Source organism: Sarcophilus harrisii, chromosome 1 (assembly GCF_902635505.1).
Source record: "Sarcophilus harrisii chromosome 1, mSarHar1.11, whole genome shotgun sequence".
Lineage (NCBI taxonomy): Eukaryota > Metazoa > Chordata > Mammalia > Dasyuromorphia > Dasyuridae > Sarcophilus > Sarcophilus harrisii.
The window spans coordinates 67,354,709-67,498,887 of NC_045426.1; the positions used below are offsets into that span (position 1 = coordinate 67,354,709).

The 144,179-nt window shown below is 33.0% G+C and overlaps 1 pseudogene; it reads right to left on the minus strand.

The window, feature by feature from the left end:
• Positions 1–41,070: 41,070 nt before the first annotated feature.
• LOC100915838 lies at positions 41,071–83,325 on the minus strand (annotated as a pseudogene).
• Between the last annotated feature and the right edge of the window lie 60,854 nt (positions 83,326–144,179).

Sequence of the window (144,179 nt, forward strand, 5' to 3'; positions counted from 1 at the left end):
GGCTTGAGAGACTGATATGAACTGATATTAAGTGAAATGAGCAAAACCAGGAGATCATTATATACAGCAACAAAAAGATTATACAATGATCAATTCTGATGGATGTGGCTATTTTCAACAATGAGGTGATTTAGGCCAGTTCCAATGATCTTGTGATGAAGAGGGGCCATTTACACCCAGAGAGAAGACTATGGGAACCGAGTGTGAATCACAACATAGCATTTTCACTCTTTTTGTTGTTGGTTGTTTGAATTTTATTTTCTTTCTCTTTTTTTTTTCCTTTTTGATCGGATTTTTCTTGAGCAGCATGATAATTGTATAAATACATATTCATAAGTTAGATTTAACATATATTTTTACCATGTCCAACATATATTGGATTACTAGCCATCTAGGGGAGGGAGGAGAGATAAGGGGATGGTAAATTGAAATGCAAGGTTTTGCAAAAGTCAATTTTAAAAATTATCCATGCATATATTTTGAAAATAAAAAAAAAAGATTTAATAAATAAAAGAAATGTTAACTTTAGCTATAAGGGAAGAATAAGAAATTTAAGGAATTAGAATAAGCAACAATAACCCTTTGCAAATGATATGATGATATACATATAGAATTCTAGAGTATTAATTTATAAATTCTTTGAACAAATAAATAATTTTAGAAACGTTCTAGATTATAAAATAAGTCTAAGGAAAGGATAACGATGAATGTTGGAGGGGATGTGGGGAAACTGGGACCCTGATACATTGTTGGTGGAACTGTGAATGGATCCAGCCATTCTGGAGAGCAATTTGGAGCTATGCTCAAAAAGTTATCAAAGTGTGCAGTTGTTTCTTTGATCCAGCAGTGTTTCTACTGGCCTTATATCCCAAACAGATCTTAAAGAAGGGAAAGGGACCCACAAGTGCAATAATGTTTATGGCAGCCATCTTTGTAGTGTCAAGAAACGGAATTTGAATGGATGCCAATCAATTGGAGAATGGCTAAATAAATTATGGTAAAAGAATGTTATGGAAAATTATTGTTCTGTAAGAAACAACCAACAAGATGATTTCAGAGTGGCCTGGAGTGACTTACGTGAACTAATACTAAATGAAATGAACAGAACAGGAGATCATCAAAAATGGCAGCAAGAAGACTATACGATGAGCAACTCTGATGGACATGGCTCTCTTCAAGAATGAGATGATTCAAACCAGTTCCAGTTGTTCAATGATGAAGAGAGTCATCTATACTAAGAGAGAGGACTGCAGAAACAACAATATCCTGTGGACCACAGCATAGCAATTTCACTCTTTCTGTTGATGTTTGCTTACGTTTTCTTTTTCAGTTTTTTCCCTTCTTGATCCAATTTTTCTTGTGCAGCAAGATAACTGTATAAATACGTAAACATATATTGGATTTAATATATATGTGTGTATATATATATATATATATATATATATACATATATATAAAACATATTTAACATGTATTGGACTACCTGCCATTGAGGAGAGGGGGTTGGGGGAAGGAGGGAAAAATTTGAAACAGAAAGTTTTGTAAAGGTCAATGTTAAAAAATGATCCATGCATATGTTTTGTAAATAAAAAGCTTTAATAAAATAAAATTTTAAAAAATAAAATAAAAGACAAAAAAATAAAATGTCTACATAAATCATTAGCATTCCTATATGTTAAGAGTAAAGCCCAGCAGCAAGAGATAGAAAGAGAAATTCCATTTGAAATATCTGTAGTCCAATATATTAATATGATAATCACTGTCTAAATTAATTTAATTATTCAGTGCCATACAAATCAAACTGCCAAAAATTTACTTCATAGAGCTAAAAATAATTAGAAAATCAATGTTTAAAAATGAAAGGTCAAGAATATCAAGGCAATTAATGAAAAAAAATCAAAGAATTGTGGCCTGTCCATGCCAGACCTAAAGATGAATCATAAAGTGGCTATCATCAAAACCATTTGGTATTGGCTAAGAAATAGAGAAATGATCAGTGAAATAGATTAGGTATACAAGAAACAATAGTTAATGACTATTGTAATTTATTGTTTGATAAAATCAAGCAATACAGCTTCTGGGATAAGAACTCATTATTGAAAAAATTTTTCTGGGGAAACTGGAAAATAGTGTGATAGAAATTAGGCATAGAATGACATCTCAGACCCTAAAGCAAATAAAACAAGTACATGATTCAGACATAAAAAATGAGAGCTTTAGTCAATTAAGAGATTCAGTGTTACTTTACCTCTCACATCTCTGGGAAAAGAGGAATTTATGACTAAACAAGAAATAGAAAACATTACGAAATGCAAAACAATTAATTTTGATTACATCAAATTAAAGTTTTTATACAAACAAAATCAATGTAGCTAAGATTATGACTAAGGCAAAATAAAGCTGCAAAACTATTTTTACAGCCTTTATTTCTAACTTTATATTCAAAATATATAGAGAACTAGGCCAAATTTTAAAGACAACAAGTCATTCCCCAATGGCTAAATGGTCAAAGGATACTGACAATTTCAGATGAAGAAATCAAAGCCATCTATAGTCATATGAAAAAACTGTGCTAAATTACTATTGATTAGAGAAATGGAAATTGAAATAACTCTGAGATACCATATCATATTTATCAGATAGACTAAGATTACAGGAAAAGATAATGATAAATGTTGGTAGGGATTTGTAAAAACTGGGACAGGAATGCCTTGTTAATGGAGTTGTGAACTCATCCAGCCATTCTAGAGGGGAATTTGGCTGTGCCCTAAGAGCTACCAAACTCTGCATTCCCTTAGATCCAGCAGTGATACTCCTGAGTCTGTATCACAATGAAATCCCAAAAGAGGGAAAATGACTCACAGGAACAAAATTTCTTGTGGCCCTTCTTTCTGTTGTGGCAAGCAATTGGAAATGGAGTGCATACCCATTAATTAGGGAATGGCTGAATAAGTTATGGTATGTATTATTATTAATTTTTTAAAGGAATAATAAGCTGGATGAATTCAGAAAAACCTGGAAAGACTTACATCAACTGATGCTCAGTGAATTGAGTCAAACTAGCAAAACATTTTATATAATAATGGCAAGAATGTATGATGAACAACTGTAATAGATTTTGCATTTCTTATCAACAAGTGATTCAAGACAATTTAGACTTTTGAATGAAAATGACAGCTGTACCTAGAGAAAGAAGTATGAATACTAAATGTGGATGAAAGCATACACTTTTTACCTTTTTCCCCCTTTGTTCCACAATTATTTGACATCAAGAAAAAGAACTGCCATAAATATTTTTTGTCTATTAAGGTGCTTTTTCTTTACTTTTTTTTTCTAAAATGATCTCTTTGGGACAAACCTAGTTATGATTTTGCTGGATAAAAGAGTATGTACTGTTTTATGTCCTTAGATAAGGATGCAAGCCTTGAGGAGATGATAAAAAGATGTGAGAATGTTGGCTCCAGTGTCTTTCAAACTTGAGCTCACAAGCTCCTGTGCCGGGGTGCTCTGTTGAACAAGAATCAGGGCTTCATGAGGCAGTGGCTGGAGACATCTGAAGACCTGGGATTAGGCATGCTGGCAATCAGTAATCTCTAAGGGAAAGGTTACAAGTAAGGATTGCCAGACCCTGCAAGGGAAGGTTCAACAGCCTCGTTGAGAGATGAGAAGGTAGGAATGTATAATGGGTCAGGATATAATTTTGCCTGTGATGTGCCCAGTGACAGCTGTATAAGGAGCTCAAGTATATAAGTTAGAGAGCCAGAGGTGTGGATGTGGATGTGGATAAACTGGATCCTATGAAAACAGGGCTTCAATATCAGAGAACATTCAAAAGGTCCTTTGAAAGGATGAGGAAAGGATTGGCAAGGTCCATCCAACCTTAGTATTTTAGAGAGGGCTGGGATATTTATGTCTTGTAGGTCTTGATGGGGAAGGTTACTGGATTTCAGAAGGAAAAAACAAGGAAAAATGATTATTCCAGACTCTGAATCATGTAATACCAACCATTTGGTCAACCTGAAATCACCTTAGATCTGATGTTGACATTTGGTACCAGATGCTGTTGCTGCTGCCTGCAAGTCACTCATCTCCCCTCTTCAGTCCAGACCCCATTGGGCAGGACCAGCTATACACTCCTTGTCAGCCTGAAGCAGTTCCAGAAGATGAGAGCTTCATCTTTTTTCCACAGATAAATGTGGGTCTGACTGCTTTAGGTGGCCCCTTGTGGAAAACTTGGGGAAATTCTATAGCTCTGGTACCAACACCTGATTGAAAATACTTCCCTTCTCATCCCCTTTATTGCATCTTTGTATTGTTACTTTTTCTACTTTAAGTCTAAGTTTTATAAGTAAATATATTTTTATATATCTTGTGATTTTATTGTGAGCTATTTTACATCTTGTAATTTCATTAAGCAAGCTATTTTTAATATCAAAGCTGGTTTTATGAGCTATCCTCGCTAAACAGAAAGGGGGATGTATAGAGACTATCCTTCTGAGAATTGCCATATATGCCATGTCAGCTGGTAGGGTAGACCCAGGAGGTAAAAAGGGGCTTGGCCTCTGAGGCGGGAGGTTGTGTCTTACACGGGTCCTCTTAGGATGCAGCACTAACTCCAAGTGTCTCCCTTCTGCAGTTCCACCCACACAGTGCTGAGTGGTCTAGACACGAGGTAATACTAGAGAAGAGTAAATATAAATGGCCAGCTTTGAGTCCATAGGCTAAGGATGCAGAGAGAAGTAGAGAGAAACACATGTAGAAAGATTCAGAGAAGTAGAGAGTGATATACAGAGACATACATACACTTGCTCTTTCTTCCTATTAACCCCTGCTGAGATTACCAATAAAGAAAGGCTGTATATATATATATATATATATATATATATATATATATATATACCTATGGAAAGAGAATAATCATTTCATTGGAATATGTTTAGAATTAAACTTTGGTGTCACTAGGTCACTTTAAAATTTTTTTCATCATTTCATTAATTTAATTGTACTCAATTTATTTATTTTTAATACACATTGTTTTATGAATCATGCTGGGAGAGAAAAATCAGAGCAAAAAGGAAAAACCATGGAAGAGTTAAAAAAAACAGAAAAAAGAAGTGAACATAGCATGTGTTAATTTACATTCAGTTTCCTCAGATATTTTTGTGTATGCAGATGGCATTTTCTGTCCAAAATCTATTGGGATTGCTTCAGATCACTGAATCATTGAGAAGAACTAAGCCTTTCATAGTTGATGATTGCATATTCTTGCTGTTATTGTGTACAATGTATTTCTGGTTCTGCTTGTTTTGCTTAGCATCAGTTCATGCAAATTTTTCAAGGCCTTTTTATAATCAACTTGCTCATCATTTTTTTATTTTAACAATAATTTTCCATTATATTTATGTATCATAACTTGTTCAGTCATTCCTCAATTGATGGACATCCATTTCTTTTCCCATTCTTTGGTACGCAAAGATCTGCACAATTTTGCACATATGGGTCCTTTGACCTTCTTAATGATTTCCTTGGGATACAGACTCAGTATTGGCTCTGCTGGGTCAAAAGATATGCACAGTTTTATTGCCCTTTGGATACAGTTCAAGATTATTCTACAGAATGCTTGGATCATTTCACAATTGAACCCACAAAGCATTAAGGCCCCACTTTTCTCACATTCCCTCCAAAATTTATCATTTTCTTTTACTGTCATCTTAGCCAATATGAGAAGTGTGAGGTGGTAAAACTGTGTAGTTTTAATTTGCATTTCTTTAATAATAGTGATATTTTTAAATCTAAGAATGACTGAGTCACAAGGCTATATCTTCATAGTTATATTATTTCCTTCTCTGTCTTGAAGCATTTTTGTTAAACTTGTACATGTCTTGTTCCTATGTAAAACTATTGCAATATGTAATAACAATGCCTATAAATCATGTCTATCATATAAACATTCTAAGTCCTGCTTAGTCCCAAATCTGTCTTAAATTTAGATAGTTCACTTTTCAAAATGCCAGAGACCTGGCCCTGATTTTCAAATGAACAATGACTAGGTTGATGCTATTATTTCTACTTTATACAGAAATTCCTTAAAGAAATTATATGTTAACATTTCTATAGTCAGATGGAAAAAAAAACATCCCTGTGATATCCCCAGTGATTATCCAATTCTAAAAAACTTCCTTCTTTATTTGATTTCATTATCTATCTTCCCACATCCATATGAGGAAAACAGATGGCCCACATAGACATTATTAAAGTGCCAAAGTTTCAGGGGAAAGGACTAGTTAAGCCAAAACATCATTTTACTTACATGTTGGTAGCATGAGTCTCCTTATATTTTTCAATTTTCATATATTTCAACCTCTTTAACAATACCTTGTACTTTAGTGAAGTTATAAAACTCTTTTTCCTAACCTGAATCTGTATCTCTTTTGTTCTATTATTTGGAGTCTTTACTTGGACTTCATTTCTCTTTCCTTAGGAGGAAGCATTCACTCAAACACAATGACTGTCCTTATTACATGCAACTATTGATATTCAACAAGGTTGATCCAATAAAAAATAGGTTAAGTTTGCCTTCACTGATAATAAAATTCTGTTTCCATTGCTTTTTATTACCTTTCTAGATTCACTAAATATATCAAAATACAATGGTCTTATGTATTATTTCATAAGGAAATACAGATACATAAAATTTAATTGTTGACTTTCCTATAGATTAACTCTTGTTTTACTTTTTAAAAAATATATTTAATATGTTTGTTTTCTCCCAGTCCCATTTAAAACTTTTTTTTTGCATTTGCATTCTTGTCCTCAGCCCCCGCATTAAGAAAGTACATGTGCAGTTAACTGTAAATGTCATGATATAAAAGAAAACATAGATTTCCCCCCCCCCCAACAAAAGAACCTCTCAAGAAAAAAAAATTGAAAGACAAAGAGAGATAATTTATAACTTATTCTTAATCTGTGTCAGTTGCCTTACAACTTCTCTTTAAAACCTACATTAAATGTTTAGATTAAGAAATAACTTTCAATTCTTTAATGAAATACCATTATATGGTTGTACTTTATGTAGCACAGTCTCAAAGTCCTTTAATAACTGTATTACAGTGCCATCTCATAATGATAACCACTAAATGATTTTCTTCCTCTGAAATTACAATATAATGACAAGTAGAAATTCAAAATAAAGGCAGAATCTGTTATATAAAGTTTTACTGGTCATGACAAATCTTTGTTATTTAAAGAAACTTATCATCATTTCTTTAATCTAAGAATGACTGTCATAAAGTCATATCTTCATAGTTATATTATTTCCCACTCTGTCCTAAAGCATTTTTGCTGAACTTATAAATGTCTTCTTCCCTTTGTAAAACTGTTATTTTTTTCTGTGAATTGAGCCATGGGGTTAACTGAGCATATTCATTTGTTTGCAGGGGATTCCCTCTTTTGGGCCTGAGTTAATAGATAAGGATCTGTGTACCTTCTAACATATATTTATATTTTCCTAGTTATAGCATATTCCCAATGAAATGCTCTTTTCCACTATTCCTTTCATTTAAATATCTTTTACAAACTAAATGGTTATTACCATCAGAAATGTACACAATGCATAGGATTTCATAAACACCTTAAAGACATTTTTAGTAATGATTCTGAAAATTTCAATTTCTTTTCTCATAAATAAGAATGTCAAAGTGAAAAATAATTGTGTTTTAGCATTTATTTAACTTTGGGAATTATTCCAACTGACAATATATCTTTCTGTTATGTGGTCTTGTGTGAGTATATTACATACACATACATATATATACATATATGTATTATATATATATAAATACACAATATCATATACATTTATATATATATATATATATATATATATATATATATATATATATATATATATACTTACATACGGATAGTTAGTGAAGTAAGCAAAGACATGAAGGTAGTATGAACAATGATGACAATATAAATGAATGGAATAAAAATTGAAAATGAAAATTAAAGCTGCATAAAGAACAATGCTTTGCAGAGGTGAGGAAGCACTGAATGTAAAATATTGCATTTAATAAATTTGCATGTAATTTTCAATGTATTGAAAGGTCTTGGTGATTTTTCTCTCCTCTATTTTATTTTAATTCTTTGTTATAGAAGATTGCTCATTGAAATACACAGAATAAATCCCAAAGTTTTATGCCAATCAGAAGGAGCTTATTTTCTAAAATAAGCTTTAAAGTAGTAATAGATTATGTAACATATAGACTACTGGACTTATAGTCAGGAAAAATTAAGTGGAAATCTGTCATTAGACATTTATAAGCTATGAGACCCTTACCTGTAAAGTCCAGCCTAGCTCTCTGGAGGACTTCAGGATCAACTCGAGTCCTTGGTCTTAGTGGGGGAGTGAAGGAGGACCAATGTGGCTAGTCAAAGATGGAGTTTGGATTCTGGAGTCTGGTGTCTTCTATTGTGTCTGTAGCTGAGAGAGTGTTTCTAATTGTTTCAGCCCTTAAAAACTTCAATGCAATTACATCAAGTACTGCATTAAGTATGAGCTTAGATAGAGAATCTTATCTCATCAATCATACTGAGTCTTAAGTATACCTTTTCAGAGTTCTGGCTCTACATCTCCAACCTTCTTTTGTTTTAGAACACAGGTGGTCATACACTCCCTGATTTCTCAGGAAGGAAGGGGAAAACACCAAAAAGGGGGTGATCACGCCCTCCCTAACATCTCAGGAAGGGAGGGGAAAACATGAAAAAGGAAATGATCATGCCCTTCCTGACTTCTCAGGAAGGGAGATGAAAACCCCAAAGAAAATGGGGAATCAAGCCAGATATTGTTAGTAATTTCCTCTGGGCTGAAATTGAAATAAATATACATAAATCTAACAACATGGGAGGTATTACACAAGCACATAGTAATATAACACAGACTATTAGTGATATAAAAAACAATATGAATATACACGTCCATAAATCCTAGAAGGAGGGTATATAAATAACAATCACACATGCATCTCTTTCAATAGCCAAGAGGTAGTCTAAAACCAATTTATTATCCATTACTTCACATGTCAGGGAATCCAATGATACCTGCAAGTTATGAAGTCCTGCATCAGTCTCATCATATGTCAGGGATTCCAATGATTCCTGCTGGTTTTAAAGTCCTGCAACAGCCTTATCAACAATTTTTGATTTTCATGAGTCAATTGCCATACATGTAGGGTTAACTGTCAGGCTCTTTCAGTGGCACACATTGTCAAAGATGGAACCACCAGATTTTTTTTTAGGTCTTCTCCTTTGTTTCAAGGTTTTTTCTCTTTTTCTGTCTCTCTTTGATGGACAAGGCGAATGTGGCTTGTTGGCACCCATCTGATTGCTTCTCCATTTGTAGAGATACAAGCAAACCCTCTCCCCCCCATGCAGTTAACCAATATAGTCCCGGCCATTTCTGGATCTCTCCACATTATCTGGCCATTATCTAAAGATAGTGGAGTTGCTTGCACTGGACTGCCCTTCCAGTGCGTTATAAAACTGACTGCCAGAGCCAGTGCATCTTTATAAAAAATAAAAAAATAATGATGTAGAGAGTTAAATTTAAAAGTTCTCCAAGGTTACTTGTGGCTTCCCCTTTCTTCCGTTTTTGAAGGAGTGTCTTGTTGTCTCTGTTTCTCCTTTCTACTATTGCCTGTCCTTGAGGATTAAAGGGTATGCTAGTGGTGTGTAAAATCTGATATTGTGTGTATCAGATGTATATAAAGTGTGTAAAATGTTTAGAAGTATATGCAGATCCATTATCTGTCTTTATTGCTTGTGGTACACCCATAATTGCAAATGTATAAGGAATTCAGTGACTACTCAGGCAGTCTCTTTTGCTGCTGGTATTACAAAAACTAGATAATGAAATGGTGTCTACTACAACATGGATAAAGGACAGAGGACCAAAAGGCTTATAATGGGTCACATTCATTTGCCAAATTTCACTGGGTCTCAAACCATGAGGGTTCTTCCCTGGAGGGAGCATAGAAGCATGCAAAGGAAGGCAAGCAGTACAGGCTTTTCCTATGCTCCTAGCTTTGCTTGTTATCTAAAACTGCAGACATAAAGTTCATGCAGCCTGATGATATTTAGAATGAGATTCTTGGGCTGCCTGAAATAAAGGAATATTGGCTAAATGGTTAGAAGGATACCTGCCTTTGAATTTCCATAAAAATTAGGATCTGAAAGTCCACTATGACAGAGGACATGAAAGATATAAATCTTATCTGGATGCTTTCTCACTTGCTCTTGAAGTCCGTTAAAGAGCTGATATATATTAGAGGCTACAAATTTTATTGAGGCTATGGCAATTCTTTGTACCACACCTACTAAATGGGCTGAATCAGATATTATATTTACATCTTTTAGATAATAAGAAATAGAATGATTGCCTACAATTCATTCTGCTAAGTGGACTGAAAAGGAGTTCTGACTACTCTATAGTTAAGTCTCAAGAGTATACAGCTCAAATGTTATGTTATGCTTCTATAAAGATATAAATAACAATCACACATGCATCTCTTTCAATAGCCAAGAGATAGTCTAAAACCAATTTATTTATTTAAGAGGAACTTAAGAAAACTTTTCTTCAAAAAGACATTGCTAGTTATATAATAGCTGGGATAGCTTTAATGGAGGCCTGTGTGTAAATTTGGAGCTGTGGCCAATAAAATTTGCTACTCTGGGGTGGTTTCACATCAAACATTAATTTGTGCATTGATATAGAAGGTGTATATCTTGTCAGATCTCATCCTAGATAATTGTACTACTCATTTAATGGCCTTTAATAAAATTCTAGCCATAAGCATTGGGTAAGGAGTAAGGCTTTGTTCTGGTTGTGAAGGTTCACCTACTCTATCACACTGTCTCCTTTATGAAGAAATGCTGTGAGTGCCTCTTTTGTAAGAAAAAACTGATATTTCCAAGGGTTTTTGTGTAAGTCTTTCAACCACATTGGACAAAGCCAGTTCAACTTCTCTCAAAGCATCTTGAGCTTACAATAGAAGCTAGTTTGGTCAGTTTAAAGCATTGTCTCCCCTTAAAATGTCATATAAAGATGGCAGTTGATAGGCAGTTAAGCCTATCCCTGGACACATCCATATCTCCTATCAATTTCTGAAAGTCATTTAAGGTGTTTAGCTTCTCTGTTCTTAAAGAAAGTTTTTTGTACTGTAAGCAATTTAGGGTATACTTCATATTGTAAATACTGAAAAGGAGCATGTCTTTGTATTTTTTCAGGCGCTATATGGAATTTTTAGTTCCTTAGTGTTTGTATAGTCTTTTGTAGAAATGCTTCTAACATTTGCTCCTCAGGTGCACACCCCAAGGTATCATCCATGCAATGTAATAATACAACTCTTGGAAATGCTTTTCTTACTGGAGTAATATAATATCAAATCCTCAATATCTAGAAGGATAGAATAGGAAAAATCATTAATGTCTGTAACCCAAAGAGGCCATTGTCTAGGCAACTGAGTAGCAGATGGAAGTCCAGAATGAAGAGTTCCCATAGTTTCCATCTGTTCATTTATTTTCTTATATCAGTCAACATCCTCCATTTTTCAGATTTCTTTTTTTATAGTAAATACAGGGGTTTTCCAAGGACTTAGAGAAGGTTGTAAGTATCCTTGGCCAAGTTGCTCTTGTACTATATCTAGGAAGGCCTGAATTTTATCACTAGCTAAGGGCCATTGTTCTATCCACACTGGTGTATCAGTTTTTCATTGAATAGGAACAGGTGAGAGTGTTGGCAGGTCTTCAACAGCAGCCCTGCCTAAAAAGCTGAAGCATTTAATTATAATCCTAACTGTTGTAAGATGTTTCTTCCCCACAGATTGATGGGTATTTTTCAACTATAAAAGGAATAAAAGCTTCTGATTCACCTTCAAATATTCATCTCAAAGGGGTAGCACTAACTTCAGTTGCTATTGATGCTCCTATGCCAGACATGTAGGTGTCTGCCTTAATCTTTGGCCAGTGACTGGTCCAGTTGGCACCTCTAATGACTGTATGATCTGCACCTGTGTCTACCAATCCTTCTAATGGTGTGCCATTTATATAGATAGTGAGCATAATATGGTTATCTGTAACAGCTGTATTCAAGAATATTCCTAGATTCTGTTTTTGGGAGTCAAAATCTGGGTAAATATCACCAGATTGCCTATCAAGAGTCTGTATCGTAAATCTGATGCTACTACTTCTCCTGGTTGATAAGGTACATAATGGTTGATAATGTTGATATTTCAGTAGTCCCAACTGCATACATCTCTATTCTCCTCAGTTGTAATCCTTTTCTCCCATAAGATTGCTTCTCAGCTGATTGATCTTGTCTGAGTATTGAACTTCTAAAGACTCTCTGGGTGTAACATCAGCTGCCATCATACTCCAAGTGTTTTTTCCCCTGGGGTCCTGTAGCTGGACCCCACTTTCTGTTTCCCTGAGTCATTCTACATTTTGATGTCCACTGGGGTGCTGGAGCTGGGCCCTGCTTCCCATTTCCTTGAGTCAATCTACATTCTGATGCCCAATGGAAACCTCTGTTACATTTTGAACATAAGGGTTTGGGTCTTGTTCTCCCACTCTGTCTTCTCTGTCAAAATTGAGCTTTCAGATGCCAGATTGTGCCACATTGTAAGCATTGATGAGTCTTTCTGGAAGTACCTTGCCAAAAGGGACCCTGTCTTCCCATGTTCAGATCTTGAGAAGTCTGGGTATAAAAGGTATTTGTGCCCACTGTGGCACAGCATCCTATGATCTCATCTAAAGGCATATCCTTGTGTAGTCCTACTATATTCTTTTACAAAACTCATTAGCATTTTCTTTAGCAAGTTGGTTTATCATAATTTCTATTACTACATTTTCATCAATTGTTCATATGAAATCTGTCTGCAGATGTTCCACGAAATCAGCAAAAGGTTCATTTGGACCTTGTGCTATTTTCGTGAAGCCTTCCCCTCTATCTTGTCTTCCTGGGAGGGCACCCTATGCTTTGATAGCAGCAACAGCAATTTGCTCATATGCTGCTATCAGATAATTAATCTGTGCTAAAGAGTCTGCATAAGGACTAAACCTGCTAGTTGATCACAGGTGATTGGTATATTAACTCCAGGTTCCCTATTTCATTGGGCTTGTATTCTACAAAGTATATTATACTCAGAAAGCCAGGTTCTAAACATGTCTTTGCTATAGATTTCCAATCATTAGAGGTTAAAACTTCACAAGTCAAAATATTTTTTAAATAACTTTTTTATTGACAGAACCTATGCCAGGGTAATTTTTTATAACATTATCCTTTGCACTCACTTCTGTTCCGATTTTTCCCCTCCCTCCTTCCACTCCCTCCCCCAGATGGCAAGCAGTCCTATATATGTTAAATAGGTTACAGTATATCCTAGATACAATATATGTGTGCAGAACCGAACAGTTCTCTTGTTGCACAGGGAGAATTGGATTCAGAAGGTATAAATAACCTGGGAAGAAAAACAAAAATGCAAATAGTTTACATTCATTTTCCAGTGTTCTTTCTTTGGGTGTAACTGCTTCTGTCCATCATTGATGAATTGAAACTTAGTTAGAGTTTCTCTTTGTTGAAGGAATCCACTTCTATCAGAATACATCCTCATACAGTATCTTTGTTGAAGTATATAATGATCTCCTGGTTCTGCTCATTTCACTTAGCATCAGTTCATGTAAGTCTCTCCAAGCTTCTCTGTATTCATTCTGCTGGTCATTTCTTACAGAACAATAATATTCCATAACATTCATATACCACACAAGTCAAATTCTTTAATAACATCTTAACATAAGACAATGTAGACCCATAAAGAGTTGCAAACCTTTTTCAGATATTTGGTAATTTCTAGATTAAACAAAGTATATTTTCTTTTTTATTTTGACCTGAAGAGTCAAACTTCAATTACAGGATACATTTGTATGTTTAAATCAGATACATCATGTCCTTCCTCTTTAGCTTTAATTAGTGCCCTTTGTAATCATGTCATAGAGGGTGGACAAAGCTGCTTCGTGGGTTGTGCTGATAATCTCACTGCCCTTCCTTTTCCTCTTCCTCCTTCCTTCCACAAAGGGGAAATTGAGGGAGGGAGTGTGGGTAGAAACTGAGCTGTGAAAGTGAGAATCACCACAGTATTTTTTATGAGTATGGTACTTAACTTGATCTAATTGGCTATGCCCTCCAGCTGTGTTATCAATACCATTCCTCCTCTTCCTCTTTCTCCTCACACTTCCTTGACTGGCTGTTCTCCTTAAAACTTTTCTTTTTCTTAGAACTTGTGGGATTTAAAAAACCAATTGTATTATATTGTATATAGAGAATGTTTCTTCAGGAATTGAATCAGGACCATTATCTTCATAATATTCAAATAGTTGCTCACACTAGTTTCCATTTCTCTGGCTCTAATTTTTCTTTGTTAGAGAACCAAGGAGACATGTACTCCAATGTTTCCAAGAGTTCAATGATCTGATTAGATGTTACTAATAGACCTTGGTTCTTTATTAACCTAAGTATGCATTCTACGTGCTTACCTTGGGATGGGAGGCGACTCTTTTCTTAGTATTTGCCCCATTTTAGCTTATAAATGAAAGTGACTAGTTTACAGTTTACTCACCTTATTCCTGGGTCACAGGGACTTCAATGAACTTAGGATTCTGACAGTTGAACTGTTGAGCGTAGGTTCTTAGGTTGGCACCAAAATGTAATGTTCTGGCTAGCTTTCTGGAGATCCTTTGAACTGGACCTTGGTCTTAGCAGAATAATCACTATGAGAACAGTCAGGAATAAAGTCCAAAGCCTTTTTTGTCTCCTTCAGTCTCCCATCTGCCCCAGTAGTCTCAGTCTGTCAGCTAGTCTACAGTCTCTCATCTCTTCCAGTCAGCCAGTCAGCCAGTCAGCAGTCTGCACATTCAGTCTCTGATTTCAGTCTGAATCTGACCTCTGACATACTCTATTACAATTACATCACTTCATCATATTGAGTATAAGCCAATCATTATATCCCTAGGGAACCATTATCTCATAAATTCCATTGAATTAATATCTTGTAAGATTACATCAATCATACTGAGTCTTAAGTATACCTTTTCAGAGATCCTGCCCTCTACAGTACACTGTAGTTTTCCTTCATGAAAACATGCAAACTAATATAGCATTTTTCCATTCATTTTAAATTGTGTAATACTTAGACATCTAGACAACTGGATTCTGTAATTTAACAAATTTGTATTTTAACCCAAGTCATTCATCTTTTCTGGACCTTAGTTTCTCATCTAAACAATGAATTAAAGCAGATTCATTTTGGTCATAAATTTTAAAGTGATAACAAATAGTATTTATTTAATAGCTTTACATTATAAAAGGTTTTCTTTAATGTATTAACTCATTCCTCAAAGTAATACTAAGATTTTTAAGTGCACCTCTTAATAATCTATTTTCACAAAGAAGAAATTGAGGAACTGCCAGAATAAGTAATTTATATAAGAGCAAATAGAATATACAGGAAGAAACAAAAATCCAATTTAAAGTTCAAATAACATTATTTCCAAATTGTGATGATTAAGTTTCCTTTGGGTTCTAGCTTAAACATAGCTATTTTGAGGATTGACACACCTGAATTATTTTGTAAACTTCTAAGCATAATATAAATGCCATTTTTTCTTATTTTTAGCTTTTGTTGTTGTTATATAGTAAAAAGAAATTCATCTTCTTTTCTTAAGAGTTGGATGCCGTTTACCTGATTAATGTTCCAGAAAAAAATAATGGGAGTAAAATTACCATAAATTTTAGAAAATGAAAAATTCTAACTTTTCAAACTCAGCAAAGTTAGGGAGCTATAGGGCAATAAATTTGTACTAAGTGGATGGAAAATCAAAACAAAACAAATAAAGTGAGCATCATATTGCAGAGTCCTACTGTGATTTTTTTCCCATTTTGAATAATATATGTGTAATCATTCTCCCCAGAACTATCACAGCTTGATTTGAAATAATCGCTCTAATTTATATGAAAAAAAAGTCCCCCTCATTTTTTTTTTTGCTGATAAAATGCAATTTATGATAACTCAAAGCCTGTGGTTTTTATGCAACTGAAAAAGATGTCTGCAATAAAGGAATGTATTATGGACACTAAAAGCTGATAACATTACATTTCGGTTAGATCTTTGAACTATTTAGCTGATGGGGAAAACATGTACTGGATTTTCTGATTCAATTCAATGAAAATTATTGTGAATACTCTAAGAAAAGCATTGTATTGAGTGCTTATGATGCAGAGGTATCATATTTTTAATAGAGGATTTTCTCTAAAAATATGAATTATTTAGGTCAAAAAACTTATATTTTATGGGAATATGTCATAATGCCTTCACCATGTAAAATTGTTTGAATATAGGGAATACACAAGCATTTTATAATTGGGAGAGAGAGAGAGAGAGAATAAAGACAGATGACAAAAAGATAGATTAAAGATGAATACACACATTATTGTTCAGTCATTTCAGTTATGTCTGAAACTTCATGATCCAGTTTATTGGCAAATATATTGGAGTTGTTTGCTATTTCTTTCTCCATCTCATTTTGCAGATGAGGAAATTGAGGTAAACAAGGTTTAGTGACCTACCTTGGAAAGTGTCTAAGACTGGATTTTAAGTCAGGTCTTCCTGACTCCAGGTCCCTCCATCTATTTCATGTGATTTCTTCCTAAATGACTATATAGGCTATTTGTACGTGACCTGTGGTAGACTTTTAATCTTATCAGCCTCAATTGAACATATTGCACACTGACCCTTATGTAATGTTATCACTTAACTTCACTTTGTATCATTTCATATAGAGTTTCCCAAGTTTTTACAAAACCATACTCTTTTCATTTCTGAAAAAAAAATAATAGGCCATCATTGTTATGCACCACAAATTATTCAGCCATTCTTTAAATGATATACCTCCCTTCAATGTCTAATCTGCCACTCAAAAAAAGCGACTTGCTATAAATATTTTTGTATGTATATTTCTTCTTTCTTTCTTTTTTTTTTTTTTTTTTTTTTTTTTTTGATCTTTAGAATCTAGTAGGGGTTTTGATGATTCAAAGAATATGGATAGCTTTAAAGCTCTCTGAAGAGACTCTTAAATTGTTATGTAATATGATTGGACCAATTCACCACTTGACCAACAGGTAATTAGTATACCTATTTCCCTCATTACTGCCAACATTTGTTGTTTTGAACAGGGTGTGATATGGTGCCTCAGAATTGCTTTAAATGTCTTTCTCTAATATAATTTTGATTATTAGTTTTTATTTTCTCCTCTGAAATGTGCTTGTTAATATTTCTTGGCAAATGATCAATTGGGGAATAACTCAAATTTCTAAATTCAAATCAGTTGCCTATATATTAGAGAAACAAGATCTTTATCATACAAATTAAAGCAAATGTTTTAACATTGCTTTATTGACTCTAGCATCATTTAGCAAAATATATTTTCCCTGATTACCTTTTTAATTAAAGAGATTTTTATTTTTGCTTTGTCTGAGATCAGGATTGCTACTACTGTCCCTCTACCCCTTTTTAACTTCAGTTAAAACAATACATTCTTTTATTCTTCCTTATTTTAACTGTACCTGTATGTTCTTCTGTTTTGTGTCTCTCGTAAAAAAGATAGTGTTGGAAATTTGGTTTCTAATCTACTCTGTTTTTCCTTTCCTTTTTACAGATTAGTTTATTCCAGATTACTAGCTGAATATTCCCCTCCCTTCTGATGTATTCTGCCTATTCTTCTCTCTGTCTTTTTATCTTGATCCTTCCTAACATCCATTTTGCTTTTGACCACTGTCTAACTTAATCTGTCCTCCCTTTTATCATATTTCCTTCTTTCTCTTATTCTCTTCTCATTTCCTTACTGGATAAGATGAATTTCTATACCTATCTTTGAGTGTGAGTGTTTGTGTATGCATATTTATACACACATGTGTATATATGTTTATACACATGTATGTATGGGTATGTATGTTATCTATTTCTAGCTTTATGCAATCTTCTGTCTTTGAACCTATGTCATTGGTAATCAGGTTTAAGTATTGCCTACTATTCCCATCTTCCTTTCCATTCTAAAAGTTGTTCCTTATATACCTTTTATATGATTCCCCTCATTTTACCTCTCCTCTCATTTTCCAAGGCATACTTATTTCTCAACCCTACATTTTTTTCTGAGATCATCCCAATATAATCAGCTCACTCTCTTATTTTCTATATATGTGGAAATGTATAACTGTCCCAATGATGATAAAGTTTTTAGGAATGATATATATCATACTCTAATATTAGAATATAAACTGTTTTCATTTTTTAATTCCTTTATTATTTCTCTTTCTTTTTTATCTTTTTATACTTCTATTGCATCTCTTTTTTCTTGAAGGTTCAAATTTTTATTCAGCTATGTTTTTATATCAGGAATGTTTGAAAGTACCTTAATTAAATATCCATTTTTGCATATGAAGCACTATAGTCAGTTTTGAAGCTTAGGTGATTCTCAGGTGTAATAACTAACTTCTTTGCCTTTAAGAACATCACATTCTAAGTTCTCTACTTTTTTAATGTGTAAGATCCAAAATTTTATGTGATCCTGACTGTGGCTTTATAATATTTCAATTGTTTTTTTTAATTGCTGCTTGCAATATTATCTTGACATTGAAGCTTTGGAATTTGATTATAAGATTCCTGTTGTTTTTTACTTGGAAATCTCTTTTAGGAAATGGACAGTGTATTATTTCAATCTATGTTAAATTCTGGATGAAGATATTGAGACAATTTTCCTTAGTAATTTCTTGAAATGTGATGTCTAATTTGTTCTTTTGATCAAGGATTTCAGATATTCTAATATTTCTTAAGGGAAGTTAGGTGGAGCAGTGAATAGACTCTTGATCTGCAAGTCAAAAATACATATCTTCCTGTTTTTAAATCTGGCTTCAGACATTTACTAGTTCTGTGACCCTAATCAAGTCATCTAATATTTTGCCTCACTTTCCTCATCTGCAAAATGAATTGGAGAAGCAATTAGTAAACTATTCAAATATCTTTGTCTTGAAAATCTTAAAGTATTGGAATTTGAACACAACTTAAATGATTCTTTTTTTCTTTTATTACTACTATTACTACTACTACTCTTTATCATCATCATCATCATCATCATGATTATTAAATTCTCTCCTATCTCTATTTCCCACACCAGTATTTTTCACAATGCAATGTTTCATATTTTCTTTCATTTTTTCCATTCTTTTAATTCTGTTTTAGTGTTTATTGATGTTTCATATAGTCATTAGCTTACTAATTTTTAAGGAAATAATTTATTCAGTAAACTTTTGTTCTTCCTTTTGCAGGTGGCTTATACTGTTTTTTAAGTTGTTCTTTTTTTTAGTGATTTTTTGTGCCTCTTTTGCCATTAGATCTATTTCATTTTAAAGCATCATATTCTGTGATATTTTTATGCCTTTTAATTCCTGTTTTCATAATCTTCTTAGATCATTCTCATTTTCCCCCAATTTTTCCCCTATCAGTATTATCTTACTTTCCTTTAAAAAAATGTTATCAAGAATTCTTGTTGAAGTTGGGCTAGATAAGAATTTCATTTGAGCTTTTGCTCATAGCTGTTTTCACAATGTTGTTCTCTGATTTTGTCTCGATTTTCCTTTCCACTGTGGTAACTTTGATTTTGTTAAGTTGTTTTGTTAGTGTAGTTGTTTGCTCATTTTTTGAGCCTGTATCTTAATTTTGCATTTTGTTAAAAGGTGAGCTCTGTTCACATAGCAGTGGGGAGACTCTGGCTCAAGTTTCAGACTTTTTTATGTTGGTGTTTTCAGAGCCATTTTAGGCCCTGCAAGTTTTGGGTGCATTCAAGCAGTGTGATTCATGGGGAGCTGTGCTCAAAGCTCTCCTGTTCTCTCCTCTGGTCTATATCTAGGATGGCTCTCTGCTCCCCTGCAACTAGTGTTCCTCTTGGTCCTGTATCCTTTTAGTCCCTTTCTTTCCTTTAGCCACATGCTCTAGTGTTTATTATTTATTCTCCCCACAGAACTGTGACCCAGAACTCTGCATGGGCAATAGATTTGCCAGTCCATACAAGTTTCCCCTAGTACCAGCCAAACAATCTCTTATAATTTCGTTCTGTCTGAATCAATTACTATCCCTTGACTAAGAGTTACTGAAGCTGTTATGATTGTTGCTGCAAGTATCACAAATGCTTCTAAGGCCTATTGCTGGTTTTGCTAGTATAAGCTCTGGGCCAATTTCAACACAATAGTAGACCTCTCTTGCTGAGCTCTTATGATCTGGGGGCTCGAAAAGTGACTTACTGTTGGCTAATGCAACTCAAAATTTGATTTTAATTGCTATTTTAAAGTTTTTTGAAGGTGAATTAATCTATCATCTTAGTTCTGCTTATCACAATTTTTATAAAGTTTGATTATGTAGTAAAGAGAGCTAATGACGTATATACATGCTGTAACATCCTTCTTCTTTAGATGAATGCTGACACAACTATTATCCAAAGGTGAAAACATTTATATATGTGTCCTTGGCTTTATATTTCTTTTTTAATGTATTTTTTGCTTAAAACTTAAAAAATGTAAAATAAGAAAAAAATAAAAATAGAGAGAAAAGAGGAAAAAAATGTCATATGCCTAACAGAACATCAGGAAGTATTCAAAATATATAATAGTAAGTCTCCAGTTCAAGAAATTACATATAATAATAAAACACAATGTATTCATAAATATTTACCCTTGTTTGCATCTTTGTAGATTTTCTTTTATTTCTATTATATCCTTTATGATTTATTCTTCCTCCCCCTTTCTCCATCCCCCAAGCAGGCTGTAGTTAATCAAAATATAGCTATGCATATTATACATGCATATATATATATATATATATATATATATATATATCTGTGTGTGTGTTTGTGTAATTTGTGTATGTGCATGTATGCATAGATGTAGATATACATCCCACACACATGTACACATGTATGTATATGTTCACATATACTTACATACATGAATACTCACTACACACACATACCTATACATATACACATGCAAATACAGACAACTAACACAATATTAACATGGCTTATATATTATGTGGATTTCTCTTTCTTAAGTATGATTTTGAAATAATTAGTACCTCTATTATTTTTCTAATAAATTCTATTTCTGATATTTGTTATTTTGTTGGTATAGATCTCTTATTTGCTATCCCTGCTGAATTTTCGATTTTACTTCTACCTGTTAACTTCCCTTGTTATTCCCTTGACCTCCCTGCCCCTCCCTATGGATCTCTCCTTTATCTTCTGCCTCATCCTTTCCTTCCTATTTTAGATTAATCCTATTAAATTACATGCCATATTCCACTTCTATTAATCTAAATCCCCTTTACTCTTCCTGATTAAAGTTGGAATAAAATTTGGAATAAAAAATTAATCTCCACACCAATGCATCCAGACATTTTCATCAATATCATAATATCACCATTACTACCACCTCCTCCTCCTCCTCTTCCTCCTCCTCCTCCTCCTCCTCCTCCTCCTCCTCCTCCTCCTCCTCCTCCTTCTTCTTCTTCTTCTTCTTCTCCTTCTTCTTCTTCTTCTTCTTCTTCTTCTTCTTCTTCTTCTTCTTCTTCTTCTTCTTCTTCTTCTTCTTCTCTTCCTTCTTCTTCTTCTTCTTTCTTTGTTTCTCTTCTCTTTTGTCTTCATCTTTGTCTTCTTCATCTTTGTTTTCTCCTTCTCCTCCTTCTCCTCTTCTCTTCCTCTGGCTCCTCCACCTGTTCCTCCTCTTTCTTCTTCTTCATTCCTTTCTTCTCTTTTTCTTCTTTCTTTCTTTCTTTCTTTCAGGTCTGGGAATCAGAAGGAATCATCTTCCTGTATTCAAATGTGGGCTGCAGATATTTACTAGCTTTGTGACCCTAGGCAAGTAACTTCACCTACTTTGCTTCAATTTCTTACCTGTAAAGATGGATGTCAGATAGCATCAAGCATGACTGAAACTATGGAACACAGTTACCTTTCTTAAACAGCTGAGAAATTTACTCAAGTTTTCCATTTAATTTCACTAAAAATGCCTTGCCAAATGAGACAAATCAAGGTCATATTGCTAACTTTATTATTGGGAGCTAAAAAAGAGATATTTTAAAGTAACTCCTCTAAGTATATATTTCTTTACAAAATAGATATTTTAAAATGAAAAAAATATATATTCTTTGTAAACAAAAGTAAAACACTTATAGAAAATTTTGGTTTTAAAATATTTAAAAAACAGCATATTTTGTTTCCTTTTTACTGACTTCTTGTAATCTATTACATCATTTCCACTTCTTGCCACTTTACATGATTAGTGTCTATTTATTTATAGAATATGGAAAAGGTTAAGGTTAAAAAAAAACTGATTTAAACTAATTCCACATTTCATTACTGAGAAAATTCATTTTAAGTACTTCTCCTGCTGAGGAGGAACATCATAAAATGTGGAAATTTTTCATGAGAGATTTTATATATATACATATACACATACCTTTCTTAAGTTAATTTCTAAATAGGAATTTAACAAAAGTTAGAAAACTGTCTTTTAATGAGTCTAAAGAGACAATGCATTCTTAGCATCATTCTTGTTTAATTATAATTAAATTATTATCATTATTTGGTTTGGAATATATTGGTAACACATTACTTGTTCCATTCTCATTTCAGTGACAAATATCTATAGCTTATACAGGAAGATGATTCCTTCTGATTCCCAGACCTGAAAGAAAGAAAGAAAGAAGAAAAAAGAGAAGAAAGGAATGAAGAAGAAGAAGAAAGAGGAGGAACAGGTGGAGGAGCCAGAGGAAGAGAAGAGGAGAAGGAGGAGAAGGAGAAAACAAAGATGAAGAAGACAAAGATGAAGACAAAAGAGAAGAAGAGAAACAAAGAAAGAAGAAAAGAGAAGGAAAAAATGAAGAAGAAGAAGAAGAAGAAGAAAATTATAGAATATTATAGATACAAGAAAATTAATGTACATCTTACTAAATAAGAATTTGTGTTAATTTTAAAGCATGTCAAGATTAACTCTGCTTTGAGGAAGGTTTATTACATAAATTAATTAGAAAAGTAGAAAAAATGAAAATAAAATGGAAGAACAAAAATTCTAAAATTTGCTTTAGTTTTCTTCTTTAGTTGTTCAATCATGCTTTGTCATCTTACTGACTCACCTAATCTGTTCTTTACAAAATGGACTTCATCATACTAGATCAAAGATTTTCATAACTTCAGGGAATGTTTCAAACCCCAGACCCTGGACAATAAGATATATTCATTTTTGGAGCTCCAGGTTAAGTCCACTTAATTTGTGGTTGAATATTAATCCAGTATCTTTCCTGACTACTCTTAAAATTCAGAGTGTCTTTCAGGTTCACATTCTATTAAGAGAGAAATCATATTTAATTTTCTGTCATCTACATAGTGTGTCTCTCATCTCTATTTACTTCTCCCCTATATAAATTATGTTCTATTCAAATGCAACCTTCTGTAAGTAAAGAATTCTCTCTTTAATATCTATTCACTGTCAGGATTAATGTAGTTTCAAAGTTCCTTGTACATAGTAGCCACATAAGAAAAGTTACATTTCTGATCCATCTGTTAATTCAATAATTTTAATAAAAATAATTAGAAAAGAAAACTACTGGAATACATGGACTTAGTACTGCCACATTTAAAAATAAACTTTATATCAATAATCATTAAAACTTTAAATTAAACCATAAATACAAAAGAAGTCAGAGATTGAAGGATACTGTAGGGTATATTTCCAACAACCATCTCTAAACTGCAGTAATAAGTGCATTCATACTATAAGAGGAGCCAAGACTAGACAAAATCTCTATAATCAGTTCTGTAGTGTATGAAGGAATGAAGACAGGCCATGGTACCAAGTTTCAATGAAGGAACCTAGGATAAGTACAAAGTAAACAAAAAATATTGAGAATGTAATGAAGAAATAGATGATTTAATAAAACCCAAGATGAAAAATCCAACATATGAACAGTTTCAGAGAAACAAATTGCTTTGCCTACAGCTTATGGACTCTAGAAGTGGCTTGAGGAGATAAAACAAGTGATAAAAATGAAAGTAGAGCTGTGAAGGGGGAACCAGGAGTCAGAAAGAATTGAATTCAAATCTAGCCTTAGACACTAACTATTTGACACTAGTCTTTAACTTACTTTTCTTAATTGTTAAGCATGGTTTATAGTAATACCTACCTCACAGGTATGTTATAAGAATAAAATTAAATAATACTTGTTTATATAAATAGATAAAATAACATGTACTTCACACAAGTGTGTAATAAATCTTTAGTCCTTTCTCTTTGTCTTCTAAAAAAAAACATAGACAAACAAAAACCAGGATATTACAATTCAAGAAATCACAAAGATCTCCATAGATATTATGATCAGAGATTAAATGAAAATAGAAGATTATCTACCAATCATCTTCTAAAAAATCTTTGACAAACCTGATCACTAAAATGATCAACTATATTTCAGAATAATGATATTAAATCACTTTCTTTCTGTCTTGGCAGAAAGAAGATAAGGAATAGGTGAAAATGAGATCTAGCTAATTTTTTTAATTTTAATTTTAAGGTTATTTTTTAAACAGTAGCTTTTATTTCAAAACATATACAAAGATAGTTTTTAACATTCACCATTGCATCATTTTGTGTTGTGTTTTTTTTTTCTCTCTCTCCCTTCCTTCTCTCCCTTCTCCTAGACAGCAAGTAATCCAATATATGTTAAATATATACAATTTTATACATATTTCCATAATTATCATGCTGCACAGGAAAAATCAGATCAAAAAGGGAAAAAATGAGAAAGAAAAACAAAAGCAACTAACAAAAAAAGGTGAAGATACTATACTGTGATCCACATTCAGTTCCCAGTCATCTTTCTGGATGCAGATTTCTCTCTTCATCACAAATATATTGGAATTGCCTTGAATAACTTCATTTTTGAAATGAAAAAGACATGTGCAAAATGTTTGTAGCAGCTCTTTTTGCTGTGACAAAGAATTGGAAAATGAGTAGATGCCAATCAGTTGAGGAATGGCTGAATAAGTTATGGAATATGAAAGTAATGGGATATTAATGTTCTATCAACATGATGAACAGGATCATTTTAGAAAAGCCTGGCAAGATTACCTGAGGTGATATTTTGAGATTTTTAATAATCTAATAATAACAACTACACATCAAAACAGAATAAATAGTGGCTTTCCAAAATTTGGGAAATCATAGAAAAAAATATTATAACTAGTGAGTTTTATTTTTTTAAAGAAGGGAAAAGAGAAGGGGTTTAACTAGATCTATTATTTCATCAATGGAAGGAACTCTGAATGAAGAACTTGTACCAATGCAAGTTCAACCCCATTTCTGAATTTGTCTCTAAATAATATTATAAAAATATAAATCATTATATTTTAATGCACAGGAAAATATTATTGATAGGAAAATTATCTCTGAATTAGCTTTCTCTGTACAGTTCAACAACTGATTTTTCAAATCTTAATAATAATCACCACTGTGAGGAAGAAGATACTGTTCATAGTATACATTAAAAGGGAATTTTTTGTGGACCATGAGATTCTTTAGATAGCCTTGTTTGTGGAGAAATAGTGCTGATTGCATCAATCTCCATAATATTCACATCCTTCTAGAAGAGATGTCCTATCTTTCAAAGGAATTTGATCTTATTATCCCTAAAAAAAGAACAAATGGATGAAAAATATCTGTTTCCCTTTCTATCAATATATTTACTTAGGGGAGACACACACAGGAATGCTGATTTCATGCCTAAATTGCACAAGAACAGAGGAAGCTGAGTTACCTTCATAACATTGCAGCTTTAATGATTCTAATCATCTCATGAAACCAAAGGCTTATCTTTTTATAACAAACATTATACCAGTCCTTACGTATGGAAGGAAAGGGGGAAAAAACAAGTTTTTGAAGAATTAAAAATCCATATTAGATGAACCAGTGGAAGGGCTCATTAAGGCTGTGAGCATTCCATGATATAAAATTAGTGTGAAATTCTGAAGAAAAGGATTTTAAAAAGTTATCGTTTTTGTATGAGAAGAAGAAAAACAAAGGCAAAACATCAAAAGATCAAGATTTCCCACTACATCCAGGGCTGTCTCTTTTTGTCCTGATCTATATCTAAACCCAGGTGGCTCCAGAGGAGGAAGTGAGGCTGATAACTTTGCAAAACTCTTCTTCATTTAAACCAAATCTTCTTACATAGCATAGCATCATCTTCCTGATGTCATGGTCTTCTAGAATGAAGAACCATCAACAACCTCTGTGAGTCATAGTAGCACCTGCCCTACTGGTGTCCAAAATGGGTCCTATTTCATACTAGCCTCATGCTAGCCTCATCCACCCCTCCCCTCCTCACTTCATCCTAATAGTGATACCCATTATGAATGGTTTTCATATGTCTATGTTACCTACACACAGAGAAGTTGTGAATGTGCTATATGCCTTTTTAACAATGAATTAAAATAAAATGTTTTGGAAACAATAAACTTCCCTTTCTGGCTTGCTTAAATTCAAATCCCTTTTTTTGTGTGCTTTAAATTTAATAAATTATATATATGTGTATATGTATAGATATATATATCTATACATATATATGTGTATATATCTATAGCTATATCTGAAGTTGTTTAGGACAATTTCCTTTATAAAATATTTATATTTTCTTGTCTTCTTTGACACAGAAATTTTCTTTTCTTTATAATTTGCATTTATACTTTATGTATATTTAGAAATAAGATAAGCAAAAAGAAATCCATAGATAGATGTGAGTAAACAATTTATTTGAATGTTTTATTGAGTAAAAGTAAGCAGAATAGAGAAAGAAGTAGAAGGACTCATAAATGCGAGGATACTTTGATTTCAATTGAACTTCTTGGGAGAAATATTTTCTTTCATTCCCACAGAATATCCTCTCTATGCTTTTATCTCAAAGGAAATCAGGCCATGATGGAATTTCTTATATTATTTCAAAAGCAATCCAGGAAATTAGGTAAATGGAGTGAAGTATTAGTTGAGTAAAATTGGACTTTACCTGACATTTGTACACAACATTTTTGGGAGAAGAAAGTGAAAACAATTGAGAAGATTATGCCTCTTTTCTTTACACTTTTGAGGTATTTTCGTCACAATAATCCATTTGGATAGACCATGATAAAATTATGATCCAATTCTGCAGAAGGGAGAATATGAATATGAGAGTATAAGTGGTTTGGCAATAATCATACAATTGTGGAAAATAGTGCAGACATTATTAACCATATTTATTTAGATGGAGAAATAGTCCTGGAATCCCTACATGACTTATGCAAAGTCAGAAAGCTAGAACCAGATCTAGAAACTGGACTCATGTGAATTACTTGTAAGCAGAATACTCTTTCTCCTCTACCAAAGTGCCTTTCAAGTGCCATTTAAGACCTAGAAATAGGGATGGAAATTGTATAACAGCATAAAATTAGAATAAGAAGGAAGAGTAATACTTTCTAGTAGATTATACAATAAGGGCATATCAGAAGACTTTAAAGACCATATAATTCTAATTTATCTAATTCTGGAAGAATTGACTTTAATAAGGATAATTTTTTCAAGTTAGTAAATACACAAAAAATATCTTTAAAATCTAGATGTCTTGCCAGTCTTTTCAGAGCTCTCTCTACTATTCTGGCCCTCTCTGAATTTGGAGAAAGAAAATAAACTCTCCTGAAGATTTGCTTGCCTTCCTTGTCTTGAATCTTCCCCTTTTGCTCCCATGCCGGGCTCCACTTTTGATGTCTATCTAACCTTATATGAGACATGGAGAGTTCAAGAAGTTTTTTGACATTCTATTACTTTTTATTACTGCCTCTTCTTTAAATGATTTTCTTACCTCTTGAGGCAGTTTTGATTATTAAAATTATACTACATGATGGCAGTTTGGCAAATCATGAGGTTACACGTAAATATGAGCTCACAATAATATTCTTTCATCATTATCTTCACCATTACCATCACTTTACATTTAGCATTGCATAGTGTTTCAATTAGAGAATTATGATTCAGGAAGACCTAGAAGCAAATTCTTCCTCAGACACTTTTTTGCAATGGAATAGACTAAAGTCATTTGAACTCTTTGGATCTCATATTCTTCAAGATGAAGAATTTGGACTATATGATTTTGAGTATCCTTCCAACTCTAAATCTATGATTATTTTCACTCATGTTATCTTGCTCTGGTTCTAACAATGATTGTTAGGATCATGAAAAAGTAAGAGATTAAATTGGGTCAAATAATAATTTTTAAACAGGCCTTTTTCATTTTTATCATAGATAATTTAGAAAATACCAACAGTAATTGAATACATTAGTTCCCTGTAAAACACATGATCTTAGAAAGTTTTATTTATTGAGGGAAATATGCCTTCAATTATTTTATAAATTATCAGTTATCAATTTTATTATATAGGGATTTTTTGTGTAAAATAATCTTAATTTTTGCTGATGTGGTTGATAACATATGTCTATTTATATGATTATATCAGATCACATGTAGTGATATGTATAACTTTTATTGCTTTCGATTTTTTCAGATTATTAATTCTGCCCCCTGTTACTTAACTTCTGTACTGACATAATAGTGCTTTTGTGGAGATATTCATAAAACCTGATGACTTTTCCTTGTTATAACTTTCTCCTCATTAGCTCTAAGGCAATTTTGATTAAATGGGGATTTTAATTTTCATATTACAGTCTGATATCATTTGAACTTGAAATTATATTTTAGTTCATGTTTCAAAAAAAAGTCTCAAAGGCAAATTCTTCTTATATTGATTGAAAGGTGTGTCATTTTTATGCATGTTATGAAGTTGTTTTTAGTTTTTCATCAGTTCATACAGACAGTCCAATTATTATGAAATTTTAGTAAATCCTCTGGTCACTATAACTGTTTTAAACATAATTATGAAAAAATCCAGAGGCATGTTCCTTATCATTGCAAAATAGTAATAAAGATGAGGGTTTTAGCCCAGAGCAAATAGAGACATGACAAAGTTAAGGATTTTATAACTGCTTTTGGCATCCTATAAATCACTAACTAAAGAAAAGGTTGACAAATATCAACACTGGTAAGGTATTGATCTTCTCAAATGTACTGCACTCTTTGTTTAAGTAGTTTTTCTTCAGCATATTAATTCAGTGCACAAGAAAGGGAAATCAGAGTTGTTGGCAGTACCAAATAAGATTTAAAATTGACATATTATTGTTTGTTTTTCTTAGTCTTTATTATATTCCAGAAGAATTAATCTAAGAGTGCTTAAGTCTGTTGTAGAGTTGAGCTGCTTCAGGGGTGCATATTCATTAATTTTCTGAGCAGTTGATTTTCTGTCAATAAAAATATTCTCTCGATTGATCTCACTCCATTTATATTAATATATTCAGAAAATGTCCTCAGAAGTTAACACTTTAATAAATTTAAATCAATAAACCAATTAAGTATAACCAATAATAAAAGTATGAAAGTTAAAGGTTCTATAAGTTTATCAAATAATATGAAATATATATGTATATATCTTTTTGCTATTAAAGTGTACAATACTTTACATGAAAAAGGTGTTTAAAAATACATATCAATCAGTACTGTGGCTTCATCTGCAAAGAATAATAGAGAGAGAAGAAAGTTACAAAGATTATTTATGTGAATCCTTCCCCTAAGAGTTTTCCTGAAAGCTCAAAGCAAAGGAAATAGTGATGATAATGAATGAAAACAGAATAAATATATAGAAGAAAGAAAAGTCCAAAAAAGTCATTTTATCTCACATCAGAATTGAATGGACAAATAAGATTTAAGTCACAGAAAAGATCATCCACAGAGTGATGAAGAAAGTGAATGGCAATATGAGGAAAATAACATATGTTGTGTAAAAGTCCATAATTAAATAAAATAATTTTGGATAACATAGCATAGTGAATCTGCTCAAAATCCTGAAAGAGTAGTAAATATTCATCCATGTTTTAAAAATTTTATACTTGATTACCTTTTTAATTATCTATGTTATCTTATGTTATAATCAAATAAATGCTGAAAATCATTTGAATTCTTTGCTCCTGGTATGTCTAGCCTTAGAGTGATGCATTAGGTAAGATTCTAAGCCTTCTGTGAGTTTTTTTTTTCTTAATGCAAGACATTGTTATATTGCATTGTAATATTTTACTGTCTTCTACATTAATTTGTTGAATTCATTATTTCAGACCAGAGACTGAAAAGTTTAGACAATTGGATGTTTTATTTTCTTATAAATGCCAAATATAGTTTTAAAAATATCTCAGTCCATTATCCAAATGTTCCCAAGTGTCTTGATGTTTGGCACCATGTTGATTAAGCAGCATGAAACCTCATGGAATTTTTTATACATACTGCCTAAGTTTACACTATAACAATGACCCTATAATAAACATGATATAATTAATCATTTGTGTCACCTAAATAGTCCATTCAGATCAATGAACCATTCGATTTAGCTACAGCATATTTGGGTTAATACAATAAATAAACTAACTATAGCAATCTGAATTTTACAATGGCTTTAGAGCAATGTTATCATTTTTTGCTATGTAAGCATAGCTAAAGTGAATGAAGCAATGAGTATTATCCATAGAATTAGCTCTAAACAGACTGTCAAGCTGGATAATTCCTATCCCAAAGTGCCTTTTGTTGTTTTCTGGCTCAAACTTTCCACTTTAGTTGTTGAGATTGATCAAATGAGCTATAGGCCTGCCAAATCTCCATTTCATTTTACCGTGCATGATGTGTTCTTCTAAAATTTAATTTAGTATTAATGCAATTTTGCACATGCAATTACATCTATTTAGTGTCTACGTTGATCAAACTCATGAGACAATGGCAAAAATGTTCATTTTGATTTGCCTGTATAGACCCTGACTTACTGAAGAAAAAAAAAAAAAAAACTCATGAAATTATTTAGAAGCATATGGGAGCAGTATATGATAATATGTATTAAATACATGCATATGCAATTATATATACACACATGAAACATTTATACATATATGTATTCATGCTATTTTATATGTATATACACACATGCAAACATTTATACATACATATATGAATATGTTTTTATCTATCTATGTAGTGTTTCCATTTTACAAAATGAAGCATAAAAAGCCTACAGTGATAAAAGTATCCAGAGTTTTACACCCATATAATATGTCAACTGAATTGGAAATATATCACAGTAATGTATATAGTTACAGTAATGGAAATATTTTTCAAAATCAAGTATGGTAATATAATAAAAACAAGTATAATACTAGTGCAAACATAACTGTAGTAACACAAGAAAATATGTCTTATGAGATGTCCAAAAAATGACAGATGTGAAAATTGAATCATTTGTAGAAAGTGATGTAAGCATATGATAGAATTGAAGAATCACTCATAAGGTAAAAGGGAACAACAAATTTACTTGTCAAGGAACATTTTAAAATATTTTAATGACTCCAGGATGGCAAAAATAAAGGTAAAGTGGATGAAAAGTAAAGTATTTTATAAAAACTGAATGAAATGAGAGCATATAATACCAAAATCATGTAAAATGTTCCTCAATCAAAAATACATATTATAAGCCAAAAAAAAATAATATTCATATAAGCAAATGTAAGGGTCAGGGGAGGGGTCAGGCACTTCGCAATTAGGAAGTAAACAGGCAATATAGCCTGAGATTCCCAAATGTGGTTTCTGTGAATAAACAGGGACTGCCTCATGGGTGGGAACTCTGATCACATTGAGATCACATTGTTAATGGGAGGCCTCTCCTTCTCTGATTGGCTGTGTGTATGACTTCATAAACCCTATTTAAGATGTAGGGAGGAGGAAGTAGCTCTCTTTGACCAGGAGTTCCTCAGGAGTTCACTAGGAGTCAGCAGGAGATAAGCTAGGTGAAGGATGTGAATGTGTGAATAAAACCTCTTGAGCTTGCACATGGCTGTTCTTGAGCACTCTACCATACATTTAAACTATTGTTCTATGAAATGATGGCCAGAGATCTCTGAAGATATCGAGGTAAGCTCGGTAAAATTGGTTTAAACACTGGAAAAGACAGTGACTGGAGATTTCTTTGAATTAGGAGAAACTGGCAATAGTGAATTCAGAGTGGTCATTAACAAAGGTATTCATGAGAGTAGTGAATGCCATTGTGGGCATTCAAAAGCAGAGCTATACAAATGTAGAAGAAATATGTCCCTCAAAACATCTGTTATACAAATACTTAGGTAGCACATATCAATATGTGGATCAAAGGACCATCTCTATAGACTCATGAGAGCACATCCACTTTTGAAAATCCTTGGACAGAAACATTGGCAGACTATGCTAATATATACCAGATCTAGCTATAAAGAAATTCTCAAGATTCATCTAAATTGGTTTGCAATTTTGATGTCAATTATACACCTATACATCCAGATACTTTATATATGGGCACATGCATACAAATATAATAACTATATTAAAATTTGAAAGAAATATTTCATCCTGTCTTTCATGTAAAAAGACATTAAAAGGCATAAAATAGTGAACATGAGTGTTTCAAGTATTTGGGGGAGGGGGACAGCTTGGTGAAATAGTAGATAGAGCACTAGTTTTGGTTTAAGAAAAACCTGAATTAAAATATGTCCTCTGGGACTTACTATCTGTATGACACTAGGCATGTCACAACCTTTGCTTTTTTAAGTTTCTTCAATTGCAAAATGAGGATAGTAATAGTATTATCTCTCAGAGTTGTTGTGAGGATTAAATCTAATAATAATTGTAAAGTTTTAGCAAAGTTCCTGGCTCATAATCAGTTCCAAATAAATATTAGTTATTAATTACTATTATTATCCAACTTAGATAAACTACAGATGACGAGCCATCATTTGGCAGAACAAGACACTTTTCATTGCCTCAGATAGCTTGACATTTGTAATCACAAAACAGGATATTGTGTGTACGTGTGTGTGTCTGTATATATGTGTGTGTGGCACGAGACAAAAAGCCATATGCTAATTCTGATTGCCACATATAGCACTTGAAGAATAGTCTCATAAATCCTCAAAGGCAAAGATTCTAGACTCTTCAAAAATGGATTCTGTTTCTTATATCTATTAGTGTCCCTCACAATGGGGGATATAAGTAAGGAAAAGGAAATGAACTTGCGATTTAGTTGATATGGGAATCTATGGATGAAGGAAACTTCCCTCTTCTCAGATTTTCTCAATTTGCCTAGAACAATGTAAGTTTAAGGACCTCATCCAACTGATACAGTAGGTGTCAGGGGCTGAATATTTGGAATTTGAAATGTGGCATCAGACAACGCATCAAATTTCTCTGAACCTCTGATTATTTTTAATATATAAAAAATTGGGCTACCTGGTTTCTAAGTTTCCTTTCTAGTTCTCATTCTATAATATTAAACTTATGATGCATTACTTAGGGTAGATTAACCATTGGTATTTAGAAAGCTTGTTTTCAGTGTCTATCACCTCCCAACCCAACCCAAACCTTAACCTCTATTTCTTTTCCTTTCAACCGTATTTATATGTGCAACACTATGCTTGATGAAAATCCAAATGCAGATTCAAAGGAACAGCAGAAATAGAAATGGCTACATAATTGGTCTTGTCCATTTGATAGATTAGAAAATTGGGACTCTTAGAATTTAAATAACTTCCTAATAATCACATAACTACCAAATGGCATCCTCAAAGAAGATATTTGAGAAAACAGAATTTTCTTCAAGACTATTCTCTTTCCTTGTTAAATGAAATTCAAGGGAAGAAGGAATTACAGTCATGAAGATATTAGATATCCTTGCTTCATATTCTCTCTCTCTTACTGATGGTGTAGACAGTGGATTCTTCAACTTTTTCAAAGCTTGTGGATCTGGGCCAACTTTTCCTTCCACCCATGATCTGGAAATACTATTTGTATATAGAGGGTTTAGAAATTACAAAAAAGATGGGGGTACAAAATAATGTATCTTTATCAAAGAGAGATATTTTCAGGGATATGCAGGAGGAAAAGTGCATTATAGTAATCTTGGTAATCTGAAATTTAAAATTTGTAAAAGAAAAAAAAATTAGGTCACTGTTTTAACTCGGTATAGTGGAACATATAGGGTGATAGGAAGAGAAGATCCGTTGATCATATGACATGGACAAGCGATAACAAATATTTGTCCACAGTACTTAAGTGTTTCATTATTGAAGACAGGAGAAAGTGACAAAGATTTCCAGGATTTAATTTCACCAAATGTAGTAAATTTATATGAGAAAATATAAATTAGTAGTAGTTCTCCCAAAGAACTGACAGTGTCTGGAGGAAAGAACATTGGAATAGTTGGTGTCAATCAGATAAAATATTGATTTAATGTCCTTCCACTACACTATTTCATCTAAGTGCAGGGTATTTTTGGCCTTTGAAAAATGATTATTTTTAAGAAAAAATGACTTCCTCATAAGTAGCTTCAATTCAAGATTTTAGAAAATTAAATATGGCTCCTGAAATATGGGGTGATGTAATAAAAACATAAATGATAAACATAAATTATGAGAGAGAAGGAGAAGAAAAAAAAAAGGTGATATATAGGAGGGATATAAAGGTAAAAAAGTAGTATTTAACCATTAATTGAATCATGTTATATGTGTGAATGAGTAGATGAAGACAACACCAAAGGGAAATTAAGAGACAAAAGGAAGAAGGCAAAAGATAGTAAATTCAAGTTTGGAACAAAAAACTTTAGAAAATGAGGGGGGAAAGGAAAAAAATACTAAACTAGTTAAAATGGGAGTAAGGACTTGGGATGGGAAGAAGAGAAACTTTGGGGAGACAGACTCCTTAAACCGTAATAGATGAAAGTCAATTAAATTGAATCAGTGAAGGAAAAATATAATCTTTAACAAAAAAATAACAATAACATAAATAAATTTTAATTCGGAAAAATATGACAGAAAAATAATCACACACCTAATTTTAAATTGGAATGAATTGAACAACTCAATAAAATGAAACAAAGTAAGAAATTGATTAAGAAATTTTTAAAAAGTACTATCTGTTGATTCCACCTCAAAAGCAAAGACATACACAGCATAAAAATGAAGAGTGAAACCAATTTTTATGCATCAGGTAAATCAACAAAAAAACAGGAATTGCAGTCATTCTGTCAGACAAGGCAACTATAGCAGATGAATTATCATCACTGTGTATATTTTTGTAAGTCTGTAAGATTACATATCAATTTTAAAAATGAATAAAGAAGTACATTATCCCCCGGTTTACCACATAATCAGCAGAGAAAACACATACAAAGAACATCTATTGTTAAGTGCTATATATGAAGGGCATTCATATGAGATTCACATGCATTTCAGGAAACATGTATGAAGACACATTTTCCAGGAACCCCTCTGCCCAGATGTATAGCTAAGATAACTCATAATTACAGTGATTCAGTGTTGTTTATATGCTCTGAACTCTTTATTTTATGTGTATTGTAACATTTTCTTCCACTGAGTATATTGCTGTAAATTCCAGGCTAGCTCCCTGAATGCCTCAGGATCAGCCAGAGTCAGGATAAGCAAAAGTCCTTGGTCTTTAGGGGAAGAAGTGAAGGAGATGGAAAACTGCCAGGAGTTTTGTCAAGGATCCTTTATTGATTCTAGAGTCCAAAATCTCCACACATTATTCCTCCTCGTCCTGAGGCCAAGTGAAGTTCTCTTGCTTCTCTCACTCCACCTCTAATCCTTACCTACAATTCTTTTAACCCCAAGCATTGAGCTAGCATTAACTGAAAGAAAAGAAATTCCAAACATATGCTAATACATTTGTCCAATAGGTAATTTGCCTTAAGTGCTCAGTTGTCTGATTAAAGCATACTTTTTAAGAGTTTCATCCCTTTACATATTGCTCTTCCCCTGGCCCCCATAATTATTACTTTTCTATGGCTACCATCTCAGTGTCAATTCTTTGAGGTCATCTGCTATCTACTTCAACTTCTATTTGTTAGAATGCTTCTCACTAATAAGGACAGACAGGTAGACTTATTGTCATAGCCAGAGACCAAGTTATCATAGCCATCTAAGGGTATAATTCTGGAATGATTCCATTCTTTCCTCTCAATTTCTGCTCTGTTCCTTTCCCTTCCCTCCTCTTCCTTTTCTTTTCCTTACCATATCCCCCTTTGTCCCATTCCTACAGCAGCCTATTGATTCTTTTCTCTCTGTATGTGATTCAAAGATTTGTAAAATTTATATATTCAGCCAAATTGACATTTGCTATATTATCAAGTATCTTTTGAATAACTCAAATTGTACATGAATAAGTATTTCAAATTCAACATAATTGAAACAGAGCTCATAATTTTTGCCTTCAAACTATTTTCCATTCTATACTTCTATATTACTTTTTAAGGGATTCTCGCAATCACCCAGGCCTGCAGTTTCAGCATCATCCTCAATTCCTTATTCATTTGTACCATATATCCATTTCATCATCAAATATTGTTTTTCCCACTTTGACAAAATGTCCCAATGTACATCCCCTTTTCTTTTCCCATCATTACACAACTTTAGTGCAGATTCTCATCACTTCTCACATGGCCTAGATTATAGAAATAATCTATTTACAGATCTCTCTGCCTCAAGCTTCTCTATACCATACTGAATTTAGTACAATGAATGATACACGGTATTGGCTAAATACATGCCATCTATGATGATGAGGATGAATTTTTGAGTAACAATTTTGATCATGTCACTTTCCTGTTTTATGAGCTCCATGACTATTACTCCTAAGATCAAATATATTTTTGACATTTAAAGTTTTTCATATTGTAATCATTTCCCACCTTTTCTTCATCATTGCATATTACTCCTCTCTCCAAATTATATACTGTTATATTGGCTGACTTCTATTTGCTGGAACATGATGCTCCATATCTTCACACTTTTTTAAATGACTGCCCTTCATTGTTAGAAAATGTATTTCATTCACCTCTTTTTTGTTGTTGTTTTGTTTGTTTATTTTTCATTTTCCTTGTTTTATTTAAGCAGTTCAGGAGGCATTTTCTGGCCCTTCAATTACCAATGGCTATTCCTTTCATGTCGTCCTCTTGACTTATTCTGTATATATCTTGTACAGATCTAGTTTTTTTTTTGAATGTTGTTTTTACTAATTAGCAAGCATGTATATTCTTTTAAGACATATTCTCTTCTCTCTCTCTCTCTCTCTCTCTCTCTTTGTCTCTCTCTCTCTCTCTCTCTCTCTCTCTCTCTCTCTCCTTCTCCTCCTCTTCTTTCTTCTCTGCCTCTTCCTTCTCCTTCTCCATGTGTGTGCTTGAATTTATTTTTTATATGTAACACAATGCTCAGTACACAGTCAGCACTTTTTTTTTGGACTGATTTATAGATTGTCCCAACAATAGTGTTAAAAATTCCTTCCATTATAATTTTTATTCTGTTATGTGATTCTGAAGCTTCAAACTTATTTTCAGGCAATTATATTAAAGAAAACCCACAAAAAGATATATGAAAGATAATCTATGAACCCTACTCTTCTACCTTAATTTTGTTTGAGTTGGAAATAATTTTGGAATAAAATTTTTAAAAAAGAGGAGATGAAATAAATGTCTCTTGTGTTCACCTTCAATCCTGTCTGATCTTGCGGATGCTCAAGAAAATAACATGCAAGACAATAAAATAAAGTAAAAACAGTTTAAAACTTACTTGTCCCATTCTGGCCAAAAGAACTGTCCTTCTGTCTCCAAATAAAGTGAATTGATCACTTGGCTTGGAGTCAGAAAGACCTGAAATCTATTGTGAACTCAAACATTTACTAAGTATATAGTATGGTTAAGTTAATTAATTCTGTCTTCTTCAGTTTGGCAACCATAAAATATAGACAACAATGTCACCTGACACTTTTTCCCCATGGTTTTGCAAAAATCAAATGTGATTTATTTATAAAGTACTAAGGATAGTACTCAGCACATAGTAGGTGTTTAATAATTGCTTATTTCCTTCTTTTCAAAAATATGTTTTATTTCACTCTAATTTATATAATTATTATATTTATGCATATTCTATATATTATATACATACATATATCCACAATATATTCATGTATCTACTTGTATGTGTATGTATACAAATATTTCTATAAATCAAAATTTATTTTGCTTTTAATATTTATATGTTGTCTAAGGAACTCATTTTGTTCTTTAGTGACAAGGAGCTCAGCTGCTTCTACAGATTAAACATTTTTGAATAGATCTTGAAATAAATGGGAAAATATTCCATCTACCATATTCACTACTATCACCATGACTTCAAGAGATTCAGGCATAGTTGCAGGGACTAAGTAAATAGTGTAGAAATCATCTTTCTGACAAGACTGTAACATGATGTTGTATACTTTATAGGTCAAACATTGTCTCTTAGAAAACATATAGTTGGCTGGAAAAAGTAATTCCTCTCTAGTGTATCTACATTATTATACTGTTATATATAAAAAGCAAATTCAATTACAGAATCAAGTCACCTTATACTTTTCTGAAATCTTAGTGAAAATATTTGACCTTAAGACCTTAATATTTATTAAGATTTTTGTTATTATGGGCTATATTATCACATCATATTTTTTGTACCAGAAAGAGCCTTTTAAGAATGGCTTTCCGCTACCATGATTTGATCTGAAATTGTACTTAACATTGAGTTATATGCAAATGCTACCCAATTCGCTTGAAGATATTAAAGTTATTTCTTAAGATGACTAAGTAGGAAAGAAATATGTCAGAGGAGCCCATGTTGCTGAGACATGATATAAAGAAAGCTATTTCCTTTTAGTTGTTTGAGGGCTCTAATTGCAAACATTCTCTGCTTCAGTGCCAGCCATATGCCATTTTTTTACCAATGCCACACATTTATTCACTGAATCTCCAATAAAAATCACATTCTAACTCCAAAGTAATAAATAAATGTGCGATATAAGACAAATACCAGCTGACAACATACTTTAGGAAAAAAAAAAAAAAAAAACTTGACTCTATGAATCAGAATTTCCTGAAGCAACACTAATGCAAAATATATTAGCACTAACAGTGGGAAGTCAATATTGTAGCTTCAAAGGGTTGATTACAGGAAAAAAAAAGTGGCAAGAATTTATGCCAATTTGTTGAACCACTAACAGGATTTTAAAAATCATAATAGACCTTTTGTTTGATAATAATAAACATGTCACTATGTATGTATAGTATAAGAAGGATCAGATTATAGGTGGGCATATGCAAATAATTCTGTGACACAGAGTCCTAAAATTGCCAATTTTTTAAAGAAAATAATTTATTATAAACCATGCCTTACTTCTGCATAACAAATTCTAGAATAATACCATTAGAAGTGGAGTTATGTTTCTGTTTTCCTTTTATAGCTTAACCACTTCAAGTCATCCTTTTTTATTTTATCTACAGGTTCAACATATGTATGTGTGGTAATTGAAGGATATTAAATTTAAATTGTTCTTTTCTCTGGGTAAGCTGTATTCCTTTCTGTAATAAATCAAAAGCATAGCACAAGACCTAATTTCCTCTCCTAGATTTTTCTAATGTGAAAAAATGAGAGACTAAGGAGGAAAGGATTGAGTTCCCTGCATTGTACCAGATGGATGCCCATTTGCAAAACAATGATGCATTTAGAAGAGACAGCAGAAAACTGCAGTGAATGCAAAGAAGACATTTGTAATCCTCTTGGAATTTCTTCAAAATATTAAGAGGAGAATTTGTCTAGACTTCATACAAACTAGTCTGTGGAATTAATCTTCAACTTGGAGTACATATTTCATATGGGTTTCTTGGCACAATTTTAGAGTAGCATAATTTGAAAATTTTACAAACAGTATAGCCTAACAATTTTTTTATTTTGTTTTAGAATCTCAAGAATTCTCAGGAAAATCATAGCAATTTGATCAAATCTCAAAGATTTGATGGTCACATGTTCTGGTGGAGGTCACATGATGATGGCTTCATTCCTGACAAAAATTTAGTATGAAAAATTCCCTCTATTGCTTTGAAATATTATCATAAATAATTAAAATGCAACTAATCTTGTGAAAATAAAATGTGTGAAGTACTTTAAATGATGCAGTATAACTGATATTTCTTTTCATGAGATTTCCAGTAACTTTCCCTGCCTTACATGCAAAAGCTGGGAAACTTTTTTTTTTTTCTGCCAAAGAATGAAACATATATTGTGAATAAATAAATTGTGATACTTCAATTCCATATTAAAAGGTATTTGGACTTTGAGATCAATATTTTTTAAACCATTATATTGGAAGTTTCTAAATGAATATATTTGTTATCTAACAAAATTTCATTATGTAATAATTTAATGTGAGTCCCATGAAATTCTATAAAATTCACATCTAAGAATGTAAGGCTTAAAGATCAGATTCTTCTTAATAAGAGACTAGATATAAAACCAAAGAAATGTCCCAAGGAACTATGGGTATCAATACATCTATAATTTGATCAAGAACTAAATATGTGCCAGACACTGTTAGGATAAAAACAATATAATCTGTCTTCATAATGAACTTATTACACATAGATGAGAATCATTCTCTTGGTCTTCTTACCAGTCTCTGAAGTGGTCATGAGTCCATCTCTTTTTTTTTTTTTTTTTTTGGTAGAAGCATATGTTAATTTCAGTACTATCAATATAGTTATAATCCAATACTTCTATAGTTGCATTATACTTAACATCATTTGCAGTATCTTCCAGGACTGTGTTATACTGGAATTTGAGAATGGACAACTTCAATATGTTTTGAGGATCCTTGTTTTCTCCATGGGAACTATTTTTAATCATTAAAAATATAAGCTGAAAAATTCTCCATTCAATGTAGATGATATGACAAAATATAAGATAAGTATCATGCAGCTAAAATCATTGAATATTAGTATTGTCATTTTTGGCAATATTTACAACCTTCTTTGATCCTAAAACATCCAGATTTTGGTCTTGAAAGTAATATTTTTTTATGTAAGAAACAAATTATCATGAAAGCAGTTTTGTTGATTGCAAAAATGATCAGTATATATGCTTGGGAGAGAGTGGTCTAAAGACCCAAAAAGTGACATATTCTGATCTTTATAAATTGCTAATAAGCACAAGAGACAACACTGCAAATATTGTGGGAAATAGCCAGCCTCCAAGCATAATCAAGCATAAGACACATTTCACTTGTAGCTTTTGATCTAGCAACATGGTATGTGAAATAGTGTGCCATCTTTCTAGAGTAATTATAGTGAGTGTGTAGTGTGAATAAAAAGTCCACTTCCAAATACAGTGAAAAATACAAGCAGCACTACAATCACTTTCTGTCTGCCAAACTATGGCATAGTTATGATATTGATCTTTGGTTTTAAAATGAACTGAAGCAATAATCAGCCTATAGGGCCCCATGTAAACAAATGCAAAAGAGAGATTGCACATGAGAAATCAGGGTATTGTCATTTTATAATAACTGATCAGCAGCAGTGAATTTTTCCCATGATTGCTAGATTTATGAGTGATATCAAGACTCAAAGGAAGTCATAACTCATCATATCTTTACAAGGATTCAAGTCATTTGGTTTAAGAGCACATCAAAATATTTTAGATGAGCAGAAGTCATAGTCATAAGGCCAGATACTTAGTTCACTCTTCACAAAAATGGCAGAATAGAATGTTTCATTTGGTTTCCTTGTGTTTTCACATGGAATGTTGACATTTTGACACTTCTTTTTTGACCAGATGATAATTACTTTATGGAATGTGCTAATCCAGCAATTAACATGTGAACATCACCCTATAGCAGGATAGTTCCTCCCAAAATTTTGGGTCATGCAGTCCCTCTCAAGACATCATTGTGCATTTTCCTCTGATCTTATTCTCCTTTAAGTCCAATGAGATCAGTGTTGTTCCATTGAACACATGGCTTTGTATTTCTTCAAATCCATGAAAGTTGAGTGTTGGGCAATTATTCCTCCCTTGAAAAGCATGTTCTAGGATGATGGTTTTGTGCATATTATCACAAATTTTCAAAATAATATTAAATTCAGCTAAGAAAATCTTTGTAAAAACTTGGGAGTTGGGGCGGAGCCAAGATGGCGGAGAAGACACACGCGACTTTCTAAGCTGTTCTCTTACCCTCTTTATCAATATTATATCGAGCCTCAAAAATAGTCTTGACTGCTACAATTCGTAAAGATAAGAAGTAGAACAACTCACCGGCCGAAAAACTCAGTCTCGCCAAAAAAGGTTGGTTCCGGGGCCAGGGGGGAGATCGGCGCAGACAGGGAGAGAAATTAGGTTCCAAGGAGAGTTTCAAACCGAGGGTGAAGGCACAGATCTCAGCACAGGCTCACAGCCCCAACCCGCAGTACGGGCTTTTCCTTGGGGCAGTTGTGATCCTGCACAGCAGGAGGACGGCCGGGTTAGCCTCAATCTGCACAGTGGGAGCTCGCTTGGGGCCATAGGAGCTTTTCCAGGGCCGATTTGCATCAGGCAGAGACCCTGGGCAGAGTTGGTGGCGGTCTGCGTTCTGCGGTCAGCTGCTAATACTCACAGTCCCACAAGAGGCTCCAGCCTGGGGTGGTGACACTTTCACCACTTAGTCTCTAGCCCAGGGCAATCGATAATCCACTCAGCCCTACTAAGCAGTTTGATAGCTCGGCCAGTGCTGAATCCACTTCCTGTTGGGGGAAGGGAAAACTCTCACCCAGAGCACTCCCATACTCGAGCCGAAATCGGTTTACATCTTTCCCTGCTCTGCAGAGGAAGCTGGTAACCCCTTGCCTAGGGACCTACCCTAAAGGCTTTAAAATGAATAAAAAGATGAAAAGAACAATCGACAGCTTCTATGCAGAAAAAGAGCAGGTCAGCAAACCTGAAGAGACCCTCAAACAACAAAAATGCATCAGACTGTCATCCTTTACATAATGCTCCTCATAGAAGAGGACCATTAAAAGTCTCAAAAGAGGTTAGAAGATAAATGGGGAAAAGGAAAGAAAGCCTTACAAAGAGCAACAACTTCCTGAAAATCAATTGAAAAGTTAAAAATTCCAGAAGGCAGGGAAACAAAATTGGTGAATTGGAAAAATAAAAAATCTCAGAAAAGTAAGAATTGTGAATTGGAAAAAATAAAGAATTCACTAGAAAGTAGGATTTGTGAATTGGAAAAGACAAAGAACTCACAAGAAAGTAGGATCCGTGAATTGGAAAAGACAAAGAACACGCAAGAAAGTAGGATCTGTGAATTGGAAAAAGAAAATAATTCACTAAAAAAAAAATTAGTGAAATGGAAAAAAATTCCACAGACCAAAAAAAAAACATTCAAAACTCAATTGGACATATACAGAAAAGAAGTAAAAAGCTATTGAAGAAAATAATTCTTTAAAATTAGAACTGAACAAATTGAAACTAATGATTCACTGAGACAGCAAGAATCAGTCAAAACAAAACAAAAAATGACAAACTGGAAAAACCACGAATTTTCTACTTGCAAAACACAGACTTGGAAAATAGATCTAGGAGATAATCTGAGGATTATTGGACTTTCTGAAAACTATGATGAAAAAAGAGCCTAGATACTATTTTACAAGAAATCATCAAAGAAGAACTGCCAGATGTAATAGAATCAGAAGGTAAAATAGGCATTGAAAGAATTCATCGAACACCTTCTGAAGAAAACCCTAAAATAAAACCCCAAGGAATGTGGCAAAATTTCAGAACTATAATATTAAGGAAAAAATTTTACAACAGCCAAAAACCATTTTAAATACCGAGGTGCCACAATGGATCACCCAAGATCTGGCTGCCTCTACATTAAAGGAAAGAAGGGCCTGGAATATATTTCCGAAAGGCACAAGAACTGAGATGCAGCCAAGAATAAACTACCCAGCTAGCTGAGCATTTTCTTCCAGGGAAGAAGATGGACATTTAATGAAACAAATGAATTCCATTTGTTTCTAAGAAAACCAGAACTAAACAAAAATTTGATCTCCAAGAATAGAACTCAAGAGATGCAGAAAAGGTAAAAATAACTCTTGAGAATTGTATTTCTGTTGTGGATATACAAAAGAATACATGATAATTTGATTTACTGATATTAACATAAAAAGGGAAGTGATATGGAAAAGGGATGATGGCAGAACAAGGTGGGAAGGAGGGATAAAAAGAAACCACATCCCAAAGAGGCTAAGGAAACCATTATATCTGAGGGAATTAGAGAGGGGAGGAACATTGTGTGAATTTACTCTTATCAGAGTTGGCTCAAAGAAAAATAATTGACATTTGTTTTGAGAAAATTTCTCGCCTCATTAAAAAGGAGGGGAGAGGAAAAAGAAAAAGAGTAATAGGGAAGGAAGGGGAAAGACCAAAGGGGGGGAGGGATTATAAAGGATGACGTGATAAGAGGGTAAAGTTAAAGAAAGGGTTGGGAGCAAGAATAAGTACCACAATCTGGGGTTATTAGGATGGCAGGAAATACAGATTGTAATTCAACGAAATTAATGGATAACCCCATAAAGAGAGACAGATAGCAGACTGGATCAAAAGTCAGAACCCTACAATATGTTGTTTACAAAAACACATTTAAAGCAGGGGATACATATAGAGTAAAAGTAAAGGCTGGAGCAAAATCTATTATGCTCAGGTGAAGTCAAAAAAGTGGGGAAGCCATCCTTATCTCAGATCAAGCAAAAGTAAAATTGATCTAATTAAAAGAGATAAGGAAGGTAACTACATCCTGCTAAAGGGAGCATAAACAACGAAGCAATAACAATATTAAACATATATGCACCAAGTGGTATGGCATTCCAACTTCCTAAAGGAGAAGTTAAGAGAGTTCAAGAAGAAATGAAACAAAACTGTAATAGTAGGGAGATCTCAACCTTGCACTCTCAGAATTGAACAAATCAAACCACAAAACAAATAAGAAAGAAATTAAAAAGTAAATAGAATATTAGAAAAATTAGGTATGTTGGATCTTTGGAGAAAATTGAATGGAGATAGAAGGGAATATACTTTCTTCTCAGCAGTTCATGGAACCTATTCAAAAATTGACCATAATTAGGACATAAAGACCTAAATTAAATGCAAGAAAGCAGAAATAGTAAATGCTTTCTTTTCAGATCATGATGCAATAAAAACTACATTCAACAAAAAGTTAGGGAAAGAGACCAAAAGTAATTGGAAACTAAACAATCTCATCTTAAAGAATGATTGGTGAAGCAGCAAATTATAGATACAATTAATAATTTCACTCAAGATAATGACAATGATGAGACATCATAAAAATTTGTGGGATGCAGAAACATTAATAAGAGGGAATTTTATATCCTTAGGGCTTACTTGAATAAAACAGAAAAGAAAAGATTAATGAATTGGCCTTGCAACTAAAAAAACTAAAAAAGACCAAATTAAAACCCCAATCAAATACTAAATTGGAAATTCTAAAATTAAAAGGAGAAATTAAAAATATTGAAAGTAAAAACTATTGAACTAATTAATAAAACTAAGAGTTGGTTCTATGAGAAAGCCAATAAAATAGATAACCTTTGGTAAATCTGATTAGAAAAGGAGGAGGAAAATGAAATTAGTATCTTAAAAATGAAAAGGGAGAACTTTCCACAATGAAGAGGAAATTAGAGAAATAATAAGGATATTTTGTCAACTTTATGCCAATAAATTTGATAACCTAAGTGAAATGGATGACTACCTCCAAAAATACAGACTTCCCAGACTAACAGAGGAAGAAGTAAATTGCTTGAATAGTCCCATCTCAGAAAAAGAAATAGAACAGGCAATTAAACAACTCCCTAAGAAAAAATCCCCAGGACCAGATGGATTTACATGTGAATTTTACCAAACATTTAAAGAACAATTGGCCCCAATCATATAAATTATTTGATAAAATAGGGAATGAAGGAGTCCTACCAAATAACTTCTATGACACAGACATGGTACTGATACCTAAACCAGGTAGGCTGAAAACAGAGAAAGAAAATTATAGACCAATCTCCCTAATGAATATTGATGCTAAAATCTTAAATAAGATATTAGCAAAAGACTACAGAAAAATCATCTCCAAGATAATACACTATGATCAAGTAGGATTTATACCAGGAATGCAGGGCTGGTTCAATATTAGGAAAACTATCAATATAATTGGCCATTAATAACCAAATTAACAAAACCTATGATCATCTCAATAGATGCAGAAAAGCATTTGATAAAATCCAACATCCATTCCTATAAAACACTTGGAGAGTATAGGAATAAATGGACTTTTCCTAAAATAATACAGCATCTATTTAAAACCATCAGTAAGCATCATATGTAATGGAGACAAACGCAACCATTCCCAATAAGATCTGGAGTGAAACAAGGTTGCCACTATCACCGTTACTATTTAATATTGTATTAGAAACCTAGCTAGCAATAAGGCTGAGAAAGAGATTAAAGGAATAAGAATAGGCAATGGGAAGCCAAATTATCACTCTTGCCGATGCATGTTATTAGAGAATCAGAGATTCTGCTAAAAAGTTATTAAAATAATCCACAACTTTAGCAAAGTTGCTGGTTATAAAATAAACCCACATAAGTCATCAGCATTCTTTATATCACCAACAAAATCCAACAGTCAGAGTTACAAGAAATTCCTTTAAAGTAACTACTGATAATATAAAATATTTAGGAATCTATCTGCAAGGGAAAATCAGAAACTTTATGAGAAATTACAGACCACTTTTCACATAAATTAAGTCTGATCTAACCAATTGGAAAAATATTAAATGTTTGGATAGGACGAGCAAATATAATAAAGATGACAATATTACCTAAACTAATCTATTTATTTAAGCGCTATACCAATCAGACTCCAAAAACTATTTTTAATGACCTAGAAAAATAACAACAAAGTTCATATGGAAAAAAAGGTCAAGAATTTCAAGGGAATTAATGAAAAAATCAAATGATGGTGGCTTAGCTGTACCAGATCTAAAATTATATTATAGAAAAGCAGTTACCAAAACTATTTGGTATTTGTAAGGAATGATTAATTGATCAGTGGAATAGATTGGGTTCAAGGGATAAAACAGTCAACAAATATAGCAACCTAGTCTTTGACAAACCAAAGATCCCAGCTTTGGGATAAGAACTTACGTTTGATAAAAATTGCTGAGAAAATTGGAAACTAATATGGCAGAAACTAGGCATTGATCCAAATTAACGCCTACACCAAGATAAGGTCAAAATGGGTTCATGACCAGGCATAAAGAATGAAATTATTAATAAATTAGAGGAACATAGGATAGTTACCTCTCAGACCGGAAGGGGAAGGTCTTTAGGACAAAAGCAGAACTAGAGATCATACTGATCACAAAATAGAAAATTTCGATTATACCAAACTGAAAAGTTTTGTACAAACAAAACGAATGCAGACAAGATTAGAAGGGAAGAATAAACTGGGAAAATATTTTACAGTCAAAGGTTCTGATAAACTCATTTCCAAAATATATAAGAATTAACTCTAATTTATAAAAATCAAGCCATTCTCCAATTGAAAAATGGTCAAGTATGAACAGACATTCTCGATGAAGAAATTGAAACTATTTCTAGTCATATGAAAGATGTCCAAGTCATTATTAATCAGAGAAATGCAAATTAAGACAACTCTAAGATACCACTACACACCTGTCAGATTGGCTAGATGACAGGAAAAAATAATGATGATTGTTGGAGGGATGTGGGAAAACTGGAACATTGATTCATTGTTGGTGGAGTTTGAACGAATCCAACCATTTTGGAGAGTAGTTTGAACTATGTAAAAGTTATCAAACTGTGCATACCCTTTGATCCAGCAGTGTTACTACTGGGATTATATCCCAAAGAGATTATAAAAAGGAAAAGGGACCTGTATGTGCACGAATGTTTGTGGCAGCCCTTTTGATGGAGAAACTGGAAACTGAATGGATGTCCATCAGTTGAGAATGGCTGAATAAATTGTGGTATATGAAAATTATGGAATATTACTGTTCTGTAAGAAATGACCAACAGGATGATTTCAGAAAGGCCTGAGAGACTTGAACTGATGTGAGTGAAATGAGCAGGACCAGGAGATCATTATATACTTCAACAACAATACTAGATGATGACCAGTTCTGATGGATCAGGCCATCCTCAGCAACGAGATCAACCAAATCATTTCTAATGGAGCTAGTAATGAACTGAACTAGCTATACCCAGAAAAAGAACTCTGGGAGATGACTAAAACCATTACATTGAATTCCCAACCTATATTTATGCACACCTGCATTTTTGATTCTTCACAAGCTAATTTGTAAATAATTCAGAGTCTGATTCTTTTGCAGCAAAATAATGTTTTGGTCATGTATACTTATTATGTATCTAAGTTATATTTTAATATATTTAACATCTATTGGTCATCCTGCCATTTAGGGGGTGGGGGTAAGAGGAAAATTGGAACAAGAGGTTTGGCAATTGTTAATGCTGTAAAGTTACCCATGTATATATCCTGTAAATAAAAGGCTATTAAAAAAAAAAAAAAAAAAAAAAAAAAAAAACTTGGGAGTTTTTGTATGCCTGTATTACAGATACTCAGATATTTTAACCAAAAAAAGGTTTGTAAATGCTTCAGGCTCAATGTATACCATGTTTTTTAGTATTCTGAATCAATATTTCATGCAAATTGAGGAGTCTGTCAAAGGCATTAGCTATCATCTTTTTCAATGAGTAACTGTGAGATTTCGATTATTAATACAAGACTATTTTCTCTGAAAGCTTGTGAAAAATGACATTGACAGGGAGATAGATAAGTGATATCTTGGTGAAGTTGGCTTCTATCAGAGCACTGTGAAGTCCCATTAGGTTTACAGCTATAGAAATTGGGATAGTGAATTCTCATAGGCAGAAGTCTCATCTGTAGCAGTAGGAACACAGGCAGCAGTTTTGGATGCCTTGCTGGAGTCAATGGCTGCTTCATTGTCTCAGAGGTTTATACCCATTATCTCAGCTGGGTAAACAATACCTCTAGCATGGGACCTTTTCCCACACTTTCCTTGATCTAGGGAGAGAAGGCAACTCCTCTTTTGCCTCCTGTTCTTCTGAATTCTCTTGTCCTTATGTATCTGTTTTCATATGATTCCCTTTTACTGATATTTTGTTTATCACTCAGAAGGCATTCCTTGCCAGTTTCTGTCCTTTGGTGTTGGTTTGTTTTTTGTATTTTTTTCTTTGTTTTGTTTTATTGTTTTGCTCCTGGATGCACAGTTCACCTTTCAAAAAAGTGATGCACATGTTTTGACACTTAGATTGTAAAAGTATTGCAATGAGAATTTATATTATAAATTTTAATGTTTCTTGGTCCAGAATGCTATTTAAATTTTCTATTGTTTCCCACTGTATCCCTTAAAGTGTGAGTGAACTTTCTTTAATAGCTGACTTTAAAGGATCTCTCACTTTTACTCCAGGTCAGTTCATGATGAGTCCACTCTATTTTCTTTTTTCTTTTCCTAGTATCTAAAAAGTGTAGGCCCACTCATTCAATGTAATCCTCTGATATTTATATAGGTTTATTCCTTCTATCATTTAATTTACCTTTCTACCTCCCATTTCCTTCTAAGACAATTGGCCAGAATTAGTTAAATAACAATCAGTGTTTCAGATCTTTACAAAAGGAAGAAAGACGGGATAAAGACCAACTCTTATTTTTTACACATCTCTGCAGGGACAATGATTTACAATAAGAGAAAATCATGCTTAGTTTATTGGTTTTTCAGTTATCATAATTGATGAAAGAAAATGCCATAGTCCCTGACTAGAAGTGATATTCTCACAAAGTAAAAAAAAAAAAAATATGTACACCCCACTCCCCCCCCACACACACATACACACACACAGTAAAATGTGATCATTTTAAAAGGTACATTAAGAAAATTCAAAGAGATAATTTTCAGGTAGTAGAATTAAAGTGTGTATGAAAGAAATATTGCCTGCATCAGGTATTGGGAAAAGTAAGAGAGCTCCCAACATGGAGAGTTGAACAAGAAAAATAATCCAGGCATAGGACATTTAAAACTTCAGAGGAATTAGAAGATATCTCCAGTTGCACTTGCCTAGAATATGAAAAATATCTGCTGAATTTCATTCCACAATGGTTAGCACACTCATATGCCCTCAAACTCTCTTAATCCTATTAACTGTGAGCCCACAGCTGCTGAAATAGGCATTCTGTTTTCCTTTCCAAATGCAAGCTCCCTCACTTGAATCTCCCACAATCCTATTACTCTACCAATGTCCCAGTTCAGATCTTCCCTGTATTTCCACTGTGCTCTGTAAACTGTCTGCTCAATAATTAATAAACTTATTTAAATCTTAATTATTTTCATTTCTCAGTCTTTAATCTTATAACATTGCTAGAGATGACTTTATCCTTTTGACACAAAATTCAGCTACTCTTTGTAGTACTAGTTATATATTCACTACTTCTCTCTGAATCAGTAGTCATAGTGGGGGGATTTAAAAATTCTTTTACTCCCTATTACTACTTAAGGATACCCCTCTGCCATCATTCAGGAAACATTTATCCTTTGAGGTTCAGAAATTTAAAAATTTCAATCTAGATCTTTGTCACTATAATTTTTATATTCCCAAGATATCCTCATGTTTAATGAGTTCAATACCTGACTCAAAGTCTTTCTTTGTTCTCCAACTTTTGTCCTCATATTGTGCATAATATTTTTTCAAATATTATAAATTTCCGTTTTTTCAACCTACTCATCTTCCCCAACATTTCTCTAGTCCAACTCAGCTGCAAAGAACTATTCCCTTGATTTTGTTCTTTCCAAAGTTATTTAAAATATTCATTAGACTCAGCAAAGAAGGCTTGGAAATCAAGTTTCTTCTTAAGAAAAGCAGCCAAAGCTGCCCTCTGCAAATACAAAGATCCTCTACACTCAAAGGCACTCAGAGCTGCATAGGAACCTTGGGATAGTATCTCTTTTAGTCCTATAAAAAGTGGAAAGAGGAGGAAGAAGAAGAGAGAAAGACAGGATAGAAGGGAGAGCAGAAACATTAGGAATAGAGATAAGAGAAAGTGGGAAGGGAAAATAGAAAATAAAGTAGTAGCTGGAGTGGTTAAAAAATCAACTAAGGACAGGGTAGAAAGAGAGAATAAAAGTGAATACAAGAGAGAAAATAGAATGGAGGGAAATAAGGAGCTGTTTATCATGAATGTGAATGTGAATGGGATGAAGTCTCATAAAATAGAAGTGAATAGCAGAGTGGATTAAAAACAATCTTACAATATGTTGTTTACAAGAAACACATTTGACACAGACACATAAGGACTAAAGGTAAAAAAATATAGAACAGAATTTATTATGCTTCAGCTGAAGTAAAAAAAAAGTAGGGGTAGAAATTTTGATCTCAGATAAAGCAAAAGTAAAAATAGATCTTATTAAAAAAAGATAAGGAATGAAAGTACATCCTAATAAAGATAACCTAAACAATGAAATAGAAATGTTATTAAATATCTGTGCATTTAGTGGTAGAGCAACCAAATTTCTAGAGAAGATTTTAAGACAGTCACAGGAAGAAAGAGACAGCAAAACCATTTTAGTGGGGGACCTCAATGTTCCCCTCTCAGAATCAGATAAATCTAACCACAAAATAAATAAGAAAGAAACTAGGGATGTTAATAAGATTCTAGAAAACCTAGATATGATCTGGACAAAACTGAAAAGGTCTACAAAGGAATACACCTTTTTCTCAGCAGTGTATGGCACCTTCACATATTTAACCATATCTTAAGGCATACAAACCTACAATCGATTACAGAAAGGCAGAAATAGTAAATGCTGCCTTTTCAGACTACAATACAATAAAAATTGATATTCAATAAAGTGCCACGGAAATATAGACTAAACTAAATATAGACTAAAAAACAATTGGAAATTAAATAATCTACTCCTAAAGAATGAATGCTTCAAACAACAAATCACAGAAACAATCCATAGTTTTATTCAAGAGAATGACAATGAGATAACATACTGAAACCTATGGGATAAAGACGCAAAAATTCTTAGGAGAAATTTTTTTATCTGCACATAGCTACATGAATAAAATAGAGAAAGAGGAGATCAATGAAATGACCATGCAAATAAAAAATAAAAGTAGAAAAAGAGCAAATTAAAAGTCCTTAACAAAATACTAAATTAGAAATTCTGAAACTCAAAGGAGAGATTAATAAGATTGAAACTAAGAAAACTACTGAACTAATAAATAAAACTAAGAGTTGATTTTAAAAATAGATAAACCTTTGGTTAATTTGATCAGAGAAAGAAAAGGAAAGGAAAGGATCAGCATCAAAAATGAAAGGAGTGAACTCACCATCAATGAAAAAGAAATTAAAGCAAAACTATGACAGCAAGTCTGACAATCTAATTAAAACGGATGGATATTTATAAAAATATAAATATTCCAGATTAACAGAAAAGGAATGAACTACTTAAATAGTGCCATTTTAGAAAAAAATCAAATAAGTTATTAATGAACTCCCCTCCAAAAAAAAAATAATCTTCAAGGCTAGATGGATTCACAAATGGATTCCACCAAACATTTAAAGAACATTTAATTCAAATACTATTTAATCTATTTGGAAAAATAGGGAAAGAAGGAGTACTGCCAAATTATTTTACTGACACAAATATGGCACTTATACCTAAGCCACGAAGAGCCAAAACAGAGAAAGAAAATTACAAACCAATCTGCCTAATGAATATTGATACAAATATTTTAAATAAAACATTAGCAGAGAATACAGCAACTTTTCAGCAGGATAATACAACTATGACCAAGTGGAATTTTTACCAGGAATGCAGGACTGGTTCAATTTCATCAAAACTATTACCATAATCCACCATATCAATGACAAAATCAACAGAAATTATGTGATAATCTCGATAGATGCAGAAAAAGCTTTTGACAATATACAGTATCCAATCCTATTATAAACAATAGAGAGCATAGGTTTAAAGAGAGCTTTCCTTAAAATAATAAGCAGCATCTAACTAAAAACAAGAGCAAACATTATCTGTAAGGGAGAGGAGCTAGATGCATTCTCAATAAGATCAGGGGTAAATAAGGATGCCCATTATTACCACTATTCAACATTATACTAGAAATGTTGGCTTTAGCAATAAGAAATAAGAAAAAGAAACCAAAGGAATCAGAATAGAATGAGAAAATAAAACTATCACTCCTTGCAGATATGATGATATACTTAGAGAACCCTATAAAATCATTCAAAAACCTACTTGACAAAATTCACAGCTTTAGCAAAGTTGCAGGATATAAAATAAAACCACACAAATCATCAACATTTCTGTATATTATTGGTAAAGCCTATCAGCAAGAGATAGAAGGAGGAGTTTCATTTGAAATTACTGCAGGCAAAATAAAATTCCTGGGGGTTTACCTATCAAGACAAACCTAAGAACACAAAACTATGAACACACTTATAAAATACTTCTCACACAAATAAAGACAGATCAAAACAATTGTAAAATATCAATTGCTTGTGTAAGCAGAGCTAATACAATAAAAATGACAATTATGCCTAAGTTGATCTAATTGTTCAGTGTCATATCAGTCAAACTGACAACAATTATTTTGTAGAACCAGAAAATATAATAAAATTCATCTGGAAAAACAAAAGGTCAAGAATGTCAAGGGAATTGATGAAAAATAAAATATAAAGGATTGTGACTTAGCAGTACAAAACCTAAAACTATATTATAAAGCAGCAATCATCAATACCATTTGATACTGGCTATAAATAGAATGGTGGATGAGTGGAATAGATTAGATACACATGACACAATAATGGCTTAAAGCAATCTAGTATATACATAATAAATCCTCAAATTCCAGCTTCAGGCAACAATACAAAAATTCTGGGAAAACTGGAAAATTATATATTCAGAAATTTGGCATAGATCTATATCTCACTCCCCATACCAAAATAGGGTCAAAATGGATACATGATTTCCTATTCAGAAAAGTGAGGCTGAAACCCACATTAATTAAATAAATTATACTCTGGTTTTGTGACAATGCTTGTAATTTTATTTCTTTATATTTTCTAGAATACTTTTTCTTTTACAAAAACCCTTTGATCTAGGTATTGCGAATAATAGCATGCATACTTCTGAAGAAGGGAAATAGGATTCAAAAATAAAATAAAAATCAGAAGTACTGTAGCCCAATATATATGCCCATCAATTGGGGAGGTGCTGAACAAATAATGGTACATGAATGGAATGCAATATTATTGTTCTATTAAAATGATAGACAAGCTGATTATAGAAAGGCTTGGAAAGATGTAAAGGAACTGATGCTGAGCAAAACTAGCAGAATCAGAAATACATTGTACATGATAATAGCAAGAATGTACAGTGATCAACTATGAAAGGCTTGGTTCTCAGTGATTCAGTTATCTGAAGCAATCCCAATAGACTTTGGACAGAAAATGATATCCACATCCAGGAAAAAAGATCTAAGGAGACTGAATATAAACCAACATATGCTATGTTCACTTCTTTTTTTTTCCTGTTTTTTTAATCTCTTCTATGATTTTCCCCTTTTGCTCTGATTTTCCTCTTCCAACATGATTCATAAAACAATATGTATCCAAAATAAATAAATAAATAAACCTACTACAAAATTTGATATGTAATAAAAGAAAATTGTCAGATGACAAATTAAATCTAAGAAAGTGCCTCTTGGTCTTAATATCCCCATCAAATAGTCACAAATAAAATCTGAGGCAAAAACAGGGCTTTAGTTTCTAATTTAATTACTCGCTTCAAATTAAATAAATAAGCATTCATTAAGCACTTAATATTTGTCAAGTACTATGCTAAGTACTAAGAATATAAATTTAAATAAAAGTAAAAAGTTCCTTTTCTCAAGAAACTTATACTCTGATGGGGAAAGACAGATTAAAAGCAGCTGAAGAGAAGATGGAAAAAAGGATATTTGGAACATTTTAGAGAAAATGTGGGAGAGTCTAAAGTGTGGCTTGGAAAAGAATGTAGACATGGATGTCCTGATTCTCCTTAAAATGGAGATTCTTGGAAAAGACAACCAATCAGATGGTGAAAACAACAAAACTAGAAGAAGCTTTCAAGTTTAATGTCCAGTGAGTTTAGGAGTGAAATGTTTTCTGGGACATTGTTGAGAAGGTCTGGGAAAGTAAGATAGGAATTTACATGATGCCATGCTGCTTCCCTCAATTTAATTTAATACTATACTTAATATGTTCTGTTCAGCCCAATTCCAAGTAATGGGAAACATGCAGTTTGATATAAGCCCTTTACCCTACAAAAGTAGGGTCTGGAGGAGAGAAGTGATTGAAATTCAAGGTATTATTTTCTCTGATTATGAGCCAATGTTCACCACATCTGCCCTTTCTATCCTAATGTCTTATTCACTAATCTACCTCATTTTCATCATTAGATCATTATCAGGCTGTAGGTACTGCCAAAAGAGCTTGAGATCTTCCTTCAAGTGGAAAAGTGATTCTTTAGTTGATTATTTTCTGGCAAAATATTGGACTGAAGGAAAACATTATCTTAGTCATTTTCTAGTCCAATTGAACATCTACATTTTAATATGCACTTTCCATATTAAAGTGAAATGGCTAATTATGCAGTATCTCCATTTCTTGTTCTCATCTATATTTAGAGAGAAATTTAAAGGTTTTAGAGGTTAAGTTAAAATGTCTGAAACACACTGGAAATAAATTGATATATAATAGCCAGACTTGAATTTGTTCAAGCTCAGAATTATACCAATGTGCAGTATGTTCTAACAAAAAAATAAAAGAGAAAAATACAGTTCTGTTCCTGATAGCAGGATATTCATAGACCAAATCAACACAGGACTAAGTTAAATCAGTCCATGTGAAAAGACCCATAATAAATGGGATGAAAATGGGGAGATCATGTCACATACCCACATATAATCACATATCTTGTTTAGACAAAATGAAATTTTAAGTGACATTTTCTAGTTTTTATCCAGTAATCATGAATATAATGCCCATTGTTATGAACAACTCTATCACAAATTCTTACATTCTCCTTCATTCTAAAGCCTCCTGAAAAAAAACATGTCATAGGAAGAAAATGGGATTTAACAGTAGGGAACCATCTCTGCATGGCATAGGCACTTGCTGAATTCATACTATGTCCAAGATATTGTACTTAGCTTGGAGGAGAATATCAACATGAATAAAATATATGTGTTCTCCTCACAGAGTTTGTGAATTACTGGAAAAACATATTTGAAAAACAGCCTTCAAAGTATTTAGAGGCAAATGTTAAAAGTACAGTATCAAAATTATGTTGTGTTTGAGGTTGTATTGTGGTAGAGGGGAGACCCCACATCACTTAGATTTGATAAATTTATCAATTGAAAAACCTATCTTGATTGAAATAACCAGAGACATGAGTAAAGCCTCTAGTTCCAATATATATAAAATCTTTTATCTAATTTGAATTTGAGAATTCAAATATGCCGCTTGTGGTAGAAACATCTATCCAAAACTTCAGAAAAAAAATCACTTTGTGTATTGGTGGTGGAAGACATGCAGCTGTGTTCTGAAGATCCAGCCTGACAGCAGCAATGGAGAGATTCCAAAAATCTTCATGTAAGTTTAGAAAAAAACAATTATGCTAGGATAATCACATTCTACAGACTGTGGAACATTTATTAGGATTACTATATTGGGGACATTGGATTTGGAGTGAGAAAACTCGGGCTAAAATGTTGGTTTTGCAGTGCAATACCATTGTAACCTTGGACATGTCAATTTACTTCAAGGGAATATATTTTATTTTTATCAGGGAAATGGGGGAATAAGAGTAAGTAATCATTAATTATGAAGAACTATATCCATATATCTATATCAATATATATATATATATATATATATATATATATATATATATATATATATCTCCTCTACCTATCCAATATTAAAAATAATTCTAAATAAATTGAATGCTCATATTTTACATGGTTTTAAAGTATCATAGCTATTTTTATGTTCCAACAGCCATCATTTGGGGCACTATATTAGACTCTGGGGATGAATGAATAAAAAGGAACATCCCCCATCTTTATAGAGTTTATAATCTATTTGACAGGTGTGAAGTGGTATATTACAGATGATATTAATTTCCATGAAAATTAGTCCATTTTGTTTTGGAGCTCATGGAGAACAATTAAAGATTTATTTTTTTTATTTTTAGGAGGGAGTGATATAATCATACTTATATATTAGAAAGAATACTTTGGTAATAATATAATAATAGTAGCTAATATTTTTATAGTGTATATGATGACCAGTTCTGATGGATCTGGCCATCCTCAGAAATGAGATCAACCAAATCATTTCCAATGGAGCAGTAATGAACTGAACCAGCTATGCCCAGAGAAAGAACTCTGGGAGATGACTAAAAACCATTACATTGAATTCCCAATCCCCATATTTATGCTCACCTGCATTTTTGATTTCCTTCATAATTTTTTCAGAGTCTGATTCTTTTTGTACAGCAAAATAACGGTTTGGTCATGTATACTTATTATGTATCTAATTTATATTTTAATATATTTAACATCTACTGGTCATCCTGCCATCTGGGGAGAGGGTGGGGGGGTAAGAGGTGAAAAATTGTAACAAGAGGTTTGGCAATTGTTAATGCTGTAAAGTTACCCATACATATAACCTGTAAATAAAAGGCTATTAAATAAAAAAAAATATATTTGTATAGTGTTTAGTATGTGTTAGGCATTATCATGCCTAACTGAATGCTTTACACTTATTTTGATCATCATAATTCTGAGAAATAAGTGGCATTGTATTACACTTTTACAAATGAGGAAATTGAGATTATGTAATTTATTTAAGTTCCCAGAGCTAGTAAGTGTCTGTGGTTGTAAAACTCATGTTTTCCTGATTCCACAGCTGTTGCTGTATAACACTTAGCTTCCCAGGAAGTAAGAAATAAGGAAAGAATGGCATTCATTTAGAAGACTTTCACAATAGTCAAGATGAAATTTCTAGATCATATTTATAGCTAGAAAGTATCTTGAGGATTGTCTAGTTCAAAATTTTTCATTGCATAACTAAGGAAATTGAGGCCAGGAAATATTAAGTGATATTTATGTATGCCTACAGAAGTAGAAAACAATAAAATCAGTAATTTGAGTGAGTTTTTGTTTCACTCTTAAAGACAGACTAGCTGTTCTAGTAGTCATTGAATAAGGAACTACCAATTGATTGGACGTTAAAATATTTGTGTATATGCATGTATAATCTATTATTAAACCATCTTCAGTCAGGATTGGTAACATTAGTTAGATGCATTTTTAATATACTATCAAGTTACATTTAGCTATTAAGAGTTATTCAATCACATCTATTAGCAAGGGGCTATACTATTTGCATTGCTGTAATTGTTGAATTTAGACACTGAAGTAATTTGAAATCTTAAAATGAAGTTAAAGGAATTGATTCAATTTGGCATAGTATATATATAAAGATATATATAAAGTTTAAATTATACATTCATTGGATTGCCACAAAGATGTTTTCTAGCTTCTTAGTATAAATAGAAAAGGTAAAGTGTATGTATGTATTTGATCTAAATTTTTCACATTGAGATGTGAAAGATAGATTTTCATTAAAATATTAAATTGGAAGAGAACTTAAACCAATTCTTAATTTCTATAGGTAAACCAGAGAGATTAAATTATTTGTAGAAATTCTGACCATCATAAGTGATATGTAAGATGGATATTATGTGTGTAATGTTGCTTTTAAGTCTATTCCTCTTATTAGACAATTAAAAAATGGTTATATAATCATCTAGCTTGATAAATAAATAATGGATGGAAATAGGCCATTTATTGAGAGCTTACTATATGCATGCATTGTGGTAAACAAAATAAAAATAAAAGCCTACCATATTGATGGATTTATGTACACCTTGTTTCAAGTGAGCCCCTTTAGAAACCTCCTAATCTGATTTGATTTTCTATTTCCTTTGGTATTTTCATCTCCCTTCCTGAGATGTCAGGGAAGGCATGATCACCTTTTTGGAGTTCTCACCTCCTTAAGAAGTCAAGGAGTTTATGATTGCCTATGTTCTAAATCAAAAGAAAAGGGGAGATGTTGGGATCTTTACAAAGTGTTAAGCCATTGGAGTTGATTTAATCTTAGAAAGAGTTATTTTGGGCCAGAACTTGAAACAAGATACTAAGTGGAACTGATGGAAACAATGCTTGTGTTCACACCTTTGGAGAGCTCATAAGTATCTAAGAACTCAATGGAGTTCATATGCTTGGGAGATTTCAGAGAGCATGCTGGAGATATCCCACAATCCCACTCTCAGAGAAGTAGCATAAATACAGTTCCAGTGAGCGACTCAAGAGAATTTCTCCAGAACATCAACAGGGCTCTGAGACAGAACACTCTGGGAGAAAAGCCTACAAGCCCTATCTTTGAGGCAAGAGAGATCCATTGCATCTTCCAACTTGGTGCTGTCTGGAGGCTGAAAAAAGCAGAGGTAGAAGCCAAGGACAAAGCTGCAAGATCTCTTGGAGCTAGGCAGAGAGATAGGCCTCGACTAACCGGGCTAATTTGGAAGGTGTGGTGGTTTTCCTTGGAAGGCAGCCTTAGTATCAGTTGCAATAAATAATTATTCCAAAATCCGCAGCCAGCTGCTAAAAATGCAAACGTTTATTTCTCCTTACAAATTAGCCTGGTTAGTTGAGGCCTAGCTCTCTGTCTGGCTCCAAGAGATCTTGCAGCTTTGTCCTTGGCTTCTGCCTCTGCTTTCTTCAGCCTCCAGCCAGCTCCGACTCGTGGCTTCTCAAACTCCAGTCTGAGGCAAGTAGTCTTTTCTTCCAGAGTGTTCTGTCTCAGAGCCCTGTTGATGTTCTGGAGAAAATCTCTTTCGCTCCAAGAGCTTCCTCCATATATATCATCTCCCAAAGGTTAACTCCTCCTTCTTGAGGCAGGGATTATGGGTTATCTCCCAGAGTGCTCTCTGATCCAAAGAATTTCAAGGGAGGTGTGAATTCAGACTAAGCCAGCCCTGAATTCTCTTGTGAACTCCATTGAGTACTTAGATACTTGAGCTCTCTAAAGGTGTGAACACAAGCATTGTTCAATCAGTTCCACTTAGTATCTTGTTTCAAGTTCTGGCCCAAAATAACTCTAAGATTAAATTAACTCCAATGTCTTTAACACTGTAAAGAAAGGTCTTAACACTTTAGTAGAGATTCCAATAGGAAGGAGAAATAAACGTTTGCATTTTTACCAGCTGGCTGCGATTTTGGAGTAATTATTTATTTCAATAAGGCTGCCTTGGGAAAACCTTCACAAATAATGATGAAACAAGTCATTAAGATAAAAAGAATGTAAATAAAAAGATTGAAAAATAAAATAACAAGAGCAATACCAGCATGAATATTATGTAAATAAAATGTCCAAACTGGCCTTGAAAAAGTAACAACCAAAACTGTAAGCAAGGGAGTGCCAATACCCAGGCATGTAAAAAATCACATATAAGATGGCACTTAAACTAAAATTTAAAGGAATCTAGGGATTTCTAATATAGAGATGAAGATGAATGTACCCATGTAAGAGATAATTCATGAAAAACAAAGAGGTCACATAGTACACTGAATGAAATGAAACTGGCCAAAGAAAAGGCTGACTACCAATTGGTGTTTTTTATTCTACAAACAGCTTAGGTGGTGAATGGCTATGGTTTTCATATTCTTATCGATGTGTGCAAGACCCTTCTATGTCCTGTTTAATTTTTGCACTTCCATAATGGCTAGAAATATTTAACTCTCAATATGCCAAAACAACATATGCGATAAATTCCCAGAGGTAGAAAACCACATAAATAAATTTAATGGTTGAAGTTTCATAATGATAAGTTGAGAGTTATCAAGAACTTTATTTATACATGAAATCCAAGGCAGGCAAGAACAGTGATTCTAGGGAAAAAAAAAGGTGTTGATGTTCATATAATTCTATCTCATAACATGGAAATATATATGTGGTAAATTTCCTTTCAATAATTGTCAGACATCTACCATCTCTATAAAACTCTATAAAGGTCTATAATTAATTTCTTGTTTCTTTTATTTTTGTCAGATTCCCTTAGGTTTGAAAGAAGCTTATTGAAATTTCTTGCTCTTATAGTTTACTGTCTTGGAATTCAATGAACTGTTTCATTAGAAATTTAAATAACAGGTTAGCAAAATGGCTGAGAGAAGCCAGGAAGTTTAGGATCACTTCCAGTTTCCCTCAAAAATAACACTAAATTAAAACTAAATGGGTTCTTTGTGTATCTCTCTTCTTCAAATGTGTTTCTTGTAAACAACATATTATATGATGATTGATTTTAATCCACTCTCCTTTTTGCTTCTGATTTATGAGAAAGTTCATCCCATTCACATTTGCAGTTATGATGGTTTTTGTATACTAATCTTGGCTTCCTTGGGTTTGTATGTACAATAACTTTTTTTCACTTCATAATATTCTCAGTGTACTCATTGGCCATAAATTCCTCTTTCTCCACAGATAGATAAACTATCCCTTGCTATCCTAATTTGCTTATAATGTCATCTACAATTAAAGCATATACCTATTTTGACCTCATTTGAGTGTGGGGTGTGAGACGGAGATCTATGCCAAGTTTCTGACATTTTTTTCTATTGTTTCCATCTATTTTGTTAAATACTGAGTTCTTATCCCAGAAGCTGGAGTATTTGATTTTATCAAACAGTAGATTACTATAGTCATTGATTATTATGTCATCTGTATCTAAATTATTCCACTGATTCACTACTATATTTCTTAGCTAGTAGCAAATGGTTTTGATGACTACTACTTCATAATATAGTTTTATGTCTAGTATAGCTAGTCTACCTTTCTTTGAATTTTTCATTAATTCTCTTCAAATTCTGATATTTTATTCTTCCAGATTAATTTTCTTATTGTTTTTTCTAGCTGTATAAAAGAATATTTGACAGTTTGATTGGTATGACACTGAAAAAGCAGATTAATTTAGGTAAAATTGCCATTTTTACTATATTATCTTAGCCTATCTATGAACAATTGATATTTTTCCAATTGTTTAGTTATGATTTTATTTGTGTGAAAATGATTTTTAATTTTATTCATATTGTTCCTGTGAAAATAGTCCAATTCTAAAGAATGGCTAGATCAAACATCAAATCTTGGAAATTAACAATAATTTCATCTAAGTTACTGACACTAAGAATGCAAGATACCAAAACTTATGGTAAGTAGCCAAAACAGTTCTTAGGGGAAATTTTCTATCTCTACATTTGTACATGAATACCTGGAATTGTCAGGCAGTAAATACCATAAGGTTTATTCCTCATATAGTTCTTGGATTCATCTTGGCAGGTAGACCCCTGTGTATTTTATTATATCTACAGTAATTTTAAATGGAATTTGTCTTTCTATATCTTGCTGATGGGCTTCAACAGTAATATATAGAAATGCTGCTGATTTGTCTGGATTTATTTTAATATTCTATAACATTGCTAATGCTGCAGATTGTATCAAGTAGGTTTTAGATGATTTTCTAGGATTTGCTAAGTATATCATCATATCATTTGCAAAAAGTAATACTTTTATTTCATTATTGCCTAGTCTAATTCCTTTAGTTTCTTTTTTTTTCTTATTGCTAAAGTCAACATTTATAACACAATGTTGAAAAATAGTGGCAATAATGGGCATCCTTGTTTCACTCCTGATCTTGTTGGAAATGCATCCAGCTTCTCTCCATTACAAACAATGTTTGCTGTAGATTTTTAGTTAGAAACTACTCATTATTTTAAGGAAAACTTCCTTCATCCCTATGCTCTCTAGTGTTGATAATAGAAATGAGTGATATATTTTGTCAAAAGCATTTTCTGCATTTTTTGAGATCATATGGTTTCTGCTGATTTTATTGTTGATATGGTCAATTATGATATTAGTTTTCCTGATGTTGAATCTGCTTTGTATTTCTTGTATAAATATTATTTGTTCATATTACATTATCCTGCTGATAAGTTGTGGCATTCTCTGTTAATATTTTATTTAAGATTTTTGCATCAATATTTATTAGGCAGATCTGTATTTTTTTCTGTTGTGATTTTTCATTATTTAGATATCAGTGACATATTTGTTTCATCAAAGGAATTTCATGGGATACCTTTCCCTATTTTTCCAAATAGTTTATAAACTATTGAAATTAGTTGTTCTTTAAAGGTTTGGCAGAATCCAATAGTGAATCCATATGGCCTTGGAGGTTTTTTTTTTCCTTAGAGAATTCATTAATGACTTATTTAATTTATGTTTTAAATGGGACTATTTAAGTATTTTATTTCCTTTTCTGTTAACCTGGAATATTCATATTTTTATACATATTCATCCATTTCAGTTAGATTGTCAGACTTGCTGCCATAGAGTTGTGTAAAATAGCTCCTCATTGTTGCTTGAATTTCTTTTCCATTGGTGTTGAGTTCATTCCTTTCATTTTTGATGCTGGTGATTTTTTTTTCTTTCCTTTTTTTCTGATCAAAGTAACCAAAGGTTTATCTACTTTGTTAGTTTTATATATATATATATATATATATATATATATATATATATATATATATATGCAACTCTTAGTTTTGTTTATTAGTTCAATAGTTTTCTTAGTCTCTATTTTTAGTTTCGAATTTTCTAATTTTGTATATAATAGGGAGTTTTTAATTTGTTCTTTTTCTAGCTTTTTTAGTTGTATGTCTAATTTAATCGATCTCCTCTTTTTCTATTTTATTTATGTAGCTATTTACAGATATAAAATTTCCCCTAAGAACTGCTTTGCCTTCATCCCATAGGTTTTGGGATATTATATCATTATTGTCATTTTCTTGGATGAAATTATGGATTGATTCTGTGAATTGTTGTTTGACCCACTCATTCTTCAGAATTAGATTATTTAATTTCCATTGGTCTTTTGTCTATCTTTCCCTGTCCTTTTATTGAATATAATTTTATTGTGTTGTGGTCTGAAAAGGAAGTGTTTATTGTTTCTTGCTTTTTCTATTTGATTTTCAGGTTTTTATGCTCTGATATACATTCAATTTTTATGTAGGTGTGTAGGTACCAAGAACTGTTAAAAAGTTATATTTATTTCTATCTTTATTAAAAAATTTTTCCAGAATATTATATCTAGATTTTTCTAGGATTCTATTACCATTACTAGTTTCTTTCTTATTGATTTTGTGGTTATATTTGTCTGATTCTGAATGGAGATGGTTGACATTCCCCACTAGAATAGTTTTGCTGTCGCTTGTTGTGACTGGCTTAAAATCTTTTTCAGGAATTTGACTCTTCCACCACTTAGTGCATACACATTTAATAGCATTACTACTTCATTCTTTATCAAGATGTATCCTTCCTTATCTCTTTTTATAAGATCTATTTTTACTTTTGCTTTATCTGAGATCAGAATTTCTACCCCTTCAGCAGATGAATAATAAATTCATTTCCAGCCTTTTATCCTTACTCTATATGTGGCTCTCTGTGTCAAATGTGTTTCTTATAAACAACATATTTTAGGATTCTGTTTATTTAATTCACTCTACTATTTGCTTCTGTTTTATGGGGGAGTTCATCCCATTCACATTCAGAGTTATGGTTATCAGCTATGTATTTCCCACCTTTGTATTTTCTCCCCTGTATATATTTTTGTTCTCTTTTTCCACCCTGTCCTTAGTTTTATGTGTGTGTGTTTTACCTATCCCATCCACTACCTTTTCTCCTATTACATCTCCCCCCTTAGTAGTATTTTTTAACTCACCACTCCATTCACTAATCTTCTATCATCCCTCCCTCCATTCTCTTACCTTTTTTCCTAATGCTTCTTTTTCCATTTTCTTCTACCTCTCTTTGTTGGAATCTTTACAAAGTGTTAAGCCATTAGAGTTGATAGAGACAATAATTATGTAATTTAGCATGGTTCAGTATGATTGATCTGATCCTACAAGGAGATGTTATGGGCCAGAACTTCAAACAAGGTACTAAGTACAATTGATAGAAACAATGCTTGTGTTCAAACCTTTAGAGAGCTCATATAAGTAAGAAGTATTTAAGTACTCATTGGAGTTCACATGTTTGGGAGATTTCAGGGTTTAGTATGAGATATCTGAATTCACACCTCCCTTGAAGTTCTCAGGGCCAGAGAGCACTCTGGGAGAAAGCCATAATCCCACTCTCTCAGAAGAAATCATATATAAGAAACAGACAGAGGTTCTCTTGGGGAATTGAGCAATAATTTACCACTCAAGATCCAGCATGACCATCATAAACAGCAAAAAATGACCAATTGTCCAAGCCATGAGGAATACTTACAACCATTGTATGAGCATCTTCCATTTCTACTTTTCATCCTTGCATGTTGCTTAGGCCATAATGCAAACCATTCCCAGCACCATGAGCATTGTGTTTCTCAGTTTTGTGTTTATCCAAAAATCCACCCATGTTTAGTACTGAATCTAGGGAGGAGGACGAAGAGGTCCCTCGGGTTTCACTCCGACCCCGCACAGAGTTCCCCCCACACACACTTAACCCCGGGATTCCAATGGAGGCGCGAACCCTCACCTCTGCTGCTTCCTCCTCTCCCCGGCCTCGGCCTCATCTTTAGAAGTCATAAATGAACATTTCCAAGAAGCTTCTTTTGGCTTGAGATCAATTTATCTCCCTCTTTGAGATTTCTTCTGTGAACATCTGTTCTCCTCTGAGTTTGTGTTTTGGTCTGTTACCATAGTAGTAATCTATGAACAAGGTTATTTGTTTCTGTTTCTTGCTCATTTTTTCACTTTTTTTTGGTATTCCTTTTTTTTTTTTTTAACTTTTAAGGTAGAACTCTGCTGCTGAGGTAAAGGGGGCAATATCCCAAGTTTCCTGTGCAGAGTAAGCCTTGACTTTGAGCAAAGGGGGCTCTTGTGTTTGTAAAGGGTAGTTTTGCCTTCTCTGTTCAGGAAACAGCATGATTTTCCACAGTTTAGTTTATGAGCTGGGACAGACAACTACCCACTGATTTGCTCCTACCTACTGAGTCAGGACAGAAGATATTATTTGCTGATTTGCTGTTCTTAAGATCCTCTCACTGACTTTCCCAAAATCTATCTGAGTTGGTCTAAATACTCTTTTCACCCAATGAGACTAACCTTTCTTGACATTTTTTCAGTCTATCTTGACCTGGAAAGTGATTCCCTTCCTACAGTTCTGTTCAGAGACTTGGTTTCATATGGTTTTCACCAGAACCTGGGAGAGCTTGAGTAGCTTCCTGACTTTATTCTGCCATCTTGGCTTCACCCCTAGATTCCTGGATTTCAGACTCTTTTTGAGGTTTTCCTTTATCTATATCAGAATTGACTATTCCTTGACCCCTTCCAAAGTCACACTGCCTCTCGATAGGGTCAGTATATCAAGGAAGACTGGCAAGAATCTTGCCACAAGGACTAAGAGAGAAGCTGAAGTCAGCAAATAAACTGTTCCCTTTACCTTTATAAAGATGAATGCTGAAGGCTTCCTTGAACTCTTAAGTGATAGCCTCTTCTTAACATTTAGTCTAGAAAATTTCAACCAGCTTTTGTATGAGCAATGGACTCCTCACCTTGTAAATCTCATATGGAATAAAATCAGCACCCTGTGCTTTACCACTCTAGCCTAATGGGATTCCAAACTTCTTCTCCAGTTGGAATTTCAGGTAGGGAGTAATTGATCTCAACTTGCGTTAAATAGTCAGTATTTTCAGCATTGATTGATGATGGTCTGTTGAGAACAGTATATAAGTGTAATGTGGCAGCATCAGCACTGAGTAATTGACATGCACCACAAGTCTTGTGTCCATAAATGGTATTTAGTACATAAAAATGTTTGGACTGTTACGATCAGCATAAAATTGAATTTCATCTGTCTTCTTATTGAGTCCAGAATCCTGCATCTCTTTAAGTTTTGATTTTACCTTATTTTTGATGAAATTGAATGCTACCTTCTTGAAGATGGTAAAACTATCCTACTGTTACATTATGTGGAATTCTCATTTTTCATTTATTAGTTTTTGAATTTCATCATAATTTTTATCAAACCAGTTTTGATGTTTGTGAGAGTTCTGACTCAGATGATCAAATATAGTACTATAAAGCAAGTCTCTGTTGTTGTGAGAGAATCCAACTGGTATCTCATCCAAATAGAAGCTCTGCAGGAAGGTCACCACTGAAGTAGATGCTAGATACAAATTTTTCTAGAGTGGCTGCAATGAAAGAGAGTGCTGTGAAGCTGGTGTAGGTTTTTCAATCCAGCTCTTGTGGTTTCCAAAAAAAGTGAATGACAGGCTCATGACAATGTAGTTACAACTTGTAGGAAAATGCCATGCCACCATCATCAGTATCTATCCTCCCACCATTATGAATACTGATAAGGTCAAAGCAAAATTTATGTATACCTGGAGACCTTTATCATCAATGTGCCAAAAAGAGAACAAACTTATAATTCAGGGTAACTTCAATCAGCTAGAATAAACACAACCAATATAACAACCATATAACAAGAAAAAGTCAAGATGAGTTTATCATATCCTTGGCACTTAAAAGAATTATTTTTGGCAACTTAAGTAGTTTTGTATCTTTTTGAATTTATTCTATATATTCATTGAAACCAGAATATTTTTATCCCTAAGACCTGGTCGTTCTATTCCATTTTAAACATATCTCTTATACACGCTAAGGTATTTTGTCATTGTGTCTGGCATTATTTTCTATTTACTCAAGTTTTTAGTTTCTTTATTCAACTCCATGGAGTGGGAGAGTTTGCTTATGTAAAACTCTGCTGATATACTCTGGAATGTGTATGTATCCTTCATGTTCCTTATAGAAGTTTCTAAGATTAGTTTTCAAATTTTTTAAGAATTGTTTGGCTTTCGATTCCAAAAGATGAATGATAAAAAAATACCATACACCCCCAGAAATAGAACCGATAAGTTCTGAATGATGATTGAAGCATATTTTAAACATTCTGCTTTTTATTGTTTTGTTTTGTTTCTACTTTTTTGTAATATGACTAAAATGGGAATATGTTTTGCATAACTTTACTTGCATAATCAGTATGAAATTCTTTGCCTTTTTAAAGAGAGAAAGCAGGAAAGAGAATTTGAAGCTCAAAATAATAATAAAAATATTTAAAATTTAAATGCTTTGACTCCTTGTGATTTGCATCCAGATTATATGAATTCATTTATGTACAGGACTTGTCTAGCTGCTTCTTTGATTTAGGGCAGCATGAGTTCTGGGTCAGTTATGGTATTTCTATATCTTACCCTGTTCTTGTTTCTTTTTTGATATTGATATCATCTAAGTTTTCAGAGAGGTAAAGAAAGATAAATATTGAGAAAAAACAAACAACTGGGAGATATTTAATAATGTGGGAGGATCCAATTTTGTTGCAATGATGAAGCTGGGATCCAGATTAAAGGGAATTTAAGAGAGAGAGTGAGGAGAGGAATTGGAATCACTTGTTATAGCTGTCCTGTTCAAAAATTTTTATCACTAAGAAAGATAGTAGTAAAGTTGAGCAGAAATGAATGGATTAAGTCACTGTTTTTGTTGTTATGTTTAAGGATAAGGAAGACATTGTCAGATTTGTAAATAGTAGGGAAATAGACAATACATAAGGAGAGAATAAAGAAAACTTAGTGAATGGGGTTGATAGAAAAGGAAGTATTTTAGTATAAGACAAAACAGGATCACTTGTGTTTGAAGAGTAAGAGAAGATATCTGGGACATCTGAAGTGAGGAATATGAGAGAAGAAATTCTTAGTGAATGACTTCATTTTTTTTCAGTAAAATATGAAGTAAAGTTCTCAATATCAAGTAAGACCAGGCTATATTCTTCCTTCCATCTATCTCAGCCTTTCTATTCAGGGCTTTCACAGGACTCTGACAGTTATTGTGTATAGTCCTGGATATAATGCAGCTAACTATTCATTACATTAAATTTTTTATCATTGTTTGCTTTGACTGTGATTTTTTTCAGCAGATTTTCTGAGAATCACAAACATAGGAAAGTTGTCCTATTAATGCTGCTCAATTGTGAGTTTTAGGAAACTATTAATCTGTTAAAAAATGCTTATTTTTCTTGTTGATTTGGCAGAACTGTAAGCCTGAACTCTATGAAAGATTATATGACTTATGTCTGAGAATAAAACAAATGCATTTGGGAAGTCACAAAACCAAATTCAGGGCAGGATTCTGGGGCAAAATGTAGCTCTACAACTTTCTGTTATCCTTTACTATGATTTTATTCCATATATATGGGAGTATGCAGTGTGTAGTTTTCAAACCGGACTAAAAATTCAAAAAAGAATTTAAAAAAAATCAGGGATGTAATGGGAGAAAACAAATAACTTACTCAAAATTATGTACTTGTAAGGAGCATTAGAATAATAAGGCTCCAATTTTGAACATTTCCAGTTAGTTAATTTTTTGTAAGTTGCTTTCAGTGATTGAGAATGATATACTTATCAAGAAATTATCAATTTAGAAGGTGATAATATTTCATGATTCTCTCAAAGTGATTTTAAAATGATTAAAAACTCCATTATAGTTAAATTTACTAATTAGTTATATATTTAGAAGACATATGGGCTTTGGTATCAAATTGTATATTCATAAAGTGGAATAACTTTTACAGAGTATTTGGAATGAAATCATTTATAAGGCTTCATTATCTTATTTTCATACAAGAAGAAGCTGTATTCAAGGATTTTTACAGAGATGTGGGAGGAGAAACAAAAAGTCATTATAGTATGTCATAGTATCCCAGCTATTTTGACCTAACAATAGAGATTAATCACAAAATATGGATTTGAAGGGATCCTCTTTCTTATTTGAACAGGAATATCTCATTTAACAGTTCTAGGTACAATTTCTTCCAATCTTCCATTTGAAGTCTTTCAGCAAGGCACTTGAAGTCTTTCAGTGAGGGGAGGATGCAGCACCTTCTTAAGCAGATCATTTCAGTTTGGGGAAGATTTCATCCTTAGGAATTGGTTCCTTTAATAAAGTTAATATAATTCGGTTGGAACTTTCAAACATTTTTCCTAATTCTTAGGAAAAACAAACAAAAATAAAACAAAACCCAAGCAAAACATGAATACCTCTTTTGAACCAAAAAAAAAAAAAAATCTTGCCTTTCTGTCCTATCAAAATCTGCTCACAGCCCTGAAAAAGTCTTCTCTTTTCCATACAGAAAATTCCCAATTCCTTTATTTATTTATATAGTATGATTTTTTTTTTTGTGTGACTTACTGTCATCATATATCAATTTTGGGTCAATCAGTCAGTCAGTAAAAACATTTATTAATCACATATCACATGTCAGGCACTGTGGTAAGCACTATGAGCACAAAAGAGACAAGTCATTCCTTAACATCAAGGAGCTTTTAAATTATTATTGAACATCATCTAATTTATTAGTGTATTTCCTAAAATGTGAAAACTAGAAATGAGCATATTGCAACAGATGCAACTGAACAAAGAGGACATTGAGGGAAAATATTATCTCTAATTCTGAATATCAAAATGGCTACTTATATTTTCTGTCTTCCTATGTTACTTCCTTAGCATATTTATGTTGGAAGTTTTTAATGGTACTACATCATGCACAAGAAATATAATATATATATATATATATATATATATATATATGTATAAATACTTGTTGAATAACTTTACAATCCAATTACAGACATATCTTTTTCACATGAATTGTTGTCTAGTCTTTTTTCCTCTATATCACAACTATGCCTTAGTTTGAAGTTAGTTTAATAACCATCAAATTAAAATATTAACAGTAATTAAAACTGCTTTGTTAAGGATATTGCATATCTTATTAAGTAATCATTTATTGTATCTACATGTCAGGCACTTACAAAAAAGTTTACAGAAAATAAGGGATTCCAAGAGAAGAAAATGAAGAAGTAAGTTCAAGGCATTGGGGACAGCCTGTGTACATAGAAACAGGACATCTGGTGAACCGAGGAAAAGCAACAAAATCAATCTGAATGGTTGTATAATTCATGAGATAATTTACATGGGAAGCAAAGCAACATGACATAGTAGAAATAGGGCCATTTTCAGAGTTGGTAAAACCTGGAATTAAATGGTGTTATGATATATTTTGATTGTAATCTTACCCAATTCACTCCAGTACCTTAATATTCCAAGGACCTCTTTCATATTTAAAGTTGCAGGGTTTTCTCCTTTGCATTGGTAAAAGGGATTGCTTTACTTTATCAGATATTTTCTATAAGAATGAAAATCAAAGATCAGGAGCATACAAAGGCTTTAAAATATAATTTCAATAATAAATAGTTCCTGCTTTGAAACAGCTAACCTTCTAATGGGCATAAGTTCTATATATACATACACATATAATCACTAAATATTTACACAGAACTTTTTAAAAAACATCATGTGTACATTACTCAATATGGTGTTACCTCTAGAAAGGACTTAAATAAGAGGTGGCATGTGACATGAACTTTGAAAAACAAAAACAAAAACAAAAATAAAACTTAAGACTCTAAGACAGAGATAATAAGGAGGTACATTTCAACAATCTATACCAAAGTATAGAAATATTAGATAGAATGAAGATTGGAAAAAACAAATAAAGCAAAACAAACAAAAAAAACATAAAAAGGACAATTTAACAAAAACATAGTTTGTAAAGATGATCACATAATTGTCAAAAAGGATATTGAAGTCACCTTAAAATCATTTAAATATCAAATAGAATGGTCTATATTAATCCTCATGGCAACAAGGAGTTATTGATAATTTTGTACATGATGAGATCTGCACTTTAGGAATATGATTGACAATGATGTGGAAAATGGATTGTATCCCGACAAACGAGACAAGAGTGTGTGTATTCTAAAAGAAAAAAAGAAGGGGCAAGGGACAAGAGACACCAAGAATGGAGACAAGACAGGCTTTCTGATCAAGTCTCGTTTAATGAGTGCAATAGTATAGGTATTTATAGCAATAGGAAAGGAAACAGGGGTCACACAAACTTAATACGGGCAAGGGGGGGCACTAGACAAAGGATTGGTTTCCCGCCAAAGGAGTTGACCAGGTGTTTTTGGTCACATAGGAAGCTCCAGGATGTGCTTAGAAGGCACCTGGATGTCTGCCTACTCAAGGTTAAAGCAATCTTAGGAATGTGGCCTTATCACCTGTAGATTAGTGTTGGCTCCCCACAGGTCCTCCTTTTTGTATTTATAAAAAGAATCAAATATAGAAATTTTCATTTCCCGACCTGTGCCTGGCTTAGGTTGTTCCTATGGGGAGAAGCCTTACCCGTCATAGGAAGGATGTACTGAAACATCTCTTCCTGGCTTAGGTTGGCTTGTCCTTGAGGAATCTTACTCATCATTGGCTAACCTGGTCTTGATGTTTGTCAAAAATTTGTGTTGCTCATCCAGAAGAGCAGCCCTCTCCATTGGGGAAGGGTAAGGCTTGGAATAGCTTCACCTGTCCCTGCCCAGAGGAACAAACAGGGCTGCAGAAAGGATCAGATATCAAAGCAGATTATGCACAGTTAGACCATCAAGGCAGGAAAACTCCAAACTTTTAGATGCCTGATATCAAACAAGGTCCTTTGAAATGCTGAGGTACAAATTAATGAAGTGGGATTACAGGAATGGAAAAAAAAAAACACACATATCAGAGAGACTGTCAGTCCTAGGACAGGTGTCTGATTTCTAAAACTTTCCTAAAAAAATAACCTCCAAAATTGAGTCTGCCAGGGCAATTTTAACAAAATAATGGGTTCTAAAGCTAAAGCATCCAAATTCAATCTGAACTAGTGAGATAGGGGGTGGGGTAGAAGTGCCTAAGGCAAAGTGAATAAGAGGCTAGTGGTTCCCATTCTTTCAGGTATTTTGAAAAAAATATACCAGTTTCCCCAATGTTCTAGCTCTTCCTCCCTTTTTTTTCTCACGGAAAGGAATTATCAAATGACCATTCCCCATATAAATCCCAAGAGTGAATCAAAATCCCTATACATAACAGACTAGTACAATAGCATTTCCTAAAAAAATCCCTCAAACATAACAGCAATAATTACACAATTTTAACAAATCCCATCCCAAATCTTAAACACACAGTAATAGTTGATGTAGGCAAGGTTTAACAGTCAGTCATCAACCATTCCCAAAGTCCCTCCTATCAGTCCAAAGTACAGTAGATGCAGGGTCCAATCCAGGGTCTTATTTTAAAAAACTGCTGCTTCAGGCTGTGAAGTGATAGGATGCTCTCATTCCATGCAGAGAGTGGGTGTGTCGTTCTGTCAATCAAAGCTGATCAAAAGTTGATTCAGGTCCCGAAAACAAGCCAATATCTGTAATTTGAATAAAATCTAGAACATGAAACACAAATCTAACAAGTAAAGATTAGATCAGTCTCAGATAGAAAGACTCAGGTCACCAGACTACTGCAAAATATAAGGAGGCCAAAATAAATTGCTTCCTATGTGAAGAGATGAGTTTGTTTTACAGGCTAAGCAAATGGGTGCAGTCTTACAGACCATTATTAATTGTCCTCTTATCATGTAGAAATCTTAAAGAAACAAGACACAAATATCCAGTAACAGACAGATGACCAAGCGAAATACTTAGTTGCCCAAGCATTTAGGATACAATGATTACATATAACCAGGTATAACATATAACCAGATTGGAAATAGCAAGGTGTGACATAATTGAATTGCATTAACAGTTTCTATTACAATTGTTCTGATCATAGAGATCAGTTATAAAAAAATGCAAGAACATAATTATAACATAACATAAGCAGTTAAAACTCAACCTTCAGCACATACAGGATAAAAGGCTACTTAAGGCTTTTTAAGTTAAGGCTACTTAACCCAGTTTTATTCCAATCAATAGTCCCAGTAACTGTCAGATGATGGAGCTTTAAAACTCTCAAATAGCATTAACTAATTAACTATAAGCCTAAAAAATTTTACCTCCAATAATAAATTCCATCAATCAAATTTCTGATAACTCCTAAACAAAGATTTACCCTAACCTTATAGTAATAACAGAAAGGAATTTTGTCTCAGTAAGTTCACAACTTGGCACAATTATCATATCTAAGTAGATGTTACATAAGTGAACATTATACATACAAATCATTTTGCTTTTAAAATACCCAATACATAGAAAAATATCCCAAATTGCATATTGCCCATAACAGAAACATTTCCAAAAGGACAAAGAAAAAACTATTATTTTCAGAGGTCCTTTAAATAACCTCAGGATGACCCAATACAATCAATTTATTTATTTTTTTTTGTTTATGTGCATTGTTTTCCTTATCTTTATTAAGAATTTGTTTTTTTTTTTTTTTTTTTTTTTAATTTAATAGCCTTTAATTTACAGGATATATACATGGGTAACTTTACAGCATTAACAATTGCCAAACCTCTTGTTCCAATTTTTCACCTCTTACCCCCCCACCCCTCCCTAAATGGCAGGATGACCAGTAGATGTTAAATATATTAAAATATAACTTAGATACACAATAAGTATACATGACAAAACATTATTTTGCTGTACAAAAAGAATCAGACTCTGAATTATTGTACAATTAGCTTGTGAAGGAAATCAAAGATGCAGGTGTGCATAAATATAGGGACTGGGAATTCAATGTAATGGTTTTTAGTCATCTCCCAGAGTTCTTTTTCTGGGTATAGCTAGTTCAGTTCATTACTGCTCCATTAGAAATGATTTGGTTGATCTCGTTGCTGAGGATGGCCTGATCCATCAGGACTGGTCATCATCTAGTATTGTTGTTGAAGTATATAATGATCTCCTGGTCCTGCTCATTTCACTTAGCATCAGTTCGTGTAAGTCTCTCCAGGCCTTTCTGAAATCATCCTGTTGGTCATTTCTTACATAACAGTAATATTCCATAATTTTCATATACCACAATTTATTCAGCCATTCTCCAACTGATGGACATCCATTCAGTTTCCAGTTTCTAGCCACTACAAAAAGGGCTGCCACAAACATTCGTGCACATACAGGTCCCTTTCCCTTCTTTATAATCTGTTTGGGATATAATCCCAGTAGTAACACTGCTGGATCAAAGGGTATGCACAGTTTGATAACTTTTTGAGCATAGTTCCAAACTACTCTCCAAAATGGTTGGATTCGTTCACAACTCCACCAACAATGAATCAATGTCCCAGTTTTCCCACATCCCCTCCAACAATCATCATTATTTTTTCCTGTCATCTTAGCCAATCTGACAGGTGTGTAGTGGTATCTTAGAGTTGTCTTAATTTGCATTTCTCTGATTAATAATGACTTGGAGCATCTTTTCATAGGACTAGAAATAGTTTCAATTTCTTCATCTGAGAATTGTCTGTTCATATCCTTTGACCATTTTTCAATTGGAGAATGGCTTGATTTTTATAAATTAGAGTTAATTCTCTATATATTTTGGAAATGAGGCCTTTATCAGAACCTTTGACTGTAAAAATATTTTCCCAGTTTATTGCTTCCCTTCTAATCTTGTCTGCATTAGTTTTGTTTGTACAAACACTTTTCAGTTTGGTATAATCTAAATTTTCTATTTTGTGATCAGTAATGATCTCTAGTTCTGCTTTGGTCATAAAACCTTCCCCTTCCACAGGTCTGAGAGGTAAACTATCCTATGTTCCTCTAATTTATTAATAATTTCATTCTTTATGCCTAGGTCATGAACCCATTTTGACCTTATCTTGGTGTACGGCGTTAAGTATGGATCAATGCCTAGTTTCTGCCATATTAGTTTCCAATTTTCCCAGCAATTTTATCAAACAGTAAGTTCTTATCCCAAAAGCTGGGATCTTTGGGTTTGTCAAAGACTAGGTTGCTATATTTGTTGACTGTTTTATCCCTTGAACCTAATCTATTCCACTGATCAACTAATCTATTCCTTAGCCAATACCAAATAGTTTTGTTAACTGCTGCTCTATAGTATAGTTTTAGATCTGGTACAGCTAAGCCACCATCATTTGTTTTTTTTTCATTAATTCCCTTGAAATTCTTGACCTTTTGTTTTTCCATATGAACTTTGTTGTTATTTTTTCTAGGTCATTAAAATAGTTTTTGGGAGTCTGATTGGTATAGCGCTAAATAAATAGATTAGTTTAGGTAATATTGTCATCTTTATTATATTTGCTCGCCCTATCCAAGAGCATTTAATATTTTTCCAATTGGTTAGATCAGACTTAATTTGTGTGAAAAGTGGTCTGTAATTTTGCTCATAAAGTTTCTGATTTTCCCTTGGCAGATAGATTCCTAAATATTTTATATTATCAGTAGTTACTTTAAATGGAATTTCTCTTTGTAACTATGACTGTTGGATTTTGTTAGTGATATATAAGAATGATGATGACTTATGTGGGTTTATTTTATAACCAGCAACTTTGCTAAAGTTGTGGATTATTTCTAATAACTTTTTAGCAGAATCTCTGGGGTTCTCTAAGTATACCATCATGTCATCGGCAAAGAGTGATAATTTGGCTTCCTCATTGCCTATTCTTATTCCTTTAATCTCTTTCTCAGCTCTTATTGCTATAGCTAGCGTTTCTAATACAATATTAAATAGTAACGGTGATAGTGGGCAACCTTGTTTCACTACAGATCTTATTGGGAATGGTTGCAGTTTGTCTGCAGTTTGTCCCAGTAAGCATATGATGCTTACTGATGGTTTTAAATAGATGCTGCTGATTATTTTAAGGAAAAGTCCATTTATTCCTATACTCTCGAGTGTTTTTAATAGGAATGGATGTTGGATTTTATCAAATGCTTTTTCTGCATCTATTGAGATGATCATATGGTTTTTGTTAATTTGGTTATTGACATGGCCAATTATATTGATAGTTTTCCTAATAATGAACCAGCCCTGCATTCCTGGTATAAATCCTACTTGATCATAGTGTATTATCTTGGAGATGATTTTCATGTAGTCTTTTTGCTAATATCTTATTTAAGATTTTAGCATCAATATTCATTAGGGAGATTGGTCTATAATTTTCTTTCTCTGTTTTCAGCCTACCTGGTTTAGGTATCAGTACCATGTCTGTGTCATAGAAGGAATTTGGTAGGACTCCTTCATTCCCTATTTTATCAAATAATTTATATAGCATTGGGGCCAATTGTTCTTTAAATGTTTGGTAAAATTCACATGTAAATCCATCTGGTCCTGGGGATTTTTTCTTAGGGAGTTGTTTCATTGCCTGTTCTATTTCTTTTTCTGAAATGGGATTATTCAAGCAATTTACTTCTTCCTCTGTTAGTCTGGGAAGTCTGTATTTTTGGAGGTAGTCATCCATTTCACTTAGGTTATCAAATTTATTGGCATAAAGTTGAGCAAAATAACTCCTTATTATTTCTCTAATTTCCTCTTCATTGGTGGAAAGTTCTCCCTTTTCATTTTAAGACTACTAATTTCATTTTCTCCTCCTCTTTTCTAATCAGATTTACCAAAGGCTTATCTATTTTATTGGCTTTTTCATAGAACCAACTCTTAGTTTTATTAATTAGTTCAATAGTTTTTACTTTCAATATTTTAATTTCTCCTTTTAATTTTAGAATTTCCAATTTAGTTATTTGATTGGGGGTTTTTAATTTGGTCTTTTTTAGTTTTTTAGTTTGCAAGCCCAATTCATTAATCTTTTCTTTCTCTGTTTTATTCAAGTAAGCCTCTAGGATATAAAATTCCCTCTTATTACCGCTTTGGCTGCATCCCACAAATTTTGGTATGATGTCTCATCATTGTCATTATCTTGAGTGAATTATTAATTGTATCTATAATTTGCTGCTTCACCCAATCATTCTTTAAGATGAGATTGTTTAGTTTCCAATTACTTTTTGGTCTATTTCCCTAACTTTTGTTGAATGTAGTTTTTATTGCATCATGATCTGAAAGAAAGCATTTACTATTTCTGCTTTCTTGCATTTAATTTTGAGGTCCTTATATCCTAATATATGGTCAATTTTGAATAGGTTCCATGAACTGCTGAGAAGAAAGTATATTCTCTTCTATCTCCATTCAATTTTCTCCAAAATCAACATACCTAATTTTTCTAATATTATATTTACTTCTTTAATTTCTTTCTTATTTGTTTTGTGGTTTGATTTGTCTAATTCTGAGAGTGCAAGGTTGAGATCTCCTACTATTACAGTTTTGTTCTCTATTTCTTCTTGCAACTCTCTTCACTTCTCCTTTAGGAAGTTGAGTGCCATACCACTTGGTGCATATATGTTTAATATTGATATTGCTTCGCTGTTTATGCTACCCTTTAGCAGGATGTAGTTTCCTTCCTTATCTCTTTTAATTAGATCAATTTTACTTTTGCTTGATCTGAGATAGGGATAGCTACCTCTCTTTTTGACTTCACCTGAAGCATAATAGATTTTGCTCCAGCCTTTTTCTTTTACTCTATATGCATCCCCCTGCTTTAAATGTGTTTCTTGTAAACAACATATTGTAGGGTTCTGACTTTTGATCCAGTCTGCTATCTGCCTCCTCTTTATGGGGGAGTTCATCCCATTTACATTTACGGTTAGAATTACTAAATCTGTATTTCCTGCCATCCTAATAACCCCAGAGTGTGCTTTACTTATTCTTGCCTTCCCCAACCCTCTTTCCCCCTTTTAAACTTATGTACCCCTCTTGTATCACGATACTTATCCTCTTTATAATCCCTCCCCCCCCTTTGAGTCTTTCCCCTTCCTTCCCTTATTCTCTTTTCTTTTCCTTTTCCTCTCCCATTTTTAATGAGGCAGAGAGAATTTTCTCTAAAACAAATGTCAATTATTTTTTCTTTGAGCCAACTCTGATGAGAGTAAGATTCACACAATGTTCCTCCCCTCCTAAATTACCTCAGATATGATAAGTTTCCTTAGCCTCTTTGTGGGATGTGGTTTCCCTCTTTTATCCCTCCTTCCCACCTTATTCTGCCATCATCCCTTTTCCATATCTACTTCCCTTTTTATGTTATATCAGTACAATCAAATTATACATGTATTCTTTTTGTATATCCACAAGAAATACAATTCTCAAGAGTTATTTTTACCTTTTCTGCATCTCTTGGTTCTATTCTTGGAGATCAAATTTTTGTTTAGTTCTGGTTTTTTCTTCAGAAACAAATGGAATTCATTTGTTTCATTAAATTCCATCTTCTTCCTGGAAGAAAATGCTCAACTTAGCTGGGTAGTTTATTCTTGGCTGCATCTCAAGTTCTTGTGCCTTTCGGATATCATATTCCAGGCCCTTCTTTCCTTTAATGTAGAGGCAGCCAGATGTTGGAGTGATCCTTATTTGGCACCTCGGTATTTAAATGTTTTTTTTTTTTGGCTGCTTGTAAATTTTTTCCTTAATATTATAGTTCTGAAATTTTGCCACAATATTCCTTGGGGTTTTTATTTTAGGGTTTCTTTCAGAAGGTGTTCGATGAATTCTTTCAATGACTATTTTACCTTCTGATTCTATTACATCTGGGCAGTTCTCTTTGATGATTTCTTGTAAAATAGTATCTAGGCTCTTTTTTTCATCATAGTTTTCAGAAAGTCCAATAATCCTCAGATTATCTCTCCTAGATCTATTTTCCAAGTCTGTCGTTTTTGCAAGTAGATAATTCGTGGTGTTTTCCAGTTTGTCATTTTTTTGTTTTGCTTGACTGATTCTTGCTGTCTCAATGAATCATTAGTTTCGATTTGTTCAGTTCTAATTTTAAAATTATTTTCTTCAATAGCTTTTTTACTTCTTTCTGTATATGTCCAATTGAGTTTTGAATGTATTGTTTTGGTCTGTGGAATTTTTCCATTTCACTAATTTTTTTTAGTGAATTATTTTCTTTCAATTCACTAATTTTGTTTCCTGCACTTCCTGAGAATTTTTAACTTTTCAATTCATATTTCAGGAAGTTGTTGCTCTCTTGTAAGGCTTCTCTTTCCTTTCCCCATTTATCTTCTAACTCTTTTGAGACTTTTAATGGCCTCTTCTATGAGAGCATTATGTAAGGAGGACAGTCTGATGCATTTTTGCTGTTTGAGGTCTCTTCAGGTTTGCTGACCTGCTCTTTTCTGCATAGAAGATGTCAATTGTTCTTTTCATCTTTTTATTCATGTTTTAAAGCCTTTAGGGTAGGTCTCCTAGGCAAGGGGGTTACCAGCTTCCTCTGCAGAATAGGGAGAGATGTAAACCGATTTCCGGCTCCAAGGTATGGGAGTGCTCTGTGTGAGAGTTTTCCCTTCCCCCAACAGGAGGTGGATTCAGCACTGTCCGAGCTATCAAACTGCTTAGTAGGGCTGAGTGGATTATCGCTTGCCCTCAGCTAGAGACTAAGTGGTGAAAGTGTCACCGCCCAGGCCGGAGCCTCTTGTGGGACTGTGAGTATTAGCAGCTGAGTGCAGACCACAGAATGCAGACAGCCACAAACTCTGCCCAGCGTCTCTGCCTGATGCAAATCGGCCCTGGAAAAGCTCTATGGCCCCAAGTCGAGCTCCCCCCTGCGCAGATTGGAGGCTAACCCGGGCTGCGTCCTCCTGCCGTGCAGGATCACAACTGCCCCAAGGAAAAGCCCCTTACTGTGGGTTGGGGCTGCCCGCTTGTGCTGAGATCTGTGCCTTCACCCTCGGTTTGATACTTTCCTTGGAACCTAATTTCTCTCCCAGTCTGCGCCGATCTCCCCCCTGGCCCCGGAACCAACATTTTTTGGCGAGACTGGAGATTTTTTTTCGGCTGGTGAGTTGTTCTACTTCTTATCTTTACGAATTGTAGCAGTCAAGACTATTTTTGAGGCTCGATATAATATTGATAAAGAGGGTAGTAGAAGAGCTTAGAAAGACGCGTGTGTCTTCTCCGCCATCTTGGCTCCGCCCCCAATACAACCAATTTAAACTTATAAAGAATACCCAATTCCACATAAAAGAATTCAAGAAGTTTTTTTTAGCATAGCAATTAAACTTTTAGAAATATTTGTACCAAAGCATGGATCACATTTATGACCATATTCCTTAAACAAGAAAACAGTTATGTATCAAGAAACAAATATTCAATCAATTAACCTAAAAGTAAGCTGCTGCACTGGCAGTAATCAGATAAGAAAAAAAAAAAAAAAAACCAACAGGAACACACTTAGAAGGGCGAGGGAAGGCGAGGATTCCCTTCCCCCACTCCTGCCCCCTAGGAAAATACTTCCCTCAGGTTCCCCACTCAATGTCCTACATGGGGATCCTTTTCAAGATTTAGCCCATCAATTTATTTACTTTCTTCCCAAATCTACCAAATTCCAAACCTTCTCTTTCCTTTTTCCTTCAAAAGCCTGTAAGATTCACACTATATAGTGAATAACTAAAAACTCCTCCACAAAATCCACACATGTCCAGCAGAGCTGGATTTAAAGTATAACTTATGTTAACAAATAACTCAATGTATTTCAGAAAGTAACAAACTGAATTAAACTAAATACAGCTGTTTTAAAAGTTTTTTTTTTTGTTTGTTTTCTTTTCTCTTCTGCCACATTTCTTCTAACAGCTATTAGCATCTTATCTCCAGAGCTTTTTATTGCCCAGGCCAGGCAAAGCTTGAATTTTATTGCTCTTTACTCTAGTAGGCTTTTCCTTACTTACAAATGAGTACATCAGGTTTAAAAAGTTTTAAAATCTCAAGCAAATTTTCAAATAACCCAATTCCCAAATTTCTTAATCATTGTTTTCAAAACAAAAGCTCTTAAATCAGCAAACAGACTAGGGGCTGTTTCCAGGACCTCCACCCCCAGAAAGAAGTTTGTTTTATCTTGAATTCCCTTTTTCTTTTCCAAAATCCAAAAGGGCTTCTGTGAACTTCCAAACCCATTTAGTGCTTTTCTCTGCCTTCACAGAGAATGCCTAGATATTCCATTCAAACTTCTTTTCTTTAAATGTTAGCACACTGCTCTTCTATCTATCTATCTATCTATATTAACTTTCCAAACTTTCAAATCCCTTTTAATCTATTTTTTTATTTATTTCTTTTTTTATTTCTCCCCTTCTCTCCCTTTTCTCCCTTTTTCTCACAGGCTGCTGCAGTCAGCCAGAAACAGAGAGAGAGAGAGAGAAAGATTTTTCAAACTTCTTGATGTTTTCTAAGCCTGCAACACAGGCTGAATTCTTATCTCTTATCAACTTGCTAACTTTTAACACAGACACACACAGACACACTGGCAGCTCCATTTTACTAACCACAGTTGCAATATTTTTCTTAAAATTTTTTCAACCAACAAAACAGACAGACAAATCACACAGAACATAGAACACACAGTTAGAACATTAAACAAACATATAACACATACCCAGAGGATATTTTCCAGCCTCCCAGAAAATACCCATCTCAGAACTTTTAAACCCACCAATATTTATTCTGAGACTACAGATTGCCAGCAACAGACCAGAACAGAACCAGAATAACCAGAACCAGAACCAGTTTCATTGTTATGGGAGTCTAATTCAAGCTCCAACTCTTTTCCACCTTTTCTCATCAATGGTTTTTGCCTGTAGGAACCATGGGCAGAGATCTTCTAAAAAACTTAAAAATTTTTACAAGTTCTTTTTTCTTAACCTTTATGCGTCCTTAATGAGTCTTTGAGACCCTCAACAAACCTATCATATGCACTAATGTCCTCTCCCATGGTATCGGAACCTCACTTACCTCAGGTCTCCATTCCTTGGGGCAGGTAGACCCATGGCAACCTTATTCTCTGAATTCTCCAGGACTGCGCAGTCTTTTTTTTCATAGATTGGATCCAACAATGGCTCCTCCTTACTCCAAAATCTTTCAGGCCCCACTTTGGGCGCCATTTGTCCCAACCCGTGAGACAAGAGTGTGTGGCAAGGGACAGGAGACACCAAGAATGGAGACAAGACAGGCTTTCTGATCAAGTCTCGTTTAATGAGTGCAATAGTACAGATATTTATAGCAATAGGAAAGGAAGCAGGGGTCACACCTACTCAGTAGAGGGGGGGGGCCTTAGACAAAGGATTGGTTTCCCACCAAAGGATGAGTTGACCAGGTGTTTTTGGTCACATAGGAAGCTCCAGGATGTGCTTAGAAGGCGCCTGGATGTCTGCCTACTCAAGGTTAAAGCAATCTTAGGAATGTGGCCTTATCACCTGTAGATTAGTGCTGGCTCCCCACAGGATTGAAAAGAGAAGAAAGGTGAGGAAACAGAATCAATTAGGAATCTAATGCAAGAGTTCAGATTAGAGATAATGAGATGATAAACTAGAATGATGGACATTTGAGTGGGAAAGAAGGGGGAAGATGTAAAATATATTGTGGAAATATACTCAACACACTTGAGAATTGAATCGATGCTGGGTGTGGGGAAAGATGAAAGACTGAAGATGATTCTATGTTTGTGAAACCAAGTCAATAGAAGAGTGTTAACACTCTCAAAAAAGAAAGAGAATTTGGCAAGCAGAGTGCATTTTAGGAAAATAATGAGTTGTGTTTTAGACATCTTAAGTTAGATGTATCTCTGACACTTGTAAAAGAAAATGTTCAATAGTAAATTGGTAATGTGAGACTGATTTTAGGAGATGAAAACTGAGTACATAGTTGTGGGAATCATTTACATAGAATTTGTAACTGAACACATAGAAGTTGATGGAATTACTTATTCTTACCATCACCTTGTGAGAAAGCTGCTATAGGAATTAATAATCACATCTTATGTGTGAGATCTTAAGAATACAATAATAATGCATGCTATTTACCTTTTTCCAGTAATAGACTCAAATGCAGGACGCTTTTATGTAAGTCAGAATTAGATTTGAAAACTTATTATAAAGTCATTTGGAAGGAAATTTTAGGAGACTTCAGCTGAGATGATGCCTGAATTCTGTCATCTTGACATTGAAAGCTCAAACTTCTTGAAGTCAAGTGACAATCTTGAAATTTTGGATCTTGCATAATTCTATTGCTATGTATAAAGGAGACTTATTGAATATTTGAATGCCTTGGCAGACCTATCCTGAGAGCAAAAGGAGGAATGAGAAAATGAAGAAAAATATCAATAAACTCAATTGCTGTTGTTGCTTTTGTTGTTTTTAGATGAATGAAGGATCCTAACTTCTTTGATTCTGCCATAGGAATGGGGATTTTATGGAATATTTGCATCTCAAAGTAAGAATAATATACAGGAATAAACTGCTTTTCTAATATTGAAAGGTGATGCATTAGTCCCTCAACCCTATCATCAAGAGTTATAGAGGGATCCTAATTATATAGCAGGTTAATGAATGGTTCTATTATGTTCTGATAATATTAAAAGAATTGAAAAGAAAGGGTAATAGACATACCCTTTCAGGGGAATGGATAGTAGAATGATAATAAGTTAGAAAAAATTATCTGACACAATTAAAGTCTCTAAGTGAATATTTATACAAATAAGAAAAAAGAGGGTGAGATAAGTTATTGCTACTTGAACATCGTTCTCATCTGTTTTCATGTGGAGAGAATATAGATGCTTTGGACATGGCCAATGCAGAAATTTTAATTATTTTTGCTTTCCTATGCAAAAAGTAATGGAGATTTTCTGTTTCTTTTCTTCCCAATTTGAAGAGGATGAAAGGAAAGGTAGAATTTTACTCAAGGAAATATATTTAAAAAAAAGATTATGAGGACAATATATAAAGCTTATTGTAATAATTGGACTGAACTGCAAATGAGTTCATTTGATTGAGAACATCATGCTATTTCCATATCTGATTAATCAATATAAGATAATGTGCTTCAAATAATAGGATAGGAGACATATAATAAGATTCCTCAAGTACTACTCACCTTTCTCTTATATCTTTCCTCCCTCTTTCCTCTTTCTACTTCCCTCCTTCTTCCTCCCCTTCCTCTCCTGCTCCTCCTCCTTTTCTTTTTTCTGCTCCTCCTCCTCCTTCTCCTTCTCTGTCTCCCTCTTTTTGTCTCTTTGTCTCTGTCTCTGTTTCTTTCTCTTCTATCTCTTTTATTTTCCTACATCTCCAGCTAGTAACTAAGAAAATTAGTTAAAGAATTAATAATTATTTATTCTCAAGAAGCTTATATTCCAAAATAAAGGAAACCATATATAATTTTACATGGAATAAACATAAGCTAACAAATGAAAAATATTCATTAAATGCAAGATGGATTGTGAGAGATGTCACTAGAATTTGGGGCATAAGAAAGAACTAATTGAAGAATGTGGTTCTTTACCTACTTATTGAAGGATGTGAAGAACAGTTGAGAATGCTTTCAGATGATACACATTTTCTTTTTTTTTTTTTTTTTTATTTATTTAATAGCCTTTAATTTACAGGATATATACATGGGTAACTTTACAGCATTAACAATTGCCAAACCTCTTGTTCCAATTTTTCACCTCTTACCCCCCCCCCCCCCTCCCCTAAATGGCAGGATGACCAGTAAATGTTAAATATATTAAAATATAACTTAGATACACAATAAGTATACATGACCAAAACATTATTTTGCTGTACAAAAAGAATCAGACTCTGAATTATTGTACAATTAGCTTGTGAAGGAAATCAAAGATGCAGGTGTGCATAAATATAGGGACTGGGAATTCAATGTAATGGTTTTTAGTCATCTCCCAGAGTTCTTTTCTGGGTATAGCTAGTTCAGTTCATTACTGCTCCATTAGAAATGATTTGGTTGATCTCGTTGCTGAGGATGGCCTGATCCATCAGGACTGGTCATCATCTAGTATTGTTTTTGAAGTATATAATGATCTCCTGGTCCTGCTCATTTCACTTAGCATCAGTTCGTGTAAGTCTCTCCAGGCCTTTCTGAAATCATCCTGTTGGTCATTTCTTACAGAACAGTAATATTCCATAATTTTCATATACCACAATTTATTCAGCCATTCTCCAACTGATGGACATCCATTCAGTTTCCAGTTTCTAGCCACTACAAAAGGGCTGCCACAAACATTCAGTGCACATACAGGTCCCTTTCCCTTCTTTATAATCTGTTTGGGATATAATCCCAGTAGTAACACTGCTGGATCAAAGGGTATCTAAGTTTGATAACTTTTGAGCATAGTTCCAAACTACTCTCAAAATGGTTGGATTCGTTCACAACTCCACCAACAATGAATCAATGTCCCAGTTTTCCCACATCCCTCAACAATCATCATTATTTTTCCTGTCATCTTAGCCAATCTGACAGGTGTGTAGTGGTATCTTAGAGTTGTCTTAATTTGCATTTCTCTGATTAATAATGACTTGGACCATCTTTTTATATGACTAGAAATAGTTTCAATTTCTTCATCTGAGAATTGTCTTTTCATATCCTTTGACCATTTTTCAATTGGAGAATGGCTTGATTTTTTATAAATTAGAGTTAATTCTCTATATATTTTGGAAATGAGGCCTTTATCAGAACCTTTGACTGTAAAATATTTTCCCAGTTTATTGCTTCCCTTCTAATCTTGTCTGCATTAGTTTTGTTTGTACAAAAACTTTTCAGTTTGGTATAATCAAAATTTTCTATTTTGTGATCAGTAATGATCTCTAGTTCTGCTTTGGTCATAAAGACCTTCCCCTTCCACAGGTCTGAGAGGTAAACTATCCTATGTTCCTCTAATTTATTAATAATTTCATTCTTTATGCCTAGGTCATGAAGCCATTTTGACCTTATCTTGGTGTACGGCGTTAAGTATGGATCAATGCCTAGTTTCTGCCATATTGGTTTCCAATTTTCCCAGCAATTTTTATCAAACAGTAAGTTCTTATCCCAAAAGCTGGGATCTTTGGGTTTGTCAAAGACTAGGTTGCTATATTTGTTGACTGTTTTATCCCTTGAACCTAATCTATTCCACTGATCAACTAATCTATTCCTTAGCCAATACCAAATAGTTTTGGTAACTGCTGCTCTATAGTATAGTTTTAGATCTGGTACAGCTAAGCCACCATCATTTGATTTTTTTTCATTAATTCCCTTGAAATTCTTGACCTTTTGTTTTCCATATGAACTTTGTTGTTATTTTTCTAGGTCATTAAAATAGTTTTTGGGAGTCTGATTGGTATAGCGCTAAATAAATAGATTAGTTTAGGTAATATTGTCATCTTTATTATATTTGCTCGCCCTATCCAAGAGCATTTAATATTTTTCCAATTGGTTAGATCAGACTTAATTTGTGTGAAAAGTGGTCTGTAATTTTGCTCATAAAGTTTCTGATTTTCCCTTGGCAGATAGATTCCTAAATATTTTATATTATCAGTAGTTACTTTAAATGGAATTTCTCTTTGTAACTCTGACTGTTGGATTTTATTAGTGATATATAAGAATGCTGATGACTTATGTGGGTTTATTTTATAACCACAACTTTGCTAAAGTTGTGGATTATTTCTAATAACTTTTTAGCAGAATCTCTGGGGTTCTCTAAGTATACCATCATGTCATCGCCAAAGAGTGATAATTTGGCTTCCTCATTGCCTATTCTTATTCCTTTAATCTCTTTCTCAGCTCTTATTGCTATAGCTAGCGTTTCTAATACAATATTAAATAGTAACGGTGATAGTGGGCAACCTTGTTTCACTCCAGATCTTATTGGGAATGGTTGCAGTTTGTCTCCATTACATATGATGCTTACTGATGGTTTTAAATAGATGCTGCTGATTATTTTAAGGAAAAGTCCATTTATTCCTATACTCTCAAGTGTTTTAATAGGAATGGATGTTGGATTTTATCAAATGCTTTTCTGCATCTATTGAGATGATCATATGGTTTTTGTTAATTTGGTTATTGACATGGCCAATTATATTGATAGTTTTCCTAATATTGAACCAGCCCTGCATTCCTGGTATAAATCCTACTTGATCATAGTGTACTATCTTGGAGATGATTTTCTGTAGTCTTTTTGCTAATATCTTATTTAAGATTTTAGCATCAATATTCGATTAGGAGATTGGTCATAATTTTCTTTCTCTGTTTTCAGCCTACCTGGTTTAGATATCAGTACCATGTCTGTGTCATAGAAGGAATTTGGTAGGACTCCTTCATTCCCTATTTTATCAAATAATTTATATAGCATTGGGGCCAATTGTTCTTTAAATGTTTGGTAAAATTCACATGTAAATCCATCTGGTCCTGGGGATTTTTTCTTAGGGAGTTGTTTAATTTCCTGTTCTATTTCTTTTTCTGAAATGGGACTATTCAAGCAATTTACTTCTTCCTCTGTTAGTCTGGGAAGTCTATATTTTTGGAGGTAGTCATCCATTTCACTTAGGTTATCAAATTTATTGGCATAAAGTTGAGCAAAATAACTCCATATTATTTCTCTAATTTCCTCTTCATTGGTGGAAAGTTCTCCTTTTCATTTTTAAGACTACTAATTTCATTTTCCTCCTCCTTTTTCTAATCAGATTTACCAAAGGCTTATCTATTTTATTGGCTTTTCATAGAACCAACTCTTAGTTTTATTAATTAGTTCAATAGTTTTTTACTTTCAATATTTTTAATTTCTCCTTTTAATTTTAGAATTTCAATTTAGTATTTGATTGGGGGTTTTTAATTTGGTCTTTTTTTAGTTTTTTTAGTTGCAAGCCCAATTCATTAATCTTTTCTTTCTCTGTTTTTATTCAAGTAAGCCTCTAAGAATATAAATTCCCTCTTATTACCGCTTTGGCTGCATCCCACAAATTTTGGTATGATGTCTCATCATTGTCATTATCTTGAGTGAAATTATTAATTGTATCTATAATTTGCTGCTTCACCCAATCATTCTTTCAGATGAGATTGTTTAGTTTCCAATTACTTTTTGGTCTATTTCCCCCTAACTTTTTGTTGAATGTAGTTTTTTTGCATCATGATCTGAAAAGAAAGCATTTACTATTTCTGCTTTCTTGCATTTAATTTTGAGGTCTTTATGTCCTAATATATGGTCAATTTTTGAATAGGTTCCATGAACTGCTGAGAAGAAAGTATATTCTCTTCTATCTCCATTCAATTTTCTCCAAAGATCCAACATGCCTAATTTTTCTAATATTCTATTTACTTCTTTAATTTCTTTCTTATTTGTTTTGTGGTTTGATTTGTCTAATTCTGAGAGTGCAAGGTTGAGATCTCCTACTATTACAGTTTTGTTGTCTATTTCTTCTTGCAACTCTCTTAACTTCTCCTTTATGAAGTTGAGTGCCATACCACTTGATGCATATATGTTTAATATTGATATTGCTTCGTTGTTTATGCTACCCTTTAGCAAGATGTAGTTACCTTCCTTATCTCTTTTAATTAGATCAATTTTTACTTTTGCTTGATCTGAGATAAGGATGTGCTACCTCTTTTGACTTCACCTGAAGCATAATAGATTTTGCTCCAGCCTTTTCTTTTACTCTAATGCATCCCCCTGCTTTAAATGTGTTTCTTGTAAACAACATATTGTAGGGTTCTGACTTTTGATCCAGTCTGCTATCTGCCTCCTCTTTGTAGGAGTTCATCCCATTTACATTTAGGTTAGAATTATTAAATCTGTATTTCCTGCCATCTAATAACCCCAGATTTGTGCTTTACTTATTCTTGCTTCCCCAACCCTCTTTCCCCTATTAAAGCTTATGTACCCCTCTTGTATCACGATGCTTATCCTCTTTATAATCCCTCCCTCCCCCTTTGAGTCTTTCCCCTTCCTTCCCTTATTACTCTTTTTCTTTTCCCTTTTCCTCTCCCCGTTTTAATGAGGCGAGAGAGATTTTCTCTAAAACAAATGTCAATTATTTTTCTTTGAGCCAACTCTGATGAGGTAAGATTCACACAATGTTCCTCCCCTCTCTAAATTCCCTCAGATATGATAAGTTTCCTTAGCCTCTTTGTGGGATGTGGTTTCCCTCTTTTATCCTCCTTCCCACCTTATTCATGCCATCATCCTTTTCCATATCTACTTCCCTTTTTATGTTATATCAGTACAATCAAATTATACATGTATTCTTTTGTATATCCACAACAGAAATACAATTCTCAAGAGTTATTTTTACCTTTTCTGCATCTCTTGAGTTCTATTCTTGGAGATCAAATTTTTGTTTTAGTTCTGGTTTTTCTTCAGAAACAAATGGAATTCATTTGTTTCATTAAATGTCCATCTTCTTCCCTGGAAGAAAATGCTCAACTTAGCTGGGTAGTTTATTCTTGGCTGCATCTCAAGTTCTTGTGCCTTTCGAATATCATATTCAGGCCCTTCTTTCCTTTAATGTAGAGGCAGCCAGATCTTGGGTGATCCTTATTGTGGCACCTCGGTATTTAAATGGTTTTTTGGCTGCTTGTAAAATTTTTCCTTAATCTTATAGTTCTGAAATTTTGCCACAATATTCCTTGGGGTTTTTATTTTAGGGTTTCTTTCAGAAGGTGTTCGATGAATTCTTTCAATGCCTATTTTACCTTCTGATTCTATTACATCTGGGCAGTTCTCTTTGATGATTTCTTGTAAAATAGTATCTAGGCTCTTTTTTTTCATCATGGTTTTCAGAAAGTCCAATAATCCTCAGATTATCTCTCCTAGATCTATTTTCCAAGTCTGTCGTTTTTGCAAGTAGATAATTCGTGGTTTTTCCAGTTTGTCATTTTTGTTTTTGCTTGACTGATTCTTGCTGTCTCAATGAATCATTAGTTTCAATTTGTTCAGTTCTAATTTTAAAGAATTATTTTCTTCAATAGCTTTTTACTTCTTTCTGTATATGTCAATTGAGTTTTTGAATGTATTGTTTTGGTCTGTGGAATTTTTTTCCATTTCACTAATTTTTTTTTTAGTGAATTATTTTCTTTTTCCAATTCACAGATCCTACTTTCTTGCAAGTTCTTTATTTTTTCCAATTCACCAATTTTGTTTCCCTGCACTTCCTGAGAATTTTTTAACTTTTCCAATTCGTATTTCAGGAAGTTGTTGCTCTCTTGTAAGGCTTCTCTTTCCTTTCCCCATTTATCTTCTAACTCTCTTTTGAGACTTTTAATGGCCTCTTCTATGAGAGCATTATGTAAGGGAGGACAGTCTGATGCATTTTTGCTGTTTGAGGTCTCTTCAGGTTTGCTGACCTGCTCTTTTTCTGCATAGAAGCTGTCGATTATTCTTTTCATCTTTTTATTCATGTTTTAAAGCCTTTAGGGTAGGTCTCCTAGGCAAGGGGTTACCAGCTTCCTCTGCAGAACAGGAGAGATGTAAACCGATTTCCGGCTCCAAGGTATGGGAGTGCTCTGTGTGAGAGTTTTCCCTTCCCCCAACAGGAGGTGGATTCAGCACTGTCCGAGCTATCAAACTGCTTAGTAGGGCTGAGTGGATTATAGATTGCCCTAGGCTAGAGACTAAGTGGTGAAAGTGTCACCACCCAGGCCGGAGCCTCTTGTGGGACTGTTGAGTATTAGCAGCTGAGCGCAGACTGCAGTACCTAGACAGCCACAAACTCTGCCCAGCGTCTCTGCCTGATGCAAATCGGCCCTGGAAAAGCTCTATGGCCCCAAGCCGAGCTCCCCCCTGCGCAGATTGGAGGCTAACCAGGGCTGAGTCCTCCTGCGGTGCAGGATCACAACTGCCCCAAGGAAAAGCCCCTTACTGGGGGTTGGGGCTGCGCACTTGTGATGAGATCTGTGCCTTCACCCTCGGTTTGAGACTCTCCTCGGAACCTAATTTCTCTCCCAGTCTGCGCCGATCTCCCCCCTGGCCCCGGAACCAACCTTTTTTTGGCGAGACTGCAGATTTTTTTCGGCTGGTGAGTTGTTCTACTTCTTATCTTTACGAATTGTAGTAGTCAAGACTATTTTTGAGGCTCGATATAATATTGATAAAGAGGGTAAGAGAAGAGCTTAGAAAGACGGGTGTGTCTTCTCCTTTATCTTGGCTCCGCCTCCTCCCAGATGATACACATTTTCTAAAAGCTTATTTGCAATGTCGTTTTAAACATAAAGCTCTGAAGGAAAGAATGATAATTATGCTCACTCATCTCTGGCTCACTTAAATTCAATTTTTGTATAGGTAAGGACATCATTCTCATGATATCATTGGTTCTTTTTGAGAAGGAAGAATACATGATGACAAAAATAAGCATTTTTTTCAAATGGAAAAATAGAAGTCATACTCTCATCATAGATATTGGACCACTTCCATAGTCTTTATAAAATTTTATGTTTTTGTTAAACAACTTTAGTAATGTGACATTTTAAATAAATGTCTAATGTCCTTTAGAAACACTACTACAATGAATATCTAAAATCTTAGATTGACATTTGTATTTAAATCATTGATTGATTGACAACTCTCTGTCATTAACTACTTGCTCTCCTTTAGCAAATTTGTAATCTTCAAAGTAGAGGCAAAACTTTAATAAAAGCACATCTTTTAAAAAAATAATATTTTTCTATTCAAAATACATGCAAAGTTAGTTTTCAACATTCACCCTTGCAAAAACTTGTTACAATTTTTTCTCCCCCTCTTTCCACCAGCCTCTCCCCAATAGAAAGCAAATAATGCAAAATAGGTTAAAAGTGTAATTCTTCTAAGTATATTTCCATATTTATCATGATGCACAAGAAAAATCAGATCAAAAAGGTAAAAAAATGGAGAAAAAAGCAAATAAAACAAAATTGGTGAAAATTCTAATGTGTGATGCACCTTCAGTTCTCATAGTCATCTTTCTGTATACAGATGGCTCTCTCCATCACAAGATTATCAGAATTGGCTTGAATCATCTCACTGTTGAAAATAGCCAAATCCACCAGAATTGATCCTCATGTAGTCTTATTAGTGAATGAACAATGTTCTCTAGGTTCTTCTATTCACTTCACTTACAAAGCATATCTTTAAAAAATAATAAGAAGCTTTAAAAAATAAGAGACTGTGCAGTATAGGCAGAGTGGATAAAGTATTGGCCTCAGCACCAGGAAGAAAACATTTCACTAATTCTGACATTCTGACTTTCCTACACTAATCAACTTCTTTTAATTACTCAATTCTACAGAAAAGAGCATATGTTGCAGAGCAATTTTAGATATGAAATGGACATGTTCTCCACACAATCGTCTCATTCCAATTTTATCAAACTCAAATATAAATGTAACCACAAATTAACATTAATTATGATTTACTGTATTTTATTAATTTCATTAAATATTTCCCAATGACATACTAATCTGGTTCTAGACTCAGATATGTCACAGAAACAGGCAACATGTTTGGTATAGTTGTTTTCTGAATTTACAGATATGAGTAAAAAGGAAGAACAAAAAATGATTCTTCCTTTCTATCAGTTTTAGTTTGCCTATCCAGGAAATCCTACTGTTCCAAATATAATTCCAAATGAGAACTACATTTTGCCAAAGTATTTGTTTGCTCATGAACACAAACTCGGCTTCAACAGATGTTTGACTTTATGAGATTTGTTTATTTTGTTTTTTTCTCATCTATTTGGGTCTAAAATATTTAACATCTTGATGCTATCACCCATACAGCTATTTCAACAAGCTTCAGTGAGTTAAAATTATTTTTAGTCATATCTGATTTGCTTTTGCCCATTTAGATAGAATTCCTTATCTCCTGCAGATTGCTTCATGGTTCATTTGTTCTTTTGCCTTTTTTGATTTATTTCTGCATAATTTCATCCCGATTATTTAGGAACAATGGTTTTCTTTTAACTCTGGGGAATAGTCTCCTAAAACAGTGATTCTTAATCTGAGGTGAGTGAATTAGCACTTTTTTATATCTGTATTTCATTGCAATTTGTTTCCTAAAAGCATAGTTTCTTTTGAAATGTTCTATATTTTATTTTATGCTTTTGAAAATTCTTTTCCAAGAAAGGATTAATAGGTTTCATCAGTCTTCTTAAGGAGTTCATGGAAAAAAAGACTTTGTTAAAGACAATATATATATTTATCTCTCCATCAATATCTATATGAATATATATATGTATAGGTATATCTTATAAGCAACTAGTACCACATTAATTCAGCCTGTTTCCTCTATGAAATTAAGAACATATGTGTGTGTGTGTGTGTGTGTGTTTGTGTGAAGCTTTCATTATTATTTGGGATTATGATTCTATAGGATTTGTGGGAAAAGCATTTGAACATTCACCTGCTTCCAAACTATGACAATAATTTGTCCCTAGCTCTATATATGACTGAGATTTATTAGAATGTCAAAGTCTTGCCCAATAAAATCCAAGAATTCTGTCCTGTGTACCCTGTTTTCTCAAGGCCAGCAATGCTGGAATGTAAAGATAAGATGCTTTTATTAGATGGAAAGCAGATGGCCAGATTGCAATACCTTTTGCTACACAACTCTTATTCTTTTTAATATAATTTATAAGCAACATATATTTGAAATTATAGAACAGCAGAGGACTTATTATAATAAAATATTATGTTATAATAGAATTATCCCATTATAAGAAAAATATACCACAAAATGCCATTAAAATACAATTAGCATCAAAAAAAGAAATGAATAGTAAAGAGGATAGAACAAGGAAAAAGGGAGGAGGGAAGAGAAGAGATAAAAAGAAAAAAGACATAAAAGAAAAGAAAGGATATTTAAACTGATCTCACAAATTAGTAGTTGGAAAACATTTATTATTTAGTGGTAAGTGGCATGCTACTCAGTGATCATGAATACTATGAGGAAGGGAATGGGAAGGTATTATAAGAGAAAAGAAAATGAAAAGGGAAAAGGGGCAGAAAAGAAGAAGAAAATTTTTAAATGCACATTTTAAAAATGATAGAGTGCCATTTTCACTTTTCTCAGATTGCCTAGTCTGGCCCAAACAACATATTATCAGACTTTAGAGAAATATTTATACCACTTTTAATGTGAAAGTATTTCAAAATTAAGAAATTTCATCCAGTAGAAACATCATTCATTTTGATACTTTCAAAATGGGTCCAAGCCCCATTTATATTTACTTTTGCATAAAGTGAAGCAAGTCTTTGACCATCTAAGACTTCTGCTGAAAAATAAAGGGAAAGTATTTATTACTTTATTACTTTTCAGTTCTAAATCCTATTATCCTAATGCTTTAAACAAACTAAAGTTTTTCCACACTCCCCTTCTTTCTATTCAGAACATCATTCCACCTAAAAATGCATTTGGAAAAAGGTATGGAATTCATTGAGCAGGAGACTTTCTAATAAATTTAATGGGATTATGCAGTATGAAAATTTGTCTAGAGTCAAAGAAGTACAATCCCATGATTAGTGCATAATCATACCCATTTACATCCTGCTGAAAGGGAAAAAAATCTTTATGATTATTTTTCAGAGACTGATGCTATCCTTAAGACAACTGGATAGCTGGATCTAGGATTATTGTCAGGAATCATCTTTCTGCTAATGGATAATGCTAAACAAGTGAGAAAATAGTTGCAACAGTGCATAGAGTGTTCTTCAAAGTCAGGAAAAAGATTAAATCCTGCTTTAGATACTTTCTATGTTTTTGACTTGGGCAGGTTATTTAATCTATTCCAGTCTCAGTTCTTTCATCTGTAAAATGAGGAAGTAGATAATAATAGTTTTTTTTTTTTTTTTAATTCTTCTTCAGCCCTCAATCAATGATCCTATAATTTTCCATCTCATTATTTTTATTTCTGAAATTCCTTTTTTTATTTGTCCCTATTCAAAAATCCTACCCTAGTTGATGGGGAATTAAAAACTGTGTATATACTTTAGACGCCATTGCCATTCATTTCCACTATTGTTGAAATCCTTCTAGATCTTGCTAAATTAGTTCTAAATTTGAGATTTTTTGTTTTTGAATTTTAAAATGTCACCCCATGGTTTTGGTTTTATCCCTGCACTCAGAAAAAACATATTTTTTAAAATAATAACTTTATTTTTCAAAATACATGCAAAAATAGTTTTCAGCATTCACTCTGCAAAGCCTTAGGTTCCAAATTTTTCTTCCTCCGTCCTTTTTCTTTTTTCTCCCAGACAGCAAGCAATCCAATATAGGTTAAACATATGCAATTCTTCTAAACATATTTCCACATTTTTCATGCTGTGTGAGAAAAATCAGATCAAAAGGGAAAGCATGAGAAAAAAGGCAAACAAATAATAACAACAACAAACGTGAAAATATGCTTTTATCCACATTTGTTCTCCATGATTCTCTCTCTGTATGCAGATGGCTCTTTCTATCACAAGTCTATTGGGTTTTTCTTGAATCACCTCATTGTTCAAAAGATTCAAGTTCAGAAAAACATTTTGACATTCTTCAAAATGAACTTTTCTGATATCCTCTTTTTAAGCTCCCTCTCATGAGTCCCCTGAAGAAACTAACCAAAATGAAAAATAGGCAGGTGGTGTATAAATGCTTACTCCTTCTTTTAGTTGAACATAATCTCTCACTTCTCATTCAAACACACTGATATGATAGTTAATGTAGGTAGATGTTATTCCTTCTATGCAGCAATTCCTTTCTAGTTGGCATGATTCAGGAAATATCCATTTTCAAAAACCTTATGGCATAACACAGAATCTATAGATGGGGAAAAATGGGGAATATGGTTGGAAGAATACAAAGGAAGACATTGACCATTCTTATGCTAACGGCATTGGCAATAGCAAAGCATTAACCTTATTACCACAGTTTGGAGATAGATTCAGTCCCTTAGGATGCTGAATTCTAGAAATGTCTTCATTACTTTAAGGTTGCCTTTTGTAATTTTTAAAATGGAGGGAAAGATGGCAAAGTGAGTGAACCTTACTCTAATCAAAATTGACTCAAAGAGGAAATAACATACACAGTAATTTGGGTACAGAATCTATCTCTGCAGGAAAATAGGAGAAGAAGTGGATACAAAATGGGAGGGGGTGATGGGAGTGAAGATTGGGTGAGGCAGTAGTCAAAAGCCAACAAACACTCTTGAGGAGGGACAAAGTTGAAAAGAGAGAAAAAATAGATGGGGATAGAGCCAAGATGGTGAACAGCAGACAAGACCCTCTGTGACCTCCTCAGACCTTCTCTCAAACCAATAGCAGATTAAGCCTCCAAACTGGTTTTGGAGTCAAAGAACCCATGCATATTTTGGAGAACAACACATTCACAGAAGAAAATACCTTGAAAGAATTTCATAATAGGTCTGTTTCAAATGTACAGGGATAAAGTCTGCTGAGACCAGACCACAGCACAAGGAAACTGGGGCAAGTACCTTGGGTGGGGACTCAGAATGTTGCAGCTACCACATACCTGGAAATCTTCTGTGAGCCTCTTAGGCTACTCTGTCCTGGTTGTAAGCAGGTATTTTGGCAGATTTGCTACAAAAGGCAAATTGTAAACCACTGAATCCTGGAAGAACTCCAGACCTAGCTGATTACCTACCACCAGAAGTCAATCTGCAAAACTGGCCCAGGGCAAATTAAAGCAGTTGTCGCTACTTTGCATTGAGCAGACCTCAAGCCTTAAAATATGAGTTAAAAAATTAAAAAAAAAATAATCCACCTTTTATAAAGAGAGAGAAGAACAGATCTCAAATCCTGAGCTTCCTAAAGACAAAGCGACTCTAGAGAAAGCCCCAAAGGGAGATATGAACTGGTCCCTATTTCACAAGGATTCACAAGGAAAATTTCATACAGAATCTTAAAAGAGTTAGAAGAAAAATGGGGAAAGGAAATGAGATCATTGCAAGAAGAAATGGAAAAAGATATAATGCCCTACAAAATAGATATGAAAAAGAAACCATTTCACTGAAAAACAAAATTTGTGAAATGGAAAAAAAAAAACAATGAAACAATTCAATTAGCCAATTTCAAAAGGAGCTAAAAAGGTAACTGAAGAAAATAATACACTAAATATTAGAATTGAACAAATGGAAGTGGATGACTCAATAAGACTTCAAAAATCAGTCTAAGAAAATCAAAAAAAAAAAAAGAAAAAATAGAAGAAAATATGAAATACATCCTAGATATTGCCTACCTCTGAGGCAAAGAAAACCTATTATAATCGAGGGAAAGAAGAGAGGGGAATGAGCATTGTGTGATTCTTACTCATCAGATTTGGCTCAAAGAGAGAATATCAGACATATTTGGTTTCACAGAGAAACTTGTCTCACCTTATAGGGAAGTGGGAGGAAAAAGGGGAAAAGAAAGGGGATACTAAAAGGGAATAATAGAAGGCAAAACAGAAGTATTAGGGAAAAGGTATAAAAAAAGGGCAGGGGCTATAAAGGGGGAGAGCTGTTTAATTGAGGTGGTCATAAAAAGCTAAGTAATGGGGAAGAGGGAAGCGGGAAAGGAAAGAAAGAATAGAATAACCAGGGGAGAAGATAGGATAGAAGGAAATACATTTAACAATAATAATTGTGAAAAAAATTAAAGTAAGGTCCTCTGATTAAAACCTCATTTCTCAAAACATAGAAAACTAGGTCAAATTAATCAAAATAGAAGCCATTTTCCAAAAGATAAAAAAAATTCATATTCTCAGATGTAGTAATCAAAGCTATCTATATCTATATACTAAGAAGCTATAAATAGCTGTTGACTAAATGAATACAAATTTAAATCATTCTGAAATAGTACCTCATTTTTTTCAATTGACTACTAGGACAGAAAATGAAAATCACAAATATTGGAGTGAATGTGAGAAAAATGTGAAATAATTGTACTGTTGGTGGAATTATAAAACAATTCAACTACTCTCTAGTGCAATATGGAGTTATACCAAAGGACTATAGAACTACGAATAATCTTTAACTTAGCAGTACCACTCTAGCTTTGTATACCGAAAGAGATTTTTAAAAAGAAAAAGAACTATATTTATCAAAATATTTATAGGGGTTATTTTCTAGTGGCAAGGGGATGGAAATTGGGGACGAGAATGCCCAACAACTTGGGAGCAACTAAACAAATCATGCTGTGTGTGATTGTGATGAAATATTATTGTGCTATAAGAAATGATGAGCTGAATGCTCTCAGAAAATCCTGGAAAGATGTTCATTAACTGATGCAAAGTGAAATGTATTATTTAGAAAGTAACTAATATTTTAAGATGACCAGCTATGAATGACTTAAATATTCTCGGTAATGATCCAAGACAACTCTGAAGGACTTGTGGTAAAAAAAAAAGACCAACATTTTCCATCTCTAGACAAAGAATGAAGGTGGCTGAATATATATTGAAACATACTTTTGTCTTTTGCTTTGATCATTTTTTTGTTAATTACATTTTTTCTTAAGATATTTTTATCTATATTTTCTTTTACAATATAACTAATAAAAATGTGCTTTTCATGGTTACATATATATGACCTATATTGCATTTGGAGAGGGAGAGAGATATAATACTGAAAATTTTAAAAACAAATGTTAGAATTTTTTCACATGTAATTAGAGAAAATAAAATACTAAGGAATTAAAAAAAGATTGACATGCTTTTCATATCTCATCAACAGTAAGAAATCACAAAATAGTTTAGGCCTAAAATTATCTTCTTTGGATTCTTCAACTTCTTTAGTCAGTAGTGATGTGTAAGGAGGAAGTGTGTGTGAGATATATACATATATATATATATATATATATATATATATATATATATGTAGTTGTAGAGGGTTACATCTAATTTTTTTTCTGCTTCAATATTCGTATTTTATGTAGCATATCTCATTCCTTTAATTAAAATAGACATTTAAATAAGATCATCTAAAATTCAAGGATTTTATTTTGTTATCTCAGACAAAAATCATCAGTATCTTTTTTTTTTTTGTAATTTTTATATGAAGTACATTATTTTAACCACTCATAGATGTAGATTTTGATGTTTTGTTTTTTTTTTTTCAGAAAGAGTTAACAGTGATGTTAATCTGTTCATTTGTTCTCTGTAGGAAAAAAAATATCATATTTCTGGGATATCCATCTCAAGATAGTAGTATAGAAAATAAGGTTTTTTTTGTCCTTTCTTACAGTTAATCCTTAGATAAGATCAGATATTCATGACCCCATCAGCATCATGAACTGAACATCTGAATCAAAGAATGACAACACAGCATTTCAGTTCTTGAAGGCATCTCAGTGATCAGCTAATCCAAACTATATCCCAAAAAGACATATTCTAAAGAGTTACTGACAATTGATTGTGTGGTGTTTCTTTGAGCTCCAGTCAAAGGTCATCCTCCTACTGCCCTAGGCAGCCCATTCAATTTATGTAACATTCTACTTTTCAGTAAGCCTTTTTCTAATATCAAACCTAAACTTGCTTGTGTGAAATGTCTGCAAATTTCTTCTAGTTCTGCCATGTGAGGTCAGTCAGATCAAATTTAATCCTTCTAGGTAACAGCTTTTATAATCCACCAAAACAGATATCATGTCTTCCATTATCTTACTTTTCTCCAGGACAAATGTCCTCAATTGCAACTACCAGTTAAAACATGTAATAGACTCAGTCAAACATAATTCTAATGTTTTTTTCTCAATCCTTTTTAGCTTATAAATGAACTTGCTTCATTTGTGGTTTCCAGAATTGAAGACAAATTTCAGATGTTGTTCTCACTGGGGTAAAATGTTACAAGATATTTCATTTCTTGATTTTACAAACTATAATTTTCAATATAATCCAAACGCTGCATTAGTGATTTTGTTGTTGTAGACACTTTGTCTGATATATTAAATTGGTAATTCACACTGAGATTTCAATATAGTAAACTGCTATTTTTCAAGGTAATGTCCTATCTAGAAACTTCTTATTTTACATGTGTGAAATTGTTTAGAAAATAAGATTATATTTACTCTTGTTGATTCTAATTTTGCTAGATCATGTCTGTTTCGATTTATCAAGATATTTTTGGATCTCTGTAATGGGCCAGAATTCTGGAGAAATATACTTGAAACAAGGATTCTTACAACAAGGTGTTAACTCAGTGGAATTGATAATACAATGGTTTTCTAGTTTAATATGGTGATTAATAGTTTTCTAGTTCAGTACATGTACTTAGTACTTAATATAGTTCTACAAGATTGACACTTATGATGATGTAATTATAATAGAGTATATAAGAGCCAATAAGGACTGCAAGAGAGACATTCCATCTTTGATAGGGCTCCTGGTGGTTCTCCTTCATTTCTTCACTGAAGTCCAGACTGAAGGCCCTGCAGAAAGCGAGCTAGGCCTCTAATAAAGGATACATATAGGGAAGAAATAATAAAGAATTTGGACTTTATCCCTGACTATTCTCATGGAGTAATATTACTCTGCTGAAACGAAGGCTGGTTCCAAGAACTCCAGAAAGCTAACCAGAACATTATGGATCTGACTATGTTAAATTTAAAACTATTCCTCCTAGCATTACATTTAGCAATTATTCGAGTCATTAAGAAACATATTAATCATCACGAGACCAAACTCAGAGCCTTGAATCATTACATTCCTGACCACCTGTCATGTTAATATTGAGCGACTAATAATTATTCTTCACATCCATTGATTTAAACAGTTTGGAATCTAGTATAAAAAACAATCTCTTGGAAGATAGAGGACCAGAACTTAATCAAAGTTCTGATACTTTAAACATGTATGATCTTGCATAAGCCACTTCATTTTGCCATTTAACGGCCTCAATTTTCTCATCTTTAAAAAGATAGAATTTGACTAGATGAGCACTGAGCTTCCTTCTAGTTCATTACATATAATCCTACAGTAGTGTAACCTTCCTTTCCTCTTGCCAACTATCTCACAAGAACAGTATGAGATATATTGTGACCTGTTTCTGATGGAATCATATTTACTCATTGTGATCAGGGTTTCATTTTCTGGGCATTGACCAAGTAACTCCTTAAGAACCCATTCTAGAATTTGTCCAGAGGGACAAAAAAGAGAACAGCTTTATAATACTGAGGCCTAAGTTCAAACTCTAGAATTTATTAGTTTCCTAACTCTAACTAGCCAGGGAGTCCTGGCCATAAGGTGAAATATATTTTGAGAACTATGAGGTGTACTCATCCACTGACCTTTGACAATTATCACTTAAATATTTGAAGTACTAATAATTGATCACCTTTATACATACTGATCTAATTATAATCACTTTAAGTTCTTTTGGCTAACACTAATATCAGCTAGACTATGTTTCAGACATATAATGTCTGACTTAATTTTGAAGATCCACATAGTTCTATACTATGCTACATTCACAACGTTCTATACGATGCTATAGATAATTTCGTTCCTGTTGCAATATATCAGAAACTAACATTAGTCCATTTTTTAGCTTCTATATTAAATAGCTATGTAACCTCTGGCAAGTTATTATTTTCCAGGGCCCTGAGTTTCTGAATTTGTTTATTCATAACAATATCAGAGGAGGATAAAATGTCCTCTTGAGTATATGATACTTTAAAAATCATAGCTATGAAAAGAAAAACATGTTCTGAACAGTGGAACATTGATATCTACTCCAACAAGTAGATCAAGAAAGTTGGTATGCCACTTGTGATAGGATATACAAATTGGGAGGGGATTTTCCACATGAGAATGGGGCAGTAATCAATGCAGGGAAAAGAAATAATCTGGTACAGTAAATTACTTCTAGTAGGTGTTGTTTTATTTTTAAGTTTTACTCTTCCTATCTCATCCAGGATGTGGATACAGAGGCTTGATCTTCTCATGGTAGTGGGCTCAAAAGCTTTGAACTCCTTTAAAAAAAACTGAGCAGGTTCATTCTTCATCACTTTGCCACAATCCCCACAATTACTATGTACATCTATCTTTATTCCTACTGTAGCTAAATATTTGGGAGTAATAATAAGGCACAAATTTCAGTGTTCCTTTGTAACAGGGATTAAAAATTGTATATCATAGTTTTTTGCCTTCTACTAGTTGTTCAGGAAATGATTGAGGGATATAAAAATGATTTAATTTAAGTTTGATTTAAAATTAAAATTTAATTTTTATTTTCACATAAATCCAACAGAAAGAGTTAATATACCCTGGAGAGAAGAGGTGGAAGAAAAAGGAGCAAGAGATAAGAGAAAAAGAGAGCTATATGCTAAGGAAAAAGGAAAATTAATATGAAAAAAGAAAGTTAGATTAAGAGCTTGAACTTGACAGAGAAGCCCTTCACTCTGGTGCAGAGCACTCAATCACGTGTATGTTTCTGTATGAACAAATTTGCCATTTGAAATTATATAACACTCATTTGTTTTCCACTATAAACCATTATTTCATCCCATTGTCACAACATTAGTTTGTGGGGACTGTAACCTTTAAGATGATAATAATATATTCAACACACTATCACATTATATGATACTATCTTGGAACACTGTGTTGCCAATAGTTGATATAATTGTTTGTCACTGTTCTAAGATCTGTTTCTATGGAAACAATGATTGCCACTAGCCTATTGCAACACCTCTTTAATTACTTTAGAAATTTATTATCTATTTTCTATCTCTTTAACCTTATTTTTTTTTTCTTTGCAGTGTGCCATCCCTTCTTTCACTCTTCTCACTCACTTTCTCTCTCATTTAAATTTCAATCAATAATCATGAGCCACGCACAATGCTAAGTAAGCAGTGATTGATAGAATCTTGTAATGGCTAGTGCACTGGAATTGTAAGGTAAAGACATGGCTTCCAATTTCTTCTGTAGAGGAGATTGGCTGAATGACCATGGGCAAATTAGTGTTTTCATCTGTAAAATGGAGCTAATAAAATGGGGAGTCAGATTGCCATAGAGATTAAAACCCTGATCCTAAAACCAAAAGATATGGGTTCAAGTCCCACTTCTGAAACACATTAGCTGACAAATCATCTAGTTGCTTAATAATCTAAGCAGCTTCTTCAGATTTTATATTACAGAGATGGTGGTGACCATAGTTTGTAGGAGTTTCATTACCTAGGAAATTCCTATACTAATGCAATCAAAGGTCCCTTCCAAAATCTAAAACATTATAGATACAATTAATAATTTCACTCAAGATAATGACAATGATGAGACATCATACCAAAATTTGTGGGATGCAGCCAAAGTGGTAATAAGAGGGAATTTTATATCCTTAGAGGCTTACTTGAATAAAACAGAGAAAGAAAAGATTAATGAATTGGGCTTGCAACTTAAAAAACTAAAAAAAGACCAAATTAAAAACCCCCAATCAAATACTAAATTGGAAATTCTAAAATTAAAAGGAGAAATTAAAAATATTGAAAGTAAAAAAAAAACTATTGAAGTAATTAATAAAACTAAGAGTTGGTTCTAACTAAGAGCCAATAAAATAGATAAGCCTTTGGCAAATCTGATTAGAAAAAGGAGGGAGGAAAACGAAATTAGTAGTCTTAAAAATGAAAAGGTAGAACTTTTCACCAATGAAGAGGAAATTAGAGAAATAATAAGGAGTTATTTTGCTCAACTTTATGCCAATAAATTTGATAACCTAAGTGAAATGGATGACTACCTCCAAAAATATAGACTTCCCAGACTAACAGAGGAGGAAGTAAATTGCTTGAATAGTCCCATTTCAGAAAAAGAAATAGAACAGACAATTAAACAACTCCCTAAGAAAAATCCCCAGGACCAGATGGATTTACATGTGAATTTTACCAAACATTTAAAGAACAATTGGCCCCAATGCTATATAAATTATTTGATAAAATAGGGAATGAAGGAGTCCTACCAAATTCCTTCTATGACACAGACATGGTACTGATACCTAAACCAGGTAGGCTGAAAACAGAGAAAGAAAATTATAGACCAATCTCCCTAATGAATATTGATGCTAAAATCTTAAATAAGATATTAGCAAAAGACTACAGAAAAATCATCTCCAAGATAATACACTATGATCAAGTAGGATTTATACCAGGAATGCAGGGCTGGTTCAATATTAGGAAAACTATCAATATAATTGGCCTTGTTAATAACCAAATTAACAAAAACCATATGATCATCTCAATAGATGCAGAAAAAGCATTTGATAAAATCCAACATCCATTCCTATTAAAAAGACTTGAGAGTATAGGAATAAATGGACTTTTCCTTAAAATAATCAGCAGCATCTATTTAAAACCATCAGTAAGCATCATATGTAATGGAGACAAACTGCAACCATTCCCAATAAGATCTGGAGTGAAACAAGGTTGCCCACTATCACCGTTACTATTTAATATTGTATTAGAAACGCTAGCTATAGCAATAAGAGCTGAGAAAGAGATTAAAGGAATAAGAATAGCCAATGAGGAAGCCAAATTATCACTCTTTGCCGATGACATGATGGTATACTTAGAGAAACCCAGAGATTCTGCTAAAAAGTTATTAGAAATAATCCACAACTTTAGCAAAGTTGCTGGTTATAAAATAAACCCACATAAGTCATCAGCATTCTTATATATCACTAACAGAATCCAACAATCAGAGTTACAAAGAGAAATTCCATTGAAAGTAACTACTGATAATATAAAATATTTAGGAATCTATCTGCCAAGGGAAAATCAGAAACTTTATGAGCAAAATTACAGACCACTTTTCACACAAATTAAGTCTGATCTAACCAATTGGAAAAATATTAAATGCTCTTGGATAGGGCGAGCAAATATAATAAAGATGACAATATTACCTAAACTAAACTATTTATTTAGCGCTATACCAATCAGACTCCCAAAAAACTATTTTAATGACCTAGAAAAAATAACAACAAAGTTCATATGGAAAACAAAAGGTCAAGAATTTCAAGGGAATTAATGAAAAAAAAATCAAATGATGGTGGCTTAGCTGTACCAGATCTAAAATTATATTATAGAGCAGCAGTTACCAAAACTATTTGGTATTGGCTAAGGAATAGATTAGTTGATCAGTGGAATAGATTAGGTTCAAGGGATAAAACAGTCAACAAATATAGCAACCTAGTCTTTGACAAACCCAAAGATCCCAGCTTTTGGGATAAGAACTTACTGTTTGATAAAAATTGCTGGGAAAATTGGAAACTAATATGGCAGAAACTAGGCATTGATCCATACTTAACGCCGTATACCAAGATAAGGTCAAAATGGGTTCATGACCTAGGCATAAAATGAAATTATTAATAAATTAGAGGAACATAGGATAGTTTACCTCTCAGACCTGTGGAAGGGGAAGGTCTTTATGACCAAAGCAGAACTAGAGATCATTACTGATCAAAAAATAGAAAATTTCGATTATACCAAACTGAAAAGTTTTTGTCCAATCAAAACTAATGCAGACAAGATTAGAAGGGAAGCAATAAACTGGGAAAATATTTTTACAGTCAAAGGTTCTGATAAAGGCCTCATTTCCAAAATATATAGAGAATTAACTCTAATTTATAAAAAATCAAGCCATTCCCCAATTGAAAAATGGTCAAAGGATATGAACAGACAATTCTCAGATGAAGAAATTGAAACTATTTCTAGTCATATGAAAAGATGCTCCAAGTCATTATTAATCAGAGAAATGCAAATTAAGACAACTCTAAGATACCACTACACACCTGTCAGACTGGCTAAGATGACAGGAAAAAATAATGATGATTGTTGGAGGGGATGTGGGAAAACTGGGACACTGATGCATTGTTGGTGGAGTTGTGAACGAATCCAACCATTTTGGAGAGTAGTTTGGAACTATGCTCAAAAAGTTATCAAACTGTGCATACCCTTTGATCCAGCAGTGTTACTACTGGGATTATATCCCAAAGAGATTATAAAGAAAGGAAAGGGACGTGTATGTGCACGAATGTTTGTGGCAGCCCTTTTTGTAGTGGCTAAAAACTGGAAACTGAATGGATGTCCATCAGTTGGAGAATGGTTGAATAAATTGTGGTATATGAAAATTATGGAATATTACTGTTCTGTAAGAAATGACCAATAGGATAATTTCAGAAAGGCCTGGAGAGACTAACATGAACTGATGCTGAGTGAAATGAGCAGGACCAGGAGATCATTATATACTTCAACAACAATACTATATGATGACCGGTTCTGATGGATCAGGCCATCCTCAGCAACGGGATCAACCAAATCATTTCTAATGGAGCAGTAATGAACTGAACTTGCTATGCCCAGAAAAAGAACTCTGGGAGATGACTAAAAACCATTACATTGAATTCCCAAAACCTATATTTATGCACACCTGCATTTTTGATTTCCTTCACAAGCTAATTGTACAATGTTTCAGAGTCTGATTCTTTTTCTACAGCAAAATAACGTTTTGGTCAGGTAAAAAAAAAAAAAAAAAAGTGAAAACAACAGTGAATTCCATAAAACAACTAGTCTGCAAATAAAATATATAGTTTAAAGAATGTAGACAGTCTTAATGTATTTTAGAGAAAATCAAGTAGATATTTTTTTTCCATTTTGAAGGTCATTCTCTCTGTGTATAGCTTTTTAATGTCTTTGCCTCTCTCCTTTTCTCTCCTTTCTCCTCTTTTCCTCTTTCTTGGCCTGTTTTTCCTCTCTCTACTATCTTTCTGTCCTTTTATGTTACTGCTTTTTTTTTTACCACATGATATGTTTTACCTAGAATGACAAGTTTTGACTCATTAAAATTTTTTCTTCTCCATTTTTTTCAAATAAAATTTTAAGCAGATATCTTTTACATATTGATTACTGTAGTAGTGGATTGATTACTCTAGTAATTCAATCCAAACAATAGTTATAAATAAACTTGTTTTAGGCTTATATTTTTACAATGTACTCTTCTAGCTACTGGAAGATACATACAATTCAGATAATTGTATATAAATTCTCTTCTTTACGGATCTCAAAGTACATGACGACTTTGATCCATATTGTTTTTTTGAAAAAATTTATACACAGGATTATGTCAATCTCTTAATTATTATTCTTTTCTTTAATTGTCATTTTTCATTTTTGTTTCCTCTTTTATCTTGTTTTTCCTTTCTCATTTAGCTTAAGGGCAAGATCTCCTATTCTCTTTAATAATCTGTATTTACCTGTCCAATATAAAATAAATATTATTTATTTACTATTTCATGTATCACTTAAATTTTAAGTAGGATAATTTTATATATCTTTTTAAATTATTTAAATTCCTAAGCTATAGACTTCTGATAGTATGTGTTCAGTCATGTTTAACATTATTTGTTATATTTGTACAAAGACCTCTTTGTTAGGAAGGTCTTTATATAAGAATTTTTCATCTCTATTTCATCAAAATACTCTGGCTAAAACAGCAGATGTAAATTCTGAGGAGATTTACATTAATTTAAATGACAATAACATCCTCTTCTTGTGTTTGCTACACTCTATTCTAAGCTCTATCACTTCCATAGCAACACTCACTATATACTCTTTTTTTTTAAAAGATCATTTCAAAAATTATTTAATCTAAACTATAAACTCATTTCTATGAATATTCCAAAATGCACTTTGAATGCTATAATTTGCTGAGTGCCTTTGCTCTTAAAGAAGCATTTGCTGGATGTAGGCTTTCAGATTATATTTTACATTTGTTTTTTCATTTTATTTTAATGAGATGAAATCATGGTTCCTGAAAGCAAATCACAGATTAATGTAAATGTAAAATTGATGCAAATTGTTATGTGGACAGGTTAGCAAAGAACCTCAATGACCTCCCTGATTTAGATTTGAATTAAAGTAGATTTGGATCTGTATATTACACATTCACATTGCACAAAAATTGAGGAAATAGACATGTGTTAATAAGGTGTTGTATCTAGAAAATGCAATTAAGGATTGACACACAGTCCTCTATACATCAAACTATTCTCTAACAATAACTCAAATATATTATTTTTTCATCAAAATACACCCTGATTTATCTGTTATGGAGAAGTCAATGTGTGACTTTCCTAGTTGATCAGCATTTCTTCTTTCAATTTGAGAAAATAAAGAATTGTCACTTACATATAGTTACATGCTGAAGAAATATAATTCTTGCCAGACAAATTATGCATTATTTACCACCAGCATTAATTATTCATCCAATAGTTTAATTGATTTGAGCTAGTAATAGGAATAAATTATGTGTTCTATTCGGAGAGCTTATAGCCAGAAGATTTATTAAATAATATGGGGTGGGAGGATTTATTTAGTTTTCTCCATTACTATATTACAAGTAAGTATAGGTTTGAAAAGGTAAATTGCAATATATATATAAAGTATTTGGTGATGTTTGTGGAACTCAAGACACAAAATTTAATTATTAAGACTGTGATTCTTTCAGCTGACAAAAGCTGAAAATCTATTCACTTATTTGAATGGCTTTATTCTGTAGCTTTCACCTATTATTTCTATATTATTTAGAAATACAAGCTAATTATTTTATGTTACAAGCACACAATATCTAAGACAGAAGACACTAATCAAACGACTTTCAGAATTTACTTTTTCACTACCTTATAAAATATCTTAAAGATAATAGGATATTTAAAATTATTAAAAAATTTAAGATTAAACAATACTATATGTAGAGGTGGAAGGACATTAAAAGCCTATCTACTCCAGAACTTTTATTTCATTAATGAGAAAAATGAGTCTTGGAGAGATTAAGTTGTTCAAATTCATAGTGATAAAATGTGACAGTCAGGATAATTACCTTTAGGTAAGTAATAACTAATTTATTACTATATATATATATATATATATATATATATATATTTATATACATACATACATACATATAAACTCCATAAGGAACAATCATCCTGATATTTTCCTAACCTCACATATTGTTTAAATAACCTTAAAAAATAATCTAGGTTAGGAGACAAAACCGCCTGACAGTTAGCTCTCTTCCTTACCTTACTGCTTATTTCCCTAGTATCAGGACCTTAATAAGTAACTTCAATTCAGCCTCCATAATATCCTGTATTATTGTGTTCCAAAAATAATCAATGGAAAACCTGTGAGCAGAAATATCATCCAATCCAATTTTGGGATGACTCCAAATGCCAAACATCCTTGGCACAATGAATCTCTTTTGATGTACACCAGTGAAGTTCACATCCACAATTTTCCATCAGCCCAGAATAGACTAGGGTTACAGGAAAGTGCTCTTGAGATTAATCATTTCTGTCTGAATTTGTGGAATTGGATGGGGGCAAAAAATGGTTTCCCAGAGGGATTTACTCTGCTTCCTGAAAACTTCCCAAAATGAGTCAGTTTGTGGCATGAAGATTGATTGAATGGATCCATAAATAGTTATTAAAGATTTTGAGAATTTTTAGTTCACATTTTTCATAAATGAAGAAAATTTATTTCCTCATGCAAATATTACCATTTGTGGAATTAACATTTTAGAAGAAGTATCTTAAAAGAAAGCTGCCCTGGCAGTTAATCATGATAGAGGCAAGGGATGGAATGGTGATCACTAATTTTATAAGGAGAGGGAACATGACAATGAGTTCTTTGAAAAAATGTTCTTGTTTTTATAATATTGATTAGGAAAGTCAATATATTAGAGTAAACTTTATTAAACTTATTTTAAGTATTAAACTTATGCAGGATCTAAATCCCACCTTACACTTAGTTGTGTGATTAGTTGCATTACCAGATTATGACACTTCTCTCTTGATTTTTTTCATTTGGAATAGGTTTCAGCTTTATCATCTCTAAAGTTATTTTTTTATTTAAATATATGATGCCTTATCTCCATTCTTTACATCAATTATCCCAGTTCATTACCCTCTTTGAAATTCCTCCACCAACAACACCCCCTTCACATCATGGTATTGTTTCTTATTTCATTGAGAAGGTAGATTTTTCTTTCTTCTACTAAATGTTTTTATTTTCAAAGGATATGCATTGATAATTATCAACATTCACCCTTCCAAAACCTTGTGTTCCAAATTTTTTCCCTTCTTTCCTCCCAGCCCCTCCTTTAGAAGACAATATCTGTTAAATATGTATAAACCCTCTACACATTTTCCCACAATTATCATGCTGCACAAGAAAAATCAAATCAAAAAGGAAAAAAATGAAAAATAAAACAAAATGCAAGCAAAAAAAACCCCAAAAAGTGAATATACTATGATGTGATTCATACTCAGTTCCCAGGGTCCTATCTCTAGGTACAGATGACTCTCTTCATCACAAGATCATTAGAACTGTCCTGAATCACATCAATATTGAAAAGGGCCATGTCCATCAGAATTGATCAATGTGTCATCTTGTTGTCTTTTAAAATGTTCTCTTGATCCTATTCACTTCACTTAGCATCAGTTCATGAAAGTCTTTCCAGGCCTCTCTGAAATCATCTTGCTGAGCATTTCTTATATAACAATTATATTCCATAACATTCATATAGAATAACTTATTCAGCATTCTCCAATTGATAGGCATCCACTAAGTTTCTAGTTTTTTACCACTACAAAAAGGGATCAAACAAACATTTTTAAACTTGTGGATCCTTTTCTCTTTTTGTGATCTCTTTGGAATACAGATCTCCTGGAGACATTGATGGATCAAAGGCTATGCACAGTTTAATAGCCAAAAAGTAGATTTTTCCAAAAGGTCCTCTTTCATGTCTCCTTATGTGATTCCTTACTGATTTTTGGTATATTTTAGCTACATTTAATTCTTCAACATACTCACATCTTAGAAGTATTGTGATTTTCCAGGGATAACTTTAAAAGATAAAATTTAGGGATATTCCTATATGTTCAAAATGGAATAAGCTATACAGATGGACAGTTTAGCATTTCTTATTGCCTTATATCAGATTTAATTGAATTACAATTAGCTATTATGTTTTCTAATAAACATATTGAAAAACTTTATCACTCACTCTCTCCTTAACCTTTTTATGTTGAATTAGCCCGATCATTCTACTGATCACATTAAGAACAAATAAACAAACAAAAAGCTACTCCATCAGTAATCCCTTGATTGCCAAATGATGTGAAAAGACACATTTTTTTTTTTAGTTAAAAATGTACCTCATTGGTGATTAATTGAAAACAAAATAACCACTCATAACTATTTTTATTGTGTTTCTGGCTTATTATACATGTAGCAAATGATTCAAATAAACAAAATCTCTTCTAAACTGTACTTTTCTTAAGGACTTATTCTGAAAATATTCCAAATGGCTCAAAATGAAAGAAATACATGAATTTTGCTTGCTTTGTTAAACAAGAAAGAAGAAAATTACATAAGACAGTTTAACTTATTTTAAATTTATATTATATACTTCTATAATGATAATTCTTTTACTTCTTTATTTTGCCAAACCACTGTCATTGAGGTCCTGCCCTGTTTTATCCTCCTCAGAAACCACTATTTAATTTTTCAGCTTTCTATTCTTAAAGTATATTGATAATATTTTCCCCAAGAACATAAGCCCAGAAGAGTCAAAGTTACTTCAAAGAATTTGAAATGTCAGAAATACATTTAAAAAAGAAAAAAAATCTCAAAAGGACAAATCTGTAACTTCCATGAAGATTACTATGAATACCTTGCTGCTAGATTTAGATGTTTAGACAAAGATCTGTTACCCAAATGGTGTTATTTCTTTTGTCCTCATGTTTCATATAGAAGTAGAATTTGTTTATTGCTATTTGTAAAATATATTGCTTCATTCTCAAGTTTGAGCTCCTTTTTGGTTCCCCTAAATGTTTTTCAAAAATTAAAATAAGTACTTATTGTTCCAAAATTCAGATGTCTGAGCTATGCTTTGAAAGGCTGAAAATGGTCCAGATTTATAAGGGAAATTAATACAATTTAGTTGACACTGAATTATATGTCAAAGGCATCTCCCTTATTTTCATTTCAGTGTAACCTTAAAGTAAGCTATCACAACTAAATAAAAACATAGGCATTACATTACTGTCTTTTCTTCCATCATTTCTCCTTTTATTTAGATAAATAAATAAATGTAATAAGAGACTATACAGGTAAACCAAAATTTCTTGCTTGGAATTAAAGACAGTAGAGCTTAGCTGAACTTTATTTTTTTTAATAATTATAACTTTTTATTGACAACACATATGCATGGGTAATTTTTTACATTATCCCTTGCACTCACTTCTGTTCTGATTTTTCCCTTCCCTCCCTTCATCCACTCCCCTAGATGGCAAGCAGTCTTATACATATGTTATAGTATATCCTAGATACAATATATGTGTGCAGAACTGAACAGTTCTCTTGTTGCATGGGAAGAATTGGATTCAGAAGGTAAAAATCAACTGGGAAGAAAAACAAAAATGCAAACAGTTTACATTTATTTTGCAGTGTTCCTTCTCTGGGTATAGCTGATTATGTCCATCAATGATCAATTGGAACTGAATTAGATCTTCTCTTTGTTGAAAATATCCATTTCCATCAGAGTAAATCCTCATACAGTATTGTTGTTGAAATATATAATGATCTCTTGGTTCCGCTCATTTCACTCAGCATCAGTTCATGTAAGTCTCTCCAAGCCTCTCTGTATGCATCCTGATAGTCATTTCTTACAGAACAATAATATTCATAACATTCATATAATTAATGGACATTCATTCATTCTCTAGTATCTAGCTACAAAAATGGCTGCCACAAACATTTTGGCACATACAGGTCCTTTTCCCTTCTTTAGTATTTATTTGGGTTATAAGCCCATTAGTAGCACTGCTGGATCAAAGGATATACACAGATTGATAACTTTTGGGGCATAATTCCAGATTGCTCTCCAGAATGGTTGGATTCATTCACAATTCAACCAACAATGCATCAATGAAATCATTTTCTTGCATCTGCTCCAACATTCATCATTATTTTTTCCTGTCATATTAGCCAATTTGACAGGTGTGTAGTGGTATCTCAGAGCTGTCATAATTTCCATGTCTTTGATCAATAGTAATTTGGAACACTATTTCATATGAGTGGAAATAATTTCAATTTCATCATCTGAAAATTGTCTCTTCAAATCCTTTGAACATTTATCAATTGGAGAATGGCTTGATTTCTTTTTTTTTTTTTATTTAATAGCCTTTTATTTACAGGATATATACATGGGTAACTTTACATTAACAATTTTAAACCTCTTGTTCCAATTTTCACCTCTTACCCCCCCCTTAAATGGGGATGACCTTTAATTTAAATATATTAAAATATAACTTAGATACACAATAAGTATACATGACCAAAACATTATTTTGCATTCCTGGTATAAATCCTACTTGATCATAGTGTATTATCTTGGAGATGATTTTCTGTAGTCTTTTTGCTAATATCTTATTTAAGATTTTAATTTCATGGGATTGGTCTATAATTTTCTTTCTCTGTTTTCATCCTACCTGGTTTTATTATCAGTACCATGTCTGTGTCATGAAGGAATTTGGTGGACTCCTTCATTCCTATTTATCAAATAATTTATATAAATTAGGGAATTGTTTCCTTTAAATGTTTGGTAAAATTCAATTAAATCCATCTGGTCCGGGGATTTTTTTCTTGGGAGTTGTTTAATTGTCTGTTCTTTTCTTTTCAAATGGGACTATTCAAACAATTTACTTCCTCCTCTGTTAGTCTAAGTCTATATTTTTTGGAGGTAGTCATCCATTTCATTAGGTTATCAAATTTATTGGCATAAAGTTAGCAAAAAATTTTAACTCCCCCATTTAAATTTATTTCTTTTCCAAATTTCCCTCCCTTTTCAATTTTTGGTTTTTTTTGGGAAAAAAAGTTTTTTTCTTAAAACCTTTTTTTTCCCAAATTTTAAAAAGAAAAACTTTTTAACCCCTTAAATTTTTTTTCCCGTTTTTTCCCTCCCCTCCCCTTTTCTAAAATTTTGGGATTTGTAACTTATTAAATTTTAATTGTTCTTAATTTGACCAATCTTTTTAAATGAATTTTTGTTTTTACTTTTTTTTATTTCCCCTTTTTTTTAATTATTTTTATTATTGATTAAGGGGGTTTTATTTTGTTTTTAATTTTTTTGGGTTTTATGTCTAATTTTCTTTTGTATTCCAGAACTCTGGGGAAATAATTCCCTTCTATTCCCTTTTCTCCAAATTAAATACCTAATTTTTTTCTAATATTTATTTATTCTTTAATTTCTTTCTTATTTTTTGTGGTTTGGTTTCAATTCTGGGGTCAATTTCCCTACTTTAAGTTTTGTTGTCTATTTTTTCTTCAATCTTTAAATCCTTTAGGAATTGATGCCATAACTTGGGGAATATTTTTTATTATTTCTTTTTTATCTACCCTTTTTAAATTATTTCCTTCCTTATTCTTTTTTAATTGTTTTTTTTTTGATCTGAGTAAGGTGGACCCCTACTTTTTTGTTTACCCTAACATAAAGTTTTCTCCGGGTTTTTTATTTATCTTATGTATCCCCCCTTTAAATGTGTTTTTAAACCTTTTAAAGGGGTTTACTTTTGTATCTGATTCCTCCTCTTTTTGGGGAGTTATTTTCCATTTTACTTAAATTACCCTAAATTGTTTCCTGTTAAAAACCCAATTGTGTTTCCTTTTCTTGCCTCCCCCTCTTTCCCCTTTTTAAAGTTAGTACCCTCTTGTATCTGATCTTATCCTCTTTTAATCCCTCCCTCCCCCCCTTTTAAGTTTTCCCCCTTTTCCCTATTACTTTTTCTTTTCCCTTTTTCTTCTCCCCCTTTTTTGGGTTTTTTTCCTCTGTCTCTTTTTTCTTTTCCCCTATATAAAGTCCCAAAATTTTTAAATTCCCCCAGATTGATAAGTTTCCTTGCCTCTTTGTGGGATGTGGTTTCCCTCTTTTTATCCCTCCTTCCCCCACCCATCATCCCTTTTCCATATCTACTTCCCATTTTATGTTACATCATAAATCAAATTATTGTATTCTTTTTGTATATCCACAACAGAAATCAATTCTCAAAGTTTTTTCCTTTTCTGCATCTCTTGGTTCATGCCGGAATTTTTTTGTTTAATTCTGGTTTTCTTCCAAAACAAATGGAATTCATTTGTTTCATTAAATGACCATGTTCCCTGGAAGAAAATGCTCACAGCTGGGTGTTTATTCTTTGCATCTCAGTTTTGTGCCTTTCGATATCATATTCCAGGCCCTTCTTTCCTTTAATGTAGAGGGGCCAGATCTTGGGTGATCCTTTTTGGCACCTCGTATTTAAATGTTTTTTTTTGGCTGCTTGTAAAATTTTTTCCTTAATCATAGTTCTGAAATTTTGCCACTTTCTGGGGTTTTTTATTTTAGGGTTTCTTTCAGAAGGTGTTGATGAATTCTTTAAATGCCTATTTTCCTTCTGATTCTATTACATCTGGGCAGTTCTCTTTGTGATTTCTTGTAAAATATATCTAGGCTCTTTTTTTCATCATGTTTTTCAAAAGTCCAATAATACTCAGATTATTCTCCTGATCTATTTTCCAAGTCTGTCGTTTTGCAAGTAGATAATTCATGTTTTTTTTCCAGTTTGTCATTTTTTGTTTTGCTTGACTGATTCTTGCTGTCTCAAAAGATCATTAGTTTCTATTTGTTTAGTTCTAATTTTTTAAAGTTATTTTCTTCTTGCTTTTTACTTCTTTCTGTATATGTCAATTGAGTTTTGAATGTATTGTTTTTGGTCTGGGGTTTTTCCATTTCACTAATTTTTTTTTTAGTGAATTATTTTCTTTTTTTACGATCCTCTTTCTTGATTTCTTTGTCTTTTCAATTCACGGATCCTCTTTCTTGGTTCTTTGTCTTTTCAATTCACAAATCCTACTTTCTTAATTCTTTATTTTTCAATTCAATTCTTACTTTCGATTTTTTTCTTTCCAATTCATTTGGGGTTTTGCTCTCTTTAAAACTTCTCTTTCCTTTCCCAATCTTTTTCTTTTGAGACTTTTTGGTCTCTTCTTGGAGCATCATGTAAGGAGGACAGTCATGCATTTTGCTGTTTGGGTCTCTTCAGGTTTTGCTGACCTGCTCTTTTTCTGCATAAAGCTGTTGTGTTCTTTTCATCTTTTTTTTCATGTTTTAAAGCCTTTAGGGTTGTCTCCTAGGCAAGGGGGTTCCAGCTTTCCCCAGGCGGGAGAGTGAAACCATTTCGTAGGAAAGGGGTGCTCTGGTGGGTTTTTCCCTTCCCCCCAACAGGAAGTGGTTGCACTGGCGGATTCAAACTGTGGTAGGGCGGTGGGTTAGGGTTGCCCTCGGCTGGAAGGGGTAAAGTTTCACTGCCCCAGGCGGGCCTCTTTTGGGGACTGTTGTTTGGTGACCCGACCACGACCGTGACCAGACCCGCAGACCCCAAGACCTGCCCAGTGTCTCTGCCTGTGCTCCCCCTCGCATTGGAGGCTAACCGGGCTGTGTCCTCCTGCCATGCAGGTCACAACCCCCAAGGGAAACCCTGCTGCGGTTGGGGCTGCCCTTGTGCTGAGATCTGTGCTTACCCTCTGTCGAGACTCTCCTTGGGACCTATTTCTCTCCCCATCTGCGCAGATCCCCCCTAGAACCAGCCTTTTTTTGGCGGCTGCAGATTTTTTTCACTGGTGAGTTGTTTTTCTTCTTATCTTTACAATTGAGCATAAGACTATTTTTTGAGGCTCGATATAATATTGATAAAGAGGGTAAGAGAAGAGCTTAGAAAGTCGCGTGTGTCTTCTCCGCCATCTTGGCTCCGCCCCCCTTGATTTCTTATAAATTAGAATCTATTCTCTATATATTTTGGAAATAAGACTTTTGTCAGAACCTTTAACTGTAAAAATGTTTTCCCAGTTTGTTGCTTCCCTTCTAATTTTGTTTGCATTAGTTTTGTTTGTACAAAGGCTTTTTAATTTGATGTAATCAAAATTTTCTACTTTGTGATCAATCATGATCTCTAGTTCTTCTTCGGTCAAAAATTCCTTCCTCCTCCACAAGTCTGAGAGGTAAAACTATCCTATGTTCCTCTAATTTATTTATGATCTCATTCTTTATGCCTAAATAATGGACCCATTTTGATTTTATCTTGGTATATGGTGTTAAGTGTGGATCCATGCCTAATTTCTGCCATACTAATTTCCATTTTTCCCAGCAGGTTTTTTTTTTATCAAATAATGAATTCTTATCCCAAAAGTTGGGATCTTTGTGTTTCTCAAACACTAGATTGCTATAGTAATTTACTATTTTGTCTTGTGAATCTAACCTATTGCACTGATCAACTAATCTATTTCTTAACCAATACCAAATGGTTTTAGTGACTGCTGCTTTATAATACAGTTTTAGATCAGGTACAGCCAGGCCACTTTAATTTGATTTTTTTTTCATAGTTTCCCTTGATATTCTCAACCTTTTGTTCTTCCATATGAATTTTGTTTTGATTTTTACTTGGTCATTAAAATAGTTTCTTGGGAGTCTGATTGGTATAGCACTAAATAAATAGATTAGTTTAAGGAGTATTGTCATCTTTATTATATTTCCTTAGCCTATCCAAGAGCACTTAATATTTTTTCCAATTATTTAAATCCAACTTTATTGTGTGGAAAGTGTTTTTTAATTTTGCTCATATAATTCCAGACTTTCCTTTGATAGATAGATTCCCAGATATCTTATGCTATCGACAATTAATTTGAATGGAATTTCTCTTTGTAACTCTTACTGTTGGATTTTGTTGGTGATGTATAAAAATGCTGAGAATTTATGGGGATTTATTTTCTATCCTGCAATTTTGCTAAAGTTGTGAAATATTTCTAATAGCTTTTTAGTAGAATCTCTGGGGTTCTCTAAATATAGCATCTTATCATCTGCAAAGAGTGATACTTTGGTTTCCTCAATACCTACTCTAATTTAATCTCTTTCTCGACTCTTATTGTCAAGGCTAGGGTTTCTAATACACTACTGAATAATAATGGTGATAGTGGGCAAACTTGTTTCACTCCTGATCTTACTGGGAAAGGTTCCAGTTTTTCCCCATTACATATGATGTTTACTGATAGTTTTAAATATCTGCTCCTGAATATTTTAAGGAAAAGTCCATTTTTATTAGGAATGGATGTTGGATTTTATCAAATACTTTTTTTCTGCATCTACTAAGATGATCATATGTTTTTTGTTAATTTGGTTATTGATATAATCAATTATGCTAATAGTTTTCCTAATATTGAACCATCCCTACATTCCTGGTATAAATCCTATTTGGTCATAGTGTATTTCATGGGGATGATTTTCTGTAATCTTCTTGTTAATATTTTTAAGATTTTAGCATCAATATTCATTAGGGAGATTAGTCTATAATTTTCTTTCTCTGTTTTCAGCCTACCTGGTTTTGGTATCAGTACCATGTCTGTGTCATAAAAGGAGTTTGGTAGGACTCCTTCAATCCCTATTTTTTTTCAAATTGTTTGTATAGCATTGGAGTTCATTTTTCTTTAAATGTTTGGTAGAATTCACATGTAAATCCATCTGGTCCTGGGGACTTTTTCTTAGGGAGTTGGTTAATAGCTTGTTCTATTTCTTTTTCTAAGATGGGACTGTTTAGGATATTTACTTCTTCCCTGTTAATCTGGGCAAGCTATATTTTGAAGGTATTCTTCAATTTCATTTAAGTTGTTGAATTTAGTAGCATATACTTAGGCAAAGTAACTCCTAATTATTGCTCTAATTTCCTTTTCTTTAGTGACGAGTTCTCTCTTTTCATTTTTAAGATTAAAAATTTGATTTTCCTATTTCCTTTTTTTAATCAGATTTACTAAGGGTTTATCTATTTTGTTGGTTTTTTCATAGAACCAACTCTTGTTTTATTATGTAATTCAATATTTTTTTTTACTTTCAATTTTATTGATCTCTCCTTTTATTTTTAGTATTTCAAGTTTAGTGTTTGAGTGGGGGTTTTTAATTTATTCCTTTTCTAGCATTTTTGTTGCAAGCCCAATTCATTGACCTTCTCTTTCTCTATTTTATTCAAGTAGGACTCTAGAGATATGAAATTTCTTCTTATTACCACTTTGGCTGCATCCTACACTTTTTAGTATGGTGTCTTATTATTGTCATTTTCTTGGGTGAATTTATTAATTATGTCTATGATTTGCTGTTTCACCCAATCATGAGATTATATAGTTTCGGTCTATTTACCCCTAATTTTTTTTTGTTGAATGTGGTTTTAATTACATTGTGATGTGAAAAAAAAAGCATTTCCTATTTATGCCTTCCTGCATTTAATTTTGAGGTCTTTATGTCCTAATATATGGTCAGTTTTTATATAGTTCCATGAACTGCTGAGAAGAAAGTGCACTCCTTTCTGTCTCCATTTAGTTTTCTCCAGAGAGCTATCACATCTAACTTTTCTAGTAATCTATTTACCTCTTTGACTTCTTTCTTGTTTATTTTGTGGTTTGATTTATCTAATTCTGAGAGTGCAAGGTTGAGATCTCCCACTATTATAGTTTTCTTTGTATTTCTTCTTGCAACTCTCTTAATTTCTCTTTTAAAAATTTAGATGCTACTCCACTTGGTGCAAATATGTTTAATATTGATATTGCTTAATTACTTATGCTAACCTTTAGCAAGATATAGTGTCCTTCCTTATCTCTTTTAATTAGATCAATTTCTGCTTTTGCTTGATCTGAGATCAGGATGGCTACCCCTGCTTTTTTGACTTCATCTGAAGCATAGTAGATTCTGCTCCATCCTTTTACCTTTACTTGCATGTATCTCCCTGCTTCAGGTGTGTTTCCTGTAAAACAACATGTTGTAGGATCCTGGCTTTTAATCCCTTCTCCTAACTGCTTCCTCTTTATGGCGGAGTTTACCCCATTCATATTTATGGTTAAAATTACCAATTCTGTCTTACTTGCCATCTTGTTAACTCCTGTTTATGCTTTTCTCCCTTCCTTCCCCTTTACTCCCCTCCCCAGTATTAAACTTGTGACCACCACTTGCTTCTCACAGACCTCCCTTTTTAGTATCCTTCCCTCCACATTACTCCACCTATCTTACTTCTTTTCTTCACAATTTCTGTATTCCCTTCCACTTAGCTAATTCCTTCCCTTTATTCTTTCCACCTCCCACTTTTCAATGAGGTGGAAGAAGTTTCACCATAAATCAAATATTTATAAAATTTTTTCTCTTTAAGCCAATTCTGATGGCAATAAAATACACACTATGTATTTTTCTTTTTCTCAGATATAATAGGTTTCCTTTGCCTCTTTGTGAGATGTAGTATCCCAACTTTTCTTTTTTCCCAGTACAATTTCCTTTCCACCTCTAGTTTCTAGAACAACATGTATTCTTTATATATCTTTATAGCAGAAATATAGTTCCCAAGATTTATTTTTGCCTTTTTAGGTTTCTCTTGAGTTCTATATTTGTAGATCAAACTATTTGTTAAGTTCTGGTTTTTTCATCAAAAATAGATGAAATTCCCTTATTTTGTTGAATGTCCATCTTCTTCCCTGGAAAAAAAGATGCTCATTTTTGCTGGGTAAGTTATTTTTTGTTGCATACCAAGTTGCTTAGCCTTTCAGAATATTATATTCCAAGCCCGTTCGATCATTTAATGTAGATGCTACTAAGTCTTGAGTAATCCTTATTGTGACTGTTCTATATTTGAATTGATTTTTCCTAGCAGCTTGCAATATTTTTTTCCTTCATCTGATAGTTCTGTACTTGGCCACTATATTTCTTGGTATTTTGATTTTAGGGTCCCTTTTAGTAGGTGACTGATGAATTCTTTCAATGTCTATTTTACCCTCTGTCTCTATAACTTCTGGGCAGTTCTCTTTGATAATTTCCTGGAGGATAGTGTCCAGGATCTTTTTTTCATCACATTTTTCAGGGAGCCCAATAATTCTCAGATTGTCTCTCCTAGATCTATATTCAAGGTCTGTTGTTTTCCCAAGAAGGTATTTGACGTTTTTTCCATTGTTTCATTTTTTTTTTAGTTTTGCTTAATTGATTCTTGGTGTCTCCTTGAGTCATTCAATTCTATTTGTTCAATTCTGATTTTCAATGAAGTATTTTCTTCACTCACTTTTTTTATATCTTTTTCTAATTGTCCAATTGAGTTTTTAAGTGAGTGGTTTTGTTCTATGGAATTTTTTTTCCATTTTGTCAATTTTATTTTTTAGAGAGCTATTTTCTTTTTTCAGTTCACCAATTATGTTTTTCAAGAATTTGATTTCTTTATCCACTCTGTCTTTAAATGAGTGGGATGACTTATCCAGACCCTCTTGCCAAGCTTCACTTTCCATTTCCCATTTTTCTTCTAGCTCTCTTGTGAGATCCTTTTTAAATTTCTTCTATGAGAGTTTTTTTGTTTTGAGGACCAGAACATATCCTCCTTTGGGGATTTATCTGGGGAAAGTCTGTTTTTAGTCTCTTCAGCTTTTAAAGTCAGCTATCCATATAGAAGCTATTAATGGTTAAGATCCATTTAAAATTTTTGCTCATTTTGTCAGAGAAGAATGAAACTAGCAAACTAGTAAAACTAGCAGAAACAAACAAACAAAAAAAAATGGAATCTGCATTTTTTTTTTTTTGTGGGGGTGGTGGATGTTGTTACCAAGCTTCCTCTATAGACTGCGGGGGGCAGCAGCGAGGTACTAGCAGGACAGCAATGGCAGGAGTTGTATTCTTCACCCCCTGTGTTTTAGCTTCTCTGTTTATCTACTGGCTTTCTGCCAGGACAAAGTATCCAATACTGTAGTAAAGCTCTCCCCACAGAGATTACTGAGATCACACCCCACCCCCAGCTGATCTGCTCAGCTGTGAGCTGCCAGCTGTGAACTGCCTGCTGTGCTCTTGCTGCTGCTGCCTGCCCTCAGGTTGTGCACAATCTAAAACTGCCCCAACCCTCAAGTAAAAACAGATCTTTTCTGGCAAATTTCAAGGATGTCTTCTCTTGTTTTTGTTTTTTTTTTTTTTTTCAGTCAAGCACTAATTTCCAGGTTTGTCATGAAATAAATTCTGAGAGAAAACATGGAGCTTAAGTAGATATGTACCTCCTCTCCGCCATCTTGGCCAGAAGTCCCAATTTACATATATTTTTAAAAATATTTACCCATTTTGATCAAATTATCAGAGTTGCTGCCATACAATTAGGCAAAATAACTCCTATTTATTGCCATAATTTCTTTTTCATTAGTGGCAAGTTCATATGTTTTGCTTGCATAGTGAGTCTATTTTCTTTTGATGTTCTTGTTTTCTCCATCTCTTTTTCTGGGTTTTCTTTTTTTCTGTGTATTTGTGTTTGTAACTTATTCTAAATTTGTCATTGTAGATTTGATTTTTTGTCTTCTTCTCTTAATTATTTTTACCACGCAGGATATACATAAACATTTCTCTTTTAAAGCACTCAAGAACAAATCTTCTCAAAAAGAGAATTGCAGAAAATCTTCTGCAATCTTATCTGCCTTGCTGAATGTTAGATCATTTTCTATTTTGCAGTATACATAGATGAAGTACACATGAATTAATATAGTTGAATCAATTATTCATTCTATTTAGAGGAAATATTTTTCTTCTATTAAGATTTTTCCTGTTTTGTTCCTGTTCAATGTCTTTGTAATTTCTACTTCATGAAATCTTTAGTAATTTTTTCAGCCTCATTTTCTTTTGCTAACTTCTATATCCTTCCATTTGATTATGACCACTTTCCTGGATCCCTGGATCCCATCTCTGCTCCCAATTAATTTTCCAGTAGACAGAACTATTTCTAGTTAGATTTTCTGTTTCATCCTCAGGATTTGTGGAGTGCTATCCTCCACCAAGTAGCATAGCACTTAGCACTTACTTTTGACATGCAAAATGCCTGCTTTACTTTCTTTTCCTTAGGTTTTTTTTTTTTTTTTTTTTTTTTTTTTTTGGCTTGGGACTAGCAGTTCAGAGCCTGTCTTTCTTGGCATCAGGTATTCAGAACTTTTTTGCTCCTGCAAGGTTGTGCCAAAATGGTTGTCAAGGCTCAAGAAAATATCTACATGATGGAGCTATTTCCTCTATAACACTTCAAATAGGGAATGAATACAAAGATTTAAAGGTGTTGTAAGCTTCTGTTGTGTCCTTGAGTTTTCTAGGGTAACCTTCCTTCTGGTAGTATTAGAAGTAAGAAAGAAGTGCTAGGAGACCTCAGTGTCAGTGAGTATAAATTTCTGGGATTTGGAGATTTTTAAAACTCTATTTTGGATTCTTGGTATCCTAAACCATGAAGGGGCAGCTAGATAATGCAATCCATACAGAACTTGCCTTAGAGTCAGAGTTATCTGCGTTCAAATCTAGGCCCAGATACTTATTAGCTGTATGACCTTGTGCAAATCACTTAACCTTATTTGTTTCTCTTCTATGAAATGGTCTAGAGAAGAAAATAACAAAAAATATTCTAATGTCTTTGCAAAGAAAACAACAAAAGGATCAAAAATTAATTTCTGTTTGCAGAAGGTTTCAACAGTTTTAGATATTGGAGAAAAAAAATTTTGGCTTCCATCTGTTGGTCATGTGACCCCAAAGTTCTCCATATATATTTATTTCATAAAAATTCTATAAGGAAAGCTTGTTTTTTTTTTTTCCCTTTTCCTTAGGTACTGTGTAAAGCTGACTTTTTTGCTTTTTTTTTCATTTAATCAACAGAGCAGTAAATATTCAAACATATACATATTATTGAATTAATTTTGAACATTTTCATAGAAATCTCTGCATTCCATTTTATAATAGATTACACAAGCGTATTGGTAATAAGTGCAAGACAAAAACTGTTAATTGATGCATCCTAATACTTGGACCGTAGATAATGAAGTCACATATTGAAACTAATAGTTAAAGTAATAATCATTGTATTGTTTTCTTATCTGGTGTGTTCTTTTAGTGATTTGGAAAATCAAAACTATCAACCCATTTTTCATTTCTGCTGTTTTCTGATTTCCATCCAATTCATTCCATCTTTCTGGCATTTCAAGTATCAGCACTGAACACAGAATACCAGGTGCAGATCATCAGAGGTGTTTTAAAAAGGACTATCAATTTCCTGTTCCATGACATAATGTCCTATATTTGCATCCCCAAAATTGTATTCATTTTTCTTTGGCTGAAAGCACCTTGCAAGTTCACATCTAATTTGCCATCTAGTATCACTACAAGGTTTTGTTAAGCACTGCTGATTTCTAACTATCTTCATTTCATAAAAAGAAGGGGGAGAAAGGAAAAGAATAAGCACAATGAGTATTGCTATTTTCTAGATGTATTAGTTTGCAGATAGTCCAGTCTGAATTTCCTCTTGTTTTATATTGAATATATGTATGACCTTTGATGTTAACAGTTTACATTATTTGTCTGGTTTGAGCAAGTTAAATCAATACCATCTGCAGATTTAATTAACAATGCATTTTATTCTTAGATCATTATACTGAATAAGGTGATATCCTATATTTTTCACAGAAAATTCAATATAAATTTTAAACTGAATTTCTTGTTCCCAAAATAAGTAAACTATTAGGTAAGCTTACCTACATGCATATGTTTGTGTGTCTCTTGTATTTTTGAAATTGTGTATATTCAATTCTATTTAAAACTATTTAAAATTTTTCTTTTTAAGATTCTATAATTTTATTCTACATTTAGCAAAAACATAATAAAGCAGATTGTACATCTAGAGTGACACAATGGATAGAGCATTTGTAATAAGGACAGGTCATCTTCATGAGTTCAAATCTAAACTGAGACCAATTATTAGCTGGTAACCCTGGACAAATCAGTTAATCTTTTTACCTTAGTTTCTTCATTTGTTAAATGATCTATAGAGGGAAATGCAAACCAACTGTTTGGAAAGGAAATCCTTAAAAAGGATTACAAAGAGTCAACAACAATAAAAGCAAAATAAAGTTGGGATTTCCACATGTACTAAATAATGTGGAAAAGAGGGAATAATGGAGAAAAATAGTATTTTTGCTATTTCTTTCAAAGTATACTCTGCCACCTTAATCTATACCTTTTAAAAGACTATATTACATGTCTCCTTAAGACTGTCTCCTAACTTTTGATTTCTTTTAAACTCACAGAAAATTCTTTCTTCGAAAAGAGGATTTCATTTGTCACCACCTCTGGTAAAAACCTTCCATTTTACATTATCTCCCATTCCCCTAATATATATTATAAAATAAAATATTTATTTGCATATTGTCTTCCCCATAACAATGTGAATAACTTAAGGGCAAGATCCTTACTCCTGATTTTCATTGTCTTGTTTTTTTGTTTGTTTTTTCCTTAACTTTGGGGTTAAGTGACTTGCACAGAGTCACACAGCTAGGACATGTTCAGTGACCTCCTGAATTCAGGGCTGGTGCTCTATCCCTGTGCCACCTAGCATGTGGTTCATTGTAACCTAAGAACTTAGCACAGTGTGTGACATATTATGGTCTTTAAAGATTAATACTTTACTGAATGACCATGCTAAATTATGTTATGTGCATTTTGTATTTAAAAATCAGCAAATTCAGTATATAAGTTTCAAATAAATTGTGCTTGTTTATGATTTAATCTGGCTTTGCTTTTGCTCTTATCTGTGCCTTTAAACGCTTCAGTGACTTGATTTTGTCTCTTTTCTACTTGTACTAATATGTCCTCAGTCCTTTTCATCTTCCTCCTTGTCTAAATTGAAAGAAAAAAAATCCTTTGTTACACACAAACACACACATATAAAATTATACATTACTTAATTATATTATTATTAATTATAATATATAATTATGTATAATGTTTAGAAATATATGTGTATAGAAATATATAAAACATACACATGCACATATACATTCATCCAGACAATATGTGATATGTGTGTATATGCGCACACATAAGCATGCCTATATGTACCCATATGCATATACATAGACACAGATTTATACATATATACATACACACATATATATGTAACAGGCATACATATATACACATACATGCATATGTGTTTACACATATACATACTCACATATAGATGTGTGATTTATCTATGTATGTTTGCTTCTATGTACCAAAACAAGTTCTCAATTTCATAATGTCTGAAAAGAAAGATACCTTATTCTTGCATCCTGAGTCTATCAAATTTCAGTCAGAAGCTGGTATCCCTTTTTTGTCAAGCCCCAGGATTTGTGATTAGTCATTACAACAATCACAGGCCTTAAAGTCTTATGAGTTTATTTTTCCCTTCCAGTGTTATTATGTACACTTTATTCTCCTGACTTCTTTTTTTTTCACTATCAGTTTATGAAAGATTTTTTTCTGTCACTTTTGTCATTTTTACAGCACAATATTACAATACTATAAGAAAAATAGAAAGCACATTAGCTTGTATACACATATATGCATATCATATAAATATATAATCAGGATGCATATATATACATATATATATATACACACACATACATATGTATAATGTGGTTGTAAGCCTGTGTAAAAAGTGTAAGCCTGAGAGATGTAATTGGTCTATGTTAGCAGCAACCTTATCAGGATCTACTTTTGCAACTGAGTATTTGACCCATTCTAGCAGTCAATTAACTATCTAAAGTAATACAATGCCATGGGCATCTCAGACCAGCTGAGAAGAGAAGAAATTCATTAAAAAATGATATAACATTTGACAGTCAATTTTAAGCATATCTTCTAAAGAATATGTGTGGGTAGGAGGAACAGGACGTTTGCTTAAGATGGTTATTTGAATGGATACATAGCACTAAGTTTATATCTGCACCACAAACCTGAAATGTTCAGGTGTCCTGACAATGATCAAGAAATCCAACAAGAAACTATCCCAGAATTGGATCAAGTCTTCTAGAAGTTGACAAGTCATTGTTTTACTTTTTATTTTATGATTAATTTTAATGGAAGAAAATAGGAGACTGATATGGGTAGGAATGAAGAGAACCAGGGTACAAAATTCAATGAATAGATTCATCCAGGAACTCATTAGATCAAAGGTAAGACCAAGGCCATCTAAACTCACCTCCCAAAATTGTAAGCCTGCCTTCTGCACAAAGCCTTAATTTAGAAGTTAGTAAAGCTAAAAGTAAAAAGTATAAAAATTATGCTTTATTGAAACATTCCTCCTAAAATAGGAGAGTAAGTCCATAACAAATGTAGGCATTTTTACTCCTTAGCAATTATTGCATTCTTTCTTGTATTATGAATCAATCACCATCAACAATCAAAGGGCCACACCTTATACCATAGTCATTAAATTTTCTTGGGCAGAAATAAACATTGAAAAAAGATAAAAGGTTGTCTAAAACTTTTTGTCTCAACTTTTGTTAGAAGTTGAAATAGTTTTTGGGATTTTGCCACATACTAATACCTAGAAAGTAAGAAGAAGTATTTAAAATGTTTTTTTTTTTTTTTCTTGATTTATCTAGAATTCATGGTAAGTAATTCTGGTTCTCATCAGAGTAGCACTTCTATTTATTTGCTTATCTATCATCTCTAATCCACAGTTTAGTGTCTGCTTACAATACAAATCTCCCTATACTACCAATTTATCCAAAAAATATAATTTAAGAAAATCAATTAATACAGAAGCTTTGTTTGAAAGTAGAATTAATATTGTGTACCCTAGTAAATAAGATTGGGTGAATATTTTCTTTGGGACCTGAATTCAGGCATGTTAAGTACAGAATAATCAGTTCTGAAAAAGGCATAGTTACAAGAAGTGGTTCACACATGTACTCATTGTGAGAAAGAAAGTCTTATCACTCATTTATCTATAATGAATATTTCCCCCACATTTTTACAAAAGTTTTTTTTTAACTGAATAAGTCAAAAAATGGATTGTCTTGTTTCAACATTGTTACTTGAAGTAACATTAATTGGAAGTAGTAAGTAAAATTTTACTCATCAAATTTACTTGGATCCTACTACTACAATGCAAACTAAATAAGCTGTACACGTATGTGTACATGTTTATAATTTCTCCAAATGGCTGATATCTTTGAAATCTTAAAATTTTATTTCCAAGTGATGGCTCTGAGAGATCCATATTGAAGTAAAGCCATTGGAAGGTTATGATAGGTTTTAGATTTCAAAACTTTTAGCAACTTCAAAAGACTAAGCTTCTTGTAATGTATATGTTAAAAATCAAAGATCTCTAGAATGACAAGTTGGAACAAAATTATCTCAGACAGACTTTTCAGCTGTAATAAACACAGGTTGCAATCCACTATAGGATTGATAATAATTGTTTAAAATTGTGTGCTACTATAAGGTTACAAATTTCTTAACATAAAAAGAATATTTGAAGTAGGCTATGCAATCAATAGATTGTTACCCCCACATCTTGGATGGAGGAACCTTGTAAGTCTCAGAGTGGTAAAATAATATTAGAGCTCAGACTCCAGATTCCAAGTCATATTGCATTGTTTTAATTCAAATAAAAGCAAATTTAAAAGCTATACAATAATGGAAGCCATTGAAAATAAAATTTCATTTAAAATGATCGGGAGGAATATCCAGGGATAGTGCTAAGATGGCGGAGGGAAGCCAGGAAGCTGCTCGAGTGCTCCCATTTTCCCTTGAAAATCACATGAAAATAAGCATCTAAAGAGAGTCTGGTGGAATGAAACCACTCTCCAGGTCAAATTAGATTGGAAAAACTTCAAGAAAGGTCATTCTCAGTAGAGTGATAAGAGTTTTGAGCCTATATGAGACAGTCTGAGAATGGCAGTAAGAGAGTCTTATTCACATAGATTAGCAATGAGACCCTTGGTTCTTATTCAGTGACGGAGCAAACCAGTAGCACAGTCCCCAGTTCTAGCTTAGAAGGCAAATTCTGAGAAACCGGGCTTTTCTTGAAAAGAATAGATAACATTAACCCCTGCAAATACAAGGTGCCCCAATATACAAAATGAAGGCACAGAGCTGCACAGGAATCTTGGGACAGGACCCCTTTTCCACAGGGGCAGAACTTGACCATAACAATTAAAAAATGGGAAATACCAAAATAAAATGAGAGAAAATGAACAAGAAACATAAAAGAATCTTCACCCTAGAAACCGACTTGTAATGACTGGGAAGACCAAAACACCAAATCAGATGAGAAAAAAATCTCCATAGAAGAAATCACAAAGAGAGTGATGAATTAGTCTCAAGCCCAAAGAGACTTCATGAAAGTATTCATAAAATAAAAAGGAAAAAGGAGACAGAAAGAAAAATGAGAAAAGAAATGAGAGGTATGCAAGAGAGAGTCAACAGCTTGGATCTCTGAATGTGGATTTCAACATAAAACTCTCACTGTTGTTATTTCCTTGCATTTTGTTTTCTTTCCCAGTTTTATTTTACCTTCTTGGTTCAATTCTTCTGCGGTAAGATAACTCTATAAGTGTGCATACATATATTGTATTTAACATATATTTTAATATATTGGACTACCTGCCATCTCGGGGAGGCAGTAGGGGGAGGAGGGGATACTTTGGAACAGAAGGCTTTGCAAGGGACAATGTTGAAGAATCACCCATGCATATGTTTTGGAAATAAAAAGCTTTAATAAAAAAATAAAAATTCTACTTTTGAAGGTAGTGTTTTCTTCAGTGGATTTTGTTGTTGTTGCATTTTGACCAATTATATTTTTTAAAGAATTGGCTTCCTTTTCCAAGCTGTTGATGCTCTCTTGCATACCTTTCATTTCTTTTCTAATTTTTCCATGATCTCTGCTCATTTCACTTAACATCAGTTCATATAAGTCTCTCCAGGCTTTTCTAAAATCATCCTCCTGATCATTTCTCATAGAAGAATAGTATTCCAAAGCATTCATATTTGAATTTGAATGCTATCAAACTTGGTACATATATGTTTAGTATTGTTATTTCATTAATTATGTTACTGTTTAGCTAAATGTAATTATCTTCCTTATCTTTTAATTAGATTTTTTTTTCTTTGATTTGAAATCAGGATAGAAATGCCTGTTTGTTTGTTTTTTAACTTCAACTGCAAAGTGACAGATTCTGCTTCCGTCTTTCATTTTTACTCTATATGTATCGCTATGCTTTAAATGTGTTTCTTTTGAGTAATATATTGTAAGAACCTAAGTTTTAATCTCATTGCCTATCTGTTTTCATTAAATGGGAGAATTCATCCCTTTCACATTCATAGTTGATATTAATAGTTTTCATTTTCTGCCATTTTTTTCTCTTAAGTTGTATTTTTCACTTTCCTTTCACCCTTTCCCTCCTTCCCCAGTGTTTTGACTCTCACCACCACCTCTCTCAATCTACTTCACTTTTATACTTTTCACTTTTACAACACCTCCTCCCCCTTTCTTATCTTTTCCCTTCTATTTCTTTTCTCCCTTCTATTGGCCTCCTTCTTTCCTTTACCCTTTCATTTCTTACTTCCCTATAAGGTGAGATTTTTTTCTTTCCTTTCAAAGTAAATTTGTCTGATATTTCCTTTTTGAGCAAAATCTGATTAAAGTTCACCAAACGATCATCCCTTCCCTTTCTTTCTTTTATTTGTTACACTTCTTTGTGGCCTTTTCATGTGACATAATTTACACTATTTTACCTCCTCTTTCTTCTTATTCCAGTACAATCCCCTTTCCACCCCTAGTTCCTTTTTTGTATAATTACAATAAGACTTAACTTTCTTAAAGGGATATAAAAATTTTAACCTTCAAAAATAATTATTTTTCTTTTGTTTTTATCTTACGCCTCTCTTGAATTGTACATTACAAGATAAAATTTCCTATTCAGATCTAGTAATTTCATCAAAAAATTAATGAAAATCCCTTATTTCATTGAAAGTCCATCTTTTTTCCCTGAAAGAGAGTGCTTGGTTTTGAAAGGTAGTTTATTATTGTCTGTAGCCTAAGCGTCTTTGGCCTGTGCAATATCATATTCTAGGCCCTTCAGTCTTTTAAAGTGGAAGCTGTTGAGTCTTGGGTAATTTGATTGTGTTTCTTCTACATCTGAATTTTTTTCTTTCTGGCTACTTGCAGTATTTTCTCCTTGATTTTATAATTAGCTAAAATATTCCTTTGTGAAGGGCTGAAATTCTTAAAAGGTGTGATTGAATCAGACAACCAAGCACTTAAGGCTAATTACCTATTGGACAATTATTCTATTAGCATGTGTTTGGAAAAAATGGCCCTTTTCACTTTTCTGTACTGGCTTGATGTTTGGTGTATACAGTTAATTGAAGGTAAGGATTAAGGGGTGGGGTGAGAGAAGAGAGAGAACTTCACTTTGCAGTAGGACTAAGAGAAGGAAGGTTAGTGGTGAGCTTGTGGCAGTTTGTCTGTCTCCTTCACTTCTCCCCCTAAAGATGAAGGACTTTCACTTATGCTGATTCTGGCTGTTCCTGAGACCTCCAGGGAGCTAGCCTGGACTTTACATTCCTTGGAGTATTCATTTTTGGGTCCCTGTTAGGAGGTACTCAGGTGGATTCTTTCAATGAATATTTTATACTCTGGGTTAAGGACATCATGGCAGTTTTCCTTGAGGATTTCTTGAAAGATTTTGTCTCAGCTCTTTTTCTCATCATGGTGTCAGGTAGTCCAAAAGTTAGATTGTTTCACTTGGATCATTTTCCCAGGTCATTTTTTTTTTTTTCTACTGAGGTACTTTATGTTTTCTTCTGTTTTTTTTTTTTTTTTCTTTATTTTTTGGTTTTGTTTGACTGATTCTTGATATCTCACTTTCATATATTCAATTATAGTTTTTAGTGAATTATTTTCTTCAGTTTTTTTTTTTGTCTTTTTATGGATTTGGTCAATTGAACTTTTAAATGAGTTGTTTTGCTCATTGGATCTTATTTTTTTCTGTTTCACCAAGTGTATTTTTTAGGAAGTTGTTCTCATTTCAACAATTCTGTTTTTGAAGGAGTTGTTTTCTTTTTCCATTTCACAAAATCTGTTTTTTAAGGAATGATTTTTTTTCAGAAAATTTCTGTTTCCTATTCCCAGATTCTTAATTTCTTCCCCATTTTTCTTCTAATTCTTTTTTAGGGTCCATTTTGAATTCTCCCAGAGAACTTTCTGAGTTGGAGAGTAACTCATGAAGCCTTACCTAGAAATATTTTGTTTTTAGTATCCTTAGGCTTTAAGGTCTGTTCTCCTTTGTCTCCATTATATCTGTCTATGGACAGAGTTCTTTTTGCTTTTTTACTCATTTTTCAAGATTGAGAACTGGTCTTAGGGCAAAGGGGAGATTTTTCCCAAATTCCCTCTACAAGCCATAATAGCTTTACACTGCTCTGGGACCAGTGCTTCCTGCTTCCTTCCTGTTCTGGGTGGGCATATCTGATTTTTATGTTGGGGTTCAGTAACTCACTATTTATCTTCTATAGCTTCATGGAAGTCTCACAGACAGTCTATTAATCCACTGTTTTCTGAACCAGGACAGAGTAGCAAATGCAGCTATGTTTTTGCTAAGAGTCTCCCAGTAGATTTCCTGACACATGGAAGACTTTCCCCCTGGACTTCACTGCAACTGTGACTGTGCTGGGTCCCTTCCCCTCCACCAGAACTTTCTTGAAATTCTTCCTAAATACGTTCTGCTAGAAATTTCTTATGCACCAAATATTTGTAGGTTCTGTCACTCCAAAACACATTCAGAGGCTTAATCTGGTATTGATTCTGAGGGATCATGGCTCCACCCTCTAGGACTCAGAAATTTCAAAATGATAAATATGATTTATGTTTTTTTTTTTCAGTTTTTACTAATGTCTCATCTTTATAGTCCTAAGCTACATCTTTTGTAAATGTCTGTTTATTTCATCAGGTTATATTATTTAATTATATTAACTTATTTGTTCTCCCATCAGATGAAATTAATCCTGTATTCAAATTGTAGAGGTAGAGGTGATAGGGCAGAAATTCAGTAAAACTGCTGTAATTGGATTTAAATAATCCAAATGTATAATTGGATACACATAGTTAGATAGTAGACTTAGGCATCCATCTCCATCCCATATTTCAAATACTACACACACACACACACACACACACACACACACACACACACAATGTTTATATGTACCTACATATATATGTGTGTGTTAATATGTATGTACACATGACATACATGCACACACATTACACACATATCTTTCTATTTATTGATGTATTTATTATTCCTTTTTTCTTTATTTCCATGTACTTTTATATCACTTAAGCATGAAATCTTGGGACCGTTCAAAGATATGATTCTACCCTCCTGCCATATTTGTTCTCTACTTTTATTTCATAAGGGATTTTTGTTCATCTATTTAGATCATTTAAATATATTACTAATATCTTCCTACTTCCTAAAACCTCTCCTTCTTTCTTTGCCACTTCATACCCAACTAAAAAGATACTTTATAGTATACATGATAAAAAAAAATTTCTTCATTTGTCTCAAGAATGAAATATGAATTACTTAACCATTTCCTAAATTTAGTTGTCCCTTTTCTATCTCCATGTGTTGATAAAGATTATCCCTATGTAAGATTTTTTTTCACTTAGATATATGAAAATTTAAAATCTTTAAAACTTATCTCATACACCATATCCTATGTGAAACCTTTTCTGATTTCCTTCTCTTATGTATTATTACATTGCCCTTTCTCAGAGGGAAAAGTCAGGCCAGAAAAGGTACCCATAATGCACTAAAATTAGAATATGATAGAATTAGATAAAGAAACATCAAGTGGTATACTTAGATAACCCCAGATATTCTGCTAAAAAGTTATTAGAAATAATCCACAACTTTAGCAAAGTTGCTGGTTATAAAATAAACTCACATAAGTCATCAGCATTCTTATATATCACTAACAAAATCCAACAGTCAGAGCTACAAAGAGAAATTCCATTTAAAGTAACTACTGATAATATAAAATATTTAGGAATCTATCTGCCAAGGGAAAATCAGAAACTTTATGAGCAAAATTATAGACCGCTTTTCACACAAATTAAGTCTGATCTAACCAATTGGAAAAATATTAAATGCTCTTGGATAGGGCGAGCAAATATAATAAAGATGACAATATTACCTTAACTAATCTATTTATTTAGCGCTATACCAATCAGACTCCCAAAAAACAATTTTAATGACCTAGAAAAAATAACAACAAAGTCCATATGGAAAAACAAAAGGTCAAGAATTTCAAGGGAATTAATGAAAAAAAAATCAAATGATGGTGGCTTACTGTACCAGATCTAAAATTATATTATAGAGCAGCAGTTACCAAAACTATTTGGTATTGGCTAAGGAATAGATTAGTTGATCAGTGGAATAGATTAGGTTCAAGGGATAAAACAGTCAACAAATATAGCAACCTAGTCTTTGACAAACCCAAAGATCCCAGCTTTTGGGATAAGAACTTACTGTTTGATAAAAATTGCTGGGAAAATTGGAAACTAATATGGCAGAAACTAGGCATTGATCCATACTTAACGCCGTACACCAAGATAAGGTCAAAATGGGTTCATAACCTAGGCATAAAATGAAATTATTAATAAATTAGAGGAACATAGGATAGTTTACCTCTCAGACCTGTGGAAGGGGAAGGTCTTTATGACCAAAGCAGAACTAGAGATCATTACTGATCACAAAATAGAAAATTTCGATTATACCAAACTGAAAAGTTTTGTACAAACAAAACTAATGCAGACAAGATTAGAAGGGAAGCTATAAACTTGGAAAATATTTTTACAGTCAAAGGTTCTGATAAAGGCCTCATTTCCAAAATATATAGAGAATTAACTCTAATTTATAAAAAATCAAGCCATTCTCCAATTGAAAATGGTCAAAGGATATGAACAGACAATTCTCAGATGAAGAAATTGAAACTATTTCTAGTCATATGAAAAGATGCTCCAAGTCATTATTAATCAGAGAAATGCAAATTAAGACAACTCTAAGATACCACTACACACCTGTCAGATTGGCTAAGATGACAGGAAAAATAATGATGATTGTTGGAGGGATGCGGGAAAACTGGGACATTGATGCATTGTTGGTGGAGTTGTGAACGAATCCAACCATTTTGGAGAGTAGTTTGGAACTATGCTCAAAAGTTATCAAACTGTGCATACCCTTTGATCCAGCAGTGTTACTACTGGGATTATATCCCAAAGAGATTATAAAGAAGGAAAGGGACCTGTATGTGCACGAATGTTTGTGGCAGCCCTTTTGTAGTGGCTAAAACTGGAAACTGAATGGATGTCCATCAGTTGGAGAATGGTTGAATAAATTGTGGTATATGAAAATTATGGAATATTACTGTTCTGTAAGAAATGACCAACAGGATAATTTCAGAAAGGCCTGGAGAGACTTACATGAACTGATGCTGAGTGAAATGAGCAGGACCAGGAGATCATTATATACTTCAACAACAATACTATATGATGACCGGTTCTGATGGATCAGGCCATCCTCAGCAACGAGATCAACCAAATCATTTCTAATGGAGCAGTAATGAACTGAACTAGCTATGCCCAGAAAAAGAACTCTGGGAGATGACTAAAACCATTACATTGAATTCCCAATCCCTATATTTATGCACACCTGCATTTTTGATTTCCTTCACAAGCTAATTGTACAATATTTCAGAGTCTGATTCTTTTTCTACAGCAAAATAACGTTTTGGTCAGGTATACTTATTGTGTATCTAATTTATATTTTAATATATTTAACATCTACTGGTCATCCTGCCATCTGGGGGAGGGGGTGGGGGGGTAAGAGGTGAAAAATTGGAACAAGAGGTTTGGCAGTTGTTAATGCTGTAAAGTTACCTATGTATATATCCTGTAAATAAAAGGCTATTAAAAAAAAGAAAAAAAAACAAAACATCAAGTGACTAGCCCATGGTCATAAGAACAAGATGATAGTGCAGTCAAATCTGATTCTCAGGCTTCTTAATTCTGTATAATTCTGTATTTTCCCACTCACATCATGATACCATCTACTACAAAACTTTAAATACTTAATACAAGTAGATATATGCTTAAATGAAGGAATTTTAAGTTGTATGGATTATTTTAAAATGTTAAATGAAGAAGATAACTAAAAATTAAAATTATTTAAATAGATAAAATAAATCATAGGATGAAATGTAGACCAATGTTATTCATGAATATTCATGAAAAAATTTTTCAAATATAATAACTACAAAAGAATACATGGCATATTGGCCCCAAAATTCTATAGAATTAAATTTATTTTACAAGGAACAAAAATATATCAATATTTAATGTTAGGAATCATATTGAAAACAAGTCTAATAAAAAAACAATTATTTGCATTAACAAATACAAGACACACCTTTAGAAATATATAAATTATTTTAATATTTAAAAACAATTACATAAATATTGTTAGATAAAAAAATATATGCATATGCATAACATTTGAAAACTAAATCAGCCCCATTTGCCATGAGTAAGCTCTAGGCATGTTTTCATTTAATAAAGAGGCAAAATAAGAGTTACTTTTTTCTTCAAAACCCTTTTAACTAGTGTTGGAAACAGGAGGATTTAAATTCAAATCTGGCCTCAAATAATTACTAAGGTCTTAATCTTTTTTTTTCTTTAGTTTTTTCAACTAAAAAGAAAAATCATCATAATATGTATACCTCACAGGCTATCTATGAGGATCAAGCTTAGCATAATAATGGTATAGGGTAGATCCTTAATAAATTACTCTTCCCTTCCCCTCACCTACTATTGATTTGGGATATTCAATGTTTTGGGTAATGATATAATTATTTAAGGATCTAGTCACTTCAACCACATAAATGTTTTATGTAAAATGAAATTTAAATTGTTAATGCTACAAACAGAATTTGAATAATAATAAATATAATTTAATATCTTCTGCTGCTTTTAAACACTGACATTCTGATTATCTTCCTGATTACAAATCCAACACTGTATCCTGAGGAAATGCATGATTTATGGAGTCCATTGATTATACCAAGAGGAAGACTATTCCCCAAGCTTACAAATTGTTGGAATTGGTTAATAGATATTAATAGTAAACAGTTACACAAATTGAGAGAGAAGTAATAATAATTGCAATAACTATCATGACTTAAATACAAATGTATTATAAATACACATATAAATCCATATGTATGCCTATAAATATATGAATTTTTATATATACCAAAAACTACAAGATTTGGCCTAACTAATCTTTATTTCTTTGATTCAATTTGGCATCAATTTCTAAACAGTTATATGTGAACTACTAGGATAATTACTGGGTCTAAAAAGAAAAAAAAAAGTGGTAAATCTGCTCTGTTTGAAGGATTTTAAATTGAGGTTATGGAGAAGAAATAAACATTTCTACCATTAGTTCATTTTCTTTTAGTAACTTTTGTATATATTAAATCAGGAGGAATATGCACTGTATTTATATAGAGGTATTTTGCTATGAAAGTGACCTTGTGCCTTTCTTACTAGATAATGTAAAGTGTCATATTGTGAAAATGTTTTCCTGAATGACCTCAAAATTATATTATTAGAAGTCTCTACTCAGAAGAATATTGGAATGATTCTTTGTGTTTTGTTTTATTTGACACAAATTTTAAGAAAGATAAATTTAGTATCAAAATTTAATCAAAGTCACCATGAAAATTTTAAAATTTAAAAGAACACTCAGTTCTTCCCTCATATGTCTAGACTCATCAAACTTTGAGAAAAAATGTATCTTTCATAATAATACATCCTTATTGAACGATTTTATTTAAATTTGATTTCATCTAAAAAATATAACATTGGCTTTTTCATGGAATGAAGCTAAACTCATAGTGATAATTTTCATTTTGATAGAATGGTACATGACTTGTAGTGTTGCAGGTCCTTGGCAGAAACTCAAATTCACAAGGTTATCAAAAATACTGAGGCTTTGGTGAAGCTCTGAGCAATATGTTCTTGTCACCTATCTGGAGAAGAGACAGATAATTAGCTTGAGGAGGAAAAATTACTTTTCTGTGCAGCTGGTAACTTTTATTTTTACTAGCTCTTTGACCCGTCTATGATATTAAAAAAAAACAAAAACAAAAACAAAAAACTTCTATTGAGTAAAATTTGAAATAACCTGGGAAACAAAGGTTTGAGTTTCCACACATATTGATTTGTTAAATAGAGTCTGTCAATTAAATAACATATTTGTACCAGTCTTTTTAGGTTGGCACTAGACACTGAAAACAAAATGACATAGTTATCAAGGATTAAAAAATAGTTTAATAGAGTATAATCCAGGACACAAGATTAAGTAATCAGATTTCTACACAAAGTTGGGAGGAGAATGAGTGTATTTCAAGAGCTAAATGGAAATGGAACATTTAAGGATGTGAAATAATATATCACTCAATTGCCATGATTTGCAAGCTTGTAAAATTTTCAGGAAAATGAAATTTTTATGTCTCAAAATGAAGTCAGTTTTTGCAAGATGATGTCAATTTGGGGGCAGGGTCAAGATGGCAGAGAGGAAACATATCTTTTTTTCTGAGCTCTTCCCATGTTCCTCAAATTAATAGCAAGTCCAGTCTCTGAACTCATTTTGAAGTGACAGAATCCACAAAAATTTGGAGTTTAACAAATTTCCAGCAGAAGATAATTTGGAAGACCTCCAGAAAATGTCTGTTTAAATTGGGTATGGAGGGAGGTAGGCCAAGCACAGGTGGGCCAAGCACAGGTGGGCTAAATACAGGTGGGCCAAGCAGAGGTGGGCCAACCACAGGCAGCCAAGTACAGGCAGTGGACAAACCCAGGGCAGTGCTGGAGAATCTACGAGGAAGAATCGATATCAGTGATGGCTCCTCTGTCTTAATTGCAAGCCAGTTGATCAGCAGAGGAGCTGTAAGATACCCAACACAAATACAAAAGGAGAAGTGAACCCCTAAACCCCAGAATATCATGGGAAACCGGCCACATCCGGCCAACAACAGAATTTAGTCAGTGCAGCCATTGTCAACTGTAGAATAATCTTGGATAATCTCCCCTTTGCTCTAAAAGCAGACCTAGACCTTTTTATTAAAAAAAAGAAAGAAAGAAAGAAAAAAGAAAGAAAGAAAAGAAAAGGCAAAAAAAACCCCTCTGACCATAGATAATTTTTATGGAGAAAGAGAACATATTTCAAATCCTGAGGACATTAAAAGCAGATTACCTCCAGATGAAGCCCCAAAGGGGTTTATTGCCGAGGCTAGTGTTTCTAATACAATATTGAATAATAATGGTGACAGTGGGCAACCTTGCTTCACTCCAGATCTTACCGGGAAAGATTCCAGTTTTTCCCCATTGCATATGATGCTTACTGATGGTTTTAAATATATGCTCCTGACTATTTTAAGAAAAAGTCCATTTATTCCTATACTTTCAAGTGTTTTTATCAGGAATGGATGTTGGATTTTATCAAATGCTTTTTTTGAATCTATTGAGATGATCATATGGTTTTTGTTAGTTTGCTTATTGATATAGTCAATTATGCTAATAGTTTTCCTAATATTGAACCAGCCCTGCATTCCTGGTATAAATCCTACGTGGTCATAGTGTATTATCCTAGGAATGATTTTCTGTAATCTTTTAGCTAATATTTTATTTAAGATTTTAGCATCGATATTCATTAGGGAGATTGGTGTATAATTTTCTTTCTCTGTTTTCAGCCTACCTGGTTTAGGTATCAGTACCATGTCTGTGTTGTAAAAGGAGTTTGATAGGACTCCTTCAGTCCCTATTTTTTCAAATAGTTTATATAGTATTGGGGTTAATTGTTCTTTAAATGTTTGGTAGAATTCACATGTAAATCCATCTAGTCCTGGGGATTTTTTCTTAGGGAGTTGGTTAATAGTTTATTCTATTTCTTTTTCTAAGATGGGACTGTTTCGGATATTTACTTCTTCCTCTGTTAATCTAGGCAAGCTATATTTTTGAAAGTATTCTTCCATTTCATTTAAGTTGTCAAATTTATTGCCATAAAGTTGGTCAATGTAATTCCTAATTATTGCTCTAATTTCCTCTTCATTAGTGGCAAGTTCTCCCTTTTCATTTTTAAGACTAACAATTTGATTTTCCTCTTTCCTTTTTTTAATCAGATTTACTAAGGGTTTGTCTATTTTGTTGGTTTTTTCATAGAACCAACTCTTAGTTTTATTAATTAAATCAATAATTTTTTTACTTTCAATTTTATTTATCTCTCCTTTTATTTTTAGAATTTTAAGTTTAGTGTTTGACTGGGAGTTTTTAATTTGTTCCTTTTCTAGCATTTTTAGTTGCAAGCCCAATTTGTTGACTTTCTCTTTCTCTATTTTATGCAAGTAGGCCTCTAGAGATATGAAATTTCCCCTTATTACCACTTTGGCTGCATCCTACATATTTTGGTATGATGTCTCATTATTGTCGTTTTCTTGGGTGAAGTTATTAATTATGTTTATGATTTGCTGTTTCACCCAATCATTCTTTAGAATGAGATTATTTAGTTTCCAATTATTTTTGGTCTACTTTCCCCTGGCTTTTTGTTGAGTGTAATTTTTATTGCATCGTGGTCTGAAAAGGATGCATTTACTATTTCTGCCTTACTGCATTTGAGTTTGAGGTTATTATGTGCTAATATATGGTCTATTTTTGTATAGGTTCCATGAACTGCTGAAAAGAAAGTGTACTCCTTTCTGTCTCCATTTCGTTTTCTCCAGATGTCTTTCATATCTAAATTTTCTAGTATTCTATTTACCTCTTTGACTTCTTTCTTATTTATTTTGTGGTTTGATTTATCTAATTCTGAGAGTGCAAGGTTGAGATCTCCCACTATTATAGTTTTGCTATCTATTTCTCCTTGCAGCTTTCTTATTTCTCTTTTAAGAATTTAGATGCTACACCACTTGGTGCACATATGTTTAATATTGATATTGCTTCATTATTTATGCCACCCTTTAGCAAGATATAGTGTCCTTCCTTATCTCTTTTAATTAGATCAATTTTTGTTTTTGCTTGATCTGAGATCAGGATGGCTACCCCTGCTTTTTTGACTTCACCTGAAGCATAGTAGATTTTGCTCCATCCTTTTACCTTTATTTTGCATGTATCTCCCTGCTTCAGGTGTGTTTCCTGTAAACAACATATTGTAGGATTCTGGCTTTTAATCCTTTCTGCTAATCGCTTCCTCTTTATGGGGGAGTTTACCTCATTCACATTTATGGTAAAAATTACCAATTCTGTATTACTTGCCATCTTGTTAACCCCTATTTATGCTTTTCTCCCTTCCTTCTCCCTTACCCCTCTTCCCAGTATGAAACTTGTGAGCACCACTTGCTTCTCACAGCCCTCCCTTTTTAGTATCCCTCCTCCCCACCTTAGAGTTCCTCCTCCTATCTTACTCCTTTCCCTCACAGTTTCTGTATTCCCTTCTGCTTAGCTTATTCCTTCTGTTTTCACTTTTCCCTTCTCACTTTTCAATGAGATGGGAGAAGTTTCACTATACATTGAATATGTCTAAATTTTTTTCTCTTAAAGTCAATTCTTATGGCAGCAAAATACCCACTATATTCATCCCCCTCCATTCTTTCTCTCAGATATAATAGGTTTCCTTTGCCTCTTTGTGTGATATAGTACCCCCACTTTACCCTTTTTCTGATACAATGTCCTTTCCACCTCTAATTTCTAGAACAAGGTATACATGTATTTTTTATACATCTTTACAGCAGAAATATAGTTCCCAAGATTTCTTTTTACCTTTTTAGGTTTTTCTTGAGTTCTATATTTGCAGATCAAACTTCTTGTTAAGTTCTGGTTTTTTCACCAAAAATAGGTGAAATTCACTTATTTCGTTGAATGACCATCTTCTTCCCTGGAAAAAGATGCTTGTTCTGGCTGGGTAAGTTATTTTTGGTTGCATACCGATGTCCTTAGCCTTTCAGAATATCATATTCCAGGCCCTTCGATCTTTTAATGTGGATGCTGCTAGATCTTGGGTGATCCTTATTGTGGCTCCTCTATATTTGAATTGGGTTTTTCTAGCTGCTTGGAGTATTTTTTCCTTCGTCTGAAGGTTGGCATTTGGCCACTATATTTCTTGGTGTTTTGATTTTAGGATCCCTTCAGTGGGTGATCGATGAATCCTTTCAATGTCTATTTTACCCTCTGTTTTTATGACTTCTGGGCAGTTCTCTTTGATAATTTCCTGGAAAATAGTGTCCAGGCTCTTTTTTTCATCATATTTTTCTGGGAGTCCAATAATTCTCAGATTGTCTCTCCTAGACCTATTTTCCAGGTCTGTTGTTTTCCCCAGAAGGTATGTCACATTTTTCTCCATTGTTTGGTTTTTTTGGTTTTGCTTGACTGATTCTTCTTGTCTCCTTGAGTCATTCAATTCTATTTGTTCTATTCTGATTTTCAATGAAATGTTTTCTTCACTCACTTTTTTTCTATCTTTTTCTAATTGTCCAATTTGTTCTATGGAATGTTTTACCATTTCGCCAATTTTATTCTTTAGCGAGCTGTTTTCTGTTTCTAGTTCACTAATCCTATTTTTCAAGGATTTGATTTCTTTATCCACTCTGTCTTTAAATGAGTGGGATGACTTCTCCAGACTCTCTTGCCAAGCCTCCCTCTCCTTTTCCCATTTTCCTTCTAGCTCTCTTGTGAGAGCCTTTTTAATTTGTTCTATGAGATTCATCTGTGCTGAAGAACAGATGATCTCCTCCTGTGGGGATTCACCTGGAGACAATCTGTTTTTAGTCTCCTCAGGGTTTAGAGTCTGCTCTCTATCCATATAGAAGCTGTCAATGGTTAAGGTCCTTTTCAATTTTTTGCTCATTTTGTCAGAGAAGAGTCAGAGACAAACTAGCAAAGAAAAAAAAGGAAAATACCTCCAAATGGAATCTGATTTTTTTTCGGGGAGGGGCTGGGTGGCGTTACCGAGTTTCCTCTACAGACTGCAGGGGCAGCAGCAAGGCACT